Source organism: Garra rufa, chromosome 2, assembly GCF_049309525.1.
Source record: "Garra rufa chromosome 2, GarRuf1.0, whole genome shotgun sequence".
Lineage (NCBI taxonomy): Eukaryota > Metazoa > Chordata > Actinopteri > Cypriniformes > Cyprinidae > Garra > Garra rufa.
Genome location: NC_133362.1, coordinates 57033124 through 57151874, shown reverse-complemented (window position 1 = coordinate 57151874; position 118751 = coordinate 57033124). Strand labels below are relative to the sequence as shown.

General features: G+C 40.7%; 3 protein-coding genes and 3 non-coding genes across 6 annotated transcripts; 2 read left to right on the top strand and 4 right to left on the bottom strand.

The window, feature by feature from the left end:
- Positions 1-15469: 15469 nt before the first annotated feature.
- LOC141325997 (uncharacterized) lies at positions 15470-100880 on the top strand. The gene is made up of 2 exons (XM_073834712.1): positions 15470-16470; positions 100422-100880. Exons 1-2 carry the CDS (start codon positions 15985-15987, stop codon positions 100878-100880), a joined length of 945 nt encoding a protein of 314 aa, XP_073690813.1. The 5' UTR covers positions 15470-15984.
- On the bottom strand, positions 39992-41908 carry LOC141325625 (uncharacterized). Its single transcript, XM_073834398.1, has 2 exons — positions 41271-41908; positions 39992-41192 (listed from the first exon to the last, which is right to left on the bottom strand). Exons 1-2 carry the CDS (start codon positions 41906-41908, stop codon positions 39992-39994), a joined length of 1839 nt encoding a protein of 612 aa, XP_073690499.1.
- LOC141325622 (uncharacterized) lies at positions 54672-58668 on the top strand. Its single transcript, XM_073834397.1, has 3 exons — positions 54672-56850; positions 56940-57087; positions 57193-58668. The coding sequence occupies exons 1-3, from the start codon at positions 55114-55116 to the stop codon at positions 57765-57767; spliced, it is 2460 nt and encodes an 819-aa protein (XP_073690498.1). The 5' UTR covers positions 54672-55113; the 3' UTR covers positions 57768-58668.
- trnav-cac (transfer RNA valine (anticodon CAC)) lies at positions 60554-60626 on the bottom strand. Its single transcript has one exon. It is a non-coding gene; the product is annotated as a tRNA-Val (tRNA).
- On the bottom strand, positions 61808-61880 carry trnav-aac (transfer RNA valine (anticodon AAC)). Its single transcript has one exon. It is a non-coding gene; the product is annotated as a tRNA-Val (tRNA).
- Positions 62653-62725, bottom strand: trnav-cac (transfer RNA valine (anticodon CAC)). Its single transcript has one exon. It is a non-coding gene; the product is annotated as a tRNA-Val (tRNA).
- Positions 100881-118751: the final 17871 nt, after the last annotated feature.

The window sequence follows — 118751 nt, the reverse complement described above, 5'->3', positions numbered from 1 at the left end:
GCCCCCCTGGAGGATCACTGAGGCCCCCTAGTGGGTCGCGACCCCCCCGGTTGGGAACCGCTGCTATAGATGACAACTTTAAAGCTTGGACTAAACGAGGCCTTACAGCATACTGTACGTTTTTACATAAAGGGAAAGTATTGGATTTTGAGACAATCAAATGTGAACACTTGTTAAGTAATAAGGATTTTCATAGGTACTTACAATTAAGACATAAAATTAATAATATTGTAAGGGAATTTAATGACAAGGAAAATAGTATAGTATTTATTTATAATAGTAGTATTCTTACAATGTTTATTTCAATATATAAAACGGGTGACATGACAAAAATAATTACAAAATTGTATAAAAGTCTACAAGACAGAAAATTAGAAAATACCCAATATATTAAAAATAAATGGGAAATGGAAGGAAATCTGGAAATCCTAGAGGAAGATTGGAAGAAAATCCTTAAATCACAGTGGAAGACAACACACTCCTCATCTTGGAGAGAATTTGGCTGGAAAAATATCACTAGATTTTTTTCTCACCCCTAAACAGAAAAGATATCGAAGCAAAAATGCAACCTGTTGGAGAATGTGCGGCTCAAATGAAGCCAATCATAGCCATATATTCTGGGAATGCTCTAAAGTTCAGAAATTTTGGCAAGAAATTCATGAGAATTTACAGAATATATTTATGGAACCCATCCAATTTAATTTTTCAACTCTATACTTTGGTCTTAAAAGTATTAAATCAGAAGACAAATCTGATAAATATTTAATAAGAATTCTGTTGATAGCCTGCAAAAAAGCTATAACCAGAAAATGGCTGCAACCTGAAACACCGGGAGTTAACGACTGGCTGGGAATTGTGAACGAAATTTACACAATGGAGAGATTAACAATGAATCTTCGGCTTCGGTCCGAGAAATTTATCAAGCTATGGAGAAAATGGATAGACTACATTCTCCCACTAAGACCAGACCTAGTTTAGAGATTACGATATTTTAAGAAAAGTAGGGAAATCTTAAGAATTATTGAGTAAATAGAAAAAAGTAATGGTAGGAATAAAAATAAAATAAACCACATTGGGAATGAGAATACTTCCGGAGTAAAATGTAGCATCCTCAAGTTTTTTTTCTTTTGTATACAGTTATAAAGAAAAAAAAAAAAAAAAAAAAAAAGAATTAGATCAGGTACCTAAACTACTGGCAGAGTAATAAATTACAAACAGATACTGTGTTGGCTGACATTGCCTTATAACCTTATAACTAACTACCCCCCCCCCCCCCCTTTTTTATTCTATTTATTTATTTATATTATATTTGATACTGTAATATTTGTTTGACAAAATCTGTATTTTTTTTCTGCAGTTTATTTATTTATTATAATATTTGATAATGTAATATCTGTTTCACAAAACCTGTGTTTTTTGTTGTTGTTGTTGTTGTTGTTGTTGTTTTTTCAGCCAATTTTCAATTTCGTTGAATGTCTGTTCTAAGTTTTCAGGTACCATCCAAATGTTAGGAGATGTTGTAATAACTGCAATAAAAAAACTTAAAAAAAAAAATAGAAAATAATATTAATAGATTCACAATGTTAGTAACTTTAGAAAAGCATATATTTGTGATTCTAGAGAGCAGTGCACCAATGGGACTTTTATTTTGCTCTGATGATGTGACGTCATAAATATGCGCCGCGCTCCTCATCTGTTGTGATTCACGTGAAGAAAGGTTTGTGGTTTTAAAGTTTTTAAACCATTGGACATTGTTGCATCATTTAAAGCGTTTTTACAAGCCATGTTAAATAAATGCATCATTATTAAATATAACACTGTAATGGTTTATTTAGTGTTACTTAAAAGGTTAGCCTTTAGCAACAGAGATGCGTTTCATTTTGCTCTCTATATCATGAATCAATCGTGTGATGATAAGTGAGAGACTCAGAATCCGAATCATTTGAATCAAATCATTTGTGAAATGATTCAGTGATTCGATTCAGCGGCACGCGAACTACAAACGACAACAACAAACACAAACGAGTGGAATCACAACCCAGAATGATTTCATTAAAGTGTAGCCTAATATATAAGTTATGATAGATAATAGAATACCACATATTAATCAAAATCACCTACTTATATACGAACCTTCTATGTAATTTGTATAAATTTGGTAAATTTTATATATTAGTCTGTTACTGACTGTCCTGTGCACTGATTACTGAACTAGGAGCTGATTGAGAAGCACCCAGAGATTTAGTTTGCATGCATTTTTCTTTCTAATAATAATTCTCATCTTAAACAGTGCAAAGTGTACAAACACACAGAAAAACTCCTGGACAATCAACAGAGACACTATTATAAAGATGGAGTTCATTAAAGATGAGAGTGAAGACGTGAAGATTGAAGAAACATTGAAAGAAGAAGATACTGAGGAACAAACAAAGATGGTGTTTATTAAAGAGGAGAGTGAAGACATGAAGATTGAAGAAGCATTTAGAGTCAAACATGAAGATACTGAGGAACAAACAGGTTGGTTTTTATTCTCAGAGCTGAACTCATTATAGAAATGAATATACAGAAATGTTTTGACATTTGACAGAAGTGTTGAGGTCACATACTAATGCTGCCTTCAAGTGCAGCTGAGAAGATCCTGCTTTCACACTGGCCATTTATTATTATGACATCACGCAATTAAGTTAGCAATAATATGGAATTAGTTTAAACAAACATTGTAACATTAAATCTGCTAATCTCTAGTATCTGCTTCTAATATTAAAACCATTGAATTATAGCACTTTGGGTAATTATTCAAAAGTACTAAGAAAATAATTTATTTTTCACAAAGCAAATCTTGAAATGTGAGTAATTAAATTTGGCTACTGCATGCTGTCTACATTTTCATTTAAAGTATTTGGTAAGCAAATAAAACAAAGAAAAACACTTAGGCTACACCTATATGAATCCAAATACAATTGAAAACAGACTTTTTGTTCAAAAATTTTCTCCATCCACAATAGTGTTTTCAAGCATTTTCCATAAGTTTCTCATCCACTCTGAAATGTCAGAAAACATTCAATTCACCTTACACCTTAGACTATACAAATGGAACAGATACTTTTTCATGCAATTTTCCTTTAATTTACCATTTTTTTTTGTAGAACAAGACAATGTAGGACATACAGAAAAACAGTACAAAATAGGACAAAACAGTGTTGTAAATATAAAGCAAGTCGCAATAAAACAAACGCAAAAAATAAGCCAAAACGAAAGCATTAACATTGAAGTTGTATTCTGGTGTAATTATGTGAGGTGTATGATACACCTTTATATCTTGTTCATATATAAAGTTAAAAAAGCGAATAAGGAGGAAAAAGGGAAAGAAGAAGAAAATATATAAACTAAATAACTGGTTAAAGAGAGGAAATGAAGAAAATAATTAAAATAATATCAGTATAATCAAGTAAATCAATAGATGACCACTGTTCAGGAGGCATAGGTCAAACTTACACCAAGGTACTGTATTTTAAGATGAGAACGGTATAAACCAGTGGTTCTCAAACTGGGGTACGTGAGGTGATGGAGGGGGTACAAAAAACAAAAGGCTGAGCTTTGGCATTAATTTTACTCCAGCCCAAGTTAAGGTTAAGGTGATGAGTAGGCATAAATTGGGCTCAGGTTGTTGTGTGTTTCCCATGCATTGATTTATTTGTGGTGACTCAAATATAATTTATCATGACTACAATATCAAAACTGACCAAAACAAATCGATTTTCCAAAAGGCTTTGACTTTGTTAAACAAGCATGAGCACTGTGTATTTCAAAATCAATGTTTTTATATCACTGTATCTCTGAAGGAAACCTTGAGAAGGTTCAGAACCTTCTTTAGAAAATTCTCTGCATGTAATTCCTGATAAAGCTACCAGTCTCAGATGGAACATGTGATTTCTCTCGATCTGAGAGCTAAGAACTCTGTTCTCTTCTCTCTGTGCGCAGTCATATCAGGTTCTTGGGCCTTTTTTGCCTCTCTGTTAGGCTGCTTCTGTCATTGAGCTTGGCAGTGCTTCCCAGACTCTCGAGGTTCTCCTATGAGCAAGCCAGAAAAAAAGTCTCTGGGTCCCCCTCTCATCTCTGAGAGTTAAGTCCTCTGCCCCATGGAGCTTCGTGAGGGAACCATACCAGGTGTATTAGGCCTTTCCTTAACTGGCGTCTGTGCTCATTATAAGGTAAATTATGAGCATGCCGCACTCTGGAGCTCCCATCATGTTTTGTTTTATCATGTTGTCCTAGGTACTTTTTGGAGCCTTGCCTGATTAAGCTGATAAAACTGTGATGAGAATATTGCTTGTGAATAAAATACTTTAACAAAAAAATAAAAACAAATCTTACATGCAAATAAGGCCTTGTCCACACAGAGATTAGCTGTATATGCAAAAATTTTATATTTTTATTGACGAATCTGGCGTTTTGGGAGAATAAAACCAATATGTATTTAAAGGTGCATAATGCATTTAGAGAACATTTTAAGTTGTTCTCTGATATCTACATAGAAGGTAAATGGCATAGGAAAGGGCAAAAAATCTCCAGAAACGGTTTTACAGGTCCATTTACAACCCTAGGATTTGCCCCTAGAATTAAATGCTCTGTTACTGGCTTATTTGGAAGCTTCATGAATATTAATGAGCTCTGCTCTGATTGGCTGTTTCACAGAGCTGCTCATCTGTATACCGGGTAGATTGATAAAAATCTATATTTCACGAGTTCCCTCTTACGGATAATAAACTGAGCGAAAGGTTGGGCGTATTTGGCGTGCTGTCTGGGAGAGGGCTTCGAGCTCGGCAGTAATTCCCGAGCCCGGGGCTCTCCTCCGCCCAGGGGGAGGGGTCCGAGCTCAGCACTGGCCCGAACCCTATAAGCGCTCCCCCCAAGGGAAGAAGGTGAGGAGACGGGGTGGAGGAGGGGCGTTACAAGACAAGAGATGATGAAGGTAGGAATGTTGTGATATTTATAGGAATTTTCCGGTGTTGATTGGGTATAGAGAGTAATTGCTAAGGGTGAATCGGCCGTGTTGATTATCTGTGCGAGCTCCTCCCGAAACTTGTTAATAAAACATCACTTCACGAGTTCCCTCTTACGGATAATAAACTGAGCGAAAGGTTGTGCGTATTTGGCATGCTGTCCGGGAGAGGGCCTCGAGCTCGGCAGTCATTCCCGAGCCCAGCACTGGCCCGAACCCTATAAGCGCTCCCCAAAGGGCTAGTAACTAATCGTGGGACAGCAGCCAAATAGCCCCCCAAAAAGCTTGGATTTAGAGGATGCTGGCCTTTCGTAGTGGGCGTGGATGGAGAAAAGGAAGGAGCTCCTGTGGGAGCTGGCACTGCGGTGCGGGGAAGGGGGCTAGGGGCTTCTGCGGAAGCGGGCTCTGCTGCGGCAGAGAAAGGTTAATGGAGGCTCCGGCGGGAGCGAACGCTGCTGCTGCAGTGTGGGAAGGGGGCTAGGGGCTCCTGCGGGAGTTGGCACGGCACTGCGGTGCGGGGAAGGGGGCTAGGGGCTTCTGCGGAAGCGGGCTCTGCTGCGGCAGAGAAAGGTTAATAGAGGCTCCGGCGGGAGCGAACGCTGCTGCTGCAGTGTGGGAAGGGGGCTAGGGGCTCCTGCGGGAGCTGGCACTGCGGTGCGGGGAAGGGGGATAGAGACTTCTGCGGAAGCGGGCTCTGCTGCGGCAGAAAAAGGTTATAAATGGAGGCTCGGGTGGGGGCGAATGCTGCTGCTGCGGAGTGGGAAGAAGGCTTGGGGCTCCTGCGGGAGCTGGCACTGCGGTGTGGGGAAGGGGGCTAGAGGCTTCTGCGGAAGCGGGCTCTGCTGCGGCAGAGAAAGGTTATAAAAAGAGGATCAAGCTGGAGGGGGATGCTGTGGGATGGCTGACGAGGGCTGTGTGAATAGTGCAGATGGATGGGGAATGGATTGAGATGATTGCTTTTGCTGATTAGTGTCTGGTGGGCTTCTTTGATGTGGGAGCGGTCTGATCCAATATAGCTCTTGAAAGCTTCTGACGACCAGCAACCGAGTGTTTGGATTTGCTGCTGGGAGAGGCCTTTTTGGGCTGCTGTTGTTGCTGCGCCAATTCGAAAAGAATGGCTGGAGAAGTCGTCGGCTGGGAAGCCAGATAGGAGTAAGACGGACTTAAGGTGCTTCTGAAACCAGAAACGGGTGACGGGACGGTTGGAGTCGTCTGTAAAAAGGGGGTCGGATGGGTTTTTTGATTGTGATTTCCTTATCTGGAGGAAAGCTAGGAGGGTTTGAAAAGGCTGGATTGGCGACTGGAGGTTGAAGATGTAAACGAAGTGGCCTCTCTTTGACTGGTCTGTTTTGCTTTGTTTAATGAAATAGGAAATGGCTTCATTGCCTAATGCTGCTAGATCGGCAATGGTAGGGTGGATGGCTGGGTTGAAGCTAGATGTGATGGCGAGCTCAGAGCATCTGAGGAAGCCGAAAAAAGCCAGGATAAACATAGCGTCTAGCGTACGGGCGGTGTGGATGGATTGGTAACCTTTGCGGAGGGTGGAAATGCACTTAGATAGTATTTTCAGCGTTATAGGTTGGCGGGTGTCTGGGCGGGTGGGGTGGATTTTTTTGTATACCTTTAATGAGTAGGGCTGTCTGGGAATTGGTCATTTGGGTCGAAGGTGAGCCGTATAGAAGTTTATGAAAAAATTGGATCCCGCTAAGGTATCCTTTAATGGAGCTGACTTGGAGGTTTTTGATGGCGTTGAGATAGGAGATGAAGGAGGTAATAGCTAGCAGGGAGAAGTCGGGAAACGATAGCTTGTAAGCCGCATGAAATGTTTTGAAACATTTCCATGCTGTTAGGTAGGACTGGAGGGTTCTGGGGGAAACGGCTTGGAGAATGGAATTGAGGGAAGCTTCGAGGAGGGGTCTCAGGGGGTGGTTTATGGGAATATCAGCTCTGAATAGGGAGGTACTGGGGTCGGGAGTGGGTCCCCCTCCGGCGCCAAGGATCTGAATTTCTGAAAGGAAAAACGAGAAAGAGAGTCAGCTATTTGATTTTTGACCCAGGAATGTGTTTTGCAGTGATAATGAATTGGTCACAAGCCGAAATCCAAATCAGGCGTCTTAACAAAGGCATTAGAGTAGGAGAATGGGAGCGGCCTTTGTTGACACAATGCACGGTAGCTTTGTTGTCACAATGGACGAGGATACTAGTGGCAGACCATTCTTTACCCCATAGAAAGGCTGCAACGACTAGAGGATATAGCTCAAATAGCACTGAGGATGATAGCTGGAGCGGCAAATCAGCTAGCTGGGGGGGGCCATGTGGATGCGAACCAGCGGCCTTGGAAGAAACCACCAAAACCGATGGAGGGGGCGGCATCTGTAAACAGTTGGATGTCGATTGGGGAAGAAATCAGGTCATTATAGAAGAAAGATAATCCGTTCCATTGTTTGAGGAAGGATATCCATAAACTGAGCTCGTTGCGGCATGGGTCAGTTAGGGATATTTGGTCCTCTACGGCGTGGGCGGCAGATGCGAGTGAAAGCAGGTGGGAGATGAAAGGGCGGCCTTGCGGGATGATGCGCATTGCTAAATTTAAATGGCCTAAAACGGACAGAAGCTCGCGCTTGGAGCAGCTTGGATTGGATAGGAGAGAGGAAGTAACCAGCATGGTTCTATCAATTTTTTCTTTGGGTAGAGAGGCCTGGAATTTTTGGGAATCCAAGTTGATGCCCAAAAAATTCAATAGAAGTGCCAGGGCCTAAGGTTTTGTCTTAGGCGATGGGAATCCCGAGCTTTGCGAAAAGCTTTTGGGTAGTCAAAAGATGCGCGGCTGGGACGGAGTCAGGGGGCGAGATGATCAAAAAATCGTCTAGGGGATGAACTAAAAACGGTATGCCGTGATTGTTGGAGAGGATCCAGCAAATTGCCTCTGACAACATGTCAAAAATTTTGGGGCTGCTTCTGCAGCCGAAGGTGAGGCAGACGGTAAAGTAATATTTATCCTGCCAGCGGATGCCGAATAGGTGCCAAAAATCTGGATGGATGGGCATGACTTTAAAGCGGAGGTGATGTCGACTTTGGCCAGCCAAGCACCGCGACCTGCTTTTTTAATCAGGGTAATGGCTTGGTTGATGTCGTGGTAGTGAAGAGAAAATTCGTCGAGCGGGTTGAGGCTATTAATGCTCGGAAACGGGGAATTATGTGGGGACGACAGATCGATTATTAACCGTTTTTTACCTGAAAATTTCCTGGTAGCTATGCCAATGGGGCTGACCCGAAAAACACTGAAGGGAGGAATGGAGAAAGGGCCAATCATGAAGTTCGATTCTAATTCTAATTTTTTAATTAGGAGGTCGACTGATTCGGGTTCGGCAAAAGCCGACTGGAGATTGGGACAGATAAAGCTTTCGGAAGGGAGACTTTCGACGCCGGGGTGAAAGCCGTGTGAGAGATCTGTTAGAATATAATCAGTGAACTGAGAATCAGGATGATTAAGCAATTCTTCAGACAGATAAGAAACATTTACAGGAGTCGATAAATATTGTTTGGAATTTTTATTTGAAGCTTTTTGCACAGGACAAACCAGGCGAGCATGAGCACCGCCACAAAAATTGCAGACGTGCATGAAATGGCAGCGTTGCCTTGTGCACCTGCCGTTGTTGAAGCTGGCGCATACCTGGGTGTCGGCCGAAGAAGGGCGGCGGCGAAATGAGGGAATGGGAGTGGGGGGGGGGGGTGTCCATAAGGCGCGGGACGTAGCTGGTGGATTTAGGCTGAGAAGGTTTGGGGCAGGGGGGATGGATGGAATTACGAAGGGTCAAATGACAGTGGAGTGATTAAACGAACGACAGACTGCGCAAGAAATGTTGCGACAGCCTAAAAATACCCTGCTGTGTAATTCCGAATCTAGAGTCCCCCAGTATGGACACTGGTTCCACTAGGTGATCCGGATAGCACACTTGGCAGCAAAAAGCTTGTGGTATGTGTAAAAATGAGACCCCCCCGTATGATAAGGCGAGCTCAGCGATTATAGCTAGATAATCGCTGAGCTCGCGTCTTCTGTGTGGGAAGACAGCGCAAATCACTTCTAAATAGTGGGTGAATGCAATGGTGAATTCGCCGAACGATAAAATGCGTGACGGATTGTTGCTTGCATTTTTTAAGGTGACTGAAAAATCGCCGCAATTGATTTGGCGATCGGAAGTTGGAGGAGAGATTGGAGAAAGAAGTGAAAAAAGGTCAATATCCGCACCTGATAGGATCTGGTTTCTGATGGAAATGGGCACTGGGGTTGGTTCCAGGGCTAGGGCATTTGGGGGAACAGGCAGGGGTGTCGCTGAGGCTAGCGAGTAAGGAGAGTGGGCTTGGAGGGAAGGAAAAGTGGCTGCTGTTATTGTTTGCGGAGGCATGTTCACGCTTGGGGCGATTCCTGGGACTGATGGCAGAGAGGGGAGGAGGGGAGGGGCAGCGGGCATTGAGGCTTGCATAGGGCTGGACAATATATCGAACGATATTGTCGAGACGCGTTTAGTCGGTGAAGCCGGTGCTTTGATTAGAAATAAATCTCCATCACGTGCGTTCCGCTGGAGCGGCAATTAACACACAGAGACGTAAATTTCTGACAAGCTATGCCATATCGAGCTAAATATCGCATTCGATATTAAGCTCGATATGGCGTAGCTTGTCAGAGATCTACATCTCTGTGTGTTAATTGCCGCTCCAGCGGAACCTGAGCAGAACGCACGTGATGGAGATTTACTACTAATCAAAGCACCGGGTTCATTGACTAAACGCGCCTCACAATATCGTTCGATATATTGTCCAGCCCTAGGCTTGCGTCGTAAGCTGCGGCACACACACGCTAGACGCAAACCCTATAAAGGATGAAGGAGGGAGGAGGGGAGGAATGGCGGGCGCTGGGGCTTGCGTCAAAAATGGCGGCACGCACGCGTTAGACGCAAACCCTGTAAAGGATGAAGGAGGGAGGAGGGGAGGAATGGCGGGCGCTGGGGCTTGCGCCGTTTGTGGAGGGATACTTGCGCCGGAGTGGGATGGCGGCGCTGCCGGCCATGGGAAGAAAAGGGGAGTGTGGTGAGGCTCAGGCTGTGGCCCTCGGCGGCTTGAAGAAGCCGTGGAGTTGTGATTGCGGCCGTGAGCGGCGTGCTGGCGTGCTGGCGTTCGGCTGAACGCAGAAGGGGGCGAGGGCTGGGGGCCTCGGCGATCGGGGCGCGGCCTAGACTCGCTGACGGTCTGGTGGTGCGCCCTGGCAGGGAACTCGTCCCTGCGGGTCTAGCGGCTTGATCTGGCCGATCGTAGGGAGTAGAGCGGTGCCCGCTCGTTCTGTCCGCCTTGGATGGAGGGGTAAAGCTGGAGGATTCGCCTAGTCGGAGCGAAGCCTGCAGCTCGAGGAGGTCCCCTTTGGTAGCACGGTGCGTGAAGATGACGCCGGCGCTAGCGAGCGCTTGCCGCAGACCCGCCACGGTCCATGTCCTTGTGGCTGGGGCGGAAGAGAGGGCTGAGGCGTAGGAAGACGCTGGGGAAGGTGGTGGACGCCTGGAGGGTGCCGGTGATGGCGTGGGTTGGCGTGGACGGGTATGAGCGGCGGCGGCGCGAGAAGGCCTGCGGCCCCGTGATGCAGCCGCGGGCTCAGTTGGAGGAGCCTGCGGGGCGGTGGTGGCTTGAGTTGCGGGGACTGGTCCCTCTACGAAGTCGTTATCCTCTGGATAGAGGTCGATCTCGGACATGCTTGCGGTGGTTGGATGAGCCATAGCGTTACAAGGCAAGAGATGATGAAGGTAGGAATGTTGTGATATTTATAGGAATTTTCCGGTGTTGATTGGGTATGGAGAGTAATTTCTAAGGGTGAATCGGCCGTGTTAATTATCTGTGCGAGCTCCTCCTGAAACTTGTTAATAAAACATCACTTAATTAGGAGTTCTGGCCGCTTTTAATATGTGGTTTGTTGAATCTGCCGTTTTGAATTTTAGTCTGATTACTGTGATGCATGTGCTCTGTGTAAAGTTATCATGCAGAGAGAGTGCTTGCTTACCACACACGTTCAGCTGTATGTCAGTGATACTCGGGATCTGTAAATCATTCGCCATCATCAGCGCAGTTATTTCTCCATCATTCACCATCATCAGCGCAGGCATCTCTCCGTTTATGTGGTAGGCTTGCCGCGATAGACGGTGTTGACGGTGTTACCGGTTTTAAGACGCAACACCGGTGACGTCACTTTTACACCGTGACACCGTCCCCACATTTTTTTTTAAGTATTCGTTTTTTTTTATAAAATATTTATTTGAATTGAATGGAAAATATCATTCTAAATAATTTACTTAAGACGAGAGCATGCACTATAATTAAAAACTGAACATTGCTACAATGCGTCATATTTACTTTATCACGTGAGGAGTTCACGCGTACATATAATAAACAGCGTAAAAGTTAAGCGTGTTTGGCGTGCTGTCCGGGAGAGGGCTCCGAGCTTGGTAATCGTTTCCGAGCCCGGGGCACTCCCCCTGCCCAGGGAGAGGGGTCCGAGCTCGGCATTCGGCCCGAACCCAATAAGCGCTATCCCGCAAGGGGAGGGGAAGGGGGGGAGATGCTGAAAACAAGAGATGACGAAGGTAAGACTGCTTGGCTATTTAGAGGGATTCTCTTGTAGTGTTTGGATAGGGAATGTGATTGCTGATGGTGAATTGGCCGTGTTAATTATCTGTGAGCTCTTCCCGAAATTAGTTAATAAAACATCACAACGAGAGGAGTCGAATTTACAGAAAGAGAATGGCGGAGGATTTAGTGTCAAAAAGCAATGTAAAAGCACCTGTTTGGCAATATTTCTGTTCAAAGTTTTTTTTTTTTTTTTGTAGTTTCGTTGTCGCCAAATTCAAACAATTGACGCCGAATTGCCAATTCCCGCGAAACTGAAAGTGAAATCTGTATATTTTCTGAAATTATAATGTCATCAGCCAATGTCTCGCCCCTAGTCAGATACCGCTACTTCACATAACAAAAACATGAACAACCATCGAATGATTGTCTTTTTATTTACTAACATTAACACAGATTAATAAATGTATTGTTTCATGTTTTTTTTGTTTTTTTGTATACTGCGTGCAAGGTTTATGGGCACTGCCAAAAGTTTCTTTTCAATTTTTAGTGTATCTCTGTGGCAGAATTAATGCGCTACATATTTATCTGGCATATATACTACATAGTTTTGTGTCAGTTTCATGTGGTCGCAGATATTTCTTGAGATGAGGGGGAAAAAATATTGAATAGGGAAAGCTCTGACATTGTGTGGATGTAGCCAAACTTTTTACTTGGACAAATGGATGATTGATTTAGTTGTCCAAAGGACAAGCACATATCAAGGCTTAATGTCAAGCTCTGGGGGCTGTTTCAAAACAGACACTCAGAAAACCTGGGATTTAAGTCCAAAACGTGACCTGAAAAAATCTAACAAATCAATCAGGGTTAAAGTTGTACCAAAAATTACCATTTAAGTTAGGTTATTAGTAACTAATAAACTATCTCACTAATTTGATCCAGGTTGAGTTAGTCAAGATAATTTAATATGCATGCTTCTTAAGCAGTCCCTAGTGTCAATTATAGATCAAATTGATCCACCATGGCAAATATATTTGTACCATTATTTGAGATGTTGTGTGTTCCTCAGTGTATAAGAATGGTTAAAATATGTGTTGTTGGACATTAAATGTGACATGTATTATAAACTATAATGTAAGTGTAATTTTTATCATAGCAATAAATGTAAATCAATTGTAAGCTGACTAATACAGTCCTAATTACTTCCTCAAATGAATAAATGTATTTTCCTCTTCCCAGTTAAAATGTAGGCTGTTTTCTATCATTTCATTTTTAATTTAGTCTTTCAAAGACTGGAGATAGAAGGTACAGCTGTCATAAAACCAGAGAGAAAGGCTGTAAAATCAGTGCATTCCTATTGGTCATTGTTAAAGGACTCAGCTTAGCCTGTCTGTTTGCCTTCGGACCAGGTTAGTTTAACAGCATTATGCCGAGTTCAGACTGCATGATTTTAGCCCCGATTTTGACTCGCCGACAGGTTTTGAGAAATTGCCGACAAATGCCCAAAATCACAGGCAAATCGGTGCTCGTTCATGCGAGTGACAATCACACAGTGTGCACTATCAAAGACGGAATCTGAGAGAATCGCAGACGAGTCACCGACACCCATGAGATATTTGGCATGCTAAATATTTGGACCTGCCGTGTGAAAGGTGATCTGACTGAAAATGACATCAGCGATTAGCTACAGCCAATGAGAGAGCCATTTTTTTAAATAATAATCCCAGTCTCACGTGAGAACTTGCACGACTGACCTCGCGTTGTTTCCATGTCACTTCTCGCATCTGTTTGTTTGTGAGACGTAGTTTGCGGACCGGGACAAGGTTGTCAGTGATTCTTCCTATTGTAAAGTCAGGCAGTGTGAAACCTCCTGTCGCTGATCCATCGTGCAGCGTGAACACAGCAGCGACAGAATACTACCCCAGATAGTCATGCAGTGTGAAAAGATCTGTGACACGATTGCTTTGAAAATCGTGCAGTCTGAACTCGGTATTTGTTGTGTTTTCTGTGGAGTTTTGTTATTTATATGTTTAATTAAATGTTTAATGATTAAATTTACTTTAAACTAGAGCTACCAATGTTGCAAGTTACACTTTAGCAGCCCAATAGTGTAGTGCCTCTGTAAGAGAGGAGTGTGGTGTGAGCACATGTGACCGGTATTTACTACGTGAAAAGGAAGCGTGAGATTCATTCAGTTTGTAATAACTTTCAACCCGGTGTGCAGCCACTTGGTAAACTCTCTTAATCTCAAATGTTTTCTTGTCTACTTTAATGATGTATGGTTTATGTTGTCTGCTGTCGCCATGCTATGTTGTTGTATTGTGTTTATGTCTGTTGCACGTTAAAGATAACCCTATTTCACAATTCTCCGGTAGATCAAAGCAGATTAGTTTACTGATAGAGATAACGCTATGCGCTGTATGAGTTCTAAATTGACGTGGTGGCGAAGCTGTGGGATTAACATTTAGATTCATAACATTACTATACTATACGTGTTCATTTGTATTTACTTTATTTAATTTTATAATGTTTGATGAAGTAGGAATTGCGGACTTCCTGGTTTGGGAGCTGTAGTTTGCTGCTTACAGAAACGATTGCATGCATTTTGCATAGAGTTATGGTAGGACTTGAGTTGATGCATAATGTTTGAAGTGTGAATTGTGTACGTTTAAATTATGAAATTATTTTTATTATTATAGTATATTAATATTATTTATATTTGTATTTTGATTAATGTTATTTATTGTTATTGGGCTGTTGAGGTAAAGAAGGGGCTGGTTGTAGTATGTACATGGAAATTGAAACGTTTGCATTTCTTGTTATTTCAGGTTTATTACCTGGTTATCCTTTTTGAGCTAAAATTAAACCAATGTGGAATACCGAGTAATATCCTCTTTGTACACTGGGTTGCCCTTTCCGTGGGAAGAAAACGGAACAGTATTAGTTGCCCAGTGCTCCGTGTCTTAAGGTGCGTTCACACCGCACACTTTGTCTGCGTCAGGCAACGCTCCTAACGCATCTAGTTTGACGCATGTACGTTGAAGATTGCAACGCTTGCTTTTTGGTGCGTTCACACCGCACACGTCCGGCAACGCATGTACGTTGAGCAAAAAAGATCACGTGGTAGGGGCTTCCTCGCTGGACTTTCTGAACTATGGCGGATCGTATCGAGAGAGTGGCTTGGCTTTATTTATTAAATAGACATTCCTGTCTTTATACAAAAACGAGGACAAATCATACAGTTCTCAGCGATTGCAGACGGCTACAATAAGTTTGTCTTCCATTGTTGAAAACGATATTTTTTTCTGCTCCCGCTTCATTCAAGATACGTGTGGTGACGTCGCTACAGTGAGACACTCTGATTGGTTGACGCACTGCGTCAAGTGCGTTAAGTCTGTCAAAAGTTCAACTAGCTCAACTTCTGCGTTGCTTGCGTTGGCTCTGTTGACGCTTGAAACGCAGGTAACGCTTGAAAAGTTGACGGATCCAACGCACCGCAGAGCCTCTGACGGACTCAACCATTGACTTTACATGTAATCTTGCCGCAACTGACGCATGACGGTTGGGGCGGTGTGAACGCAGCATTAGAGTTTGCACTTGACTAACTAGGGCCCAGGTCAGGAAGCAGACAGACTGGCTAAACCGACCGTCTGCTAGCCACCTCATGTCAGAAACCAGATAATTCTCAGCACATAGAGATCCTTTTACCTAGATATCACACTATAGAGAATGTGTCTGTTCCTCAAGCTAGAAAATACAAAAAACACCCAAACCAAATTAAGAGTAACAATTTAATTGATGTTCAACAAATAAAAAAATTTATACAATACAGAGAAACAAATGATAAAGCTGGCTTATTGAATATCAAATTTGAAATTAATTGGTTGATTATCTGATCGTGCTCCTCCCGAACCTTGTTAATAAAATATAATTTGGGGAGTTTCTCCTCTTTCTTTTTTCCTAGCCTCTCTAAATGTCTCCCCAGGAGACATCAAATGGGTATATAATAGTTGAGAGCAGTCTATATACATTTCCTAGATTTATTTAATTGTATAACAGCCACCTTAATCTTTGTAGGATACCGGCCAACTAGGATCAGGTTTGGACGCCCTGGTAGGATCTAGCATACATGCATTACATATCTACAAGTTGTGATGTTAATTGCTTTGTGCCATTAAACTGAGGTTAACTTTTATATTTTTTGTATTTCCACCTTAGATCTAACAGCGCTGAAAGAGGAGAGAGAAGAACTTAATGAAACTGAAGAGAAAGATCAGTTTGAAAATATTCATTTTGTATCTGGAGAAAAGTCTTCTTGTTTCTTAGAGTCTGAAAAGACTTCTAAACAAGAAAGTGCTCAAAAGACAGAAACTATGAGTAGTTTCATTTTCTGTCAGTGTGGTAAGAGTTTCAAACAACAAAGACACCTTAAAAGGCACATGAGGATTCACACTGGAGTGAAGCCTTACTCATGCCAACAGTGTGGAAAAAGTTTCACTCGTAAAGGATGCCTTAACAGACACATGATATTTCACACTGGAGAGAAGCCTTACTCATGCAAACAGTGTGGAAAGAGTTTCAAACAACAAGGATACATTAAAATGCACATGAGAGTTCACACTGGAGAGAAGCCTTACTCATGCAAACAGTGCGGAAAAAGTTTCACTCGTAAAGGATGCATTAACATTCACATGAGATTTCACACTGGAGAGAAGCCTTACACATGCAACCAGTGTGGAAAAAGTTTCACTCGTAAAGGATGCCTTAACATTCACATGAGAGTTCACACTGGAGAGAAGCCCTACACATGCAAACAGTGTGGAAAGAGTTTCAGTCAACGAGGACACCTTGAAAGTCACATGAAAATATACAATAGAGAAAAGCCTTACAGATCCCCTCAGTCTGAAAAGAGGTTGAATGAAAGTGGAAACTTTAAAGATCACCAGAAAATTCACATTACAGGGAGCCTTTTTATCTGCCAACAGTGTGGAAAGAGTTTCACTCATAAAACATACCTTAACAGTCATATGAGAGTTCACACTGGAGAGAAGCCTTACACATGCAAACAGTGTGGAAACAGTTTCAGTCAAAAAGGAGGCCTTAACAGGCACATGAAGATTCACATTAAAGAGAAGCTTAACAGATCCCCTTAGCGTGGACAGATTTTCAAACAAAATGTCTAGAAAGGACAGTTCCGGTCCTTGATTCTGATTGGCCACAATTAAACCTGTTGTAAATTACTCTATGACCTCACCTCTTTGTTTCTCGGCCACTACATTGTTACAACCACGATTACAGTTGAGGTCAAAAGTTTATATTACCCTTGTCAAAACAATCCTAAAGGATTCCAATAAGAATCCTATACAGGGCTCCTACAATGATATCAATTCTAATTCACATTTTAAAGCAATGTGTTTTGTCCATGGTACACTTTACAGTGTTGTTAGCTATATTGTGTTGGGAATCAAGGGAATCATATGCAATGAGAAAAGCAGAGTGAATACTGAGTGTTAGTGGTCAGATGGTCAAGAACTAAACGGTGCTTATTCTTGTCCACAAATGCCAACATCATTTTAAAGCTCTTTTAGGAAAAAAAAAATTGGTTTCTAAATCTTATAGCACTAGAATACAAATGCAACTTTATTGAGCACAATTTTTGTGCTGTGATGGGAGTTAAAGAGGACCTGTTATGCCCCTTTTTCTCAAGTAGTCTTAGGTGTTTTGAACTGAATAAAGTCAGTATCACATTTGCAATCGTGCTAATATTCAGGAAAACAGGACACTTCTTCTTTAAGTGTTGCTTAAACACACCATATGTTATAAATATAGAAAATATAGTTGACAGCACTGGTTTTCAAAGACTGAGATGCTTTTTCAAGATTGGATTGTGCCTTAAAGCCGATCGTAGAGACAAGTTGCAAGTAAACAAAAAATTTCATTGGACTATGATGTTACATAATTTTGTATTTGTATTTCCATAATGCTTGGCTTTCTGATTTCCTCCTGGGAGTCCTGACTAGCAGTGCAGGTTGCTAATTGAATAGTTACTCATATTTAGTATTTTAAATATGAAATTATGTTACATGTACTTTGTTACTCCCCAACCCTGGAGCCAAATAATTAAATAGAAACCGAAAATGTAGATTTAATTAGAAAATCTTTCTTACTTGAATTCTACTTTTAAATTCTCTAGCGTGAAGATAAACATGGCATAACTGTTTTTAATTATGGCTATAATTAATGTCTAAAATTGGAAGGAAATGCGTTTAATAGAGACAGATCAGTAGCAGTATTTGTATCAGTGAGACTGGTCTTCATTAACAATTGGCTACTTGGTGAAAGATGCCAATAAGCCACATATTTTAAATGTACAATGATTAAGTTGTTTTACATTAATTTGGAGATTCAATGTGAAACTATTGTCAAATTAGTATTGTCAGTTAGTTTTTAATTGATTGACAGCACTAGTCTAAATTTTTGTTGTCTGTTGCTTTGTGCCATTAAACTGCTGTTTACTTAATTTTTTCTTATTTCACCAAGAACTCAATGAAACAGAAAAGAAATATCAAAATGAGAAACATAATTTTAAAACAGAAGAAAATCAATTAGTTGCTCACAGAATAAAAAGACTTTCTCACCAGAAAAAAAAAAAAAAACACAAAGTACAAACCTTAATTCTAACATGAGAATTCAGACTGAAGAGAGACCTTACAGCTGCCAACAGTGTGGGAAGAGTTTCTCACGAAATGGAGCTCTTAAGACTCACATGAAATTTACATTGAAAAGAAGCCGTTAATATGCCCTCAGTGTGGAAAGAGTTTTACAAAGAAAAATAAGTCTGAATCAAAATATTAGTCAAACTTTTACCTTGCTGGGAAAAGCAACAATGTAACTGGAAGATTATAAATGAATTGACATAAACTGAACAAAATGACATGTTCCCATTGATTTTAAATGTATTCTAGCTTATTGTTTAGTCAATTTAATGTTGTAATATGTTTACGTTTATGGACTTTATCAGGAGAAGCATGAAAATATTATTCTAGTTTGTGCAGGTCTTTTTTTATAATCTGCACATTTCATTCTTTGTTGTGCTTTCATTAGCCTGGATGTACAGTAGATTAATTTGCTACAATAAACAATCCTAAGCAGCTGGCCTTCATTAATTTTTTTGTTAATTATACATTGAAAAAAAGTGTTTTAAAAAAATTATTAAATAGTTGTACTCAACAGTAACATTTTCATACCCCTCCTCTGTCTATGCACAAATAGCTTCTCATCAACCCATTATATTTATTTTTTGTTGGCTACCCAGCCAAGCTACATTTTACAACTCATCACTTTTAGCACATACTTCAAACACTTCATGGAATTCTCATTTGTACAGCATTTTTTCTGTTGCCAAATTACAAGGTTCTGTCATTTTTAAACACAGACTACTCACACCTACTCACACACACACACACACACACACACACACACACACACACACACACACTACAAACTGTAGTGATTGCTGTTGTGTGATAAATATCTCTGTTCTTGTGTTAAGATGCCTGTTTTCTGACACTGGATCCAAACACAGCAAACTTTCTGGGTTACTTTTCAGTAACCTTGTTCCCTGAGAGAGCGGAACGAGATGCTGCGCTGCTAAGCGCATTGGGAACGTCTCTATTCGTGACCAGCTGTGAATAATGTGTGTAACACGTCAACAGAATTGACCCGGAGGTATTATAGCCTCGGTTGATGACGTCATCAGAGCGCACCGTGACACGAGGCTATAAATAGATGAGCCACAGGTGCATCGTCAGGATATTTTGTCTGAAGAGCAGTCCTGCTGGACATCTTCAGCACGGCATGATAGCGCAGCATCTCGTTCCGCTCTCTCAGGGAACAAGGTTACTGAAAAGTAACCCAGAAAGTTCCCTTTTGAGAGCTACAGTCGATGCTGCGCTGCTAAGCGCATTGGGAACGAGAATACCCACGCCGCCGTGCTTGAACATGTCTGGACCCCTATGGCTGTGCAGGCGTGTTTCACAAGAACGCAAGGAGGCCTAGACATTAGCTTGTGATGTCGACTCAAGGACGTGAGAGCCCGGAGTGGCATGAACATCCAAGCTATAAAATCTTATGAATGTGTGCGGAGAGGACCAGCCCGCCGCATCACAAACTTGTTGCAGGGGAGCACCCCTTGCCAACGCATTGGACGAGGCGACCCCTCTGGTGGAGTGAGCCCTTAGACCTATAGGCGAAGCTTGACCGCGCGCCTCATAGGCAAGAGCAATAGCATCCCTGACCCAATGAGACACAGTCTGCTTGGAGGCAGCTGCCCCTCTGTTATGGACACCATAACAGATGAAAAGTTGCTCCGACTTACGCCACTGGCTAGTGCGGTGGACGTAAGCCTGAAGAGCACGGACTGGACACAGTCTATGAGATACCTCCTGCTCCGGCGTTAAAAACGGTGGAGGACAGAAGGCTTCAAGAATGACTGGATGAACAGCCGAGAATGGAACCTTGGGCAGGTAATCAGGATGAGGATGCAAAATCACTTTCACCATTCCTGGGGCAAAGTCTAAGCAGGATGACGAGATAGACAGAGCCTGCATATCCCCAATTCTCTTTAAAGAGGTTATTGCCATTAGAAAAACCATTTTAAAAGTCAGAAGTTTATCAGACGCTGACTCCAAAGGTTCAAAGGGGGGTCCAGCCAGACCCTCAAGGACTGTAGATAAGTCCCAGGAAGGGATCTTGGTCTTTACTGGAGGCCTCAGTCGTCTGGCTCCACAGAGGAAGCGAGAGAGCAGAGGGTGTCTCCCAAGTGGTGCACCATCAATTAAGGCGTGGCAAGCCGAAAGAGCGGCCACATAAACCCTAAGAGTAGCAGGACATGTACCTGTCGATAATTTATCTTGCATAAAGTCCAGTACTGAAGCAATCTGGCAGTTAACTGGATCTACATTGTGCTCTGCGCACCACCTTTCAAAAACTCCCCATTTGATGGCATAATTTTTCCTAGTGGAGGGAGCCCTAGCACTTAGGATGGTCTCAATAACGGCAGGTGAAAGCCCAGTGTCCCTCAGTTGGTTCCCCTCAGGGGCCAAACATGAAGATTCCACAGGTCGGGCCTGGGATGGAATATCATTCCCCCCGCCTGAGATAGAAGGTCCCTCCTCTCCGGAATCGCCCAAGGCGAGCCGTCGAGGAGAGATGTTATCTCCGAGAACCATACTCTGTTCGGCCAACGTGGTGCCACCAACAGGAGGCAAATCCCTTGTTGGCGAACCCTGGCTAGAACCCCTGGGAGCAGAGAAACTGGAGGAAACGCATACAGGCGCATTTTGGGCCATGTGTGCGACATCGCATCCAGACCCAACGGAGCTGGGTGACTCAGAGAGCAGTAGAGGGGACATTGCGCTGTCTGAAAAGAGGCGAAGAGGTCCACTTCCGCCTGGTAGAATCTGTTCCAGATCTGATTCACTATCTCTGGGTGGAGTTTCCACTCCCCTGATGGTAGTGTCTGTCTGGACAGTAAATCTGCTCCCACATTCAGGCGCCCTGGAATGTACACTGCCTTGAGTGACAGGAACTTTCCTTGGGCCCAGAAAAGAATCCGTCTCGCTATCCTGTTCAGGTTGCGAGAACGCAGACCTCCCTGGTGATTTATGTAAGAGACTGCCGCTGTGTTGTCCACCCGCACTAGGACATGACAGCCCCTTAATTGGGGAAGAAAATATTTCAGAGCCAGAAATACAGCCATCAACTCGAGGCAGTTGATGTGCCAATCGAACTGATGGCCCTCCCATGCCCCTTGAGCTGGACGACCATTTAAGACCGCTCCCCAGCCCGTCAGGGAGGCATCCGTCGTTAGCATTACGCGACGACAAGGAGCCCATAGAGTGGGACCCAGAGTTAAAAACCGGGGTCTGATCCACAGAGTAAGTGTACGAAGCCCGCGGCGCGTCACTTTTATTCGCCTTAGAGGATTGGCGCTTGGATGAAATCCTCTGGCTTTTAGCCACAACTGAAACGGTCTCATGTGTAACAGCCCCAGAGGAATTACCGTGGAGGCTGACGCCATGAAACCTAACATTCTTTGGTACTGTCGAACAGTATGCTCTTGGCCTAACCTGACTTTGCTCATGGTATGCCGAATGGTCTCGATTCGAGCGGGAGACAATTGTGCCCGCATCGTGATCGAATCCCAAACGACCCCTAGATAAGTCGTTTTCTGGGCAGGAGAAAGAACACTTTTGCCAGTGTTGACAGCTGGAAACAACGGAACATCTAACATTTCGCTGGAAACTTCTGCCCCCCGAAACACACGAAGTGGCGGGGAAGGAGAGTTTCTGTGAGGGTATCGGGAAGGGGCGAAAAGATCTACGTTGCGCCCCAAAACCCCGCAGGGGGCTACCCCCACCAGATTGGGCGCCGGACCATCAGGACTTCTTCTTTCTATTAATGATAGTCCTGAGGTCCGGCTTGGGAGGTTGTTGAGCGTGGCGAACCCTCCAGTTCCCACGAGGGGGAGCGCGCTCAGCCACGCTCAGCTTTTGAACCTCCCTGGGTTTTGAAGGACCGGGGCGAGGCTGGGTGGCAGACAGCCCCTCCCCTTGAGTGCGGCAAGGAAGAAATTGGCCGAACGCTTCCTCGTGTTTTTTCACCTCCTTATATCTGGCGACTACTGAGTTAACAGAGTCGCCAAATAATCCAGAGGGAGAAATGGGGGAATCTAATAGGAAAACACGATCTTTTTCTTTTATTCCTGTTAGATTTAACCACAAATGCCTCTCCGTGCTGACTAAAGCACCCATAGAACGGCCGATAGCACGGGCCGTCTGCTTGTTCGCATGGAGAGACAGGTCTGTGGCTCGACGAAGCTCCGAGAAAGCTTCCTCGTCGATGGTACTGCCCACACTCAAGTCCTTCAATAGGTCAGCCTGGTACGCCTGCAACACAGCCATTGTGTTCAGTGCAGCACCAGCCTGACCTGCAGCTTGATAAGCTTTACCCACTAAAGTTGATGTTATACGGCAAGGTTTAGTGGGGAGGGTAGGTTTCTTCATGGAAGATGCCGAAGCGGGAGAGAGATAGCTCGCAAGCGTCTCTTCAACCCGAGGCATCTCCTTATACCCGCGTGCATTCGCACCCACGATAGTCGAAAAAGTCGACGTCGAGGGCACAAACACACGAGAAGTATATGGTTTACTCCATGACTTAGACAGCTCGTCATGGAGGTCCTCGAAAAAGGGGAGAAACTGGTGTTGCACTTTCTCCCCTTTGCCACCGGACAGAAACCTATCCTCAAGTTTACTACGTTTGGGGGTCTCTTGTTCGCGTGGCCAGTCAAGCTGCAACCTGGCCACAGCACGAGTAATCACCTCAATCAATTCCTCAGTGGATTTACCTCCGCGAGAGGAAAGCTCAGAAGGTGGCTGCTCGTGCTCTGACGAACCAAGAGAGAATTCATCCCCCTCATGAACCGAAGAAGCACCGGAGTGCGCTTCGATTTCACGAGGAGGAATGTGAGGATCTGGCGACACGGCAAGAGAAAGGGACGGACCTGTCTCTTGCTCATGAACCAAATCCATATGAGAACCCCAGGATGTTAATGTGGGTGCGGAATGGAAATAGTTCAGACGGGAGCGAAGCATTTCAACTGTGAGAAGATCACAGTGCTCGCACCCGCCTTTCTCTATCGCCATAACCGCATGTTCTTCCCCCAAACAAACAAAGCAGTAATCATGTGTGTTTAACTCGCTCATAGGACGAGAGCAAGGAGGCACACAGCGCTTACCGCTTTGTTGACTCATTCTCTACTTTCAAACTGTTAAACACGTTGAACAAGAGAGAGAGAGAAAAGAGAATGAAAGTTCTGCACACTGACTGCTGAAAACTAACTCCTAACAAGATCAATAGTTTGATTTGAGAGAGAGAGAGCGTTCTTGCCACACACATGCACAGAATGATCTGAAGACAAAAGACCTGACGATGCACCTGTGGCTCATCTATTTATAGCCTCGTGTCACGGTGCGCTCTGATGACGTCATCAACCGAGGCTATAATACCTCCGGGTCAATTCTGTTGACGTGTTACACACATTATTCACAGCTGGTCACGAATAGAGACGTTCCCAATGCGCTTAGCAGCGCAGCATCGACTGTAGCTCTCAAAAGGGAACACTGAACTCAGTCTGTCTGAGGACAACAGAAAGGCAACATGTGTGAGAGAGAAACAGCTGTATCCTGATCATCCAGAAAGATTTGATCATTGGTATCAGCTGTTGTGTGGAGACAGAGTGTGTGGACGCTGTTACTGGGAGATTGAGTGCAGTGGAGAGGTGGATATATCAGTGTCATATAAGAGCATCAGCAGGAAGGGACGGGGTGTTGAGTGTATTTTTGGATTTAATGATCAGTCCTGGAGTTTGATCTGCTCTTCTGAAAGATACTCATTCAGACACAACAAGATAAAGACTGACCTCCCTGTGAAGCCCATCAGCAGTAGAATAGGAGTGTATGTGGATGAGAGTGCAGGAACTCTGTCCTTCTACAGCGTCTCTGACACAATGAGCCTCATCCACACGGTCCATACCACATTCACTCAGCCACTCTATCCTGGGTTTGGGTTAAATTATTACGATTCAGTGAAACTGTCTTGATGATTCAGAACAGACTGATGAGATGTTATGATCTTAGTTCTCCCATTCACCGGCCATTTGACCAGAAAACGAAATCACGGTCAATCTCACAAACGGCTCGTTTGTCTTAATTATGCTTTTAGATATAAATTTGTCTCGTTTACAGTAAAAAAAAAAAAAAACAGCCCAAGTTGCATTTTGGCAATAGTTATCCTTTAAATAAGAATTGCCTTGTACAAAAACATTGGGTATTTTTTTTTTGCAATTCGTCTGTGAAACTATATTTGCGTGTGTGTGTGTGTGTGTGTGTGTGTGTGTGTGTGTGTGTGTGTGTGTGTGTGTGTGTGTGAGAGAGAGAGAGAATTTGTAATTTTCTTTTTAGAATTTACAAATCTTCAATCTTTTCATCTTCAAAAATTACACATATAGCATCATTGCAACACCAAACAAATCAATCAATACTCCTATAATAACAAAAATCAATCAAAATTCTAGATTTCACCAAGTTAAAAAACAATGTAGCAATGTTGTGTACTACATTCAGCTCGATTTTCTTTCTCCTGCTCAAATAAATTGCCATCTTTGCTTGCCCCAACACAAAATTAAGCATTTGAAACACATTTTTTCTTCAAAAATATTATCAAAAATTAGTTGCTCAGTTAAAAGCACAGAAAGAGAAGTTGACTTGATATCTGCATTCTCAGAGTACAATACCCTCTGCATGTACAAGTGTATACAGACGGTTCAAAAGATCCAGAACATCAAACAACTGGGGCTGCTTTTTTAGTCCAAGTTACTCAGGGATTAAATTTCTTTGTCGCTACGACGGATTTCCGTTACCTGCAACAAGTCTATGACAGATTTCCGTCAATTAGAGGAAATGAGGGGAAAAGAAACGTGTATATACGTATACGTATAAACGTTGTTGTTCTGACGGCAAACCAAAAAATCATCTTGGCCGCGTCTGCAGCTTCTCGGTGAGAACATAGTGACGCCACTGGCATCATTCACAGTTAGTTATTTAACAGAGAACACAGAGCAGAACTAGAATTTCTGCGCTGGTATTAAAACACATTGGAATCTGTAATTTGCACGTGCTTTTGAGTCCTGCTTATTTAAAGTGAAAGAGAGACTCATTTGCGCACTCTCTTATAGATTATTGTCTATGCGCCCACAGAACGCGAAAGGAGAGTGACAGATTTAAACAATTGTTAAGGGAGTAAGCAAATGTAATATTGATTTAATACAACAGTTCAATAACAAGAAAATGTTAAATGACTTACGTTGTCTGACTATATCTCTATTGCCTGATATTACTCTATTTCTTTAAATGAAAATATTTATAATATATTTTAAAATATATATTTGTAAATGAACAGCTCAGCCGCTGTGCATCTCTAAAAGCAAAACAGCGGTGTTTCAGTCATGAATGAAATCGCGTTTTGAACGAATCTTCAGTTCATGATTATCCATTCATAAAGACAGTCACTCGCTTCATTCCCGAATGAATCAGCCGTTCAAACGAATCATTTGTCTTACTGCAACCTGCTGGCGGATTTAGTGTCATTGTAACGTATACTTAGTTATTTAAAACGTAATATTTCTATATTAAAAAAATTTAATACATTTATCTCAACATGAATTTATTTGCACTTATGCCACCTCTGAGCCTCATTAAATGTCTGAAATTGCACCTACAAGCCACTTTTGTGTTCATTTGTGCCACATTTGTAGTACAAATTATTTTTTATTAATACTACTTTTATATGATTGGTAATTTAGTTGTCTTATTCTGCTAGTATATTGTTTTAATTAGAAATTTTACCGCAAACTTGCAACTAGTTAACTTTCTAAAGAAGACGCAATCGCGTTTGCTAAGGGTCGGGACTTACAGTAACATCAACACACTGAAACTATTGTATTCAGAATATAAAATATTTTATAGCACTTTTTAATCTGTGATTGTGTGTTAAAAGTGTTCACGAGATACCAACCTTTCGCCAGCCGTCTTCTCTCCACAGATGATCCAGACAGATGTGGTGTGCACAGAGGGGAGGGGCTGTGTGCGTGTGTGTGTGAGGGAGAGACGCGTGAGTGACAGAGATATGAAGAGAGAGCACAGGGAAAGGAAATGCAGTTGAACGAATTCGCTGCGTGTTTTAAATAGCGTACAAAAGAATAACGAAATGCAATATGTGACGGTCGGTATTGATTTATTTATTTTTTTGGTGGGTGTTGAATCTGTGGCGGTCGGTATTTAATCTGTGGCGCACCGCCACCAATTCGTCTATGTGTGGGAAACACTGCTGCAAACATGGAGGCCTGCATATAGGGCCCTATTAGCACACTGTGCTTGTCCTCTCATTTGCTACCTCAAACTATATTCCATTTTGCTCTAATTTGTATGAACCTGAACCGATCATTCAATTTTCATTGTTAAAAAGTTTACTTTCATTAAGTCAAAATACTAATTACACTATAATTTAACATTAAGCTACAGCTACATGCATGGCAACTAAATTACTCTGACATTGTCCTTACCGCTACTGGCCCATAGCTTGACATCAACAACCCACTGTTTAAGCATGTCATCAGAGCAATGCAACTGGTCCTGCATCTTTTTTAGGCTCCCCATTACTTCCAAGGTATTTTCTACTGTCTGCAAAACAGTGTAAGGAGTGAAATTATCTCCTCATGGAATTAAAACACGGGAACTCAAAACAGCTGCCATGCAATAAAGCAATAAAACTACTAATCTGAAGAGGGATCTTCAAAGAAAGCAAACAACCCCACCCTGACCTACCCCCCTCTCTTTGCCCCCCACTCTTACACCTTTCTCCCCAAAGGCTTTTGCTGAAACTCACTAAGAAGATCCACATGTTATATCTTGTGAATATATTGTTTTTCTCCTTCATGTTTGGTATCATTTTAATGGTCTCTGTGTGATTGGTAAAATGGTCTCAATTTCATAGCAGTCACATATACTGTAAGAAAGATTGAAAACTTCCATAGAATTGGGTTTGCTGCCATGGGGTGTGTTTTTCCTTTAGGGGCAAATGTGAACCCCCAACCAGGTGCGAGCCTGGGGTTGCGAGAACTCCTGAAAGACCAAAAGGTCTTTGTATTTTTACAACTGATTAGAAGATTTGTTTGTTCTGGTCTGGACTATATAAGGCAAGTAATGAAACACCACTTTGGGATATTTGTAGTCAAAACCCCCACACTGCGGCTCTGGAGCTAAAACCTCCGGGTCTCTAATGCTGCAGTGTGTCTCTCTGTCAGGTATGCATTTCCTATTCTTAGATACATCTTTGAGTCATTGAGGTTATGTATTTATCTAAATTGAAACTGAATTGGATTCTCGTTGTTTAATTGTGTAATTGGCATGATACATTTTTACCTGACAAATAAAATGTTATATTCGGCTATTCTGAGACTGCTGAAATCATTATGACCAGTAACTTGCGAGGATGCTTTTGTGCGCATAAATATACGGCCAGGATAAGACAAACTGGAGGCTCAGGAACGAAGCAGTTGGCGTGTTCTGTGAGACCTCCTGATTTCTGTTTATCACTGGAGTTGACAAGTTGTGTAATGGTAAAGACTAAATAACCTATACTTTTTGTAAAAGCAAGCAGTAGGCAGCTGACAAGAAGATATTAGTCCCCAACAACCTCTGAGTAATTATCAGACTGGCGATTTTATGTTACGAGATTGGCGCTCCGGCCGACGCCGACTCAGACGACATTAGGTTCCCAACGAACGAATAACTGAAAGTATAGCATGTCCAAAACAATCAGGTATTTAAATTATGACACAACACAGCAAAATCCCCGGTGTTAATTTAACACTCCCAGTGTTAATTGTGGACTCATATATACACTGGCTTCGGTGTTGAAGTTAACACTGAAGCAGTGTTAAAGTTAATGAGATAATTAGGTGATTAACAAAGTGACGATTGATCGTTATAGAAGACACCTGATGTTAATAAGCAGAATCACCAAAGGAGAAAACCAACATTTTTAAGCAACCATTATAGTGGTCAATGTTTGCATTAGTTAGGCTCTTGACCCCTAAGTCTTCAATATTAGGTCTTGTTTGGCAGCAATTACTGAGTTGTAACAGCCAGACAAGCCAAGAGCAAAAGTCATCAGATGGCATTGACTGTGTTTGACATAATCATCATATAGTGACTTGAGTATTTTAGTTTATTTTAATTTAGACACACAGACTTGAAGAATCAGCGTGAGAATCACAACAACGGTCACAAAAAGCGTGTTGTAGCCAATCAGAACTCATCCATGACTCCCATCATGCATTACGGCATGAATAAATGATGAGAGTTCAGAGTTGATCTGTTTATCTGAATATGCCATTTGTCACCATTGTTGAGATTCATGGGCTGGTTCTTGATGTCTATGTGTGCCAATATAAAACACTTTTCTAAAACAGATTGTAAAATAATCTTTACAAAAAGTATAGGAAGTGCTTGAACCTCTGTGGACTGTCAAGGCTATTACAATAAGCAAAAAAATAAATAAATAACATATTAGATACTTTGTGATTCATGTTAAACAATGAAAATGTTAAAACATAATCATCACCTGACGACATGAGCTTATGTCTGGCTGTTTTAAATCAAACACAGCAACAAACTAAATCTAGTATTAAAGATTTACGGGTCAAGAGCCCAACTAATGCAAACATTGACCACTATAATGGTTGCTTAAAAATGTTGGTTTTCTCCTTTGGTGATTCTGCTTATTAACATCAGGTGTCTTCAATAACGATCAATCGTCACTTCGTTAATCACCTAATTATCTCATTAACTTTAACACTGCTTCACTGTTAACTTCAACACTGCTTTAGTGTTAACTTTAACACTGAAGCCAGTGTATATATGAGTCCACAATTAACACTGGGAGTGTTAAATTAACACCAGGGATTTTGCTGTGAACTAACCTTATGATCAGCATTTAAATTTACTATTGTAATTTGAATTTAATAAATACCGAAAATTGGAGTCAGATTAAAACGGAGCTAGATCAAAAGTGAAACTAAATCTTGAAGCGCTGTGAAAAGACCGAACATGCAATAAACCTTCAACCAGCTCGTTGCACTGCTGGTTGTTTTTAAAGTGCACAAAAAAAAAAAAAAAAACTCACTGGTTTGCTCTCTGGAACCTGTAGAGTTTCCTGTTGCCATCCACTGAAACAGCCACCATTTTAGGGCTACAGACTGCACAGAAAAATGGCTCCTTTCCCAGAAGTTGGTTCACTTCAGAGCTGCAGTACACGTATTGCAGAAAGCTCCTCTGAAAAGCATCTGCATTCACTTTTCCAGGCTGAAGTAAACAAATATAGTACAGCTTTCAATGACAATTAACTTCAAGATCTCCAATTTTTTTTGTCAATGTACCTTTTCAAATCCACAAAGGATTCGAATGACAAATGCTGTCTAGTACATTTCTTTAGTTCAGTTTATGTCAGAAACCTGAAATATTACAACTTCATATGTAGGCATAATTGAATTAACGCCCTGCTTAGACTTGACTCCATTTTTGCCACACTATCCAGACTTACACCTACTTATAATAATAAATAATGTAATTTGTCACCTTCACATTTTTACTCACTCTTCCAAATTGCTTTGTTCTCTGGTCCAACATCGCTTTGAAGGCTTTTACTGACATTCCCGGAGCTGCTGTCTTCATAGCTTCAAAGGAATGGAACAGATCTTGGTGGAAGAGAGTCTGTGCTTGCATGGTAGCGGGCCAGTAACCACTCCTTTCAAAGTCATTGACTTCTGGAGCCCACTGCTTATTGCAATGTTTGCATGTGAATGTGAAGATTATAACGCCCTGAGAACATGAAAGACAAAAGTGTGACCCTGGACCACAAAACCAGTCTTTAGTAGCACAGGTATATTTGTAGCAATAGCCAAAAATACACTGTATGAGTCAAAATTATTGATTTTTCTTTTATTCCATAAATCATTTGGATATCAAACAAAGATCCTACTGTAAATAAATCAAAACGTATTTTTTGATTAGTAATATGCATTGCTAATGTAGAAATTAACTCAAATTTAATGTTGATTCGGATATAGAATCGAATCTAAACTTCAGGGAAATCAATTTAGAATTAATAGTTTATATTTCCTGACCGGTCGTCCACCGAATCGGTCAAATCAATACACTTTATCAATTCCAAAGTCTATTCACGTTCATTGGCAGGAGCGTAAATAAACTTAAATATTAATTTGGGAAACTAAAGCCAGGTAGCTTGATCTAGGCAAAATAGTACTTTGTGAACACAAAAGGCAAGACAATTCTCTCAATGAAAACAATGATTTATTGAAAACTACACTAGGATTACAAAACTAAACTACTCAAAACACGAACACATACACACACACATTCACACGCACACTCATACAGTTTCAGAGATGGGATTTTATGAATTTTGAGAAAACCCAAGACTTGTTATATTACTGTTACTAGCTTCTCACATCGCAACCTCAGAAAATCATCAAGCAGAGATCTAACTTAAACAAACGCACCAGATTTCAACAAGAAATAAGAGACCTTGTTTACTTGCTCTTGGCCGGAATGGGGATTCCGTCCGGGCTGGAGGCTCGTCTCAGCGGATGACTTGGTTGGTTGCTTGCTAGCCGGTCTTTCGGATGACGTCTTTCGGGAATTCCTCAGGATGAGGGTTGGACAACCGGAGTTGCTCTCAGAGTTCGATTGGCGCCTGGGTTGCGAGGCGCGTAGGCTCTGAAGGTTCAAACCGGGATGCGGAAGTCTTTTGCAGTTTCTTGTGAGTTCTGGAGGGCAAGAATGCCTTGTAGTTGGAACGAGCAGGCGATCTTCGGCAGAGAAAGTTTAGAGTCTTTCAGGATGTTTCAAGGCTCTTCTCGCTCAGTTCAATCAGGTCAAGTCGGCACTTCAAGCACAATTCAAGTCAATTCAAGCCAAATTTCTGGTTCGGGTCAGTAAGTTTTAAAGGGTCTTCCTAAGTACCACCCCGAGGGCTGCGAACCAATGGGGTGGTCACGGGGCGGGGTCCCGCACCCATGCCACTCCTCCTGGCATGTAATTTTATTTGGGATATAGATTTCTCTGCGATTTAGTTATTAACTTCTGTTAACTAGCGTAATGCATACAATACACACAAAATGAAATTCTCATTCACTCAGACAACCTGCAATCGTTATGATCTTTCGAAAGAGACTAAATACAGAACTATAAGGTTACACATGGGATACACGCTAAATAACTTGATTAATTAAGGCACAAGGTATAGTAAAATACATGAATACACGACACCCATTGACATACAGAAAGGAGGGTGTCCTATCCTTTTGCATAGTAAATTCGAGTGATCGAAATAGCGTTCTTGGTATCTTTTTTTTTCTGTATCATATTTGTCCGCACATCCTTTGCGCGGTGGGGTATTTCTGGGTTTTGAGTGGAAAAACCCCACGCTGCTTGAGCGGAGGTCAGTAAGAGTTCGGCGGGCCAGAACGGGCAATCTGGAATTGATCAATGTTCTTTGTTTATTCGTGACTCAGTTTATGATGGTCTCGGCCAAAGTGCGCGAGACAACTGGCTCTTTGTGGAATGTCGAGGGGGGAAGACGATCTTTGGGGAATTGTCCTTTTCCGGGAGTTTCACCAGGATCAAAAAGATTGTAGTCATGAATTAGCGATTAGCTAGTTTACGCCGAACACAAATCACCGTTGTCTCCCTAATGGGATTAAGTTTATGGCCGCTCTGCTCCCTGCGGCGTAGCAAACGGACCATCAGGTAGACATCGTGACGCCAGTGTTTTCGCGCCGTTTCGGCAAATGGTTCAGACAAAAGAATCTGGATCTTCACACGGAGTATGGAGATTTGTTCATCACTTATGGTTTTGCGTAACTAAAATCCTACATAGTCCCCCTCTTGGCTGGCGATGTTCCTGGTGCAAACATCGGCAGACACTGGAACAAGAAGGCAGGGAGAGAGAGAAAGAGAGAGAGAGAGAGACCAAGGCACTCATAAAACACAACAACATCTCCATCACTCGCTGAACTCTGGTGCAAGACTGTAGCTATTTGTGGGTATAGTAAAGGGTTTTCAAACGGTATAGGGATCGTTGGCGGGGCCGTGTGACTGGGGTTTCCCTTGGGTCGGTTCTAATAGTCAGTGGATCGACGGGGCGGCATGGGTGTGATCTCAATTAGATTCGTCGCGTTCTCGAGCTCGGGTTCAGATTCTTGGGTGGTTTTCTCGCGGCGAAAAATGCGTGGAACGCCGGAAGTACATTTATTGAGAGACTCTTGGACCGCGCTTACTCGTTTGTGGAGGAGGAAGGCGAGGGTTAGGGTTACTGCGTATCCGACGATGGTTGAGACGCACAGTGCCGTGTCGGCGGCGGACCAAGATCGAATGATTGGGGGACCGGCGGGTGGAAGGCGAGCGATGGCTTCCAAAGCCGTGTTAACGGGAGTTAAATCAATTAGTTGTAATCCTTCTACCTTGATCCTTTCCTCCAACTCAGGATCGAGGTCAAAGGAATGCTGTTTGAAGAAGGGCGAAATTTCGAGCTCAGCTTTATATTCCTCTTCGGGGAGGTGGTATAGTGCCAGGTCATCGATGTGGAGAATTGAGCCTTTAGGAACCTTGACCCAGAGGGTTTGGTTCGGCAACGTAATACGGGTAGCCGTGTCGTGCTGGTCATACGTCAGGGTAGCTGTACGCACTGAAGTACTGACCAGCCACTGGTTCCCAACAATTTCGGCTTGGGTCTCCTCCACCTGAGACCGTGGCATAGCTTCCGCGGAACAACTGGTATCGGGTCGGATGGATTCGAGGCCGCAAATACCTTCGGTGTTATCCCGGACAAAGGGTTTACTTGGACATAGATAATGAATATCTTTGGTAAGCGTACACATTTTGAGGTTAGGGGCCAGATACAACTGCTCGTTATTATCGTGGTAGGCGACGACCTCGGGAGTGTGTATTTTGACATAGGTATCCCTTTGCCAAAAGCCCACGTTCACGACGTCCTTTAACCGGTAGATGTTATTGGAGTCAATGATGGGTAAACTGAGGAGAAAGGCTATGTCTCCTGCATCTGGGTCGACATACAATGGGATGGCGCTGCCCAGGGAGTAGGCGAGATGGGCTTGAAGGGGATTAGCGGGACCAGTGGTCGAGGCGGCTAGTATGTCTTGGACTAGGCTTAGGGGTATTAGGTAGGGAGGAATTCTGCCCATGGCTAAACTGTCAATTGAGGAGCTTATCTCTCTTAACATGTCAGTCATGAGATTGGTTAACAATTGAATTTGAGCTAGGTCGTCTTGCACGACCGAAAACAGCTTATTGAGGGCATGGATTGTTTGGTTGAGCAGAGTGCTGTGGGTGTTCAAGACTGTAATGGTGCCGTTCAGTGATTTTCCGAAAGTTTGTAGGGCCAAGCTTTGGACTAGAAGCTGGTGCCGGATGTCGGGTATTTCGGCTTGGATCTCACCCACATGTCGTCTGACTGTGGCCAGGTTTACCGCATTGGCGGTAGTCATGCCGATGTTAAACAGAGTTCCTACAGCCGCGGCAGCTCCCAACAGGGCGCCCAAAAACCGTTTGGAACGTCGGTTGTACCCGCTTAACTCAGCTTGGGTTACGGTCATTTTTTGTAACTGGCGCAGCATGTGTGTCACATCTGCTTGTGCGTGGGCGAAGGCTTCCCGAGTCCAACGGGTGCCTGCCCACGTGGTCTTAGGAGATGGGAGGGTGTAGTGTGCTCGGAAAACGTCGCGGGGGTTGAATCGGACGTACACCTTTTGGGTGTAGGTTTTACAATTAGTGATCAATAATCCCGGTTGTTCGCGGAGTACGATCCCTGACGCTGGTCCGAGCGTGGCGACTTCTGGTTGGGGTACGACCCCGACTACGCAGAGCAACAGGACGGCGAGTCTGAACATCTTCCTGGTAACAGAGAACACAAAAGGGGACAGTTAGCTATGAGGACCATGGGTGGCGGAGCCGCCTTTATTGTTAACCGAGATTTGTGACAATAGTTTGCTCATAATTTGGCGCACAGTGTCAGTTCCACCTTCAGAATCTAGGCTCAAAGGAAAAATGGGTTAAGTTTTGGTGGGGCCTAGAGGAAAAGGAAAGCGGAAAAAGGGAAAAAGGGAAAACAACACACAAAGACGTTAAACGAGGTTAGACGTCTGGGATGATCGTCTCCTCGCAGAGAGGCGGTGAGGACAGGTGTAGGTGGTTTGTGTTGTGTTTGTGAAGGGGGTTGTGTGTGTTTTCCTAGGGGGATAAAACAAAACAAAAACATACAAACAAAACATAACAACTTGTGTTAGCGTGAGATGTGGTCTGGGCTTGGTCTGTGTCAGTTGGTCTGGTCTTCCCCCTCTTCTGATCTGTTGGAGCCCCAATGTTTCTTGATCTGGTTTCGATGTACCCATCGAAGTACTGGTTCGTTGCGGCCTTGCCTGATTCTGATTCGGTAGGCAACGGGCGAGAGCTTGTCTACGATCTGGTGGGGTCCAGTCCAGTGAGGTAGGAATTTCTTTGACAGACGATAGGGCCCGCTTTGCCGCGGCTGGGCAAAGCGGAAGTACCACACTTTGTCCCCAACATTGAATTCCTGATGTGAGGCCTTTTGGTCGTAATAGGCTTCACGACCTTCTGCGCTTTTTTGGAGTTGTTGTTGAGCGAATGAGAAGGTCGTTCTCAGGTGTTGGTGCAGTTCTTCAAGGTACTGGTGAGTGGTGTATGCGGTGGCGAGGTTTGTATCTCCGGGTTGGTACAGCAGGTGTAATGGGAGTGTCATTTGTCGCCCCGTCATCATTTCAAATGGCGGTACACCAGTGGACTTGTGTGGGGTGGCTCTGGCAGCCATCAGTACCAGGGGCAACTTAATGTCCCAATCCTTTTGGTTGGCTGCTACATACTTTTTCAGCATGCTGACCACCGTGCGATGAACCCTCTCAACTTGCCCCGAAGATTTTGGATGGTGGCTTATATGTAGCTTAGCTTGTATCCCGAGCAGTTTCCATACTTCCTGCATTATTTCAGCTGTGAAGTGGGTTCCTCGGTCAGAGTTGATCCTCAGAGGTAGCCCGAACCTTGAAAAGACGTGGTTCATCAACAGGCAGGCAGTGGTTTCTGCGGTGTCATTAGGGGCGGGGAGGCACTCCACCCACTTGGTGAACTCGCAAACCACGGAGAGGAAGTATTTGTTACCTCGGGTTGACCGCGGCAAAGGTCCCACCCAGTCTATCTGAAGGTCTGACCAAGGGAAGGTGACTCCTTTCCGTTGTAGTGGTGCTCGGTGATTTGAGTTTGCTGGTTGGAACTGGCAGCAAACTAGGCATCCCTTCACGTAATCTGCAATGTCTTGCTGCATTCCAGGCCAGTATGCCACCTGTTTCAGCGTATCGTAGGTGGCCTTTGCTCCGTGGTGTCCAGCACATGGGACATCGTGAGCGTGCGCGAGCATAATCCCCCTCTGGCACTGAGGGACCACAAGCTGCGGCGCAGTGAGTGGCTCAGGGACGTATGTGAGGAGACCGTCGCGTAGATGCAGCATGTGCTTGATAGAATGGAGCGTGCGGAGGTCGGAAGACCGTGCTAGGTCGGAAGGAGAGATAGGGTGGTTTGTTGGATCGGAGATATGAGAAATAATAGTCTGTAGTATTGGGTCTGAGGCTTGGAGGGTGAGTAGGTCACTTGGACTGAACTGTGGGGACAGTTCGACATGGGTGGAGGCGGGGCTGTGGTTGGCATTGGCCTGTTGGCGGCGGGTAATAGCGGAGACAGCGGGGTAGGGTGCAAGGGGGGGTGGGGTCCACGCTTCTCCATGCAGTGCACCTGTTTTAGCTAGTGCATCCGTTTGATCATTAAGGTCTTTGTCTTGGCCTGGTTGTCGTGAGTGGCCTCGGACCTTCTTCCAATACACGGTTATATCATGGTTTAGGATGATGGCCTCGCATGCTTGGAATAGCTCTTGATGCTTGACAGGTTTGTTGTTGGCAGTCTTGTATCCATTTTGCTTCCATCCCGCCAGGTGGCATGTGAAGCTCAGGCGAGCGTAGTTTGAGTCAGTGCAGATGAGGAGTTCTTTGATGTTGTGGGATGCAGCCAGCTGCAGCGTGATGAGGATGGCTGCCACTTCTGCATATTGAGAGGAATGCGGGCCTAGTTTGAAGTGTTGTGGTTGGCAGGGGTTGTTGTTGAGCCAGACCACGCCAGCGCCCGCTTTCAAGGTTCCTTGGTTGTTGTAGGAGCAACCGTCGACATAAGCAGTGGGCATGCCTTCGCACACATTCTCATCAAAGTATTTGTGGTTTGTAAGCAGTGGTTGCGCTGGTTCGTTGGGCTCTGTGATTGTGCATTGTGTATCGCTGGAGCAATTCTGGCAAGCTGCAAGTCCATTACCCAAAGCTGATTTGTGGTTTTGGGCATATCGTGCCTCGACGTCGCGTCCTTGAAGCGTCATCAGCCAGGTGGCTATGCGTGCGTTTGTTACCACGCCATCTCGGATTCGTTGGCTGTTGAGGAAAGTCACGGGTTGGTGACAGGTTTCTATGATGACTTTCTGGGCTCCAATGTAGTTAGAGAAGCGTTGAATGGCCCAGACGGTGCACAACAGAGCTTTCTCACAGTCTGAATATTTGCATTCAGGTGGTAACAGTGTTTTACTGGCGTAGGCGACCACTCGCTTGTCTTTGTCATGTAGCTGATATAGGCCTGCGCTGAGGCAATGTTTGGAAAAACCTGCTTCCAGATGGAATTCTTTTCCTGGGTCTGGGTAGGCTAGACAGGGAGCAGAGCACAGACGTTGTTTAAGCTCGCTCATCGCTTTGTCCTGGTCTTCCGTCCAAATGAAGGGTTCATCTTTCTTGAGGAGAGATGTGAGTGGTCGTGCAATGTCAGAATAATTTTCAATGAACTGTCTTGAATAGTTGCAGACTCCCAGGAAGCTTCGCAGCTCAGTGATATTAGTGGGGGGTTTTATGGTTTGGATTGCTTGAGTGCGGCTGGATTGCGGTTCGATTCCTTCTCGTCCAACAAGGAGGCCGACATAGTTCACTTTGGTTTTGCACCATTGGCCTTTGTGGAGTGCAATTTTGGCACCTGCTGTAGTCAGTTGATTTAGGACGTGGTCGATTTCCTTTAGATGGTCTGCTGCGTTGGTGTTCTGCAAGAGCAAATCATCAACATAGATTATGTTCCCTCTGGCTCTGGCATCAGGGCAGGCTTTGTTTAGAAAGATGTTGAATTCAGCTGGTGAGTTGGCATAGCCGAAAGGACACCGCGTGAAGGTATATTGTCGGTTGCCAAAATTGAATGCCAGCTTGTGTTGGTCGTCTGGATGTACGGGAATGGTCCAAAATCCGGAGGCAACGTCCATAGTGGATAGGATCGTGGAGCCTTTGATTTTGGGTATTTCTTGGTCCAGTTGTGTCATGGGCCATCGTGACAGGGGTACCTGTTTGTTCAGTTTACGATAGTCAATAGTAGGCCGCCATTTGCCGTTAGGCTTGAGAACTGGCCAGATAGGTGCAGAGTATGTGCTGTTGCAGGGGCGGATGATTCCCTTTTCTAGCATGGAGTCGATGATTTCTTGTACCGACTCATATGATGCGATAGGAATTTTGTACTGGCGCACATATGTGGGTGGTGCACTTGGGTTTGTCGGAATGCGCACGGTGTGGATGTTGGTTAGGCCACAGTCCAGAGAGTCCTTAGCAAAGGAGTCTTTGTATTTATGTAGGACTTCTTTGAGTCCCTGGCGCTCAGCGTCGCAGTGGAGGGCGTCTGCTTCCTCCAAGATCTGTTGGATCTGTGCGTTGAACCCGGGGTAGGGTTCATCTGTGGGTTGTGTGTTTAAAGAGTTCTGAGCCATGAGGGTCACTTGTTCTGCTTGTGCTGTCAGAGGTTGGGAGGAGACAGCGTAGACTGCCAGGTGTGTGTCATCGGTCAGCTCTGAACGACAGACGCTTTCTTTGGATACAGGCAGCACAGATGTGATGGAGATAGTTCCATGCGGTTTAGTGAAGACTACGGCATCGTCCTCTTCGTCTGTCAGCAGCTGGGCTGGTATGGGGCCTATGATAGGTACTGTTAGCTCAAAGTCATGGAATTCTTGGCTGATGAGCCATCCCACGTGGCTGGCTTTAGAGAGTTTGATGTCTTGAGCCGTGCAGTTGTTGACCAAGACGTATACGGAGCGGGATGACACTTCCATGAGGGGCGTGGCTTCCAGGGTCAGACCTAGCCTTAGGTAGGTCCTGGAAGGATGGAAGAAACCTAGTTTGCTGTTCAGAGCTTGTCCTGGTCGCATGTTCAGGCGGACGCTGACGCTCTTTCTGTAGGCAGGTATGGTGACTTCCTGTTCGTTAATCATGGCACAGGCGTCCGGCACTGTCTGACCAGATTGAAGGTTTTGTAGGTTGACAGTGGGGTTCAGTTGATGTGATGCCGGGGCCCAGATGATGTCATTCACCGTGTCGATGCAGGCGTTGAGTCTGACAATGATGTCGGCTCCAACATATAGTTCGTGAGGCAGATCAGGGATTACCAGGAAGTAGTGGCTTAGCAGCCGGTTGTTCCACTGTATGTCTGCTGCACAGATTATTTTGGAGGTAGCCATTGTTGTTGATTCGGGACTGAGAGGGAAGCGGCTATGCTTGGAAACATGTGGCAGGTGCTTTTGTCTCTGCTTCAGCGTTTTGAAAAGGCTTAGACTGATGGCTGAGATCTCAGTCCAGAGAGCCAATACTGCATCGGACACAGGAAGGTCCTGGATGTTTACAGCAGTTCTGATTTGGGGAGGACCTGAGGTTGAGTCCCACGTCTGCAGTGCGCAGAGAAAAGGGTCGAGAGCTTTGTTAGTTGCAGCTGGACTTGGGCTTGGCTCTGACCTTGACCTTGCTTCGTCCTGTCGTAGACGATGGTCGGTGTCTGTGGTTTGACACTGCGGTGCTTGTGGGTTTACTGACTGTAACGGGAGGGGCTCGCGGACCTGTGTCCACATCTTCAGGTGTTTAAAGTCAATTAGAGGTTCAAAGCGATTTAGCAGGTCTTTCCCGATGAGAAGTGGGTAGGTGTTTAGTGGTGAAATGTAAACTGGGTGGATGAGATCCATTGGTCCTACAGTTAGCTGGATCGGGGCCACGTGTTTGAGTTGCAGGCCCGTGTGTGAGTATGCTTGGAGGTTTAGTTCACACCTTTGGAGCTTGAGGGTGCTGTTTGCTCTCCTGTTTCTCTCTTGGATTTCTTCCAGGAGTTCAGTTGACATTAGAGTGATGTCTGCTCCTGTGTCCAAGAGGGCTTCCACTTTGATGTGGCGTTCGATGATGATGGAGAGGTAGAACTTTTTAGCTATACCCTTCTCGATGAGGTCGCCCAGAAGTTGAGGCACTGGAGTGTGGGGTGAAATGGGTAGACTATGGAAACTGGTTTGGGTTTCTTCAGAGGCATGGCAGACAACCAGAACGGCACTTTCGGGCACTGTGGTGGTATCGTCAGCAGGTGGTGATGGGCAGCTGCTAACATCCACCGTGCTAGGTGTTAGGTCGGTGTCACCCGCTGGAGCGGGGTGTTCGGGGTGACTTCCCTGTTCACCTGTGGTTGAGATGGTTGCAATATTTTGAGGGTGAGGTGCACGGGGGTTTTGGTCTGAGGTTTGTTGTGCCAGGTGGGTGCTGTCTTGTTGTTCTGCCGCTAGTCAGGCCGAATCTGGTTTTTCTTTCTTTTCCCATTTCCGATCCTGCTCTCTGCTCTGGAAGAACTCTTTCATCATCATCTTTAACAGTTCTTGAGAGTCAAGACTAGTTGATGTCTTTTGCTCTTGTACAGTTTCTGTTTGGGTTCTGTCAGTATGGAATCTCGGTGGGTTTTTCCGACGGTTTCTTGGGCTGGTGGCCCCAGAGCGTGACTGTCGCGTCCCGTTGGACCCTCCGTTAGAGTCCCAAGATCCTCTGCCTGAGTGTTGCGAGTTCCATGATTTTTCCCATCGGCCTTCCTGCTGCCGTGGCTGGTTCCGTGATCTCTCCCAGCGTTGTCCAGTTGATGACTGTCCATCCCAGCGGTCGTTTTTTTGTTTTGGTCGGGTGCCACTTTGGAGGTTCCGTTCCTTGTTAAGTGAGGATGACTTCCATTCTTTGGGTCGTGGCTTGACGCTGTCTTGGGGACCGGCGCCCTCCAGTGCCATCCCTTGACTTTGCGTGTTGATGTCAAGAATTGCGGCAGGTTTGGAGCCCTTTTCTGAAGCCATTTTTTGCTTGGCGTAGGCTTTGTGTGCCAAGTCTCGCAGTTGCTGAGATGTCATTGTTCGTGGGCATGCTAGGACGCCAAGGTGGTGGCTTACCCCAGGATGGAGATTTCTGAGGAAGAGAGTTCTGAAATTCTGGTCCTCTTCCATGCCCGGCTCATTGCGAGCTCCGAAGTATGATCGTCTCAGTCGGTTGTAATAAGCTTGGGGCGTTTCGTGACGACCCTGCTTGGTCTCCAGGGCGGCCACCAGTCCTTGCTCTGATTCAGGGTCTGCGAACTCTTTGATGAGGGCTTGGCGGAGCAGATGGAAATCAGTCTTTGTGTGTGAAGGCTGTCGGTCCAAAAAGCTTCGTACCTCAGGGCTCGAAGTCGATCGCAGAAGATAAAGTCTGTCTTTGTCCGTAACATTGGGTCTCATTTCTAGATGAAATTCTAAGTCTTTCAAGTAGGCGTGGACGTCTTGAAAACCTTGAGCACTCGGGGAAAACTTGCTTATGTTTCGAGCCAGCTTGTCGAGGTCTTTTAGGTCCAGTCCGTGCGATGCTTGCAGGCCGGCCCGTGGAAGTTCTCGTAGCTTGGGTGTGACGTAGGTCTCTTCGGAGGGAGCTGGTGAGGGTTTTAAAGTTGCTCCCTCCCCCTTTTGTTCACGTGAGGTTCCAGGGACGGGGGACCCAGGCCTGCTTGGTAGGGGTGAGGCCGGGGCCCGTCGGGTCCTGGTTGGCTCGGGACGCAGCTCATAAGCGTGTTTGAGTTCATCTCTGACACTTTCAGCTTCTTCTTTTATGTCGTCCAGCTGTTGAGTGAGGTAACTTAGTTCAGTCCTTGCCTCGTTCAAATGAGTTTCGAGGGCTTTAATTCTGCTGTTCTTGTCTTTGAAGTCCAGTTGTGCCTTTTCTAGTAGCTGTTCGGCGTACCGGAGCTTGTCGCTGACTTCCGTGTAGGCTGCCTTTGCTTGTTCCATTTCTTGGGCGGTGGTCGCCAGAGTTTCTTTCAGTTTGTTGATCTCCTCAGTAGTTCTGGGGTTCGTTCCGTCGGACCATTCCTGATGGTCTTGAGCCTCCAGTTCAAGCTGTCCGATGCGTTGTTGTGCGCTTTTGAGCTCCTGCTGGAGATGGGCGGTTTGCCTGTCACTCAGTTTGAGGGAAGCGATGAGGGTGTGACTCAGGGAACCGGTGATCTTGGCTAGCTCTTTGTGTCCATAGCTTTGGCTGGGATCATTCTCCATGATGCCTGTTATGTTGTTGTCCAGTTGGTCTTGTGTCTGATGTTTGACAGCTTCGGCGGCTTTGGGTAAGAGGCTGTCCGTCATGGCGCTTAGCCAGATTTCCAAGTCCTCCCAGTGGCCAACGGGGTCTGTGGTGCGAGACATGTTTCGATGCCGCGAGGGGAGACCAAACCACTGACTGACACAGACCTGAAGGAGAAAGAACAAACAAAAAACAAAACAAAAAGAGAAACAAACAGACAAAACTGGAACAGGGGTGTGAGTGTAGTGATGTCAGGTGTAAGTGGTGTCAGGTGTAAGTGGGGTCTGGGCGTGTGGTATGGAGGTGAGCGTGTTTCTCCCCACAGGTGGTTCGCTGGTGTGTAGCCTCCAGCTAGTGTCGCTTTGACGAAGGTGAGGGGAGGTGTCACGGGTGTTGTAACTGAAAAAGAGAAAAGAAACAGAAAAGAACACACAGCAGGGCCGGCGTGGTCGGCTGCTTCTCCTTTTCCTAAGACAAGAGAGAGAGGAGACAACACAAAGAAACAAACAAACAGGGAAAAACAAAACAAAAACAAAACAAAAAACTGTGCACTTAGGGAAAGGCAGGAGGAGAAGAGAGAGATTGGGGCTTTGCCCCGCCTGGACTATGACTGCTATTGCAGCTTCCTCCGGGGGAGGAAGCGTACGATAACAATGACAGTGTCGGCCTTGCAGCTGGTAGAAGTGACACTGTACACCAAACAGAGAGTTTCTGCTGACGGCTTCACGACCGGTGCCTATCGACCTTTGCTGTACTCAGTGGGGCCTTATCTGTGGTAGTTCAGATGGGGAGAAGAAGGGAGAGTTAAACACGAGTTTAAATGACAACCTCAGGTTGACTGGGTATCGATTAATTGTCTTTTAACAGCCCAAATTCTCTGCTTGCATGATTTTCACAGGCACAATTGAGGAAACAACAGGTCCAACCCAGAGGAGAACGGTTAGAAGGAGAGAGAGAAAGGAGGGAGTGAGGGGAGAGTTATCCAATCAGAGCGTGCGGTTTTGCTCCCGCCCGTCTAGAAATGTGACCGGTCCTACCAGGACGATTCAAGCTTTGCTTCACCGAATAAATTTATGTTTACATTCAATAGTGATGGTTATAAGACTCGATTGTGTAATACTTGTTAGTGTTTTAATCAGTGGTTGTGATCAATTAATCAGTACAAACAATTGAAGTTAAGGATAAGAAGTGACTATTGATTGAGAAATACTTAGTTCTTGTTTCAAATCGCTAAACGACTGTTTCTGTTTTACAATTTTGAAGACCTCATCAAAATCAGTCAAGCCACCGTCATGTTACTGCTCAAATGTGCATCATATGACATATGATATGAGAGTGGAAAAGCAAAAATTAAAAAAAAAAAAGTTTTATTAAAAAAAAAAAATATTTTTATTTTTATTATGATTAAACTTAAAAATCAGAAGTGTTAAAATTATAAATTAAATCAATTACTTGATTAATTAATTTAAAAACATAACGTAAGCATCAATTTCAGAATTAAAGATCAATAATCTTAAAATTAGGAATTAAAGTTGAACAATCACAGTTCAAAATTTAAAGTTCAAGATGTAAGATTTAAAAGAAAAGGAAAGAAACAAAATTCAATTTTGTATAAGTTTTCCACTTGGAAATGACAGGTGGTGACCAAACTTTAATAATGTCACATTAACTTGTTTACTAATGATCAACATCAAATCACATCAAAGGAATGTACTGTAGCAAGGAGATGTTGTTATTTATCAGTATTGATCAAAGTAACAAAATTAATCAGCTTTAGTATTTGATTGCAAAGCTCACCGCTTGGGGTCTTTGGACAAACACGCACTCAGCAGGAAATGGAGCTTTTAAATCAAATACATGTAAATAGACAAACCACAAACTATAATGTAATTTCGAGATTCTATAATAATATGATATAGTAATGATAATGATTCTGATGGCTGGTTACAGTCGCATCAAGAAGGGACTTAAATTTAAAATGAAATCGTCAGTATTCCTGTCAGATGGGGAGAGCAAAGACCAAAGGGGATCACTGTGCAGCGATATGAAGTTATGAAACTTTGGGAAGTGAAAGTCAGACAGTTAGACAGAACGTTCAGCAGCTTGAGATTAAGTCACTCAGAAAACGTCACACACACTGCTTCAACTGTTACAGATCCACAACAATCGCTATGTGCTAACTGCTATTCCTCAAAGCTAATGGCTTTTACATCAGCTTGAATTAGCTTTAGCTAGCTTAGCTGTTCCGCTGGTGTTTACGATCGTGCAAGGGCGGACTGCGCCTGCGCACCGAGGCTTTACCCGGAAAAGGTTTGTTAGGACTTCCGGGCCGTTTCTATGGCTGCGGAGATACAGTCAGCATGAAGTTCGGCAGTTTTAAATACCATGCATGAAATGTCAGCGCATTTCGGATTTGCACAACAAATAAGCACTATTTATATTCTCATCTTATGGCACTGGATCATCTCAGCTCGTTAGAGTGAGGCACATTTATCCACAGCTTTACTGCGGAAAAAAAAAAAAAAAAAAAAAAAAAATACACAAATTGTGTGCCGTTTTAAACAACACACAGCACATGTGGCCTGAACCACTTAATTCTATTTGATTAAGGTTTCACAGTACTCCCATAGAACTGACGCTTGTGTGCTCGCTTTACGCGGCGCGTCTCAAGTTTACTAGTTTTAAGCAAATATTTGGTAAAAGAACGTTAGTTAGCTATTCTAGCGATCTTAAACGTGGGAGGTGTGTAACGTTAGCCTAGTTGAAAACAACAGTGGAACACGCACCGCGTCGCCAGGCTACAGAGCTCTATTTAACAGAAAAACAAGGAATTCGCTTACTTTCCTATTATTTTTGTCTCGGCGGACAATTTCTAAACGTTTAATCTGTAGTTTAAATTCTTTAGAAGACAACTCGAGGCACACTTTTCACTCAATCCAAACTGTAGCCACAATAAAACTTGTTAACACAATAACTGTTTCACTATCTGGTCTATTTCTTTCCGGATAAAAATAGAACAAATACATACAGAATGACTTGAATTTTATATCACAAAGTACAATTTGCCAGCATTATCCTCCACCATTTATGTAGAAATTAACTCAAATTTAATGTTGATTCGGATATAGAATCGAATCTAAACTTCAGGGAAATCAATTTAGAATTAATAGTTTATATTTCCTGACCGGTCGTCCACCGAATCGGTCAAATCAATACACTTTATCAATTCCAAAGTCTATTCACGTTCATTGGCAGGAGCGTAAATAAACTTAAATATTAATTTGGGAAACTAAAGCCAGGTAGCTTGATCTAGGCAAAATAGTACTTTGTGAACACAAAAGGCAAGACAATTCTCTCAATGAAAACAATGATTTATTGAAAACTACACTAGGATTACAAAACTAAACTACTCAAAACACGAACACATACACACACACATTCACACGCACACTCATACAGTTTCAGAGATGGGATTTTATGAATTTTGAGAAAACCCAAGACTTGTTATATTACTGTTACTAGCTTCTCACATCGCAACCTCAGAAAATCATCAAGCAGAGATCTAACTTAAACAAACGCACCAGATTTCAACAAGAAATAAGAGACCTTGTTTACTTGCTCTTGGCCGGAATGGGGATTCCGTCCGGGCTGGAGGCTCGTCTCAGCGGATGACTTGGTTGGTTGCTTGCTAGCCGGTCTTTCGGATGACGTCTTTCGGGAATTCCTCAGGATGAGGGTTGGACAACCGGAGTTGCTCTCAGAGTTCGATTGGCGCCTGGGTTGCGAGGCGCGTAGGCTCTGAAGGTTCAAACCGGGATGCGGAAGTCTTTTGCAGTTTCTTGTGAGTTCTGGAGGGCAAGAATGCCTTGTAGTTGGAACGAGCAGGCGATCTTCGGCAGAGAAAGTTTAGAGTCTTTCAGGATGTTTCAAGGCTCTTCTCGCTCAGTTCAATCAGGTCAAGTCGGCACTTCAAGCACAATTCAAGTCAATTCAAGCCAAATTTCTGGTTCGGGTCAGTAAGTTTTAAAGGGTCTTCCTAAGTACCACCCCGAGGGCTGCGAACCAATGGGGTGGTCACGGGGCGGGGTCCCGCACCCATGCCACTCCTCCTGGCATGTAATTTTATTTGGGATATAGATTTCTCTGCGATTTAGTTATTAACTTCTGTTAACTAGCGTAATGCATACAATACACACAAAATGAAATTCTCATTCACTCAGACAACCTGCAATCGTTATGATCTTTCGAAAGAGACTAAATACAGAACTATAAGGTTACACATGGGATACACGCTAAATAACTTGATTAATTAAGGCACAAGGTATAGTAAAATACATGAATACACGACACCCATTGACATACAGAAAGGAGGGTGTCCTATCCTTTTGCATAGTAAATTCGAGTGATCGAAATAGCGTTCTTGGTATCTTTTTTTTTCTGTATCATATTTGTCCGCACATCCTTTGCGCGGTGGGGTATTTCTGGGTTTTGAGTGGAAAAACCCCACGCTGCTTGAGCGGAGGTCAGTAAGAGTTCGGCGGGCCAGAACGGGCAATCTGGAATTGATCAATGTTCTTTGTTTATTCGTGACTCAGTTTATGATGGTCTCGGCCAAAGTGCGCGAGACAACTGGCTCTTTGTGGAATGTCGAGGGGGGAAGACGATCTTTGGGGAATTGTCCTTTTCCGGGAGTTTCACCAGGATCAAAAAGATTGTAGTCATGAATTAGCGATTAGCTAGTTTACGCCGAACACAAATCACCGTTGTCTCCCTAATGGGATTAAGTTTATGGCCGCTCTGCTCCCTGCGGCGTAGCAAACGGACCATCGGGTAGACATCGTGACGCCAGTGTTTTCGCGCCGTTTCGGCAAATGGTTCAGACAAAAGAATCTGGATCTTCACACGGAGTATGGAGATTTGTTCATCACTTATGGTTTTGCGTAACTAAAATCCTACACTAAGAACGTCTCAGTTACGAATTGTAACCCTCGTTCCCTGAAGGAGGGAACGGAGATGTCTCGTCGAGACCGACGAATTGGGATATCGCCTGGATAGACCAATCTACTTTGTGTGCATACAAACGAGCCAATGAATATTGGCATGCATGATTGCAGCCAGCTGTGGCTGATCACAGCGTGAGCATATAATGCGCAGCAGGTGCATGCATCATCAAGGTTTCGCTGAGGAGCTGGGACAGGCCCGGCCGTACATCGGTGGTACAGGAGCCGCAGCGACGGGACGAGACGTCTCCGTTCCCTCCTTCAGGGAACGAGGGTTACAATACGTAACCGAGATGTTCCCTATCAGTCGGTCCGTTCGACGTCTCGTCGAGACCGACCATTTGGGATCCCTAACAAAGCGCCTTGGCTGCTGCCCCTTCCAGTGTCCTGAGCGGGCCCCGCTGGGTCCCGTTACTGGCTTGGCCAGGGGCTCGCATCAGGGAGATAGCCAGTCACTGTATAACAAGCACACAGCAAAATCCCCGGTGTTAATTTAACACTCCCAGTGTTAATTTGTGGACTCATATATACACTGCTTCAGTGTTAACTTTAACACTGAAGCCAGTGTTAAAGTTAATGAGATAATTAGGTGATTAACAAAGTGATGATTGATCATTATTGAAGACACCTGATGTTAATAAGCAGAATCCCCAAAGGAGAAAACCAACATTTTAAAGCAACCATTATAGTGGTCAATGTTTGCATTAGTTGGGCTCTTGACCCTTAAATCTTTAATACTAGATTTTGTTTGTTGCTGTGTTTGATTTAAAACAGCCAGACATAAGCTCATGTCATCAGGTGATGATTATCCCACATAGCAATTGACGTCTGGCCCAGCTCTGGGCCAAGCAAGCAGTTACACTCGGCCCGAATGCCGCAAAGAATTACGGCCCGTGTGCGGCCCAAATCTGGACTACAGACATGAGGCACACGTGAGCCATAACTGGCCCAAATCTCAGCCAAATAGTAACTTATAACCAGCTCTAAACTGGGCCAGAACATGTTTTAATAGTGCTACCCAATCTCAGCCTTCAGTCAACCACATAGAGACCACAGTGATAGCAATTAACCATTGAATCAATGTCAGAAATGGTTGATTTATGAATCTTTTGTATCCGCTATTTATGTTGAAAATTTATCAAACCACCATTGTTGTGATCAGTATTTGCTGTAGTTAGACTCTTGACTCTAATGTTAGAATTTCATTGTCTTTTGTAACAATGTGCTAGAATACATTGGTTAAGACAATGAAAGCTAAAATCTGCTGGGAGCAGATGATGATAGTAATTGTAATCTTGGTGAGCTTGCTTAAATATTTGTTCACAAGTGTGTTTGAATTTATATGTCGTTGTTTTTTTTTTTTGAGACAAATTTTAGCAGGGGTCCAGATATCGTACATCAAGAATCAGCGTATGCAACTCAACAATGGTGACATTCGGCAAAACAAATTTTTATGCAGAAATGCATGCTGGGTATTAACATAGTACAAAACTCATTCATGATTCCCAGCATGCATTGCAGTTGATCTGTTTATCTGAATTAGCTTGATGATTGTCACCATTGATGTGGTTTGCATGACAAGTGTTGATGTCTAAATCTTACTTAACATTACCACAGAATTTTTGCATTTGTGATAAAGAACACTTACATCAGTAATGAAAGACCATCAATTTTATTCAGTATTATTTATCAGCTTTAGTTTCTTTAACTTAATTGACACCATCACAAATAGTAATCTGCTCCAACTGCATTTTTTTTTTACTTTTTCTTTGGCCTCAGTGTTTATACTGAAACACTATTGTAGATCCAAAAGACAGTTAACTTAACAAAAAGTAAGAGTCAAGAGCCCAACTAAAGCTATTACTGATCACAATAATGGTGATTTGTTGAAATTTTAACATTCTTTTTAGCATTAATAGCGGGTGATATTAATTCAATGTCATTAACATTGACAAATCAACCATTTCTGACATTGATTCAATGGTTGCTTGATATCAGGGTGGTCTCTATCTGGTTGACTGAAGGCTGAGATTGGGTAGCACTATTAAAACACGTTCTGGCCCTGTTCAGGGCTGGTTATAAGTTACCATTTGGCTGAGATTTGGGCCAGTTATGGCTCATGTGTGGCTCATGGCTGTATTGCAGATTTGGGCCGCACAAGGGCCGTAATTCTTTGTGGCATTTGGGCCGAGTGTAACTGCTTTGCTTGGCCCAGAGCTGGGCCAGATGTCAATTGCTATGTGGGAGGTGTTGGGAGAATACATTCTTCAGTTCGGCAAGTACAAGGGCAAGCCTTTCAGGTGGTTATTGGAGAATGATGTCGGCTATGCTTTGTACCTGTTCGATAAGGTTGAGGAAGAAGAACAGGCTGGGCAGTTTAACCCAGAGGGTCCTTGCAAGGACAGCCTCATTTCCTTTCTTGAATACTCAAGAAGCTTTAAGGAAATTGAGGATCTTAAACGGTATCTGTCTCAAAGGCCAAATCCAGTGCCAGTTTTGATAGAGGATGACAATACTGTTGGATTTGGAACAAGAGCAAAAGATACTTGGAGAAAAATTTGGGATACCAGGGCAGACGGATATGCTTTCTTTATAATGAAGCAGAAGTGTGTTCCAGGCAGCAAAATGTACAACTTGCAGCAGTATCTTTTAAAACTGCAGCAAAAACAGCTAACGATAAACACTCCTCCATTGCAATCACCATCAGCTTCTACTGGAAGACCACCTGTTACTTCCAGTAGTGCCTCTGATCAGCCTGGTAAGTTAATAAAATTCATGCAAATTTGCTTATATTGATTATTAAAGCCTACTGATGCATTGATTTTGTTTTATAGTGATGGAGGAGGATGAAGAACTGGAGAAAATTATGCTGAGTCTTTCTCCAACAACCCAGATAGCAAAAATCATCTGGCCCAGATCTGGCCCAGACCTATCGCAAGTTCTGGGCCAGATCCGCGCAACGGACTCGGGCCGGTTTTGTACGGCACAACGGGCCAATACCGGCACGGATCCGTTTTTCCGCATCTGGACCAGAACTGGGCCAGCCCCGGGCCAGATGTGGAGTCCTTTATGGTGATTTGGCCCAAACGTGGGCCGCATCTGGTCCAGTACCAGGCCGGATCTGGGCCAGTACCATTCCGGATCTGGGCCAATACCATGTCAGATCTGGTTCAGTACCATGCTGGATCTGGGCCAGTACCATTCCGGATCTGGGCCAGTGCCATGCCAGATCTGGACCAGTACCATTCCGGATCTGGGCCAGTACGATGCCAGATCTGGTTCAGTACCATGCCGGATCTGGGCCAGTACCATGCCGGATCTGGGCCAGCACCATGCCGGATCTGGGCCAGCTCGTTTTTTTATATATAAATAGACCTACACACACACAAACACAAATTGTATACACAACTAGAATTTTAATACAGTTTGTTTATTTGTATAGCGCTTTTCACAATACATATATCAATGCAGCTTTAAAGAAAAAGCCTGTTTTGTTGTTACTTGATAAGACAAATCATACAAGTAAATTTATGACTTTATAGTGACTACAAGCATCTTATATAATGCATAATTATCTTACTGTCTTATACCACCTTTTTGTTGAGTTGTAAAATGAAGCTCTAAATCAACAAAAACTTTAAAAGTACTGATTTAGATGTATAGACAATAATTTTACTGAACATTTTACTGAATATTTTTTTGTTAGAAAACAAGACTTAATATCTTAAGTGATTTTACTTGTCAGGTATAGGCATCTTAATTTCAGAATATTTAGATATTTATACTAGAAGACAAGACAAAACACAGCAGCATATTCATAATAAAACAACTGAATTACTACACAAAACAAGAGCAAAAGATGGTCCACTTTGCATTTTTTCTTTCATTTTGATCTTTTTTGCACAAAAGGAAAAATTAACGTTTATTTAAAACACTATTCCAAGTAGTACATGTCTCTAATTCTAGTGCTTACTTACTGTACAAAATATTTGCAAAGATTAAAACAAGTCACAAGCCTACACAATGGGAATGAAAAGAAACTGAATAATTACCACAGGGAAAGTTCTTATACTACAAATGTGTTGTCACCATTGTGTGCTTGAGTTGGTTCTAGTTGAAATAGTCTTCTTCAATGTCGTTTTTAAGGTAAATGCAAGCCCTCTTGCTGACTCCAGACATTTCTTTCCTTTTCGTTGTCTCTAAAAATAAGATTAAAATTGGGAAAAAAATGTTATTACCATCTCTCCATCTCTCTCTCTCTCTCTATATATATATATATACAGGAGTCAACATTTGAAGTGAAACCTTTCAAAACCTTCCATCAAAATTTTCCTAAAACCAAAAGGAATGGAAAATTTTGATGAACTTTTTTGATCTAAGTGTACTAACACCTTGCAGAATATGCAAAATGTTAATTATTTAACAAAATAAGATAGATTATACAAAATGCTTGTCATTTTTATTACTGACCTGAATCAGACATTTCACATAAAATGTTTACATACAGTCCACAAGCAAAAATAGTTGAATTTATAAAAAATACCATTTTCAAAAGTTTACATACGTTTAATTCTTAATACTGTGTTGTTGCCTAAATGATTCACAGCTGTTTTTTGTTTGTTTGTTTATTGATAGTTATTCATGAGTCCCTTGTTTGTTCTGGGGTCCGTTTCCCGTACAACGACATAACTCGCTGGTTAACCTCCATAGTACGATGCATCGTTGTGGAAACGAACTAGCTAGTCACAAGTGTTTCCCGAACACGGTCGCATCTCCGTCGTTTGAACCACATTAGTTCAACAACTTAGGGCCGTTGTTAATGACGTCACCGAGTAATAACTTCTGTTATTTAACTGATTAGGGTCTCTAAAAAATGCAGCTTTATTGAACATGGCACCTATGACTAATTTACTATTTTTGTTCCCTGTCATTTCTCTTTATTTGATGTTTGATTCATTGCGCGTTCTCTCTTACGTCATACTCCGGGGTTCCCTCAGGCATTTGTGCACATGCGCACTATTCATAAACAACGCTTAAAATGACGCACAAAAATACATAGAGTAAAACGCATTTATTTTTAGATAAAATTGAGGATATAGATTGTACTGCGTGTTAGCTTGCAAACTGTGACCAAGAACATAATTTATTAAGCCCACATGTGTTACTAAGAAGCAACGATGCTTCTAACCACAGGTCGAGAGCTGTAGTTCCAACCAAGTAAGTTTCTGACGCTGTTTGCGAATGTTCGTTTGAACTATGGTGTTGGGAAACACCCAATCGTTGAACTATGATGGTAACGACGGAACTTGCGACCATAGTTGGCTAACGATGCTTTTGGGAAACGCACCCCTGAACAGTTAAACTGCCCGCTGTTCTTTTTCAGGTCCTATTTTAAATAAATCACGTTCTTGTGAATCATAAAATTTTGATAACTAAGTACCAATAAGAATCCAGCAGCAAATCAGGATATTATAATAGATATATGCTATACATATTTATGATTGGAATAATTTCTGAACGATCATTCATGTGACATTGAAGACTGGAGTAATGATGCTAAAAAAATCACAGTAATAAATTGCATTTTAAAATATATTAAAATAGGATATAGTTATTTCACAGTGTAATAATTTGTAACAATATTACTGTCACATGTTTGATCTGTTTTGGTTTAGTTAGTGTTTGCCCATAATTGGTTCTGTTCTTGTTCTCTTTAGTCAATTAGCAATTAACTCCACACACCTGTTTCTGTTTCTATTAGATGTGCTACCTCTCCTTGATTCCTTGTATTCGTTTTGTGGATTAAAAGGCTGTTTTTAAAATTTTCTTGCTTTGTGTACTCCATAGCCCACCAGCACACAAAACAATTACTTTTACTTACAATTACTTTATTTTTGATCAAATAAATTCAGCCTAAAGGGTGTGCGATATGTTTTAGCTAGTACTCAGCCGTTACCATAGTTGTTAGCCCATCACCACTAACCACCCAGCAATCTTAAACATTAAAAACAAATATAAGCATTTAAAATTCGTTAATAACATATAATTACATACCTGTGGGCCTGCCGTCTTCTTCATGTTAGCAATCCCTCTGATAACATAATTAGTTAGCTACAATCCAACACCGATCTAAGGAGCAATAAAAACACCAAACCTTTAAGTTAAGGAGTAACGTACACAACATAATAAGAAATACACTTATTAACAGAACAGTTTGATCACACCGTGTGACTTACCTTGGTGAAGTTAATGGTAGGAGTTTTGAGGTAGGAGCATAACGTTATGTCTGTATCTGTCTCGATCGTCTTCTGAACTCAAAAAAACAGCATGCTCGTTTCCACGGACGCGGCCCTGATCCGCTTTGTGACTGTTGTTCCCGCCCACTGAAACCCGGGCTGAATCCGTGTTACAGCACTGAAACGGATGTGGAATTGCCGGTTTGAAAACGGATCCGGCACGGAGTCAGCTGCTGTCTGGGCTCGTTTCCACGGAGGCGGCCCGGGTCCGCTCTGCGACTGTTGTTCCTGCCGACTGAAACCCGGGCTCGGGCCGAATCCGTGTTACAGCACTGAAACAGATGCGACTGTTATGCGGCTTTGCCGGTTTGAAAACGGATCCGGCACGGAGTCAGCTGCTGTCTGGGAAAATATCTAACACAGCTGAGTAAGTGAATTAAGAATCACGTCATGTGTGTTAGACAGAGCCATGTCAAGTTCAGCATGTTTATGACGCATTAAATTGCACACACTGGAGGAAAACTATTCAAATTGTAATGCTTAATTTTCAGGATCATCTGAAGCCATGGGATCCACAGTCGTTTCTACAGCAGGTTAATTTATCACATCAGATTTGGAGGCTTATTCTGTTACATACAGACTTCTGATCCTCCATGTCTGAATTTAATTATCTTAGTTGTTTTTTTGGCAGTGTTCTTGCCTGTTCTAAAAAACATGTTCTTTTGTTCTAACTACTGTTAAGGGTTGAACATGCCAGTGGTGAGGGTGAGTGCACTTCATTAATTGTATGCATGGTATTTAAACTGGTCTTATTTGTTGTTGTGGAATGTTTATTATAACTTGCATTACAAGAATAAATAGAATGATAGAATAAACAATGATTCTAGTAGTTTAATGTAGTCAAGACAATTAAATACACATTGTGTACATTCTGTGTTTTAATATATTTTTTATTTTCTCCTTGTGCTGTTTCATGCAGGTCTGCTGCAGCCTCTATATACATCAGTTCCTGTGTGTAGGCCTTCTCCATGGAGTGAAGTCTCTTTACCACCTGCAACAACACAATCAACACCTGCACCAATGCCGCCTGCACTGACCAAAGCCCCTGTTCCCAGCTACTCGACCAAAAAAGGTTAAGATAGTTAACCACACATCATATGAATTAGATGTTTTGTTATGTTTTTAATTTCCTCCTTGTGCTGTTTCATGCAGGTCTGCTGCAGCCTCTATCTACATCAGTTCCTGTGTGTAGGCCTTCTCCATGGGGTGAAGTCTCTTTACCACCTGCAACAACACAATCAACACCTGCACCAATGCCGTCTGCACTGACCAAAGCCCCTGTTCCCAGCTACTTGGCCAAAAAAGGTAAAGACAGTTAAATGCATATCATGTGCAATCAGTGTTTTACACACGCACACACACACACACACACACACACACACACACACATATATATATATATATATAAATATAAATTAATAAATTTACTTTTACTTTGGGATTTATGCAGTTCTGCCGACATCACGCGCAGTCTCTAGTCCTCCCAGTCCCAGTATGCCTTCTTCACAGACTGATGGCTCTGTACCATCTCCTGCAGCACAATCAGCACCTACAACTCCTGCATCAATGCCATCTGCACAGACAGAAGCACCTGTTCCCAGCTACTTGCAAGATATTAGCCGCTGGAACTGTTCTCTTCATCAAAGAATTTGGATGAAGACAGAGATGGAGTCCATGGGGCTCTGGCCAGGATCATACCCAGTAAGAAACCTCATGAATATGGTCTCCTTGTGGCGCTATCCACCTCAGCCTGAGCTTATAGAGACAAACACTGGTCTTCCGTCACCCAAATACTTCCAGCTCCATCCCTTTTTCATTTGGAAACCTGAGCACAGTATAATGGAAAGGCTTAGGAACAATTACATCCTGCCTTGTCTCTACGGCTGTTAAAGTCCTAATGTTGTGTCCTCTGGTGTGGGAAGACCCCGAGTGGTCCTTGGTACTACCAGCCAATATTACATCCTTGCTTCACGTCTGTGTTGTAAGGCATGCAAAAAATACTGGTTCGCTGATAAACCTCAGTGGCTAGACATGCTACCACAGCGATTCACAAACATCTTGCCAGCCTTCCTCACCCATAAGAAGGCAATCTGTAAAACAGTAATGGATGAACTGAGGCGCTCTGGAAAATCCCCTAATGACATGGCCAACCAGCTGTCTGAGGCGCTTCACCTTAAATATGAAAGAGCCCATCTGGCCTACCTTCTCAGTGTGCAGAACGTCAGGGATGCTGAAGCAGGGCTGTATGGTCAGAAAACCATCACTGGGGCACTGAGGAAGGATGACACACCTGGACCGTTTGGGGGTTACGAAGACACTGATGGGTGGCATGGGGTGTCTGTCTCTGCACACTATTTAGTAGAGTGCCTTCTTCATGAATATCAGCGGCAGGAAGCAGCTCTCACTCAGCTCCTACAAGGCACTTTTGGACAGGTGTTCAGGTCAGATCACACACGCAAAGTTGCTAGAAAAGTGACCCTCTCATCTGGCACAATGTCATCCTATGCTGTGATGAATGAGAACTGGATGATTCTGTCCTGGGTGATGCTGCAGAGTGAAAGTGAGCACTCCCTGGAGTCAATGTACTGTGGGCTGGCCAATCGCTACAGTGCTGCTGGTATTCCCAAGGCCAAGTACCAGTGGGTGGACATGTATGAATCACGAATCAAGGTTATGCATGTCAAATACATTAAACTTAATTTAACTTTCCCCTTTTATGTAATTAGGGACTGCTGTGCCGCTTTCAGAGTGATGGACCCAGGACCTTATGAGCACCAGCAGTGGGAAGCCTGGAGGACCACTGAAGCTATTGTGGCAGAGGTTACATCAGGAAACCTCAAGAATTTACATGCCGCTTGCCGGAAGTTCAATGAGGACATGGTTGTTAAACTGGACTTGTTTCACTGTATGCGGCGGTTCACCAGGGAGTGTTTTTCGGAGCACCATCCTCTGTACAGCTCATTCTGCCAGTTCCTCTCTTCTGCCTTCTCTGTAGTTGATCAAAGTGACATGGAAAAACTGAAGAACGCATACAAATTCTGTGGTATCGAGCCTGCTAATCCCACCAAGCAGCACATCAGAGAGCACTGCAGGACAAAAGTGCCACATCCCAGAGAGCTGCTCCAAAGAGTGGAAGAAGTGCTTCACCATTTCCATCTGGCAAAGGATCCCAACAACATCTTTCTTTTTAAACCATCAATGTTAAAAATGTGGTGGATTCAGCGTATCCACATTCTTAGAGGCTGCCTAAGTGACCCTGAGGTGGAGGAAGGAATCCTCTACAGGCATGGTGGAACCCTACAGCTCAATCATGTCAAGGGTGATGGAGCTGCTGTCCCCATTTGGATCCCCGTCAGAGGCACTTCCCAGCAGGAGGGGTTTCATTTTCACCAGGCTCAGTGGGTAACAGGCAATCGCGTCTCTCCTGAGTTGTTCCAGGCACAGGGAATGACTGGTGTGGCGCGCTGGAATTATCAGCGGCTAGTGGACCTGAAGCAGCCTGGGGTTGTCTTACCTGGAGTGTTTGACCCTGTTTTGATGATGGAGTTAAACAGGGCATCTATAAGAGTGACAGGGCAACCCAAATATCCAGCTCTGCACATCTCCAGCAGGGACACAAGAGAGAGGTTTGGCCTGCAATATGTGGAGCCAGGCTGTCGACCTGTGCCTCTTGACTTTGACAAACACAAAAGCATGAAGACAGACCTAGGAGATGCAGAGATGCAAGAAGTGTCTTCATCTGGCATTCCATTCTCATTTCCATCTCAGGTGAGCCTTTAAACTTTTTTGATAACAGACTATGACTATTGATTAAAAAAACTAACTTTTTTTATTACACTCATTTTGCTCAATTTCAGGAATGCTTAGACGATACCTCTTCTGCTGAGACCCCTCTTGCTCCAGAACCAGAGACCACCCCACAGACTGTCATTTTTCACCAGTTTTCCACTCCAAGTGCTGTGTCAGTGAAGGAACAAACATCTGTGGAGTGTCTATTAGATGCAGGTAATCATATTATGCATACAGGCGTCAATGTGTGTATTCTGTCTGCCTCATCTATGCACACAAAAAATAAATACTTAATTTAGTACTTTTGTGAATCTCTTTTAGAACTCCCAAGCACATCACCACTGCCTGTAGCTGCTTCTCCCTGTGCTGCTCGCACTGGACCGATTAAGACAGGTGGCAGAGTCTTTGTGTTGGACCATAACAGATGGACGGATCCAATGAGAAATGCCATTGATAGTTTGCTGGCTAAGCACCATGGGAGCAAGGACCTACTTACAAAGGTGGATGCTGAATATGCTGCTATGGTACAGAGTGCCTGCACTGACCCCAACAGCCTTCTGCACTCAACCACAAAGCAGCACATAAGCAGGTACATAAAACACCTTGCTAAAAAAAAGAACACCAATGCTTCTCTCAACACCAGCCCTGAAAAGCTCTTGGAGACACAACAGTTGTGGCAGCGTCTTCACTCAGGTAGTGAAACTACCAGTGTCCCAGTGACAGTACTGCCACCTGCCCCAGTCAATCCACCTGCAAAGACTGTTCCTGAGGCTGTCCCTCTGGACCAGACAGCACTCGAGAAGATGGTGAAGGACATCGTAGAGAAGCAGCAGGCCTTTCAGCAGCAACAACAACAGCAGCAGGCACCACAAAAAAACAAACTAGATCCTGTTTAGCCTGTGGCCAGCCTAAGTCTCGATACATGGGTGATGGCTCCTCAATTCATTTCTTTTATCAAGGTAGTGATGTTAAATACTTCTACTGCTCCAAGAAAGTATTTGACACATATTCAGCAGAGGGCCTGACGAACCCCAGAATGCCTTTTGAAGACTTTGCAGAGACTCCTTTTTTTCAGCGGGAACTAGAGGCCTCTAAGCAGAGAGGGGCAGAAAGGAAGAAGGTCACTGAGGAGAGGAGCAAGCGGAAGTCAGCAGTGGAGCATCCTTCTGGTCGTTTGTGCAGATTCTGCCACCTGCCACTAAAACAAGGACCCAACAGTCCTCATATACATGCTGGTTTCCCTGGAGTGGCTGGCAAATACATTTACTGTCCTGCTAAAGTGTTTTCCCTTTATCAGGCTCAGGGAATGAATGCAGAAATGTCGTGGAGAGACTTTCAGCAGTCTCCGTTCTATGAGGCTGAGAAACAGAGGTGGATGGAGGAAAAGAAAAAATGACTTCACTGTGTTACAAAACAGTATTTGAGGTCTGGGCATGTCATTTGCCAATAATAATCCTTGCACAAAGTTATGTATGTGGGTATATATATTTTGTTGCACTTTTAAAATTATTATTTTTTTAAATTATTTAATTTATTTCTATTTGTTCACTGAAATACCACAAGTATTGTATTTTATTATATTTCATTGTATTTTAGTGGGGTTTTATTTTGTTGACTTGCATTGTTTGTGCCCAGTTTTGTAAACACTATATGTTAATAACGGTTACTGTTAAACTCTGTACATAATTATTTAATTTTAAAATATTTGTTCATGTCTTTTCCTGTATTATCTACAACTTAAGTTTCTATTATTATTATTTATTCTATAATTTAAAATTATTTAATTTATTTCTATTTGTTCATTAAAATACCAAAAGTAATATTGTCTTGCATTGTTGTTGTTTTTTTTTGTTGTTGTTTTTTTATTGACTTGCATTGTTATTTGATCTTGCTTAGTTTTCTAAACGTTAGTATAATAACTGTTACTATTAAACTCTGTATTTAATTGTTTTTTTTCCACTTGTGTTTTAAACAGCTTTAGATTTTGTTATTATTATCATTATTATTTAATCTTTAAATTTAAATTGTTTCATTTATTCCCATTTGTTCATTAAAGTACCAGTATTGGCCACATTTGCATTGTGTTTTGGTGTTTTGTTAATAGACTTTTATAGACTTAAGTTAATTTTATAGACTTGCATTGTTATTATCTTGCTTTGTAAACACTAAATGTTAATAACTGTTACTATTAAACATTCATAATTGGTCATAATTATTTAATAAAGAACATATTTTCTAGTTTTTCCTGTGTTCTTCACAACTTTAGATTTTATTATTGTTGTTGTTTAATCTATAATTATTTAATATATATTTAACTATTATATATTTTGGTTAGTACTGTACTGTAATTACATTTTTTCAGTTTTATATAATATGTATATTATTGAACTAGGCCTATAAAAAAAATTTGAAACTTACTTTTTTGCTGTTTATTGGTTATATTTCATATATAGGGGTTTTCTGAACATAGTTATACAAATATGAAGTGAATGTCTCTTTAAACATAGAGGTCTAAAATATGATCAAAATGTTATTATCAGTTAGTCACATTCAAATGTTTTCTATATCAAACATAACTACACCCTATTATAATGTAAATGTTTATTAAGATTGTACATTTTGTACATTCTACACAAGAATAATTATTTAACATTTTATTTTATCTTTGTGCACAAAGTTCGTTTATTATATATAAATCGTTCTTAGAGTGTATCTACATGAAAGACGATTACAAATTCATTTTGCGTTATTTGTGGCCGAGGCGGGATTCGAACCTCTAATTGTGTGTAATTTATTCGGCCCGCCTCCATGGCCCGTCCTTTGTTCCTATTGGCTAGTCAGCGCTCTACATCTACGTGCGGCTGGCCCCCGCGTGTTAGGCGAACGTGATGACCACTACACTACAGAAACTTGATTAGGATACACCGTTCTTTTAACTCGGCTTGGCAGAAGGCCTTTGTAGTGTTGACGAAAAAAGCAACAGATCCCTACTTAAGCAATTTTGGAAAAAGCCACCAGCTGTTGCCGCCCAGTTTCGAACTGGGGACCTTTCGCATGAGGCGAACGTGACAACCACTACGCTATGGAATCCCGCGCAGAGATGACTGCCAGCAATCTCCTGGTGATCGCTTGTGGAAGAGCGAACTAAGGAAAAGATAATTAAACACCTCACCTGACTTTGCAAACATTTCATGTTTTCCCACAAAAGAGAAACACTGTCTCTGCTCGGTAAATCCACTTGGCAGAAGGCATTTGTAGTGTTTACGAAGAAAGCAGTAGATCCCTACTTAAACAATTTGGAAAAAGCCAACAGCTGTTTCAAACTGGGGACCTTTCGTATGTGAGGTGAATGTGATAACCAATATACTACAGAAACTTGTGCAGAGAAGACAGCCAGCAATCTAGTGGTGATCGCTTGTTGAAAAACCTATAAAGGAAAAGATTACTAAATCTCTCGTCTGACGATGCAAACAATTAATGTTTTACGTCCAAGGCAAAAAGCTGTTTCCGCTCAGTTTGAAACCGAGGACCTTTCGCGTGTAAAGCGAACGCGATGACCGCTACAGAAACCTGACGGGGAGCCTCTCTTCTTTTAACACTACTTGGCAGAAGAGGCCTTTGTAGTGTTGACTAAGAATGCAGCAGAGCACTGGCTTAAGCAATTTTGGAAAAAGCCAGTAGCTGTTTCCACCCAGTTTCGAACTGGGGACCTTTCGCGTGTGAGGCGAACGTGATAACCACTACACTATGGAAACTTGCAAAAAGAACACAGCCAGCAATCTCCTGGTGATCGCTTGCTGTAAAACGAATAAAGGAAAAGATAACTAAATCCCTCCCCTGACTTTGCAAACAGTTCATGTTTACCCACAAAAGACAAACACTGTTTCTGCTCGGTTTCGAACCAAGGACTTTTCGCGTGTTAGGCGAACGTGATGACCACTACACTACAGAAACTTGATTAGGATCCACCGTTCTTTTAACTCGACCTGGCAGAAGGCCTTTGTAGTGTTGACGAAGAAAGCAACAGATCCCTACTTAAGCAATTTTGGAAAAAGCCACCAGCTGTTGCCGCCCAGTTTCGAACTGGGGACCTTACGCATGAGGCGAACGTGACAACCACTACACTATGGAATCCTGTGCAGAGACGACTGCCAGCAATCTCCTGGTGATCGCTTGTGGAAGAGCGAACTAAGGAAAAGATAATTAAACACCTCACTTGACTTTGCAAACATTTCATGTTTTCCCACAAAAGAGAAACTCTGTTTCTGCTCGGTAAATCCACTTGGCAGAAGGCATTTGTAGTGTTTACGAAGAAAGCAGTAGATCCCTACTTAAACAATTTTGGAAAAAGCCAACAGCTGTTTCAGAACAGTTTCAAAAGGGGGACCTTTCGTATGTGGGGTGAATGTGATAACCATTACACTACAGAAACTTGTGCAGAAAAGACAGCCAGCAATCTCGTGGTGGTCGCTTGTTGAAAAACCTATAAAGGAAAAGATTACTAAATCTCTCGTCTGACGATGCAAACAATTAATGTTTTACGTCCAAGGCAAAAAGCTGTTTCCGCTCAGTTTGGAACCGAGGACCTTTCGTGTGTAAAGCGAACGTGATGACCACTACAGAAACCTGACGGGGAGCCTCTCTTCTTTTAACACTACTTGGCAGAAGAGGCCTTTGTAGTGTTGACTAAGAATGCAGCAGAGCCTGGCTTAAGCAATTTTGGAAAAAGCCAGTAGCTGTTTCCACCCAGTTTCGAACTGGGGACCTTTCGTGTGTGAGGCGAACGTGATGACCACTACACTATGTAAACTTGCAAAAAGAACACAGCCAGCAATCTCCTGGTGATCGCTTGCTGTAAAACGAATAAAGGAAAAGATAACTAAATCCCTCCCCTGACTTTGCAAACAGTTCATGTTTACCCACAAAAGAAAAACACTGTTTCTGCTCGGTTTCGAACCGAGGACCTTTCGCGTGTTAGGCGAACGTGATGACCACTACACTACAGAAACTTGATTAGGATACACCGTTCTTTTAACTCGGCTTGGCAGAAGGCCTTTGTAGTGTTGACGAAAAAAGCAACAGATCCCTACTTAAGCAATTTTGGAAAATGCCACCAGCTGTTGCCGCCCAGTTTCGAACTGGGGACCTTTCGCATGAGGCGAACGTGACAACCACTACGCTATGGAATCCCGCGCAGAGATGACTGCCAGCAATCTCCTGGTGATCGCTTGTGGAAGAGCGAACTAAGGAAAAGATAATTAAACACCTCACCTGACTTTGCAAACATTTCATGTTTTCCCACAAAAGAGAAACACTGTCTCTGCTCGGTAAATCCACTTGGCAGAAGGCATTTGTAGTGTTTACGAAGAAAGCAGTAGATCCCTACTTAAACAATTTGGAAAAAGCCAACAGCTGTTTCAAACTGGGGACCTTTCGTATGTGAGGTGAATGTGATAACCAATATACTACAGAAACTTGTGCAGAGAAGACAGCCAGCAATCTAGTGGTGATCGCTTGTTGAAAAACCTATAAAGGAAAAGATTACTAAATCTCTCGTCTGACGATGCAAACAATTAATGTTTTACGTCCAAGGCAAAAAGCTGTTTCCGCTCAGTTTGGAACCGAGGACCTTTCGCGTGTAAAGCGAACGCGATGACCGCTACAGAAACCTGACGGGGAGCCTCTCTTCTTTTAACACTACTTGGCAGAAGAGGCCTTTGTAGTGTTGACTAAGAATGCAGCAGAGCACTGGCTTAAGCAATTTTGGAAAAAGCCAGTAGCTGTTTCCACCCAGTTTCGAACTGGGGACCTTTCGCGTGTGAGGCGGACGTGATAACCACTACACTATGGAAACTTGCAAAAAGAACACAGCCAGCAATCTCCTGGTGATCGCTTGCTGTAAAACGAATAAAGGAAAAGATAACTAAATCCCTCCCCTGACTTTGCAAACAGTTCATGTTTACCCACAAAAGAGAAACACTGTTTCTGCTCGGTTTTGAACCGAGGACCTTTCGCGTGTTAGGCGAACGTGATGACCACTACACAACAGAAACTTGATTAGGATACACCGTTCTTTTAACTCGGCTTGGCAGAAGGCCTTTGTAGTGTTGACGAAGAAAGCAACAGATCCCTACTTAAGCAATTTTGGAAAAAGCCACCAGCTGTTGCCGCCCAGTTTCGAACTGGGGAACTTTCGCATGAGGGGAACGTGACAACCACTACACTATGGAATCCTGTGCAGAGATGACTGCCAGCAATCTCCTGGTGATCGCTTGTGGAAGAGCGAACTAAGGAAAAGATAATTAAACACCTCACCTGACTTTGCAAACATTTCATGTTTTCCCACAAAAGAGAAACACTGTCTCTGCTCGGTAAATCCACTTGGCAGAAGGCATTTGTAGTGTTTACGAAGAAAGCAGTAGATCCCTACTTAAACAATTTTGGAAAAAGCCAACAGCTGTTTCAGCACAGTTACAAACTGGGGACCTTTCGTATGTGAGGTGAATGTGATAACCATTACACTACAGAAACTTGTGCAGAGAAGACATCCAGCAATCTCTTGGTGATCGCTTGTTGAAAAACCTATAAAGGAAAAGATTACTAAATCTCTCGTCTGACGATGCAAACAATTAATGTTTTACGTCCAAGGCAAAAAGCTGTTTCCGCTCAGTTTGGAACCGAGGACCTTTCGCGTGTAAAGCGAACGTGATTCAATTCAATTCAAGTTTCAATTCAAGTTTATTTGTATAGCGCTTTTTACAATACAAATTGTTGCAGAGCAGCTGTACAAAAGTTTTAGGCTACTACAATATATTTAGTAGCTTATTAGTGGTGAATACTGTATGTTGAGTCAATGTACATATGATATAAATATTAAAATCAGTAACTGTGTGATCAAACAGATGATGAACACTAATTGCAATGGTTATGTGCTGTAATCGACTTGTAGGAAAATTATGTAGTGCTGTATGTTGTTTCAAGGCTGGCATCATCTGCGGTCCTCTGAGGGGTTGGCATCATCTCTTCTTCTGAATCCAGGCTGAATCTTGTGTAAACCCTAGTTACCACGGGATGGAATCCCGTGGCAGAGACAGAGAAACAAAGAAATAATTAGCGTAGCTGCTGTTCCAACTTCCGACCAAACAAAAATGATGTGTTTAGCCCAAGCTGAGGAATATTAATGTGCATTTGATCAGATGTAACTGAAATTACAACGTTATGAGATACATTATGTGAATGCTTGGCTAAAGAGATGAGTCTTTAATCTAGATTTAAACATAGAGAGTGTGTCTGAACCCCGAACGTTATCAGGAAGGCTATTCCAGAGTTTGGGAGCCAAATGAGAAAAGGCTCTCCCTCCTTTAGTGGACTTTGCTATCCTAGGTACTACCAAAAGTCCAGAGTTTTGCGACCTTAGGGAGCGTGAGGGATTGTAGCATAGTAGGAGACTAGTTAGGTATGCAGGAGCTAAACAATTTAGGGCCTTATAGGTAAGAAGTAATATTTTGTAAGTGATACGGAACCTAATAGGTAGCCAGTGTAGAGACTGTAAAATTGGGGTAATATGATCATATTTTCTTGACCTGGTAAGGACTCTAGCAGCTGCATTTTGGACTACCTGTAGCTTATTTATTGAAGAAGCAGGACAACCACCTAGTAGTGCATTACAATAGTCCAGTCTAGACGTCATGAATGCATGAACTAACTTTTCTGCATCAGAAACAGGTAACATGTTCCGTAGCATAGCAATGTTTCTAAGATGAAAGAATGCTGTTTTTGTAACATAGGAAATATGATTTTCAAAAGACAGGTTGCTGTCTAATATAACACCCAAATTTTTGACTGTAGAGGAAATAACAGTACATCCATCTAGTTGCAAGTTGCAGTTTAAGAGATTCTGTGTACTGTTTTTTTGGTCCAATAATTAATATCTCGGTCTTATCTGAATTTAACAGTAGAAAATTATTGGTCATCCAGTCTTTCACATTTTTAACACACTCTGTTAACTTTGCTAAGTTAGAAGTTTCATCTGGTCTTGTTGAAATATATAGTTGAGTGTCATCAGCATAACAATGGAAACTAATCCCATATTTCCTAATAATATTACCGAGGGGTAACATGTAAATTGAAAATAGTAGAGGACCTAGGACAGATCCTTGTGGCACTCCATACTTTACTGGTGATAACTGCGATGACTCCCCGTTTAAATAAACAAAGTGGTAGCGATCGGACAGGTATGATCTGAACCATCCTAAAGCCTGCCCTTGAATACCTGTATAGTTTTGTAATCGATTTATGAGTATTTCATGATCTATAGTGTCGAACGCAGCACTAAGATCAAGTAAAACTAGCAATGAGACGCAGCCTTGATCTGACGCAAGTAGCAAGTCGTTTGTGATTTTTACAAGTGCAGTTTCTGTGCTATGATGGGGCCTGAAACCTGACTGAAATTCTTCAAAGATATTATTATTTTGCAAGAAGGAGCACAATTGAGCAGACACAACTTTTTCTAGAATTTTAGACATAAATGGAAGATTAGAAATGGGTCTGTAATTTGCCAATTCACCAGGGTCTAGCTGTGGTTTCTTAATAAGAGGTTTAATAACCGCTAGTTTGAATGGTTTTGGGACATGACCTAAAGATAACGATGAGTTAACAATATTAAGAAGCGGTACTTCTGCTACAGGTAACAACTCTTTTAGTAATTTAGTGGGTACAGGATCTAATAGGCATGTTGTTGGTTTAGATGTGGTGATAAGTTTATTTAATTCTTTCTGTTTTATAGTTTTAAAGCACTGGAGTTTTTCTTCCGGTGTAATGACTAATGTTGAAGTATCAGTTGCTGTGGTATCTATATTAGTTATTGTGTTTCTAATGTTGTCTATTTTATCAGTAAAGAAATTCATAAAGACGTTACTATTAAACTGTGCAGGAATATTCAGGTCAGGAGGTGTTTGGTTATTTGTTAATCTAGCCACTGTGCTAAATAAAAACCTTGGATTGTTTTTTTTTTTTTCTATGAGTTGGTGGATATACTCGGCTTTAGCAGCTTTTAAAGCCCGTCTATAGCTGGACATACTGTTTTTCCATGCAATTTTAAAAAATTCTAAGTTAGTTTTTCTCCATTTACGCTCAAGATTACGAGTTTCTTTTTTGAGAGAATGGGTATTACTGTTGTACCATGGCGCAGTACGTTTTTCTCTAACCTTTTTTAGCTTGATTGGGGCAACAGCTTCTAATGTGTTAGAGAAGATAGTGCCTATGTTACTAGTCATTTTGTCTAGTTCATGTTTATTTATGGGTGCACAGAGCAGTTGAGATAAATCAGGCAGGTTATTTGCGAATCTATCTTTGGTAGCAGGAACAATAGTTCTGCCCAGACGATAGCGCGGAGCTATATAGTTAACATCTGTAATACGCAGCATGCACGATACGAGGAAATGATCAGTAACATCATCGCTTTGAGGTACGATATCTATATCAGTAAGATCAAGTCCGTGCGATATAATTAGATCTAGTGTATGATTAAAACGATGAGTGGGCCCAGTGACATTTAGTTTGACTCCAAAAGAGTTTATCAGGTCAGTAAACGCAAGTCCTAACGCATCATTTGTATTATCAACATGAATGTTAAAATCCCCAGCAATTAATGCTTTATCAAAATTAACCAATAGGTCAGAAAGGAAATCTGCAAATTCTTTTAGGAATTCTGTATACGGCCCTGGAGGTCTATACACAGTAGCCAGAGCAAGAGATAGGAGAGATTTATTTTGCATATCTGACAGAGTAACATTAAGTAGGAGTACTTCAAATGAATTAAACCTGTACCCTGTTTTCTGAGTAACATTGAAAATATCACTATAAATTGTTGTAACACCAACGCCACGACTAATCTGACGAGGCTCATGCTTATAACAGTAGTTTGGTGGAGTAGACTCATTCAGACCAATATAATCATTTGGTTTTAGCCAAGTTTCAGTCAAGCAGAGTACATCAAAGCTATTATCTGTGATCATTTCATTTACAATAAGTGCTTTGGGTGCGAGTGATCTAATTTTTAGGAGCCCAAGCTTTAAAAATTGTTTTTGTTCATTTACAGTGCATTTTTCTGGTTTAATCACGATTAGATTTTTTCCAGATCCTGCATTAAATTTTAGTTTTGACCTCACTATTCGAGGAACAGACACAGTCTTTATAGGTTGGACACCACCAGTACTATCGTTTAAATGTGCATAACAAAAGCCATCAACACAACTATTTGAAGATTTGCTTACTAGTCAAATGGAGCGCAGCGTCCTGGAGATGTTGTCCGACAGCAGTTCTGCTCCGACTCTGCTGGGGTGCAGGCCATCAGCGCGGAAAAGCCTAGGGCGCTCCCAGAAAAGATTCCAATTATTGACAAAGAGCAGTTTCTGTTCTTTACACCATGACAACAACCATTCATTTAGAGCAAAAAGTCTACTGAACCTTTCGTGTCCACGTCGATACGTGGGAAGTGGTCCTGACACGATGATTCTCGTCGCGGGCGCTGTGCTGCGAACCGTCTCGATCAGGCTCCCGAAATCCCTCTTCAGGACCTCCGTCTGCCGCAGCCTGATGTCGTTCACCCCCGCGTGCAGGACGATCGCGCCGACGCTCACATCGTCCTTCAGGATGGCAGGTATCTGTGAAGAGACATCAAGAACGCGAGCACCAGGAAAACAGCGAGTGTGCACTTTACCGTTAGCTAAGTTAGCACGAACGTACCGGACGATGGAGTCTCCGACGATCACAGCGTCGCGTTCCGTCTCGCGGAGGGGAGCGAAGCGGTGCCGGGTGGAGATCTGGAAGACCGGAGGCGGGGAGGTCCTGGCCCGGGGCCTGGCTCGCGCTTTCCTCTGCTGCTGCACCCAGGGTCCGTGGTGTCCCGGCGCCGGAGTGAACGACATCTGGGAGGATCGCGTCCTGGGTAGGGGTGGGAGAAAAAATCGATGCATCGATGCATCGCGATTCTCTCTTCAACGATTCTGAATCGATTCCTAATATTTCAGAATCGATTCTGAGCTTTTTTTTTTTTTTTCTGCATATGGCACGTGTGCGCGCTAGAGACGCGGCTGGCTACAGCGCACATAATCTGCACTGTGAGACACGTGCGCATTGCTTGACAGTGTGCTTCCATCCGCCGTGTTTTACTTTAGATATGCGTTCATTTCTGCCGTCTGGAACGCAAGAAACTGTTGCACTGACAGACTCACGTGCGCTTTGTGTTTGTTCGTCCTAAAGCTCGATTGCGGACGCGGTTAAATGCACTTGCATTTTGGAATAGTTTCAAACAAAACTGTACATACAGTCAGTTATGTTTTCAGAGCAGGACAAAACATCTGATATATCGAAATAGATCTGTGCATCATTGGCGTTCCGTCCATATACAGTAAGCTGCTAATGCTCTGCATATCCAGGCTGTCAGAGAGAATGCGTTCACGTGTTAAATAATATAAACATGCTTATAAATGAATCCCTTATTTGAATCTTCTGGGCAAGCAGATTCTCCGCATCTTCCTTGACTCCTCAGAATTGATGCGCATTCTGTTTTGCTGTCATGCGCGTGATTTCATTCGCGGGGTAAGCTGTCCGCGAAGCGCGCGCCCAAGCGGAAAAACGCGCTGTTGCTGCCAGATCCTGATTGCCAAAAATGTATTGTATTTTTGTATATTATATATAATATGTATATTTTCATAATTTCTCAACAATTCAAAAGTTTAAAGTCCACAGAAAAAAATAGCCTATATAAAATGGACATATATTTTTTTAAAATAATAATAAACAGGAAAAAGAGGAAATATTAAAACATGATTTCGTCTCTGATTTTATTGGTGTCTAAATAATGTAAAGATATTATTATTTTTGGTATTACTGGTGGTTTTAGCACTCAGCATACCTGGTAAATAAAAGTGTCACCTCTCGCCACTGCTGTGCATTAGTTTGAATGCAGCCTGTTAAAGTTCCCTTTCTATGATCTCATCAGTAATAATAAAATGGCAGTAATGCTGAGGAAAAAAGAAAAACTATTGTCTGTAAACTTTCGGATACCTGAAGAAAACTTATTTTAAATAAGTAATTGTTTTAAAAAGTACCTTGCTTACATAATTTAAAAAATAAAGTAAAGTTGGCCCAAATTAAATTTGATATAAAACAAATATGAAAATGTAGCCATGTGCAGTACTATTGAAAACTGAGAATGTGACCATCGTGATATTTAGTTGTTAATGAAAACAGTAATTAAATTAAATTGAATCTTGAAACCAGTGAAGATTGACACACCTACTTTTACAGAGATTCCAACTATAAACAAAAAGCATAGAAACTGCAATTTTACATGTTTTTAAAATTGTAAAATTAATTGGGGAAAAAATGTAGATCAAGAATCGTTTTGGAATCGGATCGTGACTCCCAGAATCGGAATCGGATCGGATCGTGAAGTGCCTGAAGATTCCCACCCCTAGTCCTGGGTGCGCCGGATCTGTGCAGAGAATCACACGGGGTAGAGGTTATGGGAGTGTTAGGATCGAGCTGTACACTTACCCGGGCAAATTCGAGTGCGGTCTTTCGTTTACGCAGCTCGATCTGCCTAGCCAGGAGCTCCTGGATCTGCTTCTCCACTGCCTCCAGCTCCACCAGCACCGAGTGCAGCTCGAACGTGTCCTGCACTCAAAGGTAGACACAAATTCGCCATTAAAGCAAGTAACAGTGAGTAAACAGTTGAAATGTGTGTGAATAGAGAATAAACAATGTATGCAAGATTAGCCGCGACCGCGCTGGAAATGCTAAACGGGCTATAAGCTAGCTGAGTAGCAGACTCGGGAAAGCAAAAATAAAAACTAATGATAGCAAGGCGTTCCGATTTGTTTTTGTTGTACAACACGACAGGGGGTATATTCACATGTTATGAAAAACAAAAATGATGGTGTATAGAATTGTTTTTAGGTTTAAAAAATAGAAAATAGTAATTTGACTCGACGGAGTTTCAACTCAAGGTGTGCGCTACGACAAACGGGAAGTGCTTGGGCTAAACACATCATTTTTGTTTGGTTGGAAGTTGGAACAGCAGCTACGCTAATTATTTCTTTGTTTCTCTGTCTCTGCCACATCCCGTGGTAACTAGGATTTACACAAGATTCAGCCTGGATTCAGAAGAAGAGATGATGCCAACCCCTCAGAGGACCGCAGATGATGCCAGCCTTGGAACAACATACAGCACTACATAATTTTCCTACAAGTTGATTACAGCACATAACCATTGCAATTAGTGTTCATCATCTGTTTGATTACACAGTTACTGATTTTAACATTTATATCATATGTACATCGACTTAACATACAGTATTCACCACTATTAAGCTACTAAATATATTGTAGTAGCCTACAACTTTTGTACAGCTGCTCTGCAACAATTTGTATTGTGAAAAGCGCTATACAAATAAACTTGAATTGAATTGAATTGAACAAGGACAGGTGTACACAATAATCCAAATCAACACAAACGAGGAGAGGAAGTCCATACAAGGGCAATGGGTGAAACCAAGAACACAGAACAATAGGGGAAGACAATGGGAGAAACCAAAACAGAACAGTCCAATGACCAGAAACACAAGGAGACACGTAACAATAGGAAAGACTTGATACACAAAGAGTGGATTTGTACATTACTCTCATCAGTTTCATCAGTCTCATCAACTCCTCTGCTTTTTGAACATCATCATCAGTGATGCATCCCAATCTGAAATTTGCCAACTTTAAATTTGACGTCAAATAATTGTGAGCATTTCTGTGATAGCCTACTTCTAAAAGATCATTGATTTCTTGTGCATGGAATCATAACTCGCAATAAAATTACACCCATCCTTTTCCATTCACAAGCTTGTGATTGAGTCAACCAAACACCTGGAGTCCATGGAAGCTGTCTTTATGACAGAATATTCTTCAAGAAATCTGTCTATCATTAGACAGAGCAAATTCCAGCAACTATTGTCTTAAAATTAATCAATTCTATCAATCAATATTATTTATTATAATTATTTTAAAATCTCCTTTCAGAACAGCATTTTTTCCCTGACATCTTTCCCTTTTGCTTTACTGACTTTCCCTTGAAATTAACCTGTTATATATTGTTAATCATTTGATGTTAACTTTTACTTCAAATTGTTGGCAAGACAATTGTTTATATTCACAAAGTTTTATAAATATGTAAGTTGATGTATGGAATCTTATTAAATAACCTTCGTCTGAATATCATTGTGCTTAACATTTTTATTACTTTCAATAGTTACAGTTTCCCAAGCTGGTGTTTGTGAAGGAGTTAGGGGGTTTATGAGTTTAACGAAAATCTAATAATTAATTAAATCATAAAAAAATGGCAAAAAAAATTTAATGAAAAATGAAACCTTTGTTAGGAGCAGTTTGGAGAAAACATATTTTTTTTAGATGAATATGAAGTTGGAGATTTTGCTTGTATTGATCACCATTGTGTGTCATGTTCATGATTCACCAATTTCAAGACTTCATAATTCACCAATTTGGTTTTGAATTGGGAAACAATTTGACTTTTTTTTCTGAAAACAAGACAATCATTTTTACTCATCTAGAAAATCCTTCTTGATTTAGAATTTTTAGATATTTTCATAAAAAAAATCATAAAAAAATCTAAGCTAGTAAAGCATTTTTTGCAGTGTTAAAGTTGTTATAAGTCACAAAAATGTATTATATTTCTTAACATTTGTATTACTTTTCATGTGAGAAAATAAAGTCATATATGTGGAACAGTGTGAAGTTGAGTTAATTTGTTAGGAAATATTTTTGTTTGCAATATACCCTTAAACTGTTTCAGTTATAATTCAACTATATCAACTATAAAATTACTGTTAGATAACTTAATTGTCTTTTGGTGTGTTTTCATCAAAATGAGCACAAGTATTTTTTGACATTTGGTGAATGCAAATGAGTTTTTAATATTATAGTTTGCCCAAAATATTTTAACAATTTGCAATAATGGAAAAAATTGGCATGTTTTATTTATTTATTTATTTATTATTATTATTTTTATTTGTGGTCATGCGTTTGTTTCATGTATTTGAAATGTTGAAGAGTGAGCAGGACTTTTATTTTGGAGTGGTGCTGTGAAGTCATGCTGCAGCGTCTCTTCAGATTCAGATTCCAGATTCAGATTCCGTTTATTTGTCATTTTCATGGTGTACATAAAAACGAAATTGTGTTTCACACATCCACTACTCAGTAATTCAGTGCAATAATAACTATTATAATGTATAAAAAAAATACTAAAATACACTAAAAAGAATAAAATAAATAGTTCAAATCACATTCTCTGGTTAAGCAGTCTAATAGCTGTGGGGAAAAAGCTATTTAGTAGCCTACCAGTTCTTGCCCTGATACTTCTGTATCTTTTACCAGACTGAAGGAGTGTAAACATGTCACGTGAGAAATGAGTTAAGTCCTTAACAATATTATTTGCTCTATGCACACAGCGCTCTGTGTAAATGTCCTGAATACGTGGCAATGAAGCACCAATGATTTTTTCAGCAGTTCTCACAACCCTGTTCAGTTTATGTCTCTCCTCTGCCGTACTGTTTCCAAACCAGCAAGAGATGCAATATGTGAGAATGCTTTCAATGGTGCCTCTATAGAACATGGTCAAGGCTGGAATAGGGAGATCCACCTTCTTCAGTCTACGAAGAGAATGAAGACGCTGTTGGGCCCTCTTGATTATAGCTGTTGTGTTTTCACTAGAAGTTAGCTCATTGGTTAGATGGACCCCCAGGTATTTGACACTGTGTACTATATCCACCTCGGAACCGTTGATGGTAAGTGGGAGATGGTGCCGACGACTAGTCCTCCTGAAGTCGACAACCATCTCCTTAATTTTTTTGGTGTTAAGGACAAGGTTGTGTGTTTTGCACCATACTGTCAACTGTTCCACCTCCTCTCTATAGGCCGACTCATCATTATCAGTGATGAGGCCAACAACTGTAGTGTCGTCAGCGAACTTTAAAATATGATTGGTGGTAAAACTAGCCGAACAGTCATGTGTCAACAAAGTAAACAGTAAAGGGCTAAGTACACACCCTTGTGGTGATCCCATGCTCACTATGGTTGTCTTAGATATTTTGTTACCTATTCTGACTGTCTGCCGCCTCTCCGTCAAAAAATCCAAGATCCATCTACACATGCCAAGATCCACTCCCAGCAATAGCAACTTTTCAATCAGTTGTTGTGGCAAAATTGTATTAAAAGCAGAGCTAAAATCAATGAATAAAATTCTTACATAAGTGTTCCTGTTTTCCAAATGTGTCAAACTGAGGTGGAGCAGGGTAGATAGAGCATCCTCTGTTGATCTGTTTGCTCTGTATGCGAACTGCAATGGGTCCAAACTGGTTGGGAGACATGATTTGATGTGATTCATAACAAGCTGCTCAAAGCATTTCATAACTATTGGAGTCAGGGCTACGGGACGATAATCATTCATGGTGGCTGGTTTGGACGTCTTGGGCAGAGGTATTATAGTCGCGCTTTTAAAACAGATGGGCACTCTGGCTTGGCTAAGGGAGATGTTAAATATATCTGTAAAGACACCCTTCAGCTGTTCTGCACATTTCTTCAGCACACAACCTGGGATGTGATCTGGACCAGTCGCCTTTCGAGGGTTAATTTTAGAGAAAATCCTCTTCACGCTGTCTGACGTCAGCTGGTATGCCTGGTTGATGGGAGGCAGCACCTGCCTTTGTGCTAGTTTATCATCTGTAATCTCAAACCGAGAGAAAAAGGTGTTAAGATTATCTGGTAGAGAGGGATCATTTTCTGTTATCCGGACAGTAGGCTTATAGCCTATAGCTGTCTGAAATCCCTGCCATAACCGCCTTGTGTCCCTGGTGTCGTTAAAATTACTTGACAACTTTTTTCCATACTCTCTTTTAGCCTCTCGAATTGCTCTCTTTAAATCATTTCTTGTTAAATTGTACGCTTCAATATCACCAGATCTAAAAGCAGCATCCCGAAGCCTTAGCAATGATCGAACCTTTGATGTGAGCCAAGACTTATCAGTTGGACGTAGCTTGACAGTTTTTATAACAGTCACATCATCAATGCATTTGCTAATAAATCCCAACACAGTCTCTGTATATTCCTCTAAGTTTATACAGTCCTCAGATGTTGCTGCTTCCTTAAAAATGTCCCATTGTGTACACTCAAAGCAGCCCTGTAAAGATGAGAAAGCCTCCTGTGGCCACACTCTGATTTCCTTGACCACTGGTGGCTCCTGTCTCACTCTGGGTCTGTATTCAGGTTTCAACAGAATAGTCAAATGATCAGAGCTGCCAATATGAGGTAATGGTGCTGCAACATATGCATTCTTGATGTTTGTGTATAGATGATCAAGTGTATTTTTCCCCCTTGTTGCACATGTAACGTGCTGATAAAAATGAGGTAAAACAGACTTCAAATTAGCCTTGTTAAAATCCCCAGCAACGATAAAAAGTGCATCTGGATTGGTTGTCTGTAGGTGACTCAGAGTTTTGTAAAGTTCTCCCATGGCCTGCTTTACATCTGCTTTTGGAGGCACATACACTGCAGTAATAAAAATTGCTGCCATTTCCCGTGGTAAATAAAAAGGTCTGCATTTCACAGTCATAAACTCCACGTCAGGAGAGCAGGATTTAAAAATCGTCCTAACATCATAGCACCACGAATTGTTTGTGTAAATTGCCAGGCCTCCTCCTCGGAGCTTACCCGATGTTGACATCACTCTATCCGCTCTATGGAGTGTTAGCCCCGCTAGTTCAATTCCGGAGTCTGGGATTTTGTCCGTCAGCCACGTTTCTGTAAACACAAAGACGCAACAATCCCGTACTCCACGCTGTAACAATCTCCAGAGACTGATGTAATCCATTTTAGTGTCCAATGAACGAACATTAGCCAACAGGACCGAGGGAACAGCCGGCTTGAAGGGGTTAATCCTTAGCCTAACGCTAATGCCTCCTCGCTTCCCCCGCTTGCGTGTTCTGTCACAACGCCGGCGATGATGCTTCCTCGTCACGGTGGTTCCAAGTGAACCCGGTATGCATCCTCGGCGTAGCAATCTGAGCTTGAAAAGCTGATCTAGATCTTTCGGTTTCCTTTCCCCGCATCGCTGTCTAATGTCTAATAGAAGGTCGCGGTCATATACATGTTTTTGCCCCATTGCTTTACGGGGCAGAGACAAAACTATTTTATTTAGCACTGAAAAACTTTCACTAGTGTCAGCTGAGGCCGCCGCAAGCATCGGTCGCGCCGCCATGTTTGTCAAAATCTCTCCTGCATCTGTTGTGATTCTGCTGAGTTAAAGTTTTTTTTTTTTACATTTACACTGTTTTAAATCAGTGCAACCCGTCGAGTCTGTTTTATAGTTTTTACTAACAATGTAAAGTTAATTTGTTAAAATTGACTGCAACATTAATGCTTCATCTAACGTTTATGCAGGTTATTTTGTTCGAGTAAAGCGCATTCACAGGTGAGTAACGTTAACAGAATCGTGTATCAGTTTATCATACACATTATTAATTATTATGTATTCATTTATCGTGTCAGTTTTTAATCTTTTGTCTAATTTTGGCCTGGTTTTACAGACGAGGCTTAGTTTAAGCTGGCACTTCAATTATTTGAGTAGTTTTTATAAACGTGTCTTAGAAAAAAACATTGGTGGTGTGCATCTTAAGACAAAACAAAGACACTGAGACATTTTAAGATCAGTCAGTGAGTTTCTGTAAGTTAAAACAGATCAGACTTACATTTGAATCTAAGCCTTGCCTGTGAAACCATAGGTTTTTCATTTAAAGCCATCAATTATCACTCTGAACAAATCCATTACAAGTGTGCTGACTACTGAACTCTGGATTTAGTTTAGATGTATTATTATTTTTTGGATACTTATTCTCATCTAAATCATGACAGGTTGTCCAAAAACAAAGAAAAACTCCTGCTGACATCCACACACTATTATAAAGATGGCGTTTATTAAAGAGGAGGGTGAAGACGTGACGATTGGAGACATATTCATAGTCAAAATTGAAGATAATGAGGAACAAACAGGTTGGTTTTCATTTTCATTCAGTCCTTATTAAAATGCCAAGCTCTACCGGAATGCATGATCATTTTGAAGCATGTCCAGGGGTGTAAAATACTTGAGAAATGTAACTTAATTATTGTACTTTTTACTTTGGGGAATTTGTATTTTACAACTGAAACCTTTTGAACTTTTCCTTGATTTTATTTCTGAAGAAAAACTCATACTTTTTACTTGTCATAATTTTATTTAAATTAAATAATTTAGAAGTTGATACAATTAAATTAATTGTAGGGTAGTTGTGTCCACACACTGCTAAGACACCATGTAAAATCATGTAAAAGTGAATTTTGCATCTGATGACCCCTTCAACAACAAAAGCAGAAACGCATTGAGCTTAGCAGAATGTAACGAATGTAGACTCGGAAATAAACACCCATACTGATACACCTAACCACTGAGATGATTGACTATATCCTTCACAGATAGATGCATTAATACTCAATTGGTGACCACATAATAAAAACTGTTACTCACACTTGGGTGTTGCAACATTTTATGGCAAATAGTTTAGATGCTAGAACCTCATTTATTGGTTCCTACGCACACCAGTAAGTAAATCCCACATGTTCTTAAAGGAGTAGTTTACTTTCAGAATGAAAATTTACAGATAATATACTCACCCCCTTGTCATCCAAGATCATGTCTGTCTTTCTTCAGTCGTAAGGATATTATTTCACGTTTTCTCTCTATATAAGGGACTTCTGTGGTGCCCCCTGAGTTTGAACTTCCAAAATAAAGCTTCAAAGGGATCTAAACCAGTGGTTCCCAACCAGGGCCCCCTCCTTTACTGGTCAATTTTGCAAGGCCCCCCTTTGACGGACATGTCCTTATACTGTACTTCCGCTGTAAAAAGTATTTATTTTTAGACCTTTTTTTAATCAACCAAAACATTTGTTTTGCCTTATTATTCTTCCACTGCATGTTTAAAAAACCCCTCAAAATTCAAACTTTAAATAATACTTTATAACCTTAAGACAACCTGCTCAATTCGAACTTTTTAAAATAATAGATATATAATATAATATAATATATATATACACACACACACACACACACACACACACACACAGATTTAAAGTTCCTGATTTTTTGACATCAGAGTACTTTCCTTAATAAGTGAACCTACCTACCAAAGAGGACAATAAAGGAGATGCCAAAAGACTCACTAAACCTCCCTTTGAACTTGACTGAATATCTACTGTTTGTATCCACAAAAAAAAACTTGATTAAAAATACAGCAAATATATTCTAAATCTGTTAAACACATCAATCTGAAGGCTGATCGGCAAAGATCAGTAAACTCCGTCAGAGTGAGTCTGCTGCTCATAATGACCGAACCTCACCAGATCCTCCTCTATCGGTGAGCATCCATTATAAAACACTCACAGGAAATTAATTTGGACAACTAGGCAAATGTATTTAGATTTCACACAAAAATACAATAGGGATCAGAGTCCAGAGAGCGCACATAGTTTGTGAATCATTAGCGGACTTATGCGTGCCTAATGTAAGATTCTTATAAACACGAGTGTTATATATATAGGCACGCTCAAGTTCGTTATTATTACTCGAATCGTGTAAAGTACATTAGTGCTACGGTATTTCCTTCATGCATGTAGCCGAGATGTAGAATGCGCGCAGTGGTTGGAAGTTTTGAGCCGCCATTCAGTCAGTATTTAACAGTGCGTCGAGTCCGAAGCAATCAATCACAGAACGCAAGAGGCTGTGCTTTGATAATTTTTTATTTAGCTATAATATAATGAAATAAAACAATTATAGGATAATATTTAAATTAATTTTAAGATATCTCGCGGCCCCCCTGGAGGATCACTGAGGCCCCCTGGTGGGCCGCGGCCCACAGGTTGGGAACCACTGCTCTAAACGATCACAGCCGAGGAAAGAAGGGTCTTATCTAGTGATGCTCCGATTGATCAGCCACCGATCATGATCGGCCGATATTGGCTTAAAATAGCTTGATCGGTGAACCCCAAAAGCGCCGATCAAAAAAGCCGATCACTTTACGTAAATTACTCGCGGGACTTTTTCACGTGTGCATGCACGGCGCACAGGTAAACAACAGCAGAGCTTAACAGTGGCAACATGAGTACTAAATTCCTTATTTGTTTTGTAAGGGTAGTCTTGTTATTGGGCATGTGACTAAGTTGTGCGTGTACAGAGCGCTGACTGTAGTTTTGCCCAAGTTCAAGTTTACTTTAGGTTTCATTCTCTGCTATCTTCAGGGAGCGGTAAATGTGCGTGCTTGAATGTAAATGAATGTATCTTTCTATACCCGTCATACTGCAATAATGTTACCGCTGAATGTCTGATTGTTGTCATCAATTCATGTTGCAGTTCAGGTCATATTAGGAGAAACGGTGCGTGTGTAATTCACGTGCGTATGTTTAGCGCCAATTTATCCCATTGTAATTAAGCAATAAGGTACGAGAGGCCGTGCTGTATCATGAATACAGCACGGCCTCAAGTACCTTATTGCTTTTATAAAACGGTTACCACACAATAAAAATATTAAAATCAAAAATATATATTGATTTATATATATTAAGTTGTACGTTTTCATAAAGTAAAATCATTAACTGCCTTCCGCTGTAAAAAGTAGTCCCTAACTGCTGCAGCTGTGTTTACGTTGCTAAGGGGGTTCAATGATACACAACCGTTGAGTGAAGCGGTCATAGCAGTGCCGTATCATGAATATGACACAGCTGCTGACCAATCAGAATTGAGGAATGGAACTAACCGTTTTATAATTCTAATTAATGCATACAGATGTTAATGAGGTGAATGTTTATGTTTCCTATATACAGGCGGATTCTGATATCATATTTAATTCAGTCTAAACCACATTTTACTACCTTTATCCTAATGACTGTGCAATGCTGGATAATGTAATCCTTACATCATCTTTAAAAGCAGCCACCATACCTGCAAACGTGTCGCTTTTCGGCGACAATCGCCGTTTTCATTGTCAATTGGGTCATTCACGTGAATCATGTAGAACCGGAGAGTTTTCTTGGGGGGGTTTGGGCTTGCGTTAATTGACATCTGGGCCGATCGGAATCTCAACTGAGCTCGCGCCTGTCAAGAGAGGGAGGTGGGGGTGGGCTTGCGTGCCATGTAGGCCATTATTGGACAATTCTTATAAATGACATTTTTCCTGGACCAATCTCAGTGCTTGCTTCAGTATCTTGAAACACACTGCCATCTGTGTTCTCGCCTGTCAAGAGACACCTGACCTACTGTGGAAGATCGTAAGTTTCCGCTAAAGCTCATTTTATATGTGCTATATATTAGGTGGACACTCTTGAGACTGATCTACTGCCTCGTTCTTATCAGAAACTGAGAAAAATGATAATTGCAACATTATAAACAATGTTAGCGGCGTGAACATTCAGTTTCTTATTATTTAACAACATATCATTTAAATGCGGAGCCTGGCTATCCCGTACTCTCCGTATCTGCACAGTTGTACATTTAAATGCTGACAGCTAAACACTATCATAACTTGTTTAGGCTAACGTTAGCTAGCAAGCCATACTTCTCTTCAAGGACATCTTAATCGTATTCTTGATAATCACTAACTTGCCTTCAAAGTCATGAACACATTTTTTAAATCTTATCACAACATTTTAAAGCCTTTTATTATTTTCCAACTCTACAGCTGTGAAATAAAATGTACTTCAAGCACTCATTTTTTCATTCATAAAAAACTGCATCGGACAAAATTGCTTTTCGCAGAAAACAACGTCTTTTTAAAAATAATATGGAATGACCCATATAACCAATAGATGGCAGCAGAGGATTATTTATTATGCAGCTGCCTTTTAAACTCCCTATATTTTTCAAGACAGCTTTCTTTTTGATTTATTATACAATATCTAGTTTAATAAATTGTAGTACTTTTACCGTCCTTAAGTATATATATATATATATATTGTAGCAAGTGCAGAAAGACATTAAGCTCACACACAAACAGCCTATAAGGGTGAATTATTTAAATACTTATATATAGTTCACTACAAATACGTTAAATATTGATGGTATAAAAATTAAATAATGCACTCAATATGAATCGATAATTCCGATATATTGAAATATTTCATAATTTAATAACTACATCTTTTAAGTTTTATCTTGAACTGTAAAATATATTAAATAGTTTGTGAATGTATTTCAGTTTCTCTCCATGGCGTTTGCTTGCGTGTGTGTTTGTGAAACCCTTGTCCAGGCTAAGAAGGAAAAAATAATGTTTTTCAGTATAATATAATTTGTGTTTTGGTTCTTTTGTGTTTTGGTCACCTTTTTTCTTTTTTTTTTCTTTTTTTGAGTTTGCAGGTCTGAGCTACAAATAACAAGCAAAGAACATTTTACTTTATCCAAAAAAGTTCATCACTAACTAGTGTAGTCTAGTCTAGTGCGAGGTGCACTTTAAAAAAAAAGACTCCCGTCATAATCAGTTATCTATCTACTAGAGGTGGGCATAGATTAATTTTTTTAATCTAGATTAATCTAGATTAATTTTGGAATTAATCTAGATTAATCTAGATTAAAATGGCTAATTTGAATTCTGCTGAAGGCATTCAGAATATGTGTGCTAACCAAATAATTAGTAAAAGTAGCCTAATTCTTTGAGAACGGGTTTCTTAAGCCAGGTGGCGCATTAGACCAGGGCCCATCTCCTGTTTCCAAAATGCATCACAAACTGCTTGACAATTGCATTTACAACACAATTAACTATACAAACTTGTGTAACCAACTATTTCCACACTGCATGTAGCCTACTTCTGAGTAAAAGGCTGCGCGACGTGCGCGTTGCAGATTAATACACAGATGCACAAGGGCATGGATATTAGTGGTGCAACGGATCACAAAACTCACGATTCGGATCACATCATGGATTTGGAGTCATAGATCGGATCATTTTTCGGATCAGCAAAAAACAAACAAAACAAAACAAAAAAGTTTGTTTTTTTACTAATTACTGAATGCTTACTTTAAGTAGGCTACTTCTAATCCACAGCAAACACTACTAGCTGAACTAATAAAGTCAGTAACAAAACAAGAACAATTACACAAATATCAAGTGTAAATGAATACAACATAAAGTTACTAATAAAATCAATAACCCTAGAATTCAGGTGCGGAAATTTAATAATTAATTGTAAAATAACTAGTGCTTCTCACTGCAGGTATTTATAGGATGCTGTCTCTTTAAGGCCTAATGCACGTACCGACTACTAGCACGCATCTCTTTCTCAGCTGTTTCGGTTCACTGAAGACATAACCGACTGTGTTTACCAGAATACCAAAACGGGTATTAAGACATGACTTTGTATGTGTGTTTCCGTTCAAAAAGAAGTTAATAAGAAGGAATCAGTGTGAATCTCGCCTCTCTCTCTCTCTCTCTCTCTCTCTCTCTCTCTCTCTCTCTCTCTCTCTCTCTGAGCGGATGTTGGGGGTGAGTGGGCGGAGTTTGCTGCGAGAGTGTTGCTGGAGTGTGTGAGTTTCCCTGCTTTCTCTTAACTTTTACAGTGTTTCTGCTTAAAAGAGAATTTACGTAAATCATTCTCTCGTGTTTTGGTTATTTAGTACAGATTAGAGTTTATTTGGGTAGGAAGAAAATCGCTGCTATCCAGCGTTTGTTGGGTGGCAATGGCGTCTTCCGAGCGGGTGAGCTTGGACCGGTTGTCGCGTAGACACGGTATCAAGCTCGCGCCTGTGAATAATGTTTCGGTGGAGCAGTGTGCTTTGGCTGTTGGACAAGTTGTCGGTTTCGACAGTGTACTATCAGCTTCCCGCATGAACAGTGCTGTTGTTGTTTTCCTGGATTCTGTTGAAAAAGTAAACAGCATTGTACAGAGTGGTGTTGTCATACAGGATACCTTGACTCCGGTAATGCCGCTGCTTCAACCGGCAAAAAAAGTAATCTTGTCCAATGTTCCCCCGTTCATTAAAGATGAGCTTTTGATAGCAGAGCTTTCTAGGCATGGTAAAATAGTATCCCAAATGAAAAAGATTCCGCTTGGATGTAAATCACCGCTACTTAAACATGTTGTTTGTTTCAGACGTCAGGTTTATATGGTTTTGAAAAATGATGCGGAGGATTTAAGCGTGACTTTTAAATTTCGGAACGATGGGTTTGACTATGTGGTTTTTGCTACTTCTGATATAATGAAGTGCTTTCGTTGTGGAAAACAGGGCCACATACGAAGTACATGTACTGAGAAAATTAATGATGCTGAAAGTGTAAATAATGAAGAGTTGGGAGAGACTGTTGAAGCTGGGACCAGTGCTGCTGTTGCTGGGGAAGACATGCATACAGATGATGTGAGAGTTGAGGTTGTTGAGGCTGAGGTTGTAGGGGAAAACGTCAGTGATAGAGTAACAGGTGCAGGCATTTTACATGAAGATGTGGCAGATGTGGTAGAATCTATTGTGACTGAAGAAAGTTTAGATACTGAGATGATGAGGGATGAAGCACTTTTTAAAATTCCCTCCACAAAAAGAAAGAGACCAAGAAGAGGCCTAAAGCCAAAAAGTAGTTGGCAGGGGACTGAAGAATCAGTTAATAAAAGTGATGATACTGAGTGTAGTACACTAGAGGATTCTGATGGTGAAGCTGCTGTTAGCAGGAATAGACAAGATCACCAAGGTGTTTACACATTTGGAAAAATAAGATCTTTTTTACAAAAAACCAAGAATATGAAAAATGTTCAGGTTGAGGACTTTTTTCCCGATCGTAAAATGTTCATTGATTCAGTTGCAATGATGATGAGGGGTGATAGTGAGGAGCATTTCACTGCTCAGGAAGTGTTCAGGTTGAAGAAGTTTGTTTCAAAACAAACTAAAACAAAAAACTGAGGATGGTTTTGAAACGACATAGTTTTTTGTTTTTTTCTAAGCCACTGTTTATATCTTATTTTCTGGTATTATATCTCTTAATGAGTGTGGTAAAGTTGGGTCAGGGGCGCAACTACACAGTTTTCGGGGGGTATGCAACATCGATTTCGGCGCCCCCCTTTGGCACAAAAATAAAAGCATGTTTTAGTTAGGCTACAGAGGCAACAGATTTATTAACACGTATTTACACATATTACACATTTACACATTACACATTATCACAGTTACTATCCAGCCCACTGGCCTAAATGGAACTCAGTTCCCACTGGAACTAAATTGTGACATGTCGTGCCTTGGCACTTGCCCATTTGTCAAGTATCGACTCAAAGGAAATAGACCTGGCCAGAGTATTTTCAATAGAGATCACTGACAGCTGTGTTAATCTGTCATTACTCATGGTTGACCGAAGGTAGGTCTTTATCAGCTTCAGCTTGCTGAAGGATCTCTCAGCAGAGGCAACGGTCATTGGCATTGTCAGGAACACTCTGAGGGCCACAGTCACATTGGGGAAAACCAGGTCAAGATTTTTCTGTAGCAGATAGTTCAATTTGTCTATAGCCTTTTTGCATCCCTTTAACAGGCGGCTAGCAGGATATATCTCTTGAATTATGTCTCTAGAGACATCACTGGTAGACAGGGCATATGTGGTCACAGATTCCTCTAACTCTGCTTGTGTCATCTGGTCCATCTGGGCTATGAACCGGAATCTTTTGGACACAAGAAACAGATTTTCAAATCTGTCTGACAGCTCCTGGATGACAGTATCAACAATTACATTGAAAACCATGCATCTGAAGTTCTCTTCAGGTTCCTGGTGCAGACGTTCACTGCTGCTGGTGTCATCATAAAACCTTTTTGGTTTTCTGACACGCCTTTGTTTGAATACTGGACATCCGTCCATTTCAACTGCTAACTTGCGTGCAATGTCAACTGATTTCTGGAACCCCTCCTCTCTATACTTGAACATGAATTCCTTTAAGGAATCAATCATTCTGATAGCCATGTCCATTGAGACATCAGCTGCTTGCAGGGCTTTGCTAACAAAGCTGATTTCAGACAACAGGTCATACCAGATTATGAGGCACACAAGGAATTCCATGCAAGTCATTTCTTCAGACAGTGATTTTGCCTCTGAGACAGTTTTGCTATCATCAGAGGTTTCTTCTAGCTGTTCCAAAGCATCGAGAATGCCCCCTAATTGATAGCGTACAGCTTTCACTGACTCAATTTTGGCTTCCCACCTTGTGTCACTCAAGGGTTTAAGGGTTATGACCACAAACTTCTGTAAGACATCCCATCTCTTTACCGATGATGAGAATGTAGTGTAGAGCCTCTGTAGTGTTCCAAAGAATGTCAGACACACTTTATTTGAAGAGGCTGCATCACATAGCAGAAGGTTAAGACTGTGACTACAGCAGGGGATGAACAGAGCCTCTGGATATTTCTGTTGTACTAGGGCTTGAACACCTTTGTGCACTCCTCTCATATTGGAACCATTATCATAACTTTGGCCCCTACAGTTAGCAAGATCTAACCCCAGACCATCAAGAACAGCAGACAGGGTGTCAGTGAGGCCTTGCCCAGTGGTATTTTTTACAGCGGTGAAACCCACAAAGGACTCGTGTATCGTTGCCTTTTTGTTTTCGTCTGTATGTACATAACGAATGATTACTGAGGCCTGCTCTTGTTTTGAAATGTCAGGTGTGCAATCCAGTTCCACAGCAAAGTACTTGGAGGCTTTTATCTGAATGCAAATTTTTCCAAGTACACATTCAGCAATAGAATGCAAAAACTCATTCTGTGTGCACCATGACAGGTAACTTGTTGTTTCTTTGGAGGCTACCTTTTGTAAATGTGCTGCCATAATCAGGTCATATCTGGCTAAGACCTCAAGAAAACCCAAGAAATTTCCATTTTTCGGACTGCCTAATTTAGCATCTTTTCCCCTCAGAGGGAGGTTTCGTTCAGCAAGGAAGAGTATACAATCAACCACCCTTGTGAGCACACCTCTCCAGTGTGCCTTTTCACGGTCTAGTGCCCTCTGTATGTCATTATCGATTGTTTTCCCTGTGCGCAAACGGGCTGCTAGTTCCTTCCACATGAGGTAAGCATTGATGTGAGACGTGCTGATTTCATGATTTTGTAAAGTTTTGGAAAGGCACTGCCAGTTACTGTACCCCACAACAAGGCGCTTATCCACCACTTTAGCTCCACCAAAAAGCTTACATGCAAAGCAGTACACTTTGTTTGCAGTTTTGGAGTACAATAGCCAATCCCTATGTACTTTTTCTCCATTGGATAAAAGGCGTGAGCAATAAGCTTTAGAAAAACACCTTCTGCTTTTCTCTGATCTGGGGTATGGCCCATCAGGACATTTCGGTGGGCCATTCTCTACCATGAGCTGTCTCAGAGTGTCCCCTATCTAATGTGGTGCAGGCCAGTCAGATGGGTCTTGTGGCAAAGTTCTTTCTCTAGCAGCTCCTCTTTGTTCCACCTGCACTTCTTCCTCTACCTCAAGTGGCTCTCCATCACTCTCTGATCTTTCATTTTCCTAAAGGACACAGTAAAAAGGCCAGTAAATAACTTTCAACCACCCTGCATTAGGTCTGATTTTGTGTAATCAACACTAAAATGCTTCCTACCTGATGTCATCATGGGCCTCCTCCTCCTCCTCTCTGCCTGTTGCCATCTCCTTCTCCTCCTTCTTTCTGCCTGTTGCTGTCTCCTCCTCCTCCTCCTCTCTGCCTGTTGCTGTCTCCTCCTCCTCCTCTCTGCCTGTTGCTGTCTCCTCCTCCTCCTCCTCTCTGCCTGTTGCTGTCTCCTCCTCCTCCTCTCTGCCTGTTGCTGTCTCCTCCTGCTCCTCCCTGCCTGTTGCCATCTCCTTCTCCTCCTCCTCTCTGCCTGTTGCTGTCTCCTCCTGCTCCTCCCTGCCTGTTGCCATCTCCTTCTCCACCTCCTTTCTGCCTGTTGCCGTCTCCTCTGTCTCATTTCTCTCCTCTCTCTCCCTCATGTCTTGTCCACTAGCCCATATTAAACAACTAAACTAAATCCAGAACAGAATAGTGACTGCCCTACACTTCCACCTCATATTAGACCTACCTGCTACTTGCCCTTTCATTTCCTGATCCATCTCCATCCTCACACCTGAATAAAATTGACATCTCATTAAATATAGTTGATTTACACACATAGGCCTGGTTGAAACATGCATTAGTCCACTAAATAACTATTCATTGTTGTGTGTTGCAGTCTACTGTTAGCTTAAATATTCACAATTAGAAAACAATAACAGCAACAACAACAACAAAAACAGTCTGTTTTGCACATCATTATGTTGAAATGATTCTCTAGTTACATCTGGCCGTGAGCTACTTGTTAATGTTGCCTATGACATAAGGGAAAAAAGGTATAGGCCTACGGTAGGCTACATCATAACACTGTGTCAAGAAGATTAACTGTACGTCATTTTGGCTTAGCCTACTATTGGTGATACTCATGAAAATGTCAGGCCTAGCAAGTAGTGTTAAAGATGATTAATAAATCAGTACATCTGATTTCACATCATGTAAGCAGCCACAAACCAGTCCCATCAGGATTTCCAGCCCCTTTTTGTTGTTTTCTTTACTTAAATCAAAAAGTCTAAACAGCTTAATAAAACAAAAACAAGGCAGACAGATTGAGAAACACCGTTTCCTATTTATTTTCTGTAAGAATCTTAACATTAGTACTGGAGTGTAAAAACGTATTACCCCAGTACTGAGTGAGGCGAGATAATTAACCAAAACAAACAATCAAAATGTTTAGCAGTCACCCATATGCACAATGCACTGAGGACAGTCCGCCCCAGTCGACAATCGCGCCGGGGATGAGAGGACCACGGGCGAACCCCCGGAGAGGGCGCAGCGAGCACTCGGTCCACGCCCCCCCCCCGGTAAGCGACGAGGGCCGGAGCTGCGAGCCACCTTCGTCCCCGAGCCTTTCCAAGCCGGAGCCGGTCGCGGCGGTGTGTGAAAATGGCTGCGCGTGTCACTGCCACATAACAATTAATATCACAAACGATTTCTAAATCCTGACCTAGAACTGTCTGCATAAGCAAGAAATCACTACAATTTCAGTTTGCCTGACCAAACTAAGTTATGTTAGCTAGCAGCAGCACAGCAGCATCTAACGTTAGCCTTGTTTTCTGTGAAGTTATTTGTTTCATTGTAAGTTAGTTCATACCTGTTTCTGTCTTTCATCCATTTCATGATTTTCTGCCGCATTCCTTCAGACGCCTTCTCCTTTTCTTTTTTCCTCTTTCGAAACTGAGCTCCTGACAACTTTTTTCCCTTCTCCATCTTTCTTCAATCACCACATCAATCGCAGCGCCCCCCTCCCCCAACTGGGGTTTACAAGCACGAAAAGCCTAAGGAGATTGAGGGCGCCCACCACATTAACGTCGCTGATTATAGCAAATAGCAAATTTACCAGTGGCCAGGCCTTATATTTTAAACATATTTTGAGAATAGTCATGAGTTAAAATCGCAAGAAGACACACACACACACACACACACACACACACACACATATATTTATGTACACACATATATATATATATGTATACATATTATTTTGTCCCATCCTTGTTTTGGCGCCCCCCCTGGCGGTGCGCCCATATGCACCGCATATACTGCATACCCCCTTTTTGCGCCACTGAGTTGGGTACCCTCAACCTGAATGGTTCAAGAGATATTAAAAGAAGGGCAGTACTTTTTGAGTTAATTAGACAAAAAGCATTAGATGTTATGTTTGTTCAAGAAACTCATAGCGACAGTTTTAATGAAATTGACTGGAAAAAGGAATGGGAGGGGGAAGTAGTTTTTACTCATATGAGTTCGGTCAGAGGGGGTGTGGCTGTTCTTTTTGCAAAACATTTTCTGCCTGTTTCTTATGAGCTGAAACAGGTAATACCAGGTAGACTTATGCTTTTAAAAGCAAAGTTTGAAAGTTTTAATTTTGTTTTCTTGAACTTATATGCTCCTAACAGCGGGCCTGAAAGAGTTAACTTCTTTAGTAATGTCAAATGTATTTTGCAGAATTGTAATTTTGATGATTATTTGTTTCTTGGTGGAGATTTCAATTGTACAGAAAACTATGTATTAGATCGGAACCACCTAGAGCCTCATGCTGCTTCTGCTCGTGCAATGTGTGAACTGGTGGAGACTTATGATTTATGTGATATATGGCGGGGGCTTAACAATGATGTCAAACAGTATACTTGGGCGCATACAAGAGAAAATGTCATCTCTCTAGCCAGAATTGATAGGTTTTATTGTTATAAGCACCACTTTAACATTGTGAAAAAATGTGAAATTTCTCCAGTAGGTTTTTCTGATCACTTTTTAGTTACTTGTCAAGTCTCTATAACAAATGTGAAGGCCAAAAGTGCCTATTGGCATTTTAATACATCTTTGTTAAATGATAAGAATTTTAGGGATGTCTTTTGTTTCTTTTGGGATAATTTTAAGTCAAGAAAACAGGACTTTGAAAACCTACGTCAGTGGTGGGATGTTGGGAAGGTTAAAATAAAGATGCTTTGTCAACAATACACTTTCAGTGTTACCCGGGACATAACACGATCTATGAAAAAGTTAGAAACTGAAATAGTTGAGTTACAGGATTTGGCTGATGTTACTAAAGAGCAAAGATATCTGGAGACCCTTAAGTCTAAAAAATCTATTCTTGTAGATCTTCTAGGAATTAAAGCACAAGGAGCATTGGTCCAATCTCGATTTTTAAATATTTCACAGATGGATGCCCCTTCTAAATTCTTTTTTAGTCTTGAGAGAAAGAATGGTCAGAGTCGTCACATTCACTGCTTATACTCTGAAGATGGACGGGAATTAACAGAACCCTCTGAAATAAGAAGGAGGGCCGTACAGTTCTATGCTGGGCTGTATAGCAGTGAGTATGTAGAGGATGATGATTTGTCTGCTCATTTTTATGAAGGTCTGTCCAGTGTTTCAGAGAGCTCTAAAAAGGAGCTAAAAAGGCCCCTAAGTGGGCAGGAGCTTTTCACTGCACTACAAGACATGGAGAGGGGTAAAGCCCCTGGTATGGACGGACTCCCTGTTGAGTTTTACAGGGAGTTTTGGGCAGTTTTAGGTAATGACCTCCTGGCTGTTCTCAATGAGAGTCTTACTGAGGGGTTATTGCCTTTAAGCTGCAGAAGAGCAGTGATTACCTTGTTACCTAAGAAGGGTAACCTACAAGACATAAAGAACTGGAGACCAGTGAGCTTGTTATGCTCTGACCTGAAAATATTCTCTAAGACTTTGGCTAATAGGTTGAAGAAGGTGATGGGGCAGATCATTCATATTGATCAGACTTATTGTATTCCTGGAAGATCTATTTTTGACAATGTTTGTCTTATACGGGACATTTTAAATGTTTGCAATTGTTTTAATGTTGATTTGGGTCTTGTTGCTGTTGACCAAGAGAAGGCATTTGATAGAGTCGAGCACAGATATCTTTGGAAAACTTTGGAGGCTTTTGGATTTGAATTGGATTTTATCAAAATGATCAAAGTTCTGTACCAGGATATTGAAAGTGTGTTGAAAATCAATGGTGGTTTGAGTGCCCCTTTTAAGGTTTTTAGGGGTATTAGACAGGGCTGTGCATTATCCGGAATGTTATACTCTTTGGCTATTGAGCCTTTGTTGAATAAATTAAGATCAAAAATTGAAGGTTTTTTTTTACATCATGGTGATATACATCATCAAATATCAGCCTATGCTGATGATATTATAATTATGGTTAATGGGCAGCGAGATATTAACTATATGGAGGGTATTATCAATGATTTTGGAATTATTTCATCTGCTAAGATTAACTGGGAAAAGAGTGAGGCATTGGCTCTAGGAAAGTGGGAACAGGGTTTACCAGTTTTACCTGATAAAATATGTTGGAAAAAGGGAGGTTTTAAATATTTGGGAGTTTATCTTGGAGACACAAATTTTCAGCAAAAAAACTGGGATGGAATTGTAGAAAAAATAGTTGGTAGACTGGCTAAATGGAAATGGATACACTCACAGTTATCTTTTAGGGGAAGAGTGTTAATAGTTAATAATCTAGTTGCATCGGTATTGTGGCATAAGTTGTTTTGTGCAGATCCACCAATAGGGTTATTAACTCAATTACAAAGAATTTTTGTGGATTTCTTTTGGGATCGACTACACTGGATTCCACAAAGTGTATTGTTTTTACCAAAGGAGGAAGGCGGGCAAGGCTTGGTGCATTTACCAAGCAGAATGGCAACATTTCGTCTGCAGTTCATACAAAGATTCTTAACAGGCCCTGTGGATCTGGTGTGGAGAAACCTGACTAGAGTTATTTTGCAAAAGGTGGAAGGACTTGGACTTGATACTGCTCTCTTTTTTATGGATTACAAGAAGCTGCACCTGAATGGATTATCTTCTTTCTATTGTGGACTTTTTAAAATATGGGGACTCTTTATGTCTAAGAGAAAGGACACTTCGGACTCATTATTTTGGCTTCTGGAGGAGCCCCTTGTTAAGGGGTCCCGCCTAGATATAACAAACGAGGTGTCTGGCCTCTCTCATATGCTGTGTGCCTCCAGAACTGTGAAGCTAATGCAAGTAGTTGAGGCGGCTGGTCCTGATTTAAGTGATGTTGCAGCAATAGCCCTTTTGCTGGGGTATAAGTCAATTCGTTGTATGAAATCAATATTAGATTTGTGGAGAAAGAAACTCAGAGATGACGAAATCTCACTACTGATGGATTTTGGAAAGGGTGTTCTGGTTCCTGATACAAAAGATCCTTTTCCGAAAATTATGATTACTCCAGATCTGAAGGGCATGTCAGGTCCCTTACTAGACCTTCATGAGCTGCAAGACTTGGATTTGAATAAGGTAAAGGGGAAAGTGTTATATCGTTGTTGTGTTAAAGTGCTTAATAGAGCTATCTTAAATGGGAAAGATAATACAGTTTGGAAGGAAAAGTGTGGGATGGGTGAAGGAGTAAAACCATTTTGGAGAGTATTTTACAAACCACCATTGATAAAGAAATGTGGAGATTTGCAGTGGAGAGTTTTACATGGTGTTGTGGCGGTTAATGCATTTATTTCTGTGATTAATCCAAGTGTTAACGATCAGTGTGTGTTTTGTGGTCTAAGAGAAACTGTGTTCCATTGCTTTTCAGAGTGTGTAAGACTTAGACCACTTTTTACTTTGTTGGGTCATTTGTTTTTAAAATTTGGTGAAAAGTTCACACTTAATGCTTTTATTTGTGGAGCAGGGTATAGTCAAAAACAAAGGGTAAAATGGCAGCTGATTAATTTTTTGATTGGTCAAGCAAAACTTGCAATTTATATGAGCAGGAAGAACAAAATAGAGAATAGATCTGGTCAGGAAATTATGTGTCTGTTTAAAGCCTATATTAAGTCCCAAATCCTTGTTGATTTTAAATATTATAGCTTAATGAGTGATTTGATATCTTTTGAAACACTGTGGTGCTATAAAGGTATTTTTTGTTTTGTGATGGAAGGGAATTTATCCTTTTCGCTTTTTTTTCTTTGAAGTGTAATATAAGATGCTTTTGGAATTTGTGTATTGACTGTATGGAATAAAGTTGTGTTTAAAATTCAAATTCTCTCTCTCTCTCTCTCTCTGTCTCTCTCTCTCTCTCTCGGTGCGCGTGCTCTCTTCAGGTGTGTGCGTCGGCGTGCGTGTTCCCTTTTTAAATTGTTTGAATTGGTAAATTGGCAAGACAAAACATGTGCCAATTATAAACTTTTACTCTATGTAGTTAAATTTAACAGTTAATCCGTGAATCACATGCGTGCCGAACCAGTTTGTTCCGTACGGATCACGGATCATCATACACTCAATTCGGCTAGGTAGACATCCGCGCTAAACTATCAAGGTGAAGGTCATCACAGTTTACGTAGTTTAGACCCAGCTCCCAACCCAACTTTGAGAATAGATTAACGGCGATATTTTTTTTATCGCCCGATAAGAGTCTCACGTTAACGCAGCACGTTAACGCCGATAACGGCCCACCTCTACTATCTACACTGTATGATGAATAAATCTCTTCCCCATGTGGCGCGTTAAGGCGATGTAGCCACTCTATGCGTGTGTTTATACCGCGGCAAGTTTCGGAAGCATCCTAGAACCGACTCTGCACTGCATCGCCAAAGTTAGGCGCCTTTCTTGCTATCGTCAAAGGCATCAGCAACTGCACTGTCAGAAAAAATGTGCAAAATTTGTACCTTCAGGGGTACAATGGCTTGTCACTGGGGCAGTACCCTCAAGGGTACACCCGTTGTACCCTTTCACATGGGTACAAATCTGTACCCTTGCAGTATGTACCTTGCTGAATTTAGTGCTGGGGTACCATAATGTCTCTTTAAAAAAGGTACAAATTCGTCTTTTTTAAGGGTACTGCCGCAGTGACAAGCCTTTTCTACCTTATAGTGGCAAATCTGGACTACATACAACATTAAAAAGGCCAGGATGCTGTTTATCACATTTATTAAACATTCAAAACATTACATTCTCACATTTTTCACAGGATGAATGTTTTAAGCTCTATCACAATGTCATAACAGGATGTATATTGCAAAATTTTACTTTAAAAAAATATATACTCAAAAATGTTATTATAAAGCAAATGATTTTTTCCAACAGTGCACATTTCATTAATTGATTATACCCTAACATTTTATCACAAAATAAGCTCTACCTCAATGTGTCTTAACAGGATGCAAATATTGAGCAATTTTTTTCCAAAAACAATTATTTATACTATTTCTAACTTTTTAAAACCTTTTATAAAATTGTAAATATCAAGAATATTAAGCTTAATATTACATTTTTTTCATAATCAATAATACATCCCATTAAGTAATTTTTTTACTGCATTCTACATTTTCAAAAAAAAAAAAAAAAAAAGTTTTAAACATTAAGAATAAAAAAACAACCTTTTCCCAACAGTACACATTTCATTAATTGTAACTTTATACGCGTAAATTTTTTTGTTATCACAAACCCATTTTTACCAAACGCAGTACTACACTAATACACAGTAGTAATTGTAACTTTTTAAACATTCTTGGGGATCAGAAACTACTTATTTATCATAAGCAGAGTATACAGCAAGGGCCTGAAAGTCCATCTCTTGCCCTAGTTTTAACACTTCATTCAAAGTCAACTTTTACTGCGTATGCATGGAACTGTGAATCATACGACACTGGTATTAAAAAAAAATTGCCACACAACATATATACACACTATTGACATTTAAAATGCATTGAATTTGGTAAAATAGAAGAATTTCCTCTGCATGGACAGTCAACTTTGAAAATATTGCATACTTCACACTGCCAATCGTCACTTTTGAAACACTGAATCTAGAAATCTTCACCCTTGTGCATCGATATATTTGGCATTTTTAACACAGGATATTAATTATTTGGGTAATAGTTTTTGGAAGGGGCTTGCCACCCACCTCAGTTATCTTTGCTATGGCATGCTGCCAGGAGGTCAGGGAATTCACTGAAGGCTGTGCATTGTTGTGATCCTTTCTTGCACAACTCCACACAATCCACTTTGAAAAGTTGTACCCTCTTGGAGAAAGCCATTTTCCAGTCAGTTTCTGCCAACTGTTTGGTTGGGTATGGTATCAGCATCATACTGAGAAGAAAAGAAAATATTAAACATCTATCAGTAAAACAATGCAATGTGCTGTTTTAAATGTTTTAAGACAAATAATGTAAACATTTATGCCATAAACTACCTTGTAACCAATCAAGGTGTAGAGTTATATTCGAGCAATTTTAAGGCATGAAGATTTTTTTTCACACAAAGAAAAAACATTTAAATATCTAATTTTGGTGATCAAAGATGAGTTTTAAGGGATACAATCTGACTACAGAGGGACTATCAGTTCTTAAAGCTTAATAGATAATAAATAGATAATCACAAAACCACTATTTGTTTATACTGTTTATGTCAATACCTAGATCTTCTGCAAGCATCTTCTCGCTTGCTTCTTGTAGACTTCATCCAATGGCGCATTTCTTTGAACAAGCTGAAGCACCTTGGGCACAATACTGGTAAAGCCATCCCTGAAGTGCCGGCTTAAACTGACAGTTGATGAATGCATTCGGTCAGCTTCATCACACAACTGAAAATTTACAAAAAGATAAAGTTAATCATTTAAATTAACTAAAAATACTTCAAAACAATCAAATCAGACATTTTAATATTCTTTCATTGCCATTTCCCTTTAGTAATACAAATATTTCTAAGATTGAATTCACAAATATTTGTTTACCTGAAGATTTAGAAAATTACATTTCTACAAAAATTTTATAACTGTAAATTATCATTATAGCATACTGTTTATTTATATTGACATTCAACATTAATTTTAAACTGATAACTGAGGATGTTCATCTGTCTTATCTTCCCTGGCTCAAATTTGTAATTTTGTTAATATTTTAATCAATTTAAATATTTATTAACATAATGATAAAAGCCAAAATATTAAATGTAATAAATGTATATTGACTGAGTAAAATCTACTGACTTTAGCAATCTACTACTATTACATTGCTATCGGTGAAAATGGGAGAATCCCTTGTTTTTGCCTGAAGTTTGCAAGCTGGTAACAGAAAAATAATTAAAGATACCTTAAAAGTCTTTCAAATTTTCTTTTTTATAGCATTAATTCAGCCCAAAATTTTTGTTTGGTCATTAATTATTAATCTTCATGTCATTCCAAACCAGTAAGACTTCATCTTCGGAACACAATTTAAAATAATTTTGATGAAACTAACTCTAACTCTTCCGACTTTCCTTGTGTGTGCTGACTGGCCACCCTGCTTTTAAAAATATTGGCATCAGGCATTAAAAAAAATCAATACGGTTAACCACTAAACATAGGACAAATATAATACACAGAACTCAGTGTTATACTTACATTTCTGTAGTTGAAGTTTGTTGATAGGCTTCTGCTGGCACTGGTACTAGTGTTACTGTTACCACCTCCATCTTGTGTACAAATTTGTTAAATCCACCTTATTTTCTAAAAGGAAAAAAATGCATAGTCTGTGTGAGCTTGAGGTTTTAACAGCAACAATAAAATCTCTGTTTCAATGGACATTCATCATTATAAAAACATTGCTTTAATTTAGAAAAATACACAATAACTTTGTACTTATACACTTCCAGAAAAAGGTACAATACTGTCACTGGAACAGTACCCGAAAGTACAAAAGCTAAAAGGTACCAATATGTACACTTAACAAACTAACAGAGAACTATACTTTTTTTAAACTGAGAGTGTATGATTAAAAGCCAAATTATTTAAATTTGCAGCTCACAGACTAGAAACATATTTCACAAGTTGTGATAAATAATGGTAACTTAAACCAGTTTTACTTGCTGTCCTTGGAAGGGCTCGATACGACAAATGATTAGGACTCTCCTGGACTTACGTTTATAACGTTAGTTAAATATGTAACGTTACCAAACAAAACTGATATAAATCAACACGGATAATATTCGTAATGTATATAATTCCAGAAAGACTAGGAGAGGTGTTAAAATAAAAAAAAGGCGTTCGCTCACATCCGGAGTGAATACGGGTAAATTAACGTTAACGTAACGTTAACATTAGAGTAGTAAGAACATTTTGGTAAACTGAATTTATAAATCTATGGTATAAGCAAGCACAAAACACGATATTCCTAAGCTTTTTCTATGGCCGTTTCACCGCTGTTTTGTCAGCGTCTCGTGCCATCTCTCAGTGGAGTATGAGTTAAACGAAAAATTATATCTTAATTTCCGGGAAAATGATAAAAAAAAAACAATTGTAATAATAACAATAAGCTTAAAATGTAATGGCAATGCGTTGGTTTTGCCAGGTCAGTTTTTGAAGAAAGGTTTCCCTCAGGCGTCAGGTAACGTTTGGCCTGGCTGCAGACGCAATGTGAAAGGTCCCATATTGTCAAAATCTAAATTTCCTGGCTTTTTTCATGATAACTGAGGTCTAGGGGCTATGTAACTACCATATGCGTTTCAAAACAGTCAATCCACTGCAAACTGCACACAGCCTGCTTAAAGCAGCTGATCATTTTCATGAGCCGCTGTGACTTCCGTAACGATGTGACGTCCGATCTACTTAAGTCACCGCCTTGAGCGCCAACCACCGTCCCACCCTCCTTTTGTCAAACCCAGACAACGCATCCATTCCATTGTTGAGCAACAACACGAAAACAAGTCGAGAAAAACCTGTTCAGACGATAGATGTCGAAACTACATCATTGCACAGGCTTCAGAACAACGTGAATATAAGAAACCAGTGGCACGTCAACTTCAGCCTCTTTCACACAGCCATTCCGGTAAATACACGGATAATGTGTCCCATGATTTGTTCCGGAGTTGTTTAATTTGGTTCGTTCACAGTTGTTTTCCGGAATCTGTGCGTGCTTTTCACACAACCCATAAAGACATGTGACATCTGGATGTGAGATGTAATGCGATGCGTACGTTTCACTAAACTGAAACTAACCTGAACAAACTGTGCTTCAGCGCTGATAGTGAGGAGCTGGCTCTGCCTGATCGCCACTTCATTCCACTTTGCACGTATTTTTTTGTATTGAAGAGTCGCATGATAACGTCATCATCACTACAACACTGCCTTTATGGTTCTGGCTTTTGTTCACACAGCGCTCGTTCCCGTAATTTTCCAGAATCAGCGTGCATTGTGAAAAGGGCTTTACTGAAGCAACAGTTATGTAGCTTACTGCATTCGGTGTTTGAAAAAGAAAAAAACATTAATGATCATTCTGAAATATCCTGTTGAGTATCAGCAGGCTAAGCTCTCTCTATGGCTCTGGGCTCGGCTAAAGCACACATGACCGTAGTTACCTGTGATTGGCCTGGCTTTGCGTCACTCAGAAAACAACAGGCTAATCAGAAGAGAGGCTCATGAATATTAATTAGATGGGCTAAAATCGACCTGTTTTTGACAGAGCTCCTAAAAAGGAGCTGTAAAAATATATTGAGATGGATTTTGGCACTTATACCGCAAATATATATTCTTAAGGACATCAACAACTAAAATAAACCTCCAGAAATGTGTACAATATGGGACCTTTAAGTTAACATAAATCGAAAGGGAACCAACAGATTTTCACAGTACTTAAAATTAAACTTACCTCTAAATTTCTGTGCTTTGCCTTCAGTGACATGTATTCCAGGCAGCTTCTTTCCGTTTTTTGAAGAAGATCCTCCGTGCCTCCGTCCACAGCGTCAGAAATGAATTGAATGATGTATTTGAACTGAGGCAAAGTAGTACACCATATAATGTTTAATAAACGTTAAATAGTTTTGTCTACTACATTGTGCTTTTGTTATGTAATATTAATACGTGTATTTGTTTAACTCTACATTAAAAACAAAACTTAAAACAGCTCTTATATCAGTTTAAAATTACAATTAAAAATGCAGACCTACTTTAATACATATGCTTTACATTTAAAAGTTATTATCTTGATGTCTGCATAATCACTAAAATGTAATTTACGTGTGTACTGTTCAGAACTGTTCAGAAAGATGCAGGCTCTTGAGCATATTTGGTTATTTTGTGCATCTCTTCCAAAATAACCAACAACTCTGTTTAATTTTGGGTCACTATTTCATAGACATCTGGCTTACTCCTTTGGTCACACAAGTGATTGTACCTTTCTTTGGGGATTAAATGGTACAAACATGGACCCTCTGGCAGTTGGAAACATATCTGTATCTTTTTTACCCCTAAATGGTACATATGAGTACTCTAAGGTGCAACTATGACCCATTGAGGGTACAACTTCACCATTCGTACCCTAAGTGTTCACAAATGGACCCCAACCGTACCCTTTTTTTCTGACAGTGTGGAGATATCTCTAACTATCGTCTATGTCTACAAACCCTAACTTGGTGGTTCTTCAAGATCTTGACTGTAGCCTATTTCTACCGTTTTTTTTTTTTTTTCAATATAGTTAGTTTCATTTCTACAAATGGTGCAAACTCTGCTAGATTATAGGTAAAAGATTCCCATTCCCTTGCCATTCTGTGATCGGCGATCGGTAGATCATGATCGGTGATCGACCCAAAAAAATACTGATCGGAGCATCTCTAGTCTTATCATCAGGGTCTAGCAAAACGATCGGTTATTTTCTATGAAAAAAGTACAATTTATATACTTTTTAACCTCAAATGCTCATCTTGTTTAGCTCTGTGTGTACTCTGTGTGTAAAGATTATAAAGAATATGAATATTTAGAAAAAACATTTATTTTTAGAAAATAAACGATCGTTTTTCTAGACCCTTCTTTCTTCAAAGCCCTTTAAAGCTGCATTTTGGAAGTTCAAACTCAGGGGCACCACAGAAGTCCACTATATGGAGAGAAATCCTGAAATGTTTTCCTCAAAAAAACATAATTTCTTTACGACTGAAGAAAGAAAGACATGAACATCTTAAATGAAAAGGGGGCGAGTACATTATCTGTAAATTTTTGTTCTGAAAGTGAACTACTCCTTTAAGTACCATGCTCGTTCACGTTCATGGTCATTTACACTCATGTATTTAACATGAGTTCACACTTCATCATAATTGAAGAAACTGTGAGCATGTAACATTGTAGTTCTGTCAACAGTTAGGTTATAAAAGTACCAAAATCCAATTAAACTGCAAAACTGTGCATGTATGTACAGTCAAACCAAAAATTAATCAGACACCTGATATCACTTTTGATGTTTCTTTCCTAGTGGGTGCAGGACACAATGTGTGCGTGAGAATGGCAAAATAATTATACCCAAAACTACTTCATACGGTGGACTACCAGAAAAAAAAAAATAAAATATGGGACCAAAAGTTATTCAGAGACTTTGGCCTGCCTATGTTTTGCTTTAGTGCTTATTGTTTAATCGCTAATGCAATCCGTGATGGACAGATCAACAACGGCTGGTCTGTGTGGTAAAACAGTACATTGGGCAGGACATCCTAATGCTCACCTATCATTCATTGACCTCAAATACGGCTTATCGCCTAAAATATTTAAGTAGTAGCAAGTTGACATGGCAGTTCAATCTAATGTTAACATAGAAAAATGCGTGCAATTGAAGTGCGAAGTGTGGAAGCTGAATAATAGCCCATTTACTGCATGATAGATGGGGCTTGCCCTTAAAATACTCCTTCATTTTTGGTCTTACAGATAAAAGTAATACATCTTTCAAGTCTTTAAAGACTCTGTTTTTATTTGTGTGCACTTACAATAACAACGAAACGTAGCGCTTTTGTAATGTATTTAAAATAAACTGTGCTTCCTGCCGTCTCGATCTGTGAACTTGAGCGCAAAACTGTATACTTCAGGGGTGTCAAACTCAGAGAAGGGGCAAAAATTTAAAACACAGTGCAAGTCACGGGCCAAACAGATTAACATTTTATTGAACAGACTAAAATCACTTTTTGTTTAATCAGAAATCTGAATTTGAACCACCAGAATACTGTAAATATTCTCAATAACACGAATTAAATAATAAAATAATACATTTTATAAAAATAAATTAAATTAAAAAAAATATATTTTGTTCAAATTAATTTTCAAAAAGAGCACATTTCAGATATAAACAAGCTTGTGAAAATGGTGCAAATCTTGCAGATAAAACTGTATGTTGATTTCAGGAAAAGGTGCAAAAAAATAAAATAAATAAATAACAAAAATATTTTTCTTTTCTTTTTTATGTCATTTTGTCCTTTTGGGTTGTTTGGCATCTTTTCTTGGCTACAAGTTCATTAATGTTTGGGGTTAGGTTCTGAGCTGTGGAAACTCTTAGAGTGGAGTGGAGGTGTTCATCAGTGAGACGGCTTCTGTGTGCGTTTTTGTTCATCTTCATCAAAGAAAAAAGTTGCTAACACAAATACGTACTACCAAACATGCAGAGCATTTTATCGTGGGCCGGATGTGGCCCACAGGCCTTGAGTTTGACATGTCTGGTATACTTGCTTTACAGACATGAAAAATATGTATATAGAGAATGAAATGGCTACTCAAATTTAACCAATTCAAATAGAAAACAAGTAATATCTAGCAAACATGTTGGTCAATGTTTTGATATCTGTTTCTTTTTGCTAACTTTCATTTGCCTTTTTTCACCGTAGACCTCATGCCGCTGAAAGAGGAGAGCATAATACCGAATGAAACTGAAGATAAAGAACAATATGAGACTCATCATGATTCTATAACTGGAGAAGAGTCTTTCAGTTACACAGTTCACATTGGAGAGAAGCCTTTCACCTGCCAACAGTGTGGAGACGTTTTCAATAGAAAAGGAGAACTTAATGAACACATGAAAGTTCATACTGGGGAGAGACCTTTCACCTGCCAACAGTGTGGAAAGTGTTTTACTCAAAAAGTAGGCCTTAAAAGGCACATTATAATTCACACTGGGGAGAGCCCTTTTACCTGCCAGCAGTGTGGAAAAAGTTTCAATAGAAAAGGAGCCCTTAAAGCGCACATGAGAGTTCACACTGGAGACAAGCCTTACACCTGCAAACAGTGTGGAGTCAGTTTCACTCACGAAGGAAACCTTTACAGGCACATGAGAGCTCACACCGGAGGGAACATTTTCACTTGCCAACAGTGTGGGAAAATATTCAAAGCAAAAGTCAACCTTAATAACCACATGAGAGTTCACACTGGAGAGAGCCCTTTCGCCTGCCAACTGTGTGGAAAGAGTTTTAATCAAAAGTTAAACCTTAAGAGGCACATGAGAATTCACACCGGAGAGAAGCCTTACACGTGCCAACAGTGTGGATTCGGTTTTACTCAAAAAGGAAACCTTTACAGGCACATGAAAAAATTACACTGCATATTTCAACCACAACCTTGAAGAGCACATGAGGATTCATTTGAGAGAACTGTTTTATGTCAGCAGTGTGAAAGGAGTTTCGCAGACAGAAGTGAGTACCAGGAGAATCTGGTGTATATTCAACAGGATTCTATATTGACCGTTAGAGGTGGGGTACTCGATCTTGGATTTGGACTCAAGGGTCATTCCGTGTCAACTCAACCAGAGGTCCCCAGCTCAAATTTTAGATTTTGCTAATATTTATTCTGAAGAAAGATAGACGCATACAGTGATGAAAACCAAAATATTAAATGTCATGGATGAATAATTACTGAGTAATCATCTATTTGTAGAGCGAGCAATTTAAAATGGCAATTTTCCTCTTAGATTCAATAATTTTGTGATATCTTCTTGAGTTATAGGCATAAATAATATTTATGGCACTCAGACTTGTATGCAGTTTCTTTTGACAGAATGAAACAAGATACATATCTAGTTTTAGCATTATTTGTTTTTCAGACATTCCTTTTTAAAACAAAATAAGTATATTTTTTCAAACTGACCAACATTTGGTTTTTGACCACTGGAAATTTACCACTGGAAATTTACTCCTGGAGCCATATTGAAATTCCAATTTTATTAAAGGAACACTCCACTTTTTTTGGAAATGGGCTCATTCTCCAAGTCCCCCCGAGTTAATATGTTGAGTTTTACTGTTTTGAAATCCATTCAGCCGTTCTCCTGTTCTGGCGGTATCACTTTTAGCATAGCTTAGCAAAGGTCATTAAATCCTATGTGTAACATCTAAGGGATAGTTGACCCAAAAAATATTTGATTATTGTTTAATTACCATTAAGTACTGTATAAGAAAAATGACTTGTAGCTGACTTATGAGCTGCATGGATCCAATATACTGTTATACATGTATTTGCATTCTCAACTGTTTGTTAATTTGAGACACGAATAATCACCAAATGCCTTTTTTTTTTTTTTTTTTAGGACAGTTCTGGAAAGGTGGGGCTGCTGTGAAACTTAAAAATGAGGTGAATGAAGTTCTCCTGTATATTTACTTTAGTAATTTAAGTTAATTATTTAAGCAAAGTTATTTCTGTGCACTTTGCAAGTTGAAACTTGTAAATAAAAGACAAGTGGAATTTCTGGAAATTGTTTTTTTTTTCTGTAATTTTACTCAAGATTTTCTTTATTTTCTGGAGCTTTTAATTTTCAGTAAGGAAGTTTACTTAAATATTGTGGAAAGTTATGTAAAACCAATGAAATTATAAATTTTGAACACTGCTTTAATTCGAAAATAATTCAAATAACCAGCCGTAAAAGTGTTAATTGTAGATCATTCATTCAGATATCTGCAAGAATATATCAGTATAGGTTGTTTCGGAACTGCAATTTACTCTTCTATTTACTATTCTTTGTCCAATACTACAAAGACATATCAGCATAAAGATTATAGCACAACTACAATATAGCAAGTTTGTTCATAACTGTAGTATAACAATAAACCTTTGATCACAACTGTAACAGTACTTCAATAATTTGGTTATAACTGCAATAGTATAAAAATATTTTTTAAATGATCATAACGCAACAATATTCAAATATAAAAATTTGTCCAAAAGGTAAAATTAGGTCACAACTGCAACAACATAACAATTCATGACTGAAACAGTATAAAATTATAAAAAATATATATAATAAACTTAACAATACACAATAAAAGGATTTGTTCAAAACTGTAACAGTATAGCTGTTTGGTAAACAAATAACAATAATTAAATTGTCCTTAAAACTGAGCTACCTGTGAACAGATTAATTCATTTTGACAAAAGTCGAGGCATGAGAAAAACCAAATAATTTAACCATGAAAGCAAATTATCACCAACTATTTTAAGTCACTGACACTGCCAAGAATTTCTGCTAGGCAGTGAAGGAAGATCTGACACTCAAAGTTTTTACTCCAAGTTAATCAGAAAGAACCTTTGGACTGACTGCCATAGGTCCCATATTGTCAAAACCGAAATTACCTGGCTTTTTTAATGGTAACTAAGATTTAGGGGCTAGGTAACTACCATATAAGTTTCAAAACAGTCAATCCACAGTTAAATGCACACAGCCTGCATAAAGTAGCTGTTCATTTTCACGAGCCGCTGTGACTTCCGTAAAAATGTGACTTCCGATCTACTCAGTCACCGCCTTCAGTCACCACCCAGAGCACCAATCACCGTCCCACCCTCCTTTTGTCAAACTCTGACAACATCGCGTTTATTCCATTGCTGAGCAACAACAATAAGAAAACAAGTTGAGAAAACGTTGTTCAGTCGATGGATGTCAAGAAAACTACATCACTGCACAGGCTTCCATTAACAATATAGAAGACCAGTGGCACGTCAACTTCAGCCTCTTTCACACAGCGATTCTGGAAAATACACAGATAATGTGTCCCATGATTTATTCTGGAATTGTTTGATTTGTTTCAATCACACAGTGATTTTCCGAAATCTATGCGTGCTTTACCCACAACAATCCAGTAAAGACATGTGACGTGTAATGCGACGTGTACCTTGCACTAAACTGAAACTGCTGCGGATAGTGAGGAACTCCCTAATCACTGCTTAATCCAGTTTGCACACATTTTTTCGTCGTGAAGAGTTGCACGATATAATGTGCATCATCACTACAACACTGCCTTTGTGGCATTGGTTCTGGCTTTTGTTCACACAGCGTTGGTACTTGTTGTGCCGGGACTGATCCCAGCAATGTTACTAGGTTTCCAAACCTGGGATCGTTCCCGGAATCAATCCCGGGACATGTTTGCGTTCACATAGAAGGCACTCTGGCAACTTTCCAGCAATTTTCCGGAATCAACGCACAGTGTGAAAGGGGCTTTACTAAAGCAATAGTTACGTAGCTTACTGCAATCAGTGTATGAAAAAAAACAAACACATTAATTACTATTATGATGGTGCGTTCACACCAGACGCGACTTGCGCGAATAAATCGCGCTATTCACACGTAGTTGGACGCTTGAACATTTAAGTTTACTCGCTTCATTCGCGCGTGACATTTACTTCACAACAGACGCGAATTCGCGTCATGGGAGGGGAAGTAGTTGTAAAATAGGTGAATGAGCTCAATTTGCCAGCTTTAGCTTGCTTGTAGTTTCAATATGTATGTAGGTCAGATTGAGTAAAGAGTGTTTTTTTAAAACTTACCAGATTGTCCGACCTCTTCACTCACTTTCTTCCAAGCAAGATCCTTTTTATTCCTGATGTATCGTACAGCACCGAGTAACCACAGACAGCAACGGTGATTTTGTCCACCATTGTTGTTTCGGATTTCTGCCTCCGTCACTACTAGATCAAGCTCCTGATTGGTTAACGGGAAGCGAATTTTCGGCAAAGTTCAGATTTTTGAACTCGCGGCAAACGCTTGAAACGCTCAATTCGCGTCGATTCATTCGCGCCGCAGGATGGCTATTTGCATCTTTGCATTGACTTAATATGTAAATCACTCGCGCTTGCCGCTTTATTCGCGTCCGGTGTGAACGCACCATGAAACATCCCGTTGAGTATCACCATGCACCAAGCCACAGCAGGCTACAGTAGTTACCTGTGGTTAGCCTAGCCGTGTGTCACTAAGAAAACAACAGGCCAATCAGAAGAGAGGCTCATGAATATTAATTAGACAGGCCAAAATCGACCTGTTCTTGACAGAGCTCCTAAGAGAGGAGTTGTAAAAATATATAGAGATGTTTTTTGGCACTTATACCGCATATATATTTTCTTAAGGACTCCAAAAATGTGTTTTTTAGATAAAACTTTAAATGGCTGTTAACTATGGTCAACAGAAAACAAAGTTCTCTGCCGTCAAAGGGGATCTTCTTGTTGTTATGTATAAGAAAATGAAGGGATCAGTAACACTGACAAACTTAAATTCCTGCAAAAATAAAATTTTACAATTTTCAAACATACTAGACACAGTAACGCAGGGCATACTTGGTAGAATATGATCGCAAGTCCAATCCTTGAAACCATCAAGATTTTCATTAGAACTGTATCTGGACACTCGTCAACGACCAAGGCAATGCAAGTATCGTACATTTAACTAAATGAAACAGAGGTTTAGTTTAAGCTGTAGACCCCGTTGTAAAATGGTGGTGGTTTCACTCAGGTGGTTAACTGACTATTTTCCATAGCTGCATTTTCTTGTCTCTCTAATGGCTTCTCACTTACCCTTCCCCCATGTATTGAGTGGTTGTATGCTTTTTTGTTTACAAAAGTTATGTTAGTTCTTCGTTAATAAAACTCTTGTGCACAAATTACATGAGTTTGTGATTCTGTCACTGCTTGTGGATATTGTCCCTTTTTCGATTCCTGATCTAAGCTTCATTCTCTAATGCAATAGTACTTTAAGAAAGTTATTTTCTATGGCCAAGAAAATATAATTTCTTAGGGTTGACCAAAATTTTGGCTGCGGTGCACATTTAATTCTGCATTGAGTTTTTTGTGTGCTGTGGTTTATAAAGCTATGGTTTTATGTTTTTTGGATACAATCCGGGTCAGCACCCGGACATCCCTTTCAGACATTTTCCTCTTACGTCGACAGTTACTCCTGTTGGATGTGGTTCATCTTTTATAATGGTATGCTGACATTTCCGTGGAAAGTCCTGATTGTAGATGCACCAAAAATTGCTCCTCTTTTGAACTGTGATATGTCTATATATTTAATGTACAATTGTGCTATTGCTCTGCTAATTCAACTTTACACTCTGGTCTTACTGTTAGAATGTAAAGTCAGTGAAAATTGGCTACCAACGCTAAATTGCTTCCAAGTCAAGTTTGGCGGCCACTTCCAAATCAAGCCCACCAGAAACTGCTTCAGATAAAAGTCCTCTTACTATTTAAAGAACCCTTCAATGGCCTCTGTTTTGGCACCATAGACTCTGGTTCTGTCCAGGGAATCTGCCATCCTTCATAATATTAGGAACTACACTCCCATTCCGGCGTAATAGTCAAGGAAGTTTGCTGCCGTAATATGGCCGAAGCAGGCGGAGTATTATCAGAAATGAGTTCCCAGCTAGTTTAGCATTTGCACATGTGCTGCGTGGTATTACTGCTCCTGCTTCAGCCTTATTACGGCAGCAAACTTCCTTGACTATTACGCCGGAATGGAAGAGTAGTTCCTAATCTTATCAGCCTAGAAAATTGAAGCTTTGCATTTCCACCGGTCTTAGTACACGATATAACTACAGAAGAGTCAAGTTTTAAATAGGACAAATATGGAAACTCGTTGGTAATTTTTGAACGCGATGCTACTGGTCTAATAGGATTTAATGATCTATGCTAAGCTATGCTAAAAGTGATATCGCCAGAACAGGAGAACGGCTGAATGGATTTCAAAACGGTAAAACTCAACTTATTAACTCGGGGGGAGTTGGAGAATGAGCCTATTTCCAAAAAAAGTGGAGTGTTCCTTTAATCTTCATTCATCTTTAATGACTGTTTGTGGTACATTATTTCAAGGTTTTAATAATACTGACATTTCAATCTGCTTTGATGTAGTGAATTGTAATAGAAACAATCTTTAAAGCTGATCAGTCTGTTGAAAGTATAGATGGGGCAGCAAAACCACTTCCAGATCTAGTAAGAAACATTTAAATTCTGCACAGAATTCTTGGTAACACTTTCTATGAAGCCCCTATTTATAATACATTATAATGGTATTTCTAAGGCATTGTAATGAATTAATTATATATATGTACATGTAACATGTTGTATCATCTTATAAATAATTATAACAATTACAATATACTATAGTACTTGAGTATTTGAGGTTCTAACGTTAAAGATTATGATTATATATAAGGCATAATGGACGGCATATTAAATCTACGCAATTTATAATGGATTATGTCATATTACATTTATTTTTACATTATATTACTTTTTATTTTGATGGTCCCCCTGGTCAATTGACTAGAAGCAACTTTGCAACTACATGTCAACTCACACTTTTTAGATTATTAGTAGACTTAGGTTAAGGTTAGGCTAGGTAGAAGGTTAACATACTTGCAAAGTTACAAATCAGTTTGTCATTTGGGGGACCATCAAAATACGGTGTTTGAATATATGTATGTACTAATCATAATTACTGCTAGTTGACATGCAGTTGAAGAGTTAGTTCTACAGGGTACCATCAAACTGATAATACAAATGTGTCATGTTACACATTCATCTGATACATGAACTTATGGTTTTTTGAGAAATATTATTAGTATTACTTATAAGTGCTCTTTGTGTGCTTTCAGTAAAGTGACAAGTGTAACACGGTAAGATATGAGACTTGAAATGTGTTAAAACTATGAGGAGGTAATAATACTCTTAAAAGCTATAACCACAAATAAAGAGAAATTATAATGTATCAAAACTGTTCTTATGAATACTAATGATATAATACAACATACAAAAAGTTTTTTGCATAATGCATTATGCATTTATTATAGTATTTTATAATGTATTGTAAATACGGGTTTCAAACAAACTGTTACTGAACTCTTTTATGAACAGATCAAACAAGGCTGATGCAGAAACAGTAGTGTTAACTATAGTCATGTCCAATGCTATTACATTATTAGTTTGAGTTTGTATTTTGGGAGAGAAATTCAAAAACTTTTTAACGACTTTTAAGTATTCCATACAATACCACTATAACCAGTAGATGGCAGGAGAGGCACACTTATTGACTCATTAGTCATTAGTTTCTTATATTTTTAAATGATAAAATAACTATTTTAAAACATCAAATCATCAAGCAACTTTTTTGTGTATATAGTTAGATACAAACTTTTTTTAACTTTGCTGAATCGCACATGAATTATAATCTCTTAAATGGTTTGTCAATTAATAATTGTAATAGTGACCTGCAAAGTGAGCCCGACTGTACTTTAGTAGTGTCTCTGAAATACTGCTGAATCTCTCTCTCTGCCTTTTTTTTTTTTTTTTTTTTTGCTGTCTCTGTGTTAGTGGCAGCAGTCTGATCTTCTTCATTCATATTTAAGCGTGAATGAAAACCGTTTCGCGGGGGGTGCAAAGTTGTATGAAAAAAATAGAATATTTGAATCTCAAAAATTTAAAATCGAAAGCCAACCAACCGAACGAATATTCGAATATTCTGGTCCAGCCCTACTTTATAGTAGAGATGTTCCGATACCCTTTTTTCCTTCCCGATACCGATTCCGATACCTGGGCTCGGGGTATCGGCCGATACCGAGTACTAATCCGATACCTGGGTGTGTAATTGTATATACAGCTGTAGATAATACTAATAAATTATTTTATTGTGTGCTTCAGACTTATTCCTTAATAAAACAAATATACAGTGATATATACAGTGAACTAGAGTATTTTTATTATATGACAGTAATATTTTTTCATATAGTTAGTATTACTAATCTGGTTTTCTGACGTACATCAGCCCTGTTTATAACAGAGAATTTTGGCCAGAATTTGAAAGATTCTCACTAGATCTCGCAGCAACCTTATTCATTGTGCGGCATTTTCAAATGCTCCTCACTGGATCTCGCAGCAGTAACAGTGTTGCAAAATCAACGTTGGCTCCCGAATAAAGCTGTTTGGGGTTGGTGCAAGTTTGTTTGCGTTGCAGTCCAAGCTGATAAACGGTCAGCGCTGAGCAGCTCAAACGTGTCGTGTTAGTTTCACTTTCGTTTCGCGTGCCATTTTATGTTTCTCATCTGAGACAGAAATGGCAGAGCTTATGAGTTGAACAACGCGGTGGTCGCGCCAGTGTGACCGCTCACGAAAATTAGTAACACTGGCAGAAAAATTGGTCACAGTCTGGAGCCCTTTAATATTACCGCAAGTGTCCCGCGCGCTTCAGTACAGGAGTAAACAAACCACGCGCCTGTACAATTCATTAACACAGAGCCACGCATTAATTCATATTTAAACAGTCGGTTTTTGGCTTAATATTAGTCCATATCACGATTTGATTTAAGTGTAATGAACTACCTTTGATTAATGCATCAAACTTTGACAAATTCTGTGACGTTCCGCGATTCCGTCCGTGTTTTCCGCATCGCAGAAATCATAAAGCCCTACATATGAGACATGCCACCGTTTTAGCGGACAAACTGCTAGCACATTTGTATTTCTTCTTCGCAGCTCTAAACAGTGGTTGCTTGTGGCAACACTGTTTGCATTCTGAGCCGCGAAGAAGAACTGGCTTCTGATTTGCTAGCGGGAATAACTTATATCTTAAGAAAATGGTATCGGATCGGTACGTGGGTTCAAGTACTCGCCGATTCCGATGCTAGATTTTTTTGTGGTATCGGCGGCATTTCCGATATTAGTATCGGAATCGGAACAACCCTACTTTATAGCCTAACCCTTTGTGTACATCTGCCATTGAGAGCAGCTGCGTCTCTACAACATGGCGCTGCAACACTACTACTTATTCTTATGGGATGTGTTAAGCTAATCTACTCACACCGTGACCTGGACAAGTGAGGGGGTGTTTGAACGAGCCTTTTTAGGGAGTTGTGGCTGAGTCTTGACTTTCATAATCAATATCTCTTTGGTTTTGAGACTTTAAGCTTTGCAGCTTCACAAATCTTATCTAGGCACAAACAGCTTTTAACACTCCAAAGGAAACCGCATCATATGCCCCTTTAAATTATGTTTATTATTGATATCCCACACACCAGCTCTTCCAAATCTGCTTCTGGCGCCACCATCTTCACCATCACTGCTCTCAAATGTTAGTTTGTTCATGTTTCTCAGCTTATAACAAGTTACTGAAAATGAATCATTTTTATTTTCTATTTCAGAGTTGATTCAAGAAAAAGAGGAGAATGAAGAATCAAGTCAAGTTGAGAAGAAACATCATTTCAAAACTGGAGAAAAACCTTTGAGTTGCTCTCAAGCCAAACAGAAAGATGTAAAAAAAAAAAAGCAGAAAAATGTTGCACCTGCACTCAGTGTGGAAAGAGTTTCACTAGAAAAACTGGTCTTGAGCATCACATGAGAATTCATACTGGAGAGAAACCATTTACTTGTGATCAATGTGGGAAGAGTTTTTCACGCTCATCAAGCTTTAAGGAGCACATGAACATCCACACTAGAGAGAAGCACACATGCGATCAATGTGGTAAAGTGTATTTAGCAGCTTCAGGTCTGAGTAAACACTTGAAAGTTCATACAAAGGTGAAGCCACATTCATGCCATTTGTGTGGTAAGAGTGTTTGGCATTTACAAAGGTTGCAAGTATATGAGAATATAAATACTGGTGTCAGAGAATGCATGTGTTCTAAGTGTGAAAAGATTTCTACTTCAGAAACTTATTTAAAACTGCATAAGAGGATTCACACTGGAGAGAAATCTTATGATTGTTCACAGTGTAACAAGAGATTTAGTCAGTCAGTGCATTTAAAAATACATGAGATGATCCACACTGGATAGACACTTTATAAAGGTTCACACTGCAACAAGAGATTTCGTCAGTCATCAGATCTGAAAATACATGAGAGGATCCACACTGAAAAAAACAGTATCATTGCACTGGATGTGGGAAGCATTTTAGTCGATCATCTGCTATACACAGTCATGCAAAAACAATCAGTTTTTTTTTTTTTTGTGTATATCTCTGGCAGATTTACACATACTGGTCTGGCATGTACTGTACCATAAAAGGTCTGTGTACGCGCTAGAGCCAGAGAAGTCACACGGCAAACCACGGAGTCTCAGTCAACTAAGGAGGAAGTACTGTGATGAGTATCTTGCTCTTGGATTCAAGGATTCAAGTGTATGTAAACTTTTGACCACAATTGTATGTTCACCTTTTTTATATTCTGCTGTATATATTTCACACTCTTTTTCTGTAAGATGAGAGTACATACCCAATCAGTAGTCAAACCACCTCCAGCAGGTGTTGAGCAAGCAGAAAGAGCACAACAGTGGCTCTTTCTGAAAACTAAAAATGTTCAGATATGTTAAAAAAGTAAAAAATGGTCACAGAAAACATAAAGTTATGACATGATGTCATTTAGTTCACCACCTGAGGAGGTTACAATTTCCTCTGCCATCTCCTTTCTGATTTGCTCCATATGTATCAGAGAAGGTGGGATGTTGAGTGGTTTAGGTATTTGTGGGAAATTTAAATTTTGAACAACCACTTTTGCCATCTAAAAATATTTATATAAAAGAATATATAATATATAAAAGTTTTCCATACATTTTCCACCATTTCAGGAATTAACTATGCAAAGAAATATTTTCTTGTTTACAAAATTGAAACTAAATACCTGCATGACAAAAACCCCACAGCTGAAAGAATCTTGCTGTGTGGTGTGTTTTATTAACCCTCCTTTCCACTTCACATCCGCCCAGTCCTTTTTGCTTTTAAAAGCGAGCCTCATCTTAAAGTACTGCCTTTATGATAAATATAACACATAGGTAATATGCTTTTGTTAATCTTTTTTAATTTGTTGCCATTAGTGCTTGCTTTGTAACTAAGTAGAAGAATAATTTCACCTAAATCTGGCTGCAGCATAATTACTGTCATCCTGCTCATGTTTTCCTGCTGGGTCCATTATAAATATTTGGCTAGAGGGGGGCATGCAGATACAGTTTTGAAGACATACACACCAATAAAATTAAAGTTAATTTAATTATCAAGTAAGAAAAGTGGTCATCATCTTTTTTAGTTAAAAAAAATCACCACAAAGTTCCAGTGGTTTCCATTCACATTGAGGAAACGTATAAAGGCCTTGTAGTTTCCAAAGTCAACCTTTCATAAAAGACAAATAAATACATACATACATAGTTATTTGTCTGTTATATTATAAATTGATGTGTGAGGTCTTAGGGCCTGTCCACACGGAGACGCGTTTCGTGACATACTTAAATCATAATTACGAGATAAAAAATATTTGACTAACGAAATTTGACGAAATTATGACTTAAGTCGTGATTATGACTTACTATGTCGAAATTATGACTTAAAAAGACCTTATTACTAAAACCTTATTACTTACCCACACCTTATTACTAAAATTGGGGGTGGCTTAATGGAAAAAAAGAGTGAAATGAATGAAAATGAAAAAGGTCAAAATCTTATATACAGTTGATATAGATCTCTCTCTCTCTCTCTCTCTCTCTCTCTATATATATATATATATACACACACACACACACACATCCTGCGAGGCCGCTATACATCCCGATCGAAATCAAATTCACGATACGCTCATAATTGAAGTCCCATTCTTAATTAAATGATTCGAGAATCCAATTGGAGCGCTTTAAAACAGAGGTTACTGAAAGCTCCGTTACAACTTTGCTCAATTTCTCTATATATTGTATTCGTTGTTCGACATAAAATCATTACAATTATTATGCCTAACCTACAGTATATTTTATATTTATATAGTTAATATTATATTAATTCAGCGCGTTGCGTTCATATTCCGGGTTCACCCGCTTGCCTGTACACTGTACACAGTATTCAGATTATATAATATAAACTATGTGTGTGTTTTTTTTTTCACTCTCCTTTCCACTAAGACACGTTAAACGTTTTACCACATATTTCTTCTGAATTTGTTAATTAAAGAGATTTGCTCTAATTAATTATTGACAGTTTCTGCTGATTACATTTTTATGCCAGTAGGTGGTGACAAATGAATGTCTTTTATGTTTTTGAGTGAGTTATTGAATCACTGGGCCTTCAATTGGAGACAGACACGACAGATTTAAACTAGCTTAATTTGCTCATATTTTTAATAATTAATTAGAATTTAAATATTTTCATTCAACACATTTTCAACACAGCATCTTAGACATTTTTTATTTTCATAATTTATTTTCCACAAACCATCATCTTTTAGCTGTCACTGTCCTGCTAGGGGGACACCTTCACTATATTACATTTAAATCTAATCATGACAAACTATATATAGTTGGAAAGGTGTTTTTGTTACAAATTATGTAGGAACAGTAAAACATTAATTTACGTCAAGAGTTCACCTGTAAAAATCTACATCATAACAGGGGGCTTTAATTTTATAGCAGTTTTGGATTAAAAACTTTTGTAAAATATTTTATATAAAAATTGTATAGTACATTTTACAGTTAATAAAACTTCCATAACTTCTACAAATTTTTTAATGATTTTGCGTAATCTTCTGATTATCTTCATTAAAAAAAGAGACCAACTTTAGGTCTGTATTCAAAAGTGTTCATGAATTTGAACAATTTATGTTTGGATAGTGCACTTTCACATCAATGTTTAAAAATGGGGTGTGACAGTTAAAGGGGTTAAAGGTACTGTCATTTTTTATGAAAATATCACTGTACTGCAACTAGAACACCATGGTGTCACGCACAAAATACTTTTGCTACTTTTTTGTAGTACTTTTTGTACATGGGGGTTGAGAATTTTATACTGAGTTTCTACTGAGCATCTGACTGACTACAGTGTCGCGTTTTGCAGATGATGAGCAAGGTGACTGCACTACTGATGACCATGAGACTGCACAAATGGAGCCATTGCAGCTGCCTCTTCAGTACAGTGATGCCTGCACTCATTGGGAGGTCCAGGGATTGACAGACCACACTTATGCCTCAGAGGATAAAATAATGTGGCACAAGGCAACACAGTTCCACAGTGTGTTGATACAAGCTCTGTATTGTACACTGGCTTCACCCTTAGTGAACATGTTAAATATCTTCAGCAGTTCTCCACCGCAGCCAGAGGAACGCAAGCAGGCTCCGCAGCCAACTTCACCCAGAAGGCCAAACCTTTCAAGTACAGAACCCGATTTACATACTGCGTCATGCCATGCACAAGAGGCACTTTGTGTTATGGTCGCATTTTTCAAGCCGTTCAATTCACCCTCGTCAAGTTCTACATATGTTCATCATGAGGCTGCATCTGTGTGGTACCTGCTGGAAGATTTACTGGTTCAGCTGACATGCATTTGTGCTGAAGGCTACCTACAGTTATATGAACCTCGAACCTCACACTGTGAGAAATTAATAAAGGAGATGGTGATAATGATTGATAAACAACAGCTGAAGTCTCAGGCAAGTCATCTGTAAATCTGTGATGCTTAAAACTTATCTCTGCCAGCCTCTTTGGTGCCAAATTTTTTGGTGTACCTTAGTTCCAGTGGCGCTGCTCATCTGTGCATGATATCCCAGTCAGTCCCTTTGACACTGCATTCTAAACCTATACAAAGTGTAAATGAAACAGTTATGCATAGAACAATTTTAATGTATTTTACTTGATGTTACTTAATACAGTAACTTAAAAGGCTTCATTTTCTATTTATGAATATTATGTAGAACTCACCTTCATGCTTCACTCACCTTTATACAGCATCACGTCATTGAAATTTTACGGATTTACTTATATTACTGAGTACACAGCCATCGGTCAGCTGCACAAACAAAATTTTAATAGATCACAGTTATTAAGAATCAGTTTATCTCAATTATATTGAACTACAATTAAAAATATGTAATTGGTCACTCACCTTCCCAAAAAATGAGGCAGAATATTAACCTCATCACTCTTCACTTTAATTGCATAGTTTGTCCATGCCATAAAAATGACTGCTTAATGTGTTACTTACATACCTATGTGAATAAAGTCTTTCAGATAGGTATGGAACAACATGCAGGTGAGTGATAATGACAGATTTTTTCAAAGTATAACATGCCAGATACAACTAGATACACATTAAGGGACCTGTATTACAGTAGCTTACTCTAACATTTGTCCAAGATGCCTTGTAACACATGATTAAATGGTGTACTTAGCTGGACTGGATAGAATTACCATTCTGATTATTAAAGAAGAACAAAACAAAAGGTTAATCCTAGAAATTCATGTAAAAAAAATGCCAACTCGTTTGGAAAATACAACTACTGGAATTTAATAACTAAGCATACAAAATTGCACCCATTTATGGAGCAGTTAAATTGAAGACAATCTAATATAATTAAAATCTTAGGACACATAACATTTTAAAAAAGAAAATATATTTATATTTTTGCAATGTGACCCACTTTTGTTTTTTGACCATTGAAAATGTGTAAATTTTAACGATTCACTTCTGCAGTCATATTAAAATCCCAATATCTCTTGCACCAAACTATATGTAAGGAATAATTGACTTCGGGCCGTAGAATTCTTAGAAAATAATGCACACCCGAGGTGGTGATACGGTCACGACGCGAACCGGAGTGGCCGTTACACCTTGGGTGTGCATTATTTTCGTAGAATTCTACGGCTCGAAGTCAATTATTCCGCTTATACTACAGTTACCACATCTCAAGACATCGGTCAAGTGATATATTTCAAGACATTCGTCCGGTTTATCCTTAAAACGCTATTGTGAGTAGGATTAATTTCTTACGCAGCTCATTCAACAGCTTCGTTGCTAGTTCCAAAACGTCATTTTAGAACTAGTTACGACGCTTGGGCTGTTAATAGCAAAATAATGCCGTTAATAATGAAGTTTAGACAGAACGAAAGACAAGCAGACAGACGGCAAGAGTGAGGGAGAGAAACTAAGTGTATGACTTTACCTCTCTCACGTCTGTGTCTCTCAAGGGTGACTGGCAGCATCGTCTCTACTAACAGTTAAACTTTAAGTTCATTTTCTTCAAGACCACGCCGTTGTTACCTCGCTTGTGAGAGCTGTCATGTCGTTTTTAAGATGTTAATCGTCAGAGCAGCGCTAATAACATTAGCGCGAATGCTAACGCGAGTGCAAACCGTAATGTTATGTGTGTGCGTCTGTGAGGTGAGTCGGAGGGCGCGAGAGAAATAGAGTTTGTGCTTTCCGTACATAATAAAACATAAAATATTGTGGAAAAAAACATGGAAATAATCTGTCGTTTTTATCCTGATGTTTACTGTATTTAGTTTGGCCAGTGTCATTGTGGGTTTTAGTTATTTTGCTGTTTTGGGCTGTAAGGACCTTTGAAATAACTAAAATCGTATGGCGAAGTGATATAGACTTGCACTGCGGTCTAAAGCTGCCTGGAACTACGTTCGCCGTGCGTTTCCCTGAATATAATGCACACCTCTAGAACGTTCGTCAGCCAATCAGATTCAAGCATTCAACAGCCCTGTAGTATAAATGATCTTAAACATGAAGATGAAGTTTGTTAAGACCTAACAGCTAAAGGGGCATTAAGATATCTTTAATGCTTCTTAAGTTACATGTATGCAAACTTGAAAAGTGCTGTTTCCCCATATTTGAATGGTCATCATTGTCACATAATGCAACAAAGATTGCTAAAGTCAACAGATTTTACTAACAGACCCACCAATCTCTGTGTAAACATTACAATATGATTCTGACATCTTTCTGTAGTCATTTTTAACCACCTGTAATTTTTGCCCAGTAAGTTACAACAAATGCTGTTTAATTTTCTCCTCTGTATTCACAGTCTTCCTTTCAGTCTGGGAATCAAGAAATCTAGATGTTGAGGGGTGTAAGCACTGTCTGCATTTGATGCAAGTTTAGACAATCATGATGGCCATATAAGCTTCATGCAGCAAAATAGACTTTTAATTTTTTTTTAACTATTCCTGATGACTAGTTTTAGGCCTGCTTTAGGCCTGTTTTAGGCCTGCAAACTTTGGAGAAAAAACTTGCTGCTTCCCCTTTTTGAATCACTATTGGCACATAATGCAACAAAGATTTAAAAAAAAATCAACAGATTTTAGTAACAGACCTACCAATCTCTGTTTAAAAATAACAAAATGATGCTACCATATTTCTGTAGTCATTTTTAACCACCTATATTGCATTTCAGGTAAAAATGGCCATTTCTTTCTACAAAATAGTGGATTTACTCAGAAAATATTCATCCATTAAAATGAATGTTTATGAATGAATTTTTGGGCATTCAACACTGTTTATTTTTCTTCAGAAAAAAATATTAGCAAAATCAAAGATTTAGGACAAAGACCTCTGATTGAGTGGACACGGAATAACCCATGTAATGACCCAACAAATCTAAAAATACTGGATGAAAAAGCAGAACAGATGCTGAGCTATCATTAAAAATAACTCACTTACAAGAAGTTTGAAGAGTTCCATTTACTGAAAAATGCACTTAGTGTGAAAGGCAATACTCATTAATAACAAAAACTGAAAAAATATGTTTTCTTGTTTTAGACTACATGTCCCAATAGCTCTCATACCTGGGACTGATTGCACACACATCTGCAACTAATCACCTAACCAAGCACATAAGCACTGCACACATGCACTCTCATTGTAAAGTCTTGATTTGCTACAGTGGTCATTTCTGAGCATTTAGTTGTGGGTTATCACTATGTGTTTGATCTTGGACTGTTCCCTTACACAAAATAACTGCAGTACACTAAAGTACAACTGAAGATTTGCAGTATAAAGTAGAATATAACTACAATTTCACAAGTTCACACTTACATATAACAAACTGGGAATGGGTTATGCGTATTTGGCGAGCTGTCCTATGGAAGGATTTCTGAACATCTGAGATATCCAAAAAAAGCCAAGATAAACATAGCATCGAGTGTGCGGGTGGTATTAGTGGGGTGGTAGCTTGTGCGAAGGGTGTGGATGCATTTGACAAGAATGTCTAACGTCATGGGAAGTCTTGAGTCAGGGCTGGAGGGTTTGGATCTTTGAATTCCTTTAATCAAGAGGGAAGTTTGTGAATTATTTATCTCAGGGGAGGGAGTGCCGAAAATCAGTTTATGGAAAAACTGGATGCCGCTTAGGTACCCTTTGATGGAGCCAGCTTGAAGGCCTTTAATGGCGTTAAGGTACGAGATAAATAAAGATATCGAGAGGAGGGAAAAATCAGGAAACTGCAGTTTGAATGATAGGTGGAATGCTTTAAAACTTCTCCATGCTGTTATATAAGTTTGGAGGGTTCTAGGAGAAACTGCTTGGAGGATTGTATCGAGGGATGCGTCGAGAAGGGGTTTTAATGGGTGGGTTACGGGAATATTAGTTCTGAATAGCGAGGAACTGGTGTTGGGAATTGGTCCGCCTCCGGAGCTAGCGTCCTGAATTTCTGAAAAAGAAAACGAGAAAGAAAGTCAGCAATTTGTTTTTTGATCCGGGTAACTATGATAAATTGGTTGCATGCTGAGATCCAGGTGAGACGTCTTAAAAGTGGCATGAGAGAGTGAGAATGTAAACGGCCTTTATTAATGCACTAAACTGATGTTTCATTGTCGCAATGCACTAAAATGCTGTTAGCGGTCCATTCTTTCCCCCACAGAAAGGCTGCTACGACGACAGGATAAAGCTCAAACAGTGCTGAGGACTCGGATGAGTTCAGAAGCTGAGGGGGCCAAGGGGATGCGAACCAGTGCCCTTGGTAAAAAATCTCCAAAGCCGACTGAGGGAGCTACATCGGTGAACAATTGAATGTCGATGGGAGAGGATATGAGGTTGTTGTAAAAAAAAAAATTGTTTAAGAAATGTTATCCATAATGAGAGTTCATCACAGAAAGCCTGGTTTATTGAAATTTGATCCTCTAGCGCGTAAACCGAGGACGCGAGTGAGAGGAGATGCACAACGAAAGGGCGTCCTTGGGGAATGATATGCATGGCGAAGTTTAAATAGCCGAGCAGAGAGAGAAGTTTGCGTTTTGAACAACTTGGTTTGTCTTTGAGGGTGGAAGCTACGAGGATTATTCTATCGATTTTTTATTTTGGCAAAGAAGCCTGAAATTTGACAGAATCCAAGTTAATGCCCAGGAATTCTATGCATGTGGCAGGACCCGATGGGGCTCCCGAGCTCAGAAAAAAGTTTTTTAACTCTAAGGATGTGCGCGGCTGGGATGGCGTTGGGAGGCGAGATG

Coding starts and splice junctions, on each gene's coding strand:
- LOC141325997 (XM_073834712.1), top strand. CDS start 15,985: ATGAGTAGTTTCATTTTCTGTCAGTGTGGTAAGAGTTTCAAACAACAA. Junction 16,471..100,421: donor GAGGACACCTTGAAAGTCAC/ATGAAAATATAC, acceptor CTTAAAAGGCAC/ATTATAATTCACACTGGGGA.
- LOC141325622 (XM_073834397.1), top strand. CDS start 55,114: ATGCTACCACAGCGATTCACAAACATCTTGCCAGCCTTCCTCACCCAT. Junction 56,851..56,939: donor CATTCTCATTTCCATCTCAG/GTGAGCCTTTAA, acceptor GCTCAATTTCAG/GAATGCTTAGACGATACCTC. Junction 57,088..57,192: donor GGAGTGTCTATTAGATGCAG/GTAATCATATTA, acceptor AATCTCTTTTAG/AACTCCCAAGCACATCACCA.
- LOC141325625 (XM_073834398.1), bottom strand. CDS start 41,908: ATGTCTCGCACCACAGACCCCGTTGGCCACTGGGAGGACTTGGAAATC. Junction 41,193..41,270: donor CTCAAACACGCTTATGAGCT/GCGTCCCGAGCC, acceptor CGTCCCTGGAAC/CTCACGTGAACAAAAGGGGG.